The 105,106-nt window shown below is 37.3% G+C and overlaps 2 protein-coding genes across 5 annotated transcripts; both read left to right on the forward strand.

Moving 5' to 3' along the window:
- Nucleotides 1–341: 341 nt before the first annotated feature.
- Nucleotides 342–15,981, forward strand: LOC133249470 (uncharacterized). Its single transcript, XM_061419955.1, has 4 exons — nucleotides 342–1,182; nucleotides 5,825–5,888; nucleotides 15,320–15,402; nucleotides 15,896–15,981. Exons 1-4 carry the CDS (start codon nucleotides 635–637, stop codon nucleotides 15,897–15,899), a joined length of 699 nt encoding a protein of 232 aa, XP_061275939.1. The 5' UTR covers nucleotides 342–634; the 3' UTR covers nucleotides 15,900–15,981.
- Nucleotides 15,946–71,854, forward strand: N4BP2 (NEDD4 binding protein 2). Of its 4 annotated transcripts, XM_061419951.1 has the most exons (18): nucleotides 15,946–16,034; nucleotides 17,244–17,583; nucleotides 21,523–22,663; nucleotides 25,863–25,987; nucleotides 28,543–28,631; nucleotides 32,071–32,147; nucleotides 36,432–36,584; nucleotides 38,264–40,641; nucleotides 41,253–41,338; nucleotides 41,844–41,889; nucleotides 43,219–43,415; nucleotides 46,883–47,001; nucleotides 52,806–52,944; nucleotides 57,569–57,757; nucleotides 58,719–58,887; nucleotides 66,896–67,019; nucleotides 68,414–68,489; nucleotides 70,673–71,854. In XM_061419951.1, exons 2-17 carry the CDS (start codon nucleotides 17,358–17,360, stop codon nucleotides 68,457–68,459), a joined length of 5,304 nt encoding a protein of 1,767 aa, XP_061275935.1. In that variant the 5' UTR covers nucleotides 15,946–16,034; nucleotides 17,244–17,357; the 3' UTR covers nucleotides 68,460–68,489; nucleotides 70,673–71,854. The 4 variants fall into 4 exon arrangements, with proteins under 4 accessions (XP_061275935.1, XP_061275934.1, XP_061275938.1 ...); XM_061419950.1 differs by having other exon boundaries at nucleotides 68,414–71,854; XM_061419952.1 differs by lacking the exon at nucleotides 15,946–16,034 and adding an exon at nucleotides 20,030–20,122 and having other exon boundaries at nucleotides 17,495–17,583; nucleotides 68,414–71,854.
- Nucleotides 71,855–105,106: the final 33,252 nt, after the last annotated feature.

Genomic DNA, 105,106 nt, shown 5'->3' on the forward strand with positions numbered 1-105,106 from the left:
TTTCTCGGCACCTGAAAACTGAAGCTCTAAGCAGGGCAAAGGTCAGCGCCTGCGGTCCTACGTTGCAAACAAGCTCTGTTTTTTTGTGCTTCCATCAGCTTGTTCAGAAGGCACATGGGCCGCGCCGGTTGGTGCTAGGCAGACCTCCGTCCCTGCCGCGACCGCGGCCAACCTCTTTGTCTCCCGGCTCCAAAGCGGCCACGCTGCGTCCGACTCCCGAGCGCGCAGAGGGGCAGCGGGCCGCGCGCCCGGAAACCTCCCGCGGACAGCTCGGCGCGCGCGGAGGCGGGGTTCGCGCGCCAGCCGCCGCCGTGGCCTCGCTCGCCCAGAGTCAACTGCCCAGTTAGGCTACGCCGAGGCCGCCTGGTCCGCCTCGCGGTCGTTCTCAACTTGCCGCCGGGACCCGCGACCTGGCGGGCCCGCCGCGACCAGCGAGTACGACCTTGTGTTTCTGTTTTTGCTTTTGGGGGATTGGGAGAGAGTGAAAGAGGCTTTAGGCACGGCTGTGGTTATCGCGCAGTTTATTTCCGCAGAAATTTCAGGCCCCTATTGCTGCGTTCCCTAGCTCACAACGACTCCCGCCTTCCTCGAAACCCCGACACATTGGAAAGGGCTTGCTCCTCCGTGTGACCCCATGACAAGGGAAGGGAGAAACACGTCAGGCTTTCGCTCGAGGCGGGGGAGGGCGGGCCCGATAAGGCAGAATGGGCCAGGCCGGGACCTGCTCACTGAGGGGAGACGGAGAGGCGGGAGCCTGCGGGCCGGGGTCACCGGGGCCACCAAGGCGGGGCGGGCCGACGCGCCCCACCTGAGCCCGAGAACGAACCAGAGGTCGCGGCCCGAAGCCGGCGGGGGCGGGGGAGGCGGAGAGCAGCGATCCACCTGGGCGACGTGGCAGCCCTTCCCTGCTCTCCGAGACCCCTCCCCATTCGGCCGCCCACCCGCCCTCTCGCGGCTGGCTGCTGTGAGGCTGCTCTTCCCCAGCCGGACGGAGAGCGGCAGTGTCTCCCCGCCAGGCGCCCGCCGCGCGTCTCCCCCCGGCGGCCGTCGCGCTCGCCAGCCCTGCGCCGCGCCGGAGAGCGCTGTGGTGGCGGCGGGAAAGGGCTGCGGACCCGCGGCGCCGCGTCGCACACTCGACGACGCGGCCCCGGCCTCGACGCCCTCCGCCTGCTTCTGGAGCAGGTAAAGGCGGCGGGTGGGAGGCGGAGCGGCGGGGCTGGGCTGAGGGTCGGGAAGAAGGGGATCCCGGGGTCCCCAAACCCAAGCGGAGGGCCTGAGGCAGCAGCGGGAGGCGCTGGGACGGAAACCCCAACCTCCGGACGTGGAGGTCCGGCGCGGCGGTCTCCAGTCCGGCCCGCGGGCCCGGTCGCCCGGGCGGAAGGGAAGTGAGGCGTCGGTGAGAGGCGGGCCCTGGCTCGCCGCCCGAGGTCGGGTGAAGGCGGAGGCAGTGGCCGCTTTCCTGGCTTCCCGGCCCCAGCGGGCCTCTAGGCCCTTGACACACCCCTCTCGCCCCCCCGGGGCTTCCCTGTTAGTTCCCGTTGGGACTTGACCTGGCGGCCCTCCGAGCTCCTTTGGCTTTCCCAGGCGGAACCTTCTTGGAACTTGGGGCCACCCTCCGGAGCACGTAGCCCTAGCACAGCCGTTTTATTTACTCACTTCAAATCCAAACATTCTTTCACTCTGCAAGTTCTGATTTTGGGTACTGTGGGGAGGCATTCCCGGTTACTGGTATCTGTGTCTCTTTGATCGTCGTCCATACCACCCTCCCCCACGGCAACTTTGATCCTCACTGACTCCCTCCTTGAGCCCTACTGTGACCCGGACTCTCCAGAGAGGTCCCTTTGAAAATCCGTCTTAGGTAGAGTAAGTCATCCGACCCGGGGCAGTTTATTCCTTAAGCTCTTTTGGTTAAAACGTGGTATTTTTATTTTTTTTAATTTTTCTTTTTTCTCTCTCTCTCTCAGAAAGAGAGAGTAATTTTAAAAAGTGTAAATGCCAGATCACGCTCAGTGTTGGCTTGGAAGAATCTTCTTTTCTGCAACAGTCTTTAGAACTAGAATCTGATATTTGTGGCACGGACAGGTTTGTACACATTCTCGCCATGCAGTGGTTGTAATGTCTCCATAGCACAATTCTGACTTCAAGACAGGATTGGCTGGTTTTTCTACTCGGCATCTTTAAGCCAATCAAGAAGCGCTGCTTGCCTGGAGACTGGATAACTCAGAAAAGGTGGGGATTGGTTGAGCTTAGAGAAGAAAATCTTGGAGATGAACCTGGCTTCTCAGAAAACAGTGGCTGATTTGCAGCTGCCTCTCGCCCCCCACTTAAAAAAATGTTTGGTTTTTTTTTTTTCATCTTAACAGCAGCCTTTTCATTCTGTTTTTATTATTTCCATTGTTTTTCTCTCAAACGCCTGGCTCTCTTTTGTAACTCATTTTAACCCTCATCTTTCAATTTTCAATGAAATAATTCTTAAAAGCGTTAAGAAATGTAAACGTCATGTGTTTGTGTTTTGATAATCAAGGTGGTTCAATTTTCTTTGCCCGTTTTGCAAGGTCAAATTAAATAAACATTTTTTTGTTCCTTTGCCAGAGCTTTATTATTCAAGTGGCCGTGCTAGGACGGCGGGGTGTGGGGGCTACGGTGATGGAGATGGTGAAAAGAATAGGAAAGAAATGGCTGCTTTTCCATAAGAATACTACACTTTAGTTCATGAAAAAAGACGTATAAAACAAAACCCGGGACAAATCAGCATTTAGTACTTAACGAATGTCAGTTTGTGCACCTGTTGACTTTAGCTGCTTTGAAGGGGGTAGCAAAGAGGACTAAATACTGGACTTCATAGAAAAATGGGGCTTAAGTTATGGAATGTTTTCTCTTTATTGAAGTAGGCATAGTATCCGTACACAATAGAGGCTAAATAAATAGTGTCAGTGAAGGGGCATTTTTTTTTAATACTGTGTGAGGATTTTCTCTTAAAATCTCCCTTTTCTTCAGGATTATCTATGGTTATGCATCTTTTGATATGCAAAGCAGTAACCATTTATAAGTCAATGTGAATTTTAGAAAAGAGCTACCATCTTTGCCTTTCTTCTGTTCAGCTTTTTATATGCAAACTCACATTGTAAGTCTTGGGAAGAATTTCAGTTCATCAGATCAAACATTGGATCTTAGCAGATCACATTATTAAATGCCTGTGGTAGTAGTTTTATTAGGAATTAAAGAAGAGATTGAATTTTTAATATATTTACAATGCCAGACAATGAGTAAGCCAAATGTCACTAGGATTATATCTGGACTCTTAACTTTTAATAATGATCCTTCCATCTTTTATTGGATTTTTGTAGCTGTATCATTTAATCTCACGATGTTACTTTAATATGATATAGTATTAGAATGAATTTCCCCCATGTGTCTTTAAAATTTTTTTAAAATATGTTCACTCTATTTATTAAATTTAAGAATTAGCTTGGGAGACTGACATGAATAATATTTAATTTTTTTTTGTTCTGAAGCAGGCTATCTTTTAAAATTTTTTTTCTTTTGTCTTCGAATTTGTTTCTTCTGGCTGTAGTGTCTTCACTGTTCTCCCTGCCTTACCCCTCTTAAACTCTCTGCTGACCTTCAAAATTTAGGTGGTATATGTTGTAAAGTTTGCTTTGCTTTCTTCCCCCAGCAGAGGTAATCACATAACCATCATCTTACGTCTGAACCTTTAATGTAGTATTTCCACTATCCACTTACTGCTATATGGAACTACCCCTTCCGAATAGTAACTGTGAGTTTCACTGAATTTTACTCATTTTTTCCCCCTTAATTCTAGTTCCAAAGCTATAGTTGTGTAGGTATTAAATAAATATTGGCATGAATAAAGGAGATTTTTTTTTCTTTTTTTTTTTTTTGACCTTGCTGCATGGCATGTGGGATCTTAGTTCCCCAACCAGGATTTGAACCCGAGCCCCCAGCAGTAGAAGTTCAGAGTTAAAGAAGATATTTACTCTTAAAAAATATTTCTCCCAGTTACTATCTGTATGTAGATAATTCTTATGTCTCCAACCCAGAGCCGTTTCTTGATAAATTGACTCAGGTTATCGTCTACCTTCATAACACGTTCATTTGTATTTCACAGGTGACCCAGACTGAGCATATCCCAAACTATAGTGATTATCAACCTTCCCTTTCCCAGCCTCAAACCAAAAATATGAAACAAACTACCTCTTCTTCCTAGGGGAACATTATAAGAGATAATGCATATGTGGTAAGAATTTGATAAGTAGTAGGCACTGCTAATAATAACTTGGCAGAAACCTGGGCTGTTCCTTTTCTTCTTTTCATTTTCTAATAGATCACTGAGCCCTGTTGGATTCTTGCTCCTTAGTATCTCTCCTTTTTTTTTGGCCACATTGTGAGGCCTACAGGATCTTCATTCCCTGACCTTCACGTTCCCTGCAGTGGCGGCTTGGCGTCTTAACTACTGGACTGCCAGGGAAGCCCCGTCTCCTTAATCTCTCTTGAATCTGTATCTTTTTTCCATTCCCAGACTACTATCCTACTTAGTGGTCAGCATCATCTCTTACCTGGATTGCCACAGTAGCCTCCTAAGTGGTTATCCCTGCTTCCAGTCTTGCCTTCCCATCTACTTTATCCCACTGTTGCTGGAGTAATCTAACACATTTAAACCCTTAACTCCTCAGCTCAAAACCTTTTTTGTGTGTATGGCTTTTCATTGCCTTCAGGTTAAAGTCTGAACTTCTTAATTTGGCTTTCAGGATCATGATCTGGCATCTGTTGACTTCTTTATCCTGTCACTTTTTCCTTTTGCCCTCAATTTGCTAGTCATATTCAGTTACTTCATCTCTCTCTCAAGATGCCAAATTTGTTAAATCTACTTGAGTACAGAAGCTTTCCTCTGTCTAGAACGTCTTCCTTTGCTCCCTGCTTCCCTCCCCTTTGGTTTTGTTAACTCATACTTATTTTTCAGATCTCCATAGAGGTGATGCCTCTCCTGGAAAGCCAGTCCTCTACTTTCCCTAGCATTCTACATTCTCATTGTAATTGCTCATTGTCATCTCACCGTGTCCTGGTTAGAGTGTAACAAAAGAAAGAAGTAAACTGACTACCTTAAACCATGACATGAGGAATTTCCCTGGCTTTCCAGTGGCTAAGACTTCTCCCTTCCACTGCAGGGAGCATGGGTTGATCCCACATCCTTGAACTAAAATCCCACATGCTGTAGCCACAAAAGAAAAGAGATGTGGTTTGCGTAGATTGTATTAAAAGGGAATTAAATAGTAATATTGGGGTTTACCTAGTAGGGAAGAGAAAGACCTATCTGATAGATGCAAGTTTTCTAAGTAGGAAAGGCATACTGTGTAGGTCCTTTTACAGAAAAGATGCAGATCTTAGTTCCCTGACCACGGTCAGAGTTGGCAGTGAAAGTGCAAAGTCCTAACCACTGGACTCTCAGGGAATTCTCAGTCCTTCCTGTACTTATCATCTGTGACACTGGCACCATCTCTCCTACTCCCGTATGCTTCTCCATATGTTGGGACCTGGTTCCTGAGCACAGACTTATTACTTAGCTACTCCCATCAGAGGCTCTAGATAGATTTGGTCACGTGCCTGTCCCTTGACCAATTCCTGCAGCTGAGGGGATGAGGTATATGCCTAGTTCAGCCTAAGTCATGTGATGTGCTTACTTACTTGGCCAGGGGTCTGTTAGCAGAAATTAGGCCCCTGGTGGAGTAAGGGGGAAGGAGTTCTGGGCAGAGAATATTCATTCTGAATCTTAACCACCCTTCTGATTTCAAATTTATTTTCCTAGATATTTTCTTCATGGGAAAGAGATGCCCTGTATTATGGACCTGCGTAGTCAAGCTACTGAAATGGTAAGTCCAATATTTTAAAGAACTAAATTGACTTTTTGTTTTTTGCTGGCATATAACAAATATTTATTAAGCTCTTGTTTGCTAAATAAGAACATATTGTAAGATGCTTATAGACTAGCAGTCTAAACAAACAAGTACACAGATGCTAAGATAGAGGTATATTTAAGGTGCAGTAGTTGCTCTGTGTCGGAGAAGGCAATGGCACCCCACTCCAGTACTCCTGCCTGGAAAATCCATGGATGGAGGAGCCTGGTAGGCTGCAGTCCATGGGGTTGCTAAGAGTCGGACATGTCTGAGCGACTTCGCTTTCATGTTTTACTTTCATGCATTGGAGAAGAAAATGGCAACCCACTCCAGTGTTCTTGCCTGGAGAATCCCAGGGACGGCGGAGCCTGATGGGCTGCCATCTGTGGGGTTGTACAGAGTCGGACACGACTGCAGCGACTTAGCAGCAGCAGCAGCACCAGCAGCTCTGTGTAGATCAGACTTCGGGATAGTGGAAAACTTTCGTGAAAGAAAGTTACTTGAGCCAAGAAATAAGGATTGGGTAGGATGGGGTAGAGGAACTTTTGTGTGGAACATGTGTGAGGCACAGAGATGTGAAGTGGTCTACTTTGGGAAACAAATAATTAGATATAGGAGAAGCAGAGGGTACCTGAGGAAGACTAGAGGAAAAGATGAGTAGGGGTAGGTAAGAGGCCAAATCATAGAAGTCCTTGAATGCTTTACAGTTGGAAAGTTGAAACTTGGTCTAGGGAGCTGTAGAGTCACTGAAGCATTTTAAGTTGGAACTCTTAGGACTGAAGTGCCTGTCAGATCAGATCAGATCAGTCGCTCAGTCGTGTCTGACTCCTTGCGACCCCATGAATCGCAGCACGCCAGGCCTCCCTGTCCATCACCAACTCCCGGAGTTCACTGAGACTCACATCCATCGAGTCAGTGATGCCATCCAGCCATCTCATCCTCTGTCTTCCCCTTCTCCTCTTGCCCCCAATCCCTCCCAGCATCAGAGTCTTTACCAATGAGTCAACTCTTCGCATGAGGTGGCCAAAGTACTGGAGTTTCAGCTTTAGCATCATTCCTTCCAAAGAAATCCCAGGGCTGATCTCCTTCAGAATGGACTGGTTGGATCTCCTTGCAGTCCAAGGGACTCTCAAGAGTCTTCTCCAACACCACAGTTCAAAAGCATCAATTCTTCGGTGCTCAGCCTTCTTCACAGTCCAACTGTCACATCCATACATGACCACAGGAAAAACCATAGCCTTGACTAGACGAACCTTTGTTGGCTAAGTAGTGTCCAAGTAGATATGTCTGTGAGGCTGAACTCACAGAGACATCAGTGAATAGTCCTGAAGAGAGATCTTAGTTCCCTGCCTAAGAATTGAATGTGGGTAGCCTGGATGACGGAGAAGGCAACGGCACCCCACTCCAGTACTTTTGCCTGGAAAATCCCATGAACAGAGGAGCCTGGTAGGCTGCAGTCCATGGGGTCGCTAAGAGTCAGACGCGACGACTGACCGACTTCACTTTCACTTTTCCCTTTCATGCATTGGAGAAGGAAATGGCAACCCACTGCAGTGTTCTTGCCTGGAGAATCCCAGGGACGGTGGAGCCTGATGGCTGCCGTCTATGGGGTCGCACAGAGTCGGACACAACTGAAGCGACTTAGCAGTAGCAGCAGCCTGGATGAAAACCAGGCTAGAAAATCACTAGACCTTGGTGTCTAGAAGCAAAATGGCCCTGACTCTTGCTCCTGTGTGAAAGCAAGAATGTTTCAAGGAGGCAAAAACTGTAAAAAAACAGATAAAAGTTTATTATTAGAGACACAGCACCACAAGTGGGAGAGCACACTTGTTTATTTTAAACTTGTTGATATTAAGACTGAAGTAAGACCAAGCGCGCGCGCACACACAAGGCAGAAATACACATTGGGAGAGTAAGTGTATGAGAAGGAGCACAATAAAGAGGTGATTTAAATCACTTATATAGGATAGTCTTTCAAGGTCTTTGTTTACCTTTGGCGAATTATCTTGTTCCTTTTTCCCATCTGACCTGCCCTAGGACCTTCTCCAACATGTGTGTGCAACTTTTGCTAAGTTGAATTCTACCTCAGAGGCCTGTGGGGGTGTGTCCACACTTACTGAGGGGTGGTGCTCTCTCCTTTTTTGACCCCCCGAAGGAGCCTTCCTACTCATGTGCAGACAGGGAAGTTTTCCTTGACTCAGGAGTGGTTATCTTATCTGTTCACTTCAACAGAGCTCAGCTTTTGCTGGTAGCTTTTATCCTTGGTCTGTCTGAGGGAAACAGAGTTTCAGTTTTACTCTGCTTGACAAATACCAACTGTCCAGCCCAAGGGCCTATCTTATCTCCTACCTCAAAGCAGTTAACTATGTTGGAGTTGGGAGAGAATTCTTAGCTGGAGTCATAGGTATGGAAGCAGTGGATTTGGATGGACCTAGAAAAAAGTGGTGGAGCAGATGGTTGGGAATAGAACCTGGGGTAGCAATCATACTTGAAAGAGCGAACAGAAGAAAAGAGATCAATGATGGAAACTGAGAAGGGCAGCCAGAGAAAAACTACTAGATGCAGGGGACAGATTACACTGGATCAAGAAGTCAACAGAAAGTGGCAAGTTGAAACAGTGAATGTAAACTGCTTTTAAGAAACAAACTGCTTAGGAAATACTGGGAGTTTGGACAGCCTGAGTTAAGAATTCTCCTATTAACTCAGTTAAGAATTCTGAGTTAATAATTCAGGGTGCATTGAGAAATCAGATTTCAAACAGTTTTTCCAGTACAGGAATGTGAACTTTTTAGAATTAGAATTTTTAAAGGTAGGAGAGGATAGAGACTTTTTGGTGGGAGGTAGTTGGTAGGAAAGAAATGATTGAGTAGGGCATGGATACGGTTTATGTACAATCAGTCATATTGGGGTGTACAGAGTGCATAGGGTATTTTGTGTATAGTTTCTGGAGCTATAAAAATTCAATAAATCTATTTTAGATCATTGATTTTTTTAGCCTTTTTTAATATATGTATTTGTATGCTCTTCTATGCATGACTATAATTGTATCTTACATATATGGATGCATACTGTTTTTATTTGTTTATAATTTATAGTTATTAATAATTCTTTTAAAATCAGTATTAATATGTAATTTACATAATGAATTTGTCTTTGTATTGATGTATGTTTCTTAATTTTCATATAATTTGGTTTTCTAGTTACATTTTCGCTATTGATTCTTGCATAATTCTCTATGACCTTGAAAATAATATTCTGTGGTTATTGGATTCGGTGTTATTTAGATACTAAGTCAAGTTATACTACATGACTCAAATCTTTTATGTTATTACTGCTTTTTCTCTCCCTTTTCTTTCTCCTTCCTCTCCTCTATGTATGTGTGAGGAGCAGGGTAGTGGCTGAGGTGGGAACCTCCTTGTTATAATAGTTACAGAGAGAGGGCTTTTACTAGTTGAATACAAACTTAGAATTGCTTTATCTTCCTGGTGGATTAGACCTTTTATCTTTGACTTTGATCATCTACATTGGTATTGGTGATTTAGATATGAGCAGTTTTTAGTATAGTGGTAGAAATGGTAGGGCAAAATCATGTTTAAGAAAGGATGAAGGGGAAGAAATTGAAAACAGTTACTATATGTTATACATATTTTAACTTTTTTCTTGATATACAGGTATTTTATATTTAAATGTGGCTAGATGTGTTTAGTACTTCTTTTTCTTTATGGCATTCAGTTTGTACTTTCTGTAAATGAAACTTCTTAACTTTCTAAAATGAGATATTCATTTGCCTCATGGAACTTATATTTTAGAACAGTGCTTATGGAAAAGTTCACATGTGATATGATAGTCATTAACCACATGTAGCTATCGAGCACTTGAAATGTAACAAGTATGACTGAGAAACTGAATTTTTAGTTTTACATACTCTTTTTCAAAATTAAACTTTTTGAGATTGTAGAGTCACATAACTTTTTGTTGATTTACACAACTTTTTGAGATTGTAAAGACATACCCATTTGAATGCAGAGTTCCAAAGAATAGCAAGGAGAGATAAGAAAGTCTTCCTCAGTGATCAGTGCAAAGAAATAGAGGAAGACAATAGAATGGGAAAGACTAGAGATCTCTTCAAGAAAATTAGAGATACCAAGGGAACATTTCATGCAGAGATGGGTACAGTAAAGGACAGAAATGGTATGGACCTAACAGAAGCAGAAGATATTAAGAAGAGGTGATAAGAATACACAGAAGAACTATATAAAAAAGACCTTCATGACCCAGGTAATCACGATGGTATGATCACTCACCTAGAGCCAGACATCCTGGAGTGTGAAGTCAAGTGGGCCTTAGGAAGCAGCACTACAAACGAAGCTAGTGGAGGTGGTCGAATTCCAGTTGAGCTCTTTCAAATCCTAGAAGATGATGCTGTGAAAGTGCTGCACACAATATGCCAGCAAATTTGGAAAACTCAGCAGTGGCCACAGGACTGGAAAAGATCAGTTTTCATTCCAGTCCCAAAGAAAGGCAATGCCAAAAAATGTTCAAACTACTGCACAATTGCACTCATCTCACATGCTAGCAAAGTAATGCTCAGAATTCTCTAAGCCAGGCTTCAACAATATGGGAACCATGAACTTCCAGATGTTCAAGCTGGTTTTAGAAAAGACAGAGGAACCAGAGATCAAATTGGCAACATCCGCTGGATCATCAAAAAAGCAAGAGTTCCAGAAAAACATCTCCTTCTGCTTTATTGACTATGCCAAAACCTTTGACTGTGTGGATCACAATAAACTGTGGAAAATTCTGAAAGAGATGAGAATATCAGACCACCTTCCCTGCCTCCTGAGAAATCTGTATGTAGGTCAGGAAGCAACAGTTAGAACTGGACATGGAACAACAGACTGGTTCCAAATCAGGAAAGGAATACATCAAGGCTGTATATTGTCACCCTGCTTATTTAACTTATATGCAGAGTACATCATGAAAATTGTGGGGCTGGATGAAAAACAAGCTGAAATCAAGATTGCTGGGAGAAATATCAATAACCTCAGCTATGCAGATGACACCACCCTTATGGCAGAAAGTGAAGAGGAATTAAAGAGCCTCTTGATGAAAGTGAAAGAGGAGAGTGAAAAAGTTGGCTTAAAGCTCAATATTCAGAAAACTAAGATCATGGCATCTGGTTCCATCACTTCATGGCAAGTAGATGGGGAAACAGTGGAAACAGAGACTTTATTTTTGGGGGCTCCAAAATCACTGCAGATGGTGACTGCAGCCATGAAATTAAAAGATGCTTACTCCTTGGAAGAAAAGCTATGACCAACCTAGACAACATATTAAAAAGCAGAGACGTTACTTTGCCAATAAAGGTCCACCTAGTCAAAGCTATTGTTTTTCCAGTAGTCATGTATGGATGTGAGAGTTGGACTATAAAAAAGTTGAGCACCAAAGAATTGACGCTTTTAAACTGTGGTGTTGGAGAAGCCTCTTGAGAGTCCCTTGAACTGCAAGGAGATCATACCACAGTCCTAAAGGAAATCAGTCCTGAACATTCATCGGAAGGACTGATGCTGAAGCTGAAACTTCAGTACTTTGGCCACCTAATGTGAAGAACTGACTCATTTGAAAAGACCCTGATCCTGGGAAAGATTGAAGGCAGGAGGAGAAGGGGACGACAGAAGATGAGATGGTTGGATGGCATCACCGACGTGATGGACATGAGTTTGAGCAAACTCTGGTAATTGGTGATGGGCAGGGAAGCCAGTTGTGCTGCAGTCCATGGGATCACAAAGAGTCAGACACGACTGAGCTACTGAACTGAGAGTCACATGCAGTTGTAATAAATAATACAGAGAAATTTGTGCTCTTCATCCAGTTCCCCCAATGAAAGAAACATGTGCAAAATGCCTTATGGCATCTCAACCAGGGTATTGATATTAATACAGTCAAGATATAGGACATTTCCATCACCACAAAAATGCCTCAAATTTCCTTTTCATAGCCACATCCACTACTCCCTCTTCCTTCCTCCTCCTCAACCTTTGGCAACTGTTAATCTTCTCTATTTCTGTATTTCTGTCATTTCAAGAATGTTAAGCAAATGGGGATCATGCAATACATGGCTTTTTGGATGGGCTTTTTTTACTCAGCCTAATTCTCTGCAATTTCATCCAGGTCTTGTGTGCCAATAGTAGGTTTCTTTTTATTACTGACTAAACTTCTTGGGATGGAAGTGACATAGTATGTTTAACTGTGTACTCATTGAAGGACATCTGAATTGTTTTCTGGTTTCTGATTATAATGAATAAAGCTGCTACAAATATTTATGTACAGCTTTTTGGGTAGACCTAATTTTCCATCTCTTAGAAATGTCCATAAGTGCAATTACTTAATTGTGTGGTAGTTCCAGATTTAGTTTAAGAAACTGCCAGACTGCTGTCCAGAGTGGTTTTTTTATTTTACATTCCTATCAGCAGCATATGAGCCATCCTATTTCTCTGTATCCTTGCTAGGATTTCCTATTGTCATTATTATTTATATTTGCCAACCTAACAGATGTATAAGTATTATAATATCTCATTGTAGTTTTAAATTGCATTTACTTAATGGCTAATGATGTTGAAATTCTTTTTGTACCTGTGTGCCATCTGTATATCCTTTTGGTGAAATCCTCACCCCGCCCCCCTCACTTTCTAGTTGAATTACTTGGTTTTTGTTTGTTTGTTTTTACTTTGAGTTTTGATAAAGTTTTTTATATATTTTGGATACTAGTCCTTTGTCAGATACATGGTATGCAAATATTTTCTTTCAGCCTGTCATTTTTCTTTTTATACTCTTAACAAGATTGTTCACGGAGTAAAAGTTTTAAGTTTGGATAATGTATAGTTTAATCAGTTTTTCCTTTTATGGAGCATACTTTTGGTGTTTTTGCCTAGCCCTAGATCCTTAAGATTTTCTTTTTTTTCCTAAAAGTTTTATATTACTATGGATTTAAGTCCTTGATCCATTTTGAGTTTTTTTTTTAAATAAAGTGTGAGACTTAGGCCAAGATTTTTCTTTTTCTATCTGTGGGTGTCTATTTGCTCCAGTTCCATTTGTTGAAAGGTTATATTTTCTCCATTGAATTGCTTTTTCATTTTTGTCAGATGTCAGTTGGGCATATTCATGTTGGTGTCTTCTGTTTCCTAATCTATAATCTGTTGTCAGATCTGTGTGCCTGTCCCTCCACTGATACCATACAGTTTTGATGAGTGTAGCTTTATAGTAAGTCTTAAAATGGAATCAACAGAATCCTTTTACTCTTTCAAAATTGTTTGAACTATTCTAGTTCCTTTGTCTTTCCATTTAAATTTAAGAATAATCTTGTCCATATCCACAAAAAATCTTCCTGGGGTTTTGATAGGAATTGTGCTAAACCTATATGTCAATTTGAGAAAAATTGACATCTTTACTATATTGAGTCTAACAGCTCATAAATCCATTTATCTACTTTTTCAAAAATTTTGTTAGGTTTATTCAGAATATTTCATTATTTGAACATTTGTGAATAATATTGTATTTTTAATTATAATGTTCATGTATTTATTGGTAGGATATATAAATACAGTTGCTTTTGTGTATTTATCTTGTATCCTTTGCTGAACTCATGTTGGAGATTTTATTGATTCCTTGGGATTTTACACATAGATAGCTGTGTCATCTACAAATAGAAAAGTTTTATTTTTGCCTTTTGAATCTTTATATCTTTTATTTTCTTTCCTTCCTTTACTTCATAGGCTAGAACTTCCAGCATTGTATTTCATAAGAGTGGTGAGAGTGGACATCCTTGCTTTGTTCTCAATCTTAGGATAAAAACATATAGTATTTTACTATTAAATGAAATGTAATCTGTAGGGTTTTGAGGAAGTTCTCATATATACCTATTTTTTGGGTAGTTTTTATCATGAATGGGTATTGAATTTTGTCACTTTTTTCCTTAATTTATTCATGCAACTAAGGTTTTCTTCATTAGCCTATTAATATAATGGGTTATACTGATTTTTGAATATTGAAACCTTGTATCTCTAGGATAAACCTCATTTAATAATGGTGTATAATTCTTTTAAAATAAACTGCTGATTTCTGTTTGTAATATTTTCTAAGGATTTTTATGTCTGTATTCATGAAGGATATTGGTTTGTAATTTTTTTTTTTTTCTGGTACTGCTTTGTCTGATTTTGGTATCAGGGTAACAGTACTGACTTGATAAAACGAATTAAGAAGTGTTCCTTCTATTTTTGAAAGAGACTATATATGATAGACTTATCCATTGAAGGTATTTAGGCCTGAAATTTCTTTTTTGGGGAATTTGTAAATTGTGAATTAAATTTCATTAAAAATCATAGGGCTTTTATCTATTTCCTGTTGGGTGAGTTATGATAATTTGTGTTTTTTGAGAAATAAATATTTCATATAAGATGTCAGACTTCTGTATGTACACTGGTTCATAGTATTCTCTTAGTCTTTTGATGTCTGCAGGGTCTAGAGTGATTGTTTTTCTCTTTTCAGTTTCATTCATTTCTCCTTTGCTCTTTATTATTCTCTTCCTTCTACTGGCTCTGGGTTTATTTTGCTGTTCTTTTTCCAGGTTCTTGTAGTGGAAAGTTAAATTATTGATTTGAGACTTTTCATCTTTTTTAATGTATGAATTTATAGTTATAAATTTGCTATAAATTTTTGCAATTGCTGCTTTAGCTGTGTCTTACAAATTTTGATATGGTATATTTTCATTTTCATTCATTTTTGTGTATTTTAAAATTTTCCTTGAGACTTCCTCTTTGACCCATAGATTATTTAGTATATTACTTATGCTCCAAGTGTTTGGAGATTTTTGTATTATCTTTTTGTTATTGATTTTGAGTTTGATTTCATTGTGGTCAGAGAACATACTTTATATGATTTCAGTTCTTTCAAGTTTGTTGAGGTTTGTTTTATAGTCTAGGATATGGTCTATTTCAGTATATGTTATTTGGGTTCTTGAAAAGGATATGCATTCTGCTGTTGTTGAATGGAGTGTAAAAGTGTTGATTAGATCCTTAAATGATGGTGTTATTGAGTTCTTCTGTATCCTTGCTGATCTTATGTCTGTTTACTCTTATTGAGAGAGGGGTGTTGAAGTCTCTAACTATAATTATAAGCTTGTCTATTTCTCCTTTCAGTTTTGTCAGTTTTTGTTTCACTTAATTTAGTAGCTCTGTTTGGTGCCTACACATTTAGGGTTGCTCTGAATTCTTGTCAGATTGATCCTTTATAATTATATAGTGTTCTCTATCTTTGCTGATTTTTTTTTTTTTGCTCTAAAATCTACTTTATCTGATATTTATATATAAAATGTAATTTTACTTAATTTTAACTAATTTAAATTTAAATAGGCACATGTGGCTGGTGGCTGCCATATTGACATTGCAGTCCTGGAAGATGGAGAGAGCTATGACACAATAAATTTAATTAAAAGGTAAATTTTATGGAATGTAGAAGGTGTTAAGGGCAATGGGTGGTTAACAGAAAAGGGAGATTGGGAAAGAAAAAATGGGGAACATGACTTTAAATTAGATAATCAAGGAAGAAATCATTGAATGTGGTACTTGAACAGAGATTTGAAGGGGTGAAAGAGTTAGCAATGCAAATATCTTGGGAAAAAATATATTAAAGGCCAAAAGTGGAAGTGGACCATAGTAAGAAATTTAGCTTTCACTCTGAGTGATATGGAGAGCCAGTTGAGAATTTAAAGCATACTGTGACTCATTCTGACTTATGTTGTATGAAAATCGTTTTGGCTGGTGTATTGAAAATAGACTGTAGGGGACAAGAGGTGTAGAAACAGGGAGACCATTTAGGAGACAGGAATACAGATGGAGAATGACTATAGCCAGGCCAAATGTTTAGAGCAGGTTTCAGAGAAAATATCAGTTGGTTTTAGATAATGTTACATTTGAATTGTTCATTAGATAGATCCAAGAGGAGAAAGCAAGTAGATTGTCAGAGTTCTCCAGATCTATGAGTCCTTGCCCTTGTGGAGCTTACGTTTTGCTGGAATATGGGTAATAAATAAAACAAGTGGATGAAACACATATACTATTTTAGAAGGTAAGTTATATGGAGAGAATTCAAGTAAGAAAAGAAGGGTAAGTGGTGTTGGACAACTGACTTCCTGAGAAGGTAACAATTGAGTAATGATAGGAAATACATCTTTTAGATACCTGGGATAATAGTAGTTTAGATAGAAGGGACCAAATATAAAAGTTCTAAGATGGAGCATGACTGATGTTTGAAGGACAAGGAGATGAAGTATGGCTCAAGTGACATGAGCAAGGGAAAGAGGAATAGGGATGACTGTACCCTGGTGGCTCAGACGGTAAAGCATCTGCCTGCAATGTGGGAGACCCGGGTTCGATTCCTGGGTCGGGAAGATCCCCTGGAGAAGGAAATGGCAATCCACTCCAGCACTCTTGCCTGGAAAATCCCATGGATGGAGGAAGGAGCCTGATAGGCTACAGTCTATGGGGTCGCAAAGAGTTGGACACGACTGAGCGACTTCACTTCACTATAGGCCATTTTAAGGGTTCTGATTTTTATCCTGAGTGTAATGGGAAGCTGGTGGATAGTTTAGCAGAAGAGAGGTGTGATCTGACCTGTGGTTTAACTGAGTCACTCTAGTTACTGTGCTCAGTAGATCGAAGGGGCAAGGATGGAAGCAAGGAGGTTAAGGGACTTTTATACTAATCCAGGCAAGGCTGTGGTAGCCATGGAAATGGTGAGGAATGATCATATTCTGGATACATTTTGAGGGTTACATTGACAAAATTGGCTTACTAATTGGATGTGGGATGAGAGGAGTCAAGAATTATTCCAAGATTTTTGACCTGAGCAGTTGGAAGGATAGAGTTGCCTTAATTGAGATGGGAAAGACTAGGAAGAACAAGTGTGAAGTATGTGATAAGGAGCTCAGTTTTGGACATGTGAAGTTTATGATGCCTATTAGACATCCAAATAGGTGTTCATTAGGCATCCTCATTATGAATACTGTGTTGTTGTTTTTTTAAATGAAGTAATTGTGCTGAAGTAGTGTACTCACCATTCTGAAACTATATTACATTTGTTAATATCTTAATTTTTAACATGTTCAATCCTGAAAAACTTGAATATTTTGGAGAGGGAAATTGTGTGACTGCTCTTGGGCTTTGCTGCCCACCAGAGTTGATGGTACTTTCTTAGAGTTGAATAAAGATGTCATTCCAATTTTAGATCTGGAACTATAACTATAGTCTGAGTGTTTCAACTTGCTTTCTATTTTAGGTCCTTTTACTACTGGATTGTGCAAGATATTTAACCCTATTTTCTTTGAGGTATGACTTAAATATCAAACATCTTAAATAAGAAAAGGGAGACATTTTAGTTTTGGAAGTCAGAATGCCAAGGAGAAGGAAAAATCTTGGGGGAAATCCTTTTCGGAAGACCACAAACTCTAAGGAAGTTGTATCCAGTGTTACTAGTCATGAGGAGCCAACCACTACTCTTCCTTCCGTGTATGAGACAAAGGTTGATCAGGAAGAACTCTTCACCAGTGTCTCAGAGATGTTTTCTGATCTGGATCCTGATGTAGTGTATTTGATGCTTTCTGAATGTGATTTCAAAGGTGAGAAAAGTTTAGTTTGAACCCTTTGCATTTTATAAAAAGGTTTTATGTACTATGCCATGACCAGTAGTAATACAGAAAATGACTACATTATTTCTATTTTGTTCATTACTTTTTGAGAATCTGCTGTGGGTAAGGTACTAAGTTTAGTATTATGAGGCATGTAAAGAATAAAACATCGTTTCTTCTTTCAAGAAATGTATAGTTCTAGGTATAAGATGTATGTGTAGATTTCATCTTTTATGTTTTATTTCTTTTTATCTTCCCTCTCGAAAAGGTTGGCACTATTGACATTTTGGACCAGATAATTCTTTGTTGTGAGTGTCTTTCCTGGGCATCATAGGATGTTCAGCAACATCTCTGGCTTGTACCCATTAGATCCCAGTGGCACATCCCCTGCCCCACCCCTGCAGTTGTAACAATTAAAAATACCTCTGTATATCATCTTATGTTCCCTGAGGGGCAAAATCATTCCCAGTTGAGAGCCGTTGACCTGGAGTACTCTATGAAGAGAGGGATTTAAAAAACTGTTTTGTTGTACTGCTGTATCTCCAGCCCCTAAATACCAAATGACCTCAGTAAATACTTATTGAGTGAAAAGGTAATTATAATTATGGAAATGAGAGCTGATTAAGCGTTGAGGCTAATAGACCAGTGTGATTTAAAATTGGCTTTAGGTTGATTTTCCAGCTCTACCTCTTAACTTCTCTGGGTTTCAGTTTTCTTATCTGTTAAAGAGAAAAATAATAGTATGTAGGACTTTTTCTTTTTTTTCCCAGTAAGGATTGAGTTTTTGTTTTGTTCTGATAAAGTCTTCAGTGCAGTAAATTATTAATGACTTGTAATAAATTGTTTAGATGTATGTTTGCAGACAGGGGAAACTATCAAATTTAAATGGATGAGTAAATTAAATATTGATGTTTAATATTGCTATTGGCCATGATTAGTATAAGTAAAATTATTCTAGGTTTGGGGAATTTTGGTAATGGGGTAAACTTCAAATTTTTTTTTTTACATTCCACAGTCTATGATGTGAGCCTATCTTATCTATCCTTTTATGTATGCAGAAAACCAGCTTTCAGCAGTCTACATGATGCTCAGAAATAATAGTGTTTACAATTTTATTTGTGGCTTCAACATATATTTCCTAATTTTGGTGTGTTTAAAATTTATTTTTGCACGTACACTAGTAACAATGAAGAAGTACAAGGAAAATATCAGTATGTTACCCTTACATCCTAACAAAAAACATTTTTCTTTTCCAGGATCTTCTCTATACCTCCTTCATAAAGACTGATGTTTTGAGTAGTTTGAATAATAACATTTATGACGTTGTATATTCTACTTTTAAAACTTAACCTAATATAAGTATTTTTTTCAGTTGGCCGCAGTCTTTATATTTTTTAATAGCTTTCTAATATTCTGTTGGGTTATTCTGTTGGGTTATTATGCTCTAATTTAATTATAGCTATGTTTTACATGAATAATTAATATTGCAAAGAACATCTTGGTATGAATAACCTTTTCCGTCTTTTGGCTTTTTCCCGATTCCGAAGTTTTATTTTCTTCTGTCACAGGGTAAGGACAGTTTTTGGCTCTTGGAAACATTGGCTGAATTGCCTACTAAAGAGGTGTGGCATATGGTTACCAGGGGTGAAAGCGGGGGATGGATAAATTCGGAGACTGAGATTGACATATACACACTACTACATATAAAGTAGATAACTAATAAAGACCTACTGTATAGCACAGGGAACTCTTCTCAATACTCTAATGACCTGTATTGGAAAAGAATTAAAATACAGAGTGGATATATGTATATATATAACTGATGCACTTTGCTGTACAGCAAAAACTATAACCCAACATTGTAAATCAACTATACTATACTCCAATAAAAATTAATTAAAAAATAAATTTACCTTATAAAATAAATGTGCCAATTGTAATGACACTAGCACTGTATAAGGGTTTCATTACAGCCTTATCAACATTGAGTGGTATTCTTTTAAGATTTTAGGAATAAGATTTTACCTTTTCTTTAATGGTTTTTTTTTTTTTTAGATAAAGAGAAATGTTAACATTTTTATATATGATTGTTTATTAGTTCTTGTATTGTGTGAATTGTTCGTGTGTTTTTCATTGTTTTATACCATTGTTTTAATTTTTCTCAACACTGTAAAAACTTCTGTGTTTTATGTATATAGTTTGATCTTTTACTTCTTTTTACATATACTGTTTTTCATTATATACACATTAATTTTTTTGGTTGATCTTTTGTGATTTTTCTATCATGTAGTTTTTTCTTAGAAATTCTTCTTATATTTGCTCCTCCCGCCCCGCCTTTTTTTTCCCCCCCTTTTTTCCATGTTTATTGCTATAGTCTTCTAACTGGTCTCTCTGCCAGGCTTGCCCCCTCCAATCCCTCTTTGTTTTTCTTCTTAAGGGAACACTAATTGGGTGCTTACTAGGTGCCAGTCCTTGTGCACAGCCCTTTTTCATGGATTATCTCATTTAATCCTCACAACAACCCTATGAGGTAGGTACTTTTGTTATCCACACATTGCAAATGAGAAAATCAAGGCTTAGGAAAGTTAACTAACTTGTTCAAAGTGTTCATGCCAGCAAGTAGGGATTTAAATGTCATTCTGATTCCTGACCAGAGCTTTTACCTACTGTGCTGTGCTGTTTCCACATTTATCTTCCTTAAGTTAATACACAAAAATAATATGAAAAAGCCTCAGATTTCAGATGCTTAACAATTCTAATTTCTCTATATTTATGTTGTAATGGAGGGAGCTCAGCATTGGAGTCGACACACCAGTCCTGACTTTGTCACTTATTATCTGTGTGACGTGGGCTAAGTTAATATACTTTCTAAACTTCATTTTCTTCATCTCTGTGCTGGGAATACTATAGCTTGTAGTATAATTTGAAGATTCAGTGAGACAACAAAACATCTAGCCCAAATGCTATGACAGGTAGTTTCCCTTCAAGTTCCCTTGGAAAATAAAATTAGTATTTCTTACCATGAAATAGAGGACCCTTCCAATTTTACTTGATTTCCCTTTCCAGTTTTATCTCCTTCTCTTATCTGCCATATTACTGTGTACTCGCATTCCAACAAACTCAATAGCTTAAACATGCTGTGTGTTTTTAGGACTGGGTTTGCCTTTCCATTCTGTATTGACAGGTTTCTTTTTGATCTTCCAACTCCCAGTTTACATATCACCTCATATGAAATCTTTCCTTACTTTCCTATAAGGCTGCTTAGGCATTTGTATATTATTAAGAATGTGCAGTATTTAATCTATATTATACTATAATTGTCTTCTAACATCTTCAGTTGCTTCCATTAGACTGCGAAAATCCTTCGAGTGTAGTAAAAACTATTATCTTGTTCATCCTTGTACAAAGTATGTCTGATATGTAGTACATGCTCATGCACATTTTTTGTGTTAAGTGAAATTCATAGTATGGACCATATAAGCAAATTAGATTTATTAGAATACTTATTAATAAATAAAATATTTCATACTTAAAACAGCATGTAGTAGGTAAGTATTTGTTGATTAGATCAACTGGTTTTAGTATCTTTATAAACAATCCCAAAGTATACAGTTCCAGATATTTTTCTTTTACTCAATAAATTCATCAGAGAATATCTACTTGATGGCAGTTTATTGGCCTAGTTTATTACTGTTTGTCTGAAAGTAACAACATTGCATGTCTCCATTATTCAAATCTTTCACTATACAGAATTATATATTAGTAAAATGTTAAGTTAAAAATGACTTGAATATTTATAAATTTCTTGACATTTCATTCAATGTAAAGTCAGTATAATTTTATGTGAATTTTAATTAAATCATGTTTTACTGTTTTCAATCCATATAGGTATATTTTATTGTTGTTATTGTTGTTCTTATTGTTGTACAGTTGAAAATGCCATGGATTGTCTATTAGAATTATCAGCCACTGATGCTAAGATAGAAGAATCGTCTTCAACAAACTTCGTTGCTTCTGAGAAACAAGTAAATGCAGTGAAATGTGAAATAATGGAAAAATGTCCTCCAAAAGAAGAGAGTGAAGATTCAAAAATGGATTCATTTTTGGACATGCAGCTAACTGAAGATTTAGATTCTTTAATACAAAATGCTTTTGAGAAATTGAACTCTTCTCCTGATAACCAAGCATACTCATTTTTGCCTTTGCAAGATGTTAATAATTTTAGTGACCCGAGTTCATTTGTAAGTTCAGATTCAAGTAATATGACTCCCATTCTTTCTACCCAAAATATGGATTTGAACAATGAAAATTTAGAGCTTTCTGTCTCTGCATTAAGTTCAAATTCCTTAACTTCACATTCAGTTTCAAATGGGTCCAAAAGTTTTACAAAAGATAACACAGTGGCATTGGAAGATTCTCTTCTCAGTAGTTCTTTAAATGCAGATAATGACACTTTGATGGATGGCAGCAACCAAATTCAGAAAGAGCTTTCGGAATCTGAGTGTGTTAAGACTCAGTTCTCTCAAGCCCCTGTAGATTTGGATGCTAATGAGCTTCAGGCTCCTCTAAACCTTGCTGTCCAAAATCCAGGGATTGGTTTAATAGGTACAGGTGGAGATCAGAAGTCCACGTCTGTCCCTGATGTTTTTGTACCTTCTGAAGAATTCAGTTTCCAGCCACACAAACATACTGAGCTGCCACCAAAGGGGAAGGATGTGAATTACTGCCCAGTACTAACCCCTCTCCCTCTACTGCTGCCTCCTCCCCCACCTCCACCAATGTGGAATCCAATGATTCCTGCTTTTGACCTCTTTCAAGCAAACCATGGCTTTGTGGCTCCTGTTGTAACCACAGCTGCGCACTGGAGGCCTGTCAATTATGCGTTTCCACCCCCAGTGATTTCTCATGCTTCCCCCACAAAGGTGTGGAGAAGCAAAGAGGGAGCGAGTGCTTACCAGGTACAAGAAGCTCCAGTTTCTCAGGCTGTAAGAAAGAAGACATCATCTTATGTTGGACTAGTTCTCGTTCTTCTCAGAGGCCTTCCAGGATCAGGAAAATCTTTTCTGGCAAGGTATGAGGTTTAATTGAGTTTAAAAAATGAGTGTAATGTGTGAACTTGAATATTTATAATAGCTTGACTATGTGAGATGTTTTTACTTCATAGAGATGTTTACTAATTTTTTCTAACTTTGTAGCTAATAGCACTGTTTTCTCCAGAAGTTTTTATTGAATTTTTTTGTCTTAGAATATCATTTTGAGAGACAGAATAGAAGAAAAAAATTAAAGGTGGTTTCAAGATTGTGAGCTTGTAAAATCAAAAGAAATAAGTTTGTGTGGAAGAGAACTAATTTGAGTGGGAGAAAGATAAATTCAGCTTTGATTATATAGATAAAGGGCCATAATTGATTTTGAATTCAAGAAAGTCTTAACAAGAATTCTGCTGGTAGTTGGAAATTTGGAATTGTAGCATGTTGTTAAATAAGGTTTAGAAATGTATAATATGAAGGAAGAGAACATAGGATGAACCATTGGTAATCAGAGAACTTCAAATTTTCAGTGATTTTTTTTTTTTTCCTTGCAAAATGTGGTACCCTCAGTACCACATATATCTCATATATCCCATCTGTGTGCTTTTTGTAGTTAAGATACGTTGTGGATGTCTTAGTCTCAGAGACCAGAGTCAGGGATAGAGGCAACTTCGTTATACTTTCAGTGATACTTGTTAAAGGGTGTTGTTTTCAAAGTTCTTTCAATCCTCTTCTTTAAATTCCAGAATATTTACATCTAATTTATTTTTTTTTGCCAATTTTTCCCTTTTCCTTCTAAGTTTTATCTATTTTCTCTCATGGTTTGCTGTTCTCAGCTGAGTCTTTTCTATTTTATCCTAGGTGTATCTAGTCTTTGGGAACACTCATGTATACCTTGATAAGCTCATTTTCGGTTGTTTTTTTAATGTCCTTTCTTAGTCTGGATTTATCTTCCAATAAATTTCCACATATTCTACTCATATATTTATAAATATATTCTTCTATAGACATAGGCTTTCTCTTTGATTTAATGACCACAAGAATAGGAAATAATATTATAGATACTACAGTCAGTTATGATACTTCATTTTGTGAAAGATTGAAACAAAAGAGGGTACCTTAAAAGGTAATAGAGCTGTGACACAGGTTTGAAGAAGTAGGTTTCAGAGTCCTCAGAGCCAGAAGCAGCTACGGTTAGAGATTAGGAAGAGAAAGAAATGCTTGTCACAAAGTTGGAGCTTGCTAAAATTTGAATGAAAAGAGAGAAGTAACTGGGAAGTGCAGAGATAGGTAGCTGAATTTTCTCAGAGAGAGTGGTCCACAGTGTTAAGCTGTTGTGTCCAAGGAAAATTAAAGATGAAAAAAGACTTTCAGAGTTATTGGAAAGAAGGCTACGAATGGCTATCTTGAAAAATACTTTTGTTGCCCTGGAAAGGTGGAAGACCTTAAGACCTTAAAAAAGCATTTATACTAAAGCAGTTAAGGAGAGAAGTTGGGTAACAGTTGAAAAGGGATCTTTAAAGTGTGGTTAAAAATTTAAAAGATAGCTGAGATAGATGTGAAGTGTCAGAGGGGAAAGCTTAGAGGTAAAAGAGAAGATAAATGAAGGAGTCTCAGAAAGTGAGATCAAGTGAGCATTCACTACAATGTAAGCTTCATGAATATAATTTACTGATGGATGCTCAGGGATTAAAACAGCACCTCTTTCTCTTAAAGTGAGAGTGAAAGTAGCTCAGTCATGTCCAACTCTGTGACCCCATAGATTATAGAGTCCATGGAATTCTCCAGGCCAGAATACTGCAGTGGGTAGCCTTTCCCTTCTCCAGGGGATCTTCCCCACCCAGGAATCAAACAGGGGTCTCCTGCATTGCAGGCGGTTTCTTTACCAACTGAGCTATCAGGGAATCCTATTTTTGCTTAATAGATACTAATAAAAATCAAATTCAAAAGATATATTTCAATATGAGAAAAGAATCTTTAAGAGTGGATATATATATATATATATGCATAACTGACTCACTTTGTTGTACACCTGAAACTAATACAACATTGTAAGTAAATTATACTCCAATACAATAAAATTAATAAAATAAAATAGGTTTTTATTGGCATATAGCTGTTTTACAATTTTGTGTTAGTTTCTTCTGTACAGCAAAGTGGTCATCAGTTGCACATATACATATATGTCAAGAGGGTAGCACTGTTATGTCTCTGTGGATTCTCTTTGCTTATTTTTTACATGTATCTCAGTTATATAGAAGATAAATTCCAGAGTCAAGAAAGAGAGATGGGGTACTTTCCTGATGGTCCAGTAGTTAAGACTTCACGCTTTGGATTCTGTCTCTGGTTGGTAAGCTAAGATCCTGCAAGCTAATGTGGCCAAAAGAAAGAGAGGAGTCAGAAAACCCCTATAAAACTATCTTATCTTTGTATTATTTATTAAAATTTTTTTAAATTAAATGTATTTTTGGCTGCATTGGGTCTTCACTGCTGTGCGCTGGCTTTCTCTAGTTGCAGTGCACGGGGGCCACTCTCTAATTGTGGTGCATGGGCTCCTCATTGCAGTGACTTCTTATTGCAGAGCATGGGCCCTAGGGCCTTGGGACTTCGGTAGTTGTGGCACATGGGCTTAGTTGCCCTGCAGCACATGGAATCTTCCTGGACCAGACCAAGGACTGAACCCAAGTCCCCTGCATTGACAGGTGGATTCTTAACCACTGGACCACCAGAGAAGTCCTTAACTTTGTATAATTGAGCTGATTAAATGAATAGTCTAAGAGTTTCCTCTACTTTTAAAGTAGAATTAAATATCAAGGTACTTGCCTACCTGGAAGTGACCTTCAGCATAGAGCGGGTAAGGTAGATCTGTGTGTATCAAGTGGCCAGATGAGGGAGATGCATGTGATTGATAAGAATTTTGAAGCATTGTTAGTTACTGGTTTTCTTGATATTTAAAATTGTGTTAACCTTCATACCTTTATAGTAAGGACAAAGGACTTCATAATATATTTTAAAAGTTTCCGAAATAATAATTTACGTAAAGCAAAGTAGACTTGCCTCGGTTTTCTTGGGAGTCAGACTTCTGCTTAGAGATTTTCAATGTGATTTGTTTGAGAAATAAAGTATCTTTATTCTTTTAAATAATGATACTTGAATTTTTAATTTGGATTATGACCTTGCAAAAATCAGGAGAGAGAATTTAGAAGAATAATTAATGAAAATAATTACGTTTATCATTCACAGGACTTTGCAAGAGGATAATCCAAGTGGAGTTATTCTTAGTACTGATGATTATTTTTACATAAATGGACAATACCAGTTTGATGTAAGATACTTAGGAGAAGCACATGAATGGAACCAGAATCGTGGTAAGGATAGACGTCAAGTGATGGGTAATATTAAGAGCAATATAAAGGAAAAAATCCGCCAGGTGTTTTTATTTTGAGTGACATACAACTTTTAAGTTGTAATTAACTTTCTTTTTTTTTTTTTTTTGCGGGTCTGTAATTAACTTTCATTCTAAATTATAACTATATAATATAGATAAAATTATAACTATAGCAATTCTTATTACATAATAAGTGGAGGAGGTAGTCTCGTAGATCTGTGATGAGGATTAAATGAGTTAATTTTTGTAAAATAGCTTAGAACATTGCCTGAAATGTTTAAGTTTTATTTAGTCAATGGAGATCTTGTCAGAAGTAAGTCAGATTTTCTACATTGGTCTGGAAGTAGCTCAAGATGGTTACAGTTGTCTGGCATGCTCTGGTTCCAGTTTCCTAAAATAGAATTTGCATTGTTAACCATTAGTCTTCCCTGCTGCTGCTGTTGCTAAGTCGTTTCAGTCGTGTCCGACTTTGTGCGACGCCCACAGACGGCAGCCCACCAGGCTCCCCCATTCCTGGGATTCTCTAGGCAAGAATACTGGAGTGGGTCGCCATTTCCTTCTCCAATGCATGAAAGTGAAAAGTCAAAGTGAAGTCACTCAGTCGTGTCCGACTCTTATAGACCCCATGGACTGCAGCCTTCCAGGCTCCTCCGTCCATGGGATTTTCCAGGCAAGCGTACTGGAGTGGGGTGCCATTGCCTTCTCCACCAGTCTTCCCTAGATTGGCCTAATTTTTGTAGAGGATTGTGTGAGAGTGGAAAATGACTTCCCTCAAACTAAACCTGCAGGAAGGTTATTGGTAAAACCTCAATTTTCTTATTAGTGCAACTATTCACTGAAGATGATTTTATCATGAAATGTTTAGTTATGAATAGTTTGAATTTTATATGGGAAATTCTTGTTAAGACATATAGACAGTATTTTACTTAGCCTTTCTTTTGTGATACATGCACTTTGAAGGCTATTCTTGAGTTTGTCATCTTTAGACATGGTTAAATTTTTCTATATTCTTTCTTGAACTAAATATTAAAGTAAAAATCAGGAATATGAAAATACCAACACAAAAATAAAAAACAGTCTGATGTGATCAAGTGCAGTCTTGGATTTGCCAGTTACCAGCTGTGTGCTCTTAAGCAAGTTATTTGTAGTCTCCAGGATCCTGTGTCCTCATCTGTAAAAGAGTTTAATAGTACTAATCCCCTAGATTTCTTATAAAGGTTAAATGAGAATGAAGAGTGCTTATCAGTAGTTCAACTTGCCTTTCTGTAACAACAACTGCAGCAATAATAATTTGAAATTAATTGGCAGAACTTTTTAAAAAAGCTTTATTGAGTGAGATAAGAGTCAGATAGTTTTAAACATATTCCTTGTTGTACAACCATCACCACAATCAAATTTAGAACATTTTTATCACTTCAGAAAGACCACATACCCATTAGCAGTCCCTCCTCATTTCTCCTTAACTCTCTCCCAACCCCAGGCAACCACTACTTCACTTTCTATAGGTTTATCTATTCTGACATTTTATCCAAGTAGACTCATATAATATGTGGTCTTTTGTGAATGGTTTTTTTTTCACTTAGCATAATGTTTTCAAGGTTCATCTGTGTTGTAGAAAGTATCAGTAATTTATTCTTTTTTATGGCTGAATAATATTCCATTATGTGGATATGCCACATTTCATTTATCCATTCATTAGTTGATGGATATTTGTATTGTTTTCATTTTTTGGCTATTATGAATAATGTTGCTATGAACATACCTGTCTATGTTTTACCTTTCTAGGAACTGTCAAGCTATTTTCCAAAGCAAGAGCACCATTTTACATTCTCAGTAGCAGTATATGAGAGTTCCAACTTTTCTTCATCTTTACTAACACTTGTCTTTTTTTTTTTTTTTTAATTAAAAAACTTTTTTTAATCTGATCTTTTGGACTATGGCTGTCCTAATGATGGGTGTTAAGTGGTATCTCATTGTGGTTTTGATTTGCATTTCCCTGATCGCTTTTTGTCTGTTTATTGGCTACTTGTTTATCTCCTTTGGAGAGCTTTCTATTTAGATCTTTTGCCATTTTTAAATTGGATTATTGTCTTTTTATTGGTTTTAATGAAAACTTCCCCCCTATTTATGCTGTCTATACATTTAATATACACATCAAATTTAGACCAGTTTTTATTTAATTTCTGATTATAATTTTAGTATTTAGGATTTATTATTCAGCATTTTCCTGTACTTTAGTTTTTCATATACTCAAAATAGTATTTAGAAGTAGTGGTGGTTTAGTTGCTAAGTCGTGTCTGACTCTTGTGACCCTGTGGACTGTGGCCCGTCAGGCTCCTCTGTCCATGGGATTTTCCAGGCAAGAATACTGGAGTGGGTTGCCATTTCCTTCTTCAGCGTATTTAGAAGTAGAATTGTGAGTAAAATTAGCACATATCTATGATTTTCAAATTATGAAATTTCAAATCTAATCAATAAGATTAGATTTTTTAAAACATAGTTATTAAAAGTGATTTCTCATTTTCTGTTTTTCAGCAAAAGAAGCATTTGAGAAGAAGGTGTCTCCTGTAATAATAGATAATACAAACCTACAGGCATGGGAAATGAAACCATATGTTGCTTTGGTTTGTACCATAAATTGTCATAAGTCTTTAATAATGGGTTTGGAATTTTGGGGGGATACTAATACTTAAGTGAATTCAAGCAAACAGTCCTGACTTTTTAGTAAGTTAGCATTCATTCATTTACTAAAAAGCTGACTTGGGCACTCTTCTTTCATGGCACCCTGGCTTATTTCTGTTATAGCACTAAGTACATTGTTTTTATCAGTAGGTCATGAGTTGACAAATTTTTGTCTAGAAAACACCAGATAGTCAATATTTTAGGTTTTACAGGCCGCAGTCTGTTGCATATTCTTTTTAAACAATCCTTTAAACATAAAAAAATATATATATATATATATATTTATATTTATATATCCTTAGTTCCTAATCTGTTCAAATATTGGCTGATGGGCTGAATTTGGCTTTAAGCCATCTATTTTTCTTGAGGGTAGGGCTGTTGTTTTATTCATCATTGAATCTACAAAGTATAGCACTGGCATATACTAAATATATATTTGTTGAGTAAATTGATGAGTGAAGCTTTTGTGAGTATGTGTATTATTTGTTTTATTCTCCCAAGATTAGCACATGTCTGGCACATTGAAGCTCAGCTTGTTTCTTTAGTTAATGAATGTTATACTTGCTATTCTGTATTTTTAACACATCCAGCTTATACCCCCTTTACTGTGCCTAGTGTGTTTGTACTGTTTTGAAGGTGTGATTCTTTACTTTGCTAAAGAAAATTATGTTTCCTTTGAAAGCAAGTGAGATTTTACTTCTGTGCAGCGTGGTAGAGGAAACAGACTTCTTTGAGGCTGAAATTCAGTTTGCTTTCTGGCCTTAGGAGTTCCTAATTTCTAGACTAATATATTTACCACAGGGACGTGCTTTCCCCTTAACTTTACTTGACTCCTCTGTAGGTTTTTCTTAGCTTCCTGCTGTCATCTTAGAAAATTTTTTAACACTTTATTTTCCTATGTAGTAAATAAATAAGCCCCCAAATTGTATGTTTCTGATTTTCATTTAGGCTTCAGCCTTCTATAATGTTATCTTTTCCCTTATTTATTATATAACAATTAAAAATGTAAATCCTTTTTTCCAATACTGATTCCTTGACTCTTTTCAACTCTACTTAGAAATATAAAGGACTCCTGTTTATCTTAGATGCCAAATGCTTTTGTCTTCATAAAGAAGTAGATGCAGGAATTACTGTAGAGGAGAGGATCACCTTTTGCTTCTTTTGTTATTAAGATAATGAAAGTGTAGAAGAGTGGGATAGATTGGAGATAATAGTCTATTACTGTCTTGACTGTCATTCACAAAAGTAGCTAAAATAGTAAGTTAGGGATAAATAGGGAGCAGTCAAGTAGCTTAGTTTCTACTGGCTAAACATAAATATGTGTGTGTGTGTATGTGCACACACACACATAAAATATATGGCAAAGTAGTATTTTCCCTTGTGGACTATCATATAGGTTGACCTAAGTCAGAATCCTCTTAAGTAATATAATTTATTGTTAAGATTTGTCCATTGATAATGGGAGTTGAAAAAGTCTTTAAATGCTTAGTCTCTTTTCCTCTGTGTGTATGTGTGCATTTAAAATTAATTTGATTCTAAGAGCTAAATATACCCCTTTAGGTAATTAGAGACCTGGACTATTGCCAGCCATTGAATAAGTTATAGAAATTTGGTGCTGAGGTGAGGAGATGGAAGTGAGCAGGCTCATTACAGGGTATTATGTCACTACTACCTTGGTGTCTGGGTTGATCTTTGAACTTTTCTGTCAGAATGACAGAAAATAGCAATGACCACTATTGACATCTTGTCATAAAACTGAGGGGATCAATAGTGGGAGGTGAGGTCAGAGATGTAATGGTGGTTAGGGAGATGGCAGGGCAGACTTATGTAAGGGCTTATGCCTAGGTCTCTGTGAGGACTTAGGATTTTACCTTGAGTGACATGGAAGATACATTAGTCTGCTCAGGTTGCCATAAAGATTACCATAGACTAGATAGCTTAAACAAGAGGAATTTTATTTTCTCACAGTTTTGGAAACTAGATGTCCCAGATCAAGGTCCAGGAGGATCAAGTTCTGTTGAGAGTTCTCTTCTTGCTGTGTTCTCACATGGTAGAGAGAACAAGTTCTCTGGTGTCTCTTCTTACAGGGACACTAGTGCCCTAAACTTTTGACTTCATTTAACCCTAATTACTTCCATAAAGGTCCTGTCTCCAAACGCAGTCACATGGTGGAATGGGAGTTTCCACATAAAAGATTTGAGAGAATAAATTCATTAGTTCATAACAGGGTTTTGAGCAGAGTAGTGACATGATCTGACTGTTAAAAGAATCACTGTAGGGCAGTGTTGAGAATAGACTTGGGAGTGGGGGAGAATGGAAGCAGGAAGGAGACTTGTTAAAGGGCTTTCGTGGTAGTTAAAGAGATGACATGGTTCAGACCAACATGGGAGCAGTGAAGGTCATGGTGAGTAGAGATTAAATTCTGGATATATTTTTAAAGTAGAGCCAGTTGAATTTCTTATTGGATTGATACGGATGTGAAAGAGAGGCATTAAGTATGGCATCAAGTTGGGTTTTGGCCTGTGTAACTGAAGATTGACATCAGTTGAGATGGAAAAAGTTCAGGTAGAATAGTTTCTCTCTCTTTTTTTATTTGGCATTGCTGTGCCAAAATACTAGAGTTTTGAAAAATAGTTTCTCAGTAGCTGTCATTGGGAATTCCATGATTCCCTGGCAGACCAGTAGTTAGGACTTTATGCTTTCACTGCCGAGGGTGCCTGTTTAATCCCTGGTTGGGAAACTAAGATTCCCTCAAGCTGTGCAGTGTGGCCAAAAAAAAAAAAAAGAATGCGTTGTCATTTAAAATAGTTTTAAAATTATAAAAGTCATGTATGTATTCTGATAGGTATTCAAGCCATAAAAAAGAAAGCCTAAAGTCCTATTCCCTTGAGGTAGATACTTTTCATAGTATTTTTGAGACTCCTTCCAGAAGTTTTCTATACATATGCAGATTATCTTTTTTTATTCTAGTGAAAATTCTGTATCTTACTTTCTTAACAATTTACATTAAGAACATTTTCTCATTAACAGAGGATTTTAAAAGCCATTGTATGTATTTTCATTGTATGATTATATCCTCCTTTATTTAGCCAGTTCCATATTAATAGACACTGTGTTGTGTGTATTCTTTTGCTATTACAAATAATGATGAACTAGATATTCTGCTGTGTATATAATTTTGCACTCTGACATAAGTTTTTATCAGCATAAATTTCTAGAAGTTTGTTGTTGGATCAGAGAGACTTCATCTTGCCTGGTAACACACTCATCAAGATAGATAATCTTTTATATTCTTTCAGTTTTAACATGCTGTGAATTTGGGGAAAATTTAATTTCATGGAAGTAATTATTTAAAAATGCATTTGTCTTTTTTGTATGTAGTCTCAAAAACATAAATATAAAGTCCTTTTCCGGGAACCGGATACATGGTGGAAATTCAAACCGAAGGAACTTGCAAGGTAAAACTTGGAGCTTATATAAAATGTTTTAGTTTTGTGAGAGTGAGAAAAAGTCCATCTAGATTATTTTCCTCTTGTAAATAATGAATAAAACAAAATGGATTAGATTGTGGCTTTGCCACTTAAAAATTGACAAAATTTTTATTGCCTGTAGGTTCTCTTTTTCAGTTTATGAAGAATTTGTATCTTTTTATTCTGAAATTGAGTTATTAAACAGAAAAATTCCAGTTGTGTTATATAGCCAGTACTTTGTTATTTATTAAAAATATAATGTCAATATCTGAAACTAGAAGAGACTAGGGTTTGGCAAACCTGAACTATGTGCCATTGGAAGGAGCAAATTGTGGTAGCTGCCTGGTGACTTACCGTGCTGGAGGGAAGGGAGAACATGTAAACAGAAAAGGTAGCAAATGTTAGCTGTTTGGGTTTTTCACTACTCACTCTGCTTTCCCCCACAAGATTATACTTTTTTCTTTAATTGTTTAATTTGGATGAAAATGTTACTCAGGACATGGACAGTGTATTTTGTTTTGTGCTTTGTATTCCCATAGAGATAGCCCTAAATTAATTTTGGTCAGGATATTTTCTTCTTCGTAATTTGAACTGATTTCAGTATTAACTGAAGGACAGCTTGTCTTCAGGATATTTACAACATTGTGCAACCATCACCACTATCTAATTAATGAATGTTTTCATCACCTCAAAAAGAAACCCTGTACCTGCTATTGCTAGTCACTCCCAGTTCCACTTTACCCCTTGGCAATCACTAATCTGCTTTTCTGTCTCTGTTAATTTGCCTGTTCTGAACATTTCATGTAAGTGGAATCATGTGTGAACTTTTGTGTCTGGCAGCTTCACTTAATATAATGTTTTCAAGGTTCACCCATGTTGTAGCATGAATCAGTATTTTATTCCTTTTTATTATCCTCTTGATACGTTACTAGATTTGGTTTTCTAATATTTTGTTTAGGATTTTTGCATCGGCATGAATGAGTGAGATTGACTTACAGTTTTTATTCTTTGCCCTGTCTTGCCTGGTTTTGGTATGATGGTTTTAGGTTCATAGAGTTAGTTGGGAAGTATTTTCTTTTTTTCTCTTTTCTGAGTTTATGTAAGTTTGAATGTTTGATAGGATTTACTTACGAAACTATCTGTATTGTGTGTTTTCTTTGTAAGAAGTTTCAATTGGAATTTGTCCATTATACCAAAGTTTTCAAATTTATTGACTTTTTATTAAGATGGTTGATATTCTCTTCAAGTTTAAATCTCTGCTACCTCTATACTTAGTTCCCCTTTTTAATCCTAATATGTTTACATGTATTTTCTTTTTTTCTTGTTTATTCTCACTAGAGATCAGATTTTTTATTAGCATTTTCAAATAAACATCTCTGCTTTGTTGAGCTTTCTATTATACGTTTGTTTTATGTTTAATTCTTTTCTGCTTCTCTTTTATTCTAGTTTCTTTGCTTTAAAAAAAAAACTATTTTGCTTTGTTTATTGTTATTTTTGTAAGGCTTGAACTGAAAGTTCAGGTTATTTTCTAGTATGAGCATTTAATGCTGTAAATTTCCTTACGTACCATGCTAGCTGCTCCTAGAATTTTACTGTGTAATATCTTCTTTTAATCATTTATTTTCTAGTTTGCATTACTGTTACTTTTATTCTTTAACCTTTGGGTTATTTAGAACTATATTTTGAATTTTTGAGTAGATGGATATAAAATTTATCTTCTCAAAAAATTGATTTTCAACTTTACTTCAGTAGATAAGATTATGTGGTTTGTATCAAACTAATTCTCTGATATTTTTAAAGATGTGTTTTACTAGTTCATTATCAGTTTGTTATAATGTTCATATTTGCTTGATAAGAATGTATGATGGTTATAGTGTATTACTATATCATTAAATCATGCTTATTCATTTGCTCACATTATATATAACTTTTTTGAAAATTTTGCTTAATGAGTTAATCTTTAAGAGAGGGATGAGAAAAATCTACTGTGAGAGGTGTGTTGAAATCTTCCTCTACCACTATTATGTTGATTATAATAGTCTTTCCCTATAATTCTATTTTTTGTTTTAAATATACTAAGGATATTTTTTGAAGTCCATATAGTCTTAAGATCTTTGCATCACTCTAATGGAAGCTTTTATCTTTGTCCACTGGTTTTCTTTTATTAGTATTAATTTTTGTTATAAAATCTAATTGTCTAATATAAATAGAAATATACCAACTTTTTTTAGTTAGTATTTGAGTGTTACTAATTTTTCTATACTTTTCCTTTCAACCTTTCAATATCTTTGTGTTTAGGTGTATCTCTTATGACCAGTATGGCTGGGTTTTAAAAAATTCACTCTGTCTTTAGCTTTTAACTGATATTTTAGTTTTTTTACAGTTATTTTGGTTATTCATATAATTGGTCTTGTTTCTTACTGCCTCATTCTGTGTACTTTTTATTTATCTCACATTTTTTGTGATTGTTTTTTCCTATCACAGAAAATTAAATATTTGATTTTTTCCTCCTATCTTGCCTTACTTCGGATTTTTAAAAATTGAATGCAGATTTGCTTGCTCATTTTTTCCTTCTCTACTAGTTTGGAGATTACATATACTATTTTAAGTCTTTCAGTGGTTACATTAAAAGTTTTATCGTGCAGACTTTTAAGTTAAACCATTTTCTTAGCCTTCCTCTTCCCACATACAAGAACTTTCAAACATATTAACTCTGATAATTAACCTCCCTTCCAGCTTACAGGCTCTGACTGTCTAGAATGTACAGGTAGTATTTGTTTTCACTCATTTAGTTATTGCTTTGTGCTTAATTTTTCTTTCATCATAGGCCTTTCATCTGAGAATTTTCTTCTGCCTGACATTCATCTTTTAGAATTTTCTTTACAATTTAGGCATGCTTTATGTCAAACTTTTTTTTTTTTAATCTGGAAGTTCTTTTATTGTGCTCATTCTTATAAGCTTTTGCTGAGTGTATATATTCTAGATTTACAGTTTCTGTTATTGATAACATTTAACTGTCTTCTGGATTCCATTACTATTATTGTCAAGTATAATTCTAATGGTTGTTTTCTTTGTAGATAATTCATTTATCAAATTTCTAGTTGCTTGTAATATGATTTCTATCTTTGGTGAATGACAATTTCAGTATTATGTTTCTAGTTGTGGATTTCTTATTTATCTTGCTTGGGATTTGTTGAACTTGTGAGATTAGGAGATTGTCTTTCATCAGTTCTGGAAAATTCTTAAACCATTTTTCTTTAAATTGTTTCTGTCCCACGTACTCTCTCTTCTCTTTCTGGGACTTGGATAGATACATACTAGACCTTTTGGTCTGTCCTCTATGTCTATGTCTCTTAACCTCTCTTTCATATTTTCTATCTCTTTGCTTCTTTGTGATCTGAAACCAGACAAGATGGAGGTATGTAAATATGAAAGCCAGATTTGCCCAGCTGGCAAATGCTGATACTAGCCCCAGGATCCAGACACTAAATACTTGGATCCAACCTGAGACAGGAGAGTTGCAATTGAGATGTTTTCGTTAAGATAAAACCCTTAAAGAACTAAAGCATACCATCTTGCCTCTTGGCAGATGCAACTCCTGTTGCTGTATGAATGAAAGCACTTTCAGTTTCAGGCCTAAGGATTCCCATATATTAGATTCAGCTAAGTATACGAGCTTATAAACAAAAACAAAGAAATAAACTACAATGAGTGAAAGCACAAATATAGCAGATTTCATATTTGGACATCCAGAAACTTCAAATAGGAATTTTTTTTTCTCTTCGCTTGAACTTAAGATGTATTAAAGTGTGTGTTTACTTTAATTTATATGGGATCCAATTTTATTGTAATAGGAGAGTCCTTTGGGACATTTTGTCTGCTGTACTGGTGTAAGTAAGAGCCTCTGAGTAGAAATTTTTTAGTCACTAGTTAGTAATTAACTAAAATGATGGCCATATTCTTATGAGTTGTTTTTTTTTAATAGCACTTGTGAATAAGTTCTTTTAAAGTTATTAAGATTTGCTGGTTTTTTTCCAACTTGATAAAGGATATTTGGAAAAGATTGTGTGGCATGATTAAGAAAATAGTAATTTAGGACATCCTGAATAAAATGAAAATGAAAATTAAATAGTTTACATTGTGTCATAATAAACCAGTTTTGATATTTTTACATATTAGAAATGTTTTTTTTTTTGACATTATATGAGCCGATTTTTTAAAAATACCATTACTGATGTTCCTCTTTCCCTTTTTTCCCCCTGGAATTTTTAGGCGTAATATTCATGGGATAAGCAAAGAAAAAATAACAAGAATGTTGGAACACTATCAACGTTTTGTTTCAGTGCCAATAATCATGAGTTCTTCAGTTCCAGAGAAAATCGAACGCATTGAATTGTGTGCATATTCTTGTGACAGAAGTACTAGGTAGGTTAAAGTCTCTATGTACCAAAGTTTAATTTAAAAACCTAATTTAAAAAGTGTGATAATTTCGAAGGAATTCCCTGGTGGTCCAATGGTTAGGACTCTGCTCTCACTGCTGTGGGCCCAGGTTTGATACCTGGTCAGGGAACTAGATCCCATAAGCCCAGAAAAAATTAAAAAAAAAAAAAAAGATAATTTTGAAACTTCTAAAATCACTGCGAAATAACTGTAAAAATAAGTTAGGCATTTGTTGTTTATAAGGTTTAGGTATAGTTTTACGTAGAGCAGGATACTTATGGTTAGCAAGAGAAGTAAAAGTTTATGTGAGTGATGACATATGTGGGAGATTCATTGTCTTCTGATTTATGTAGGTCCATCTTTATGCTATGAATATTCCTGTCTTCTTTATTTAACTTGCTGCTATTGCAGTATTTATGTTACCTTATCTACCCCCTGTTGTTGTTTTGTAGTTACATTACTTCTTAATTCTCTTAGATATTAATAAAAATACTTTCAAACTATCATAAAAATGTATTACTCATGATTAAATAATACAAGTCACAGCCTTTGGAAGTTTGTAGTTCAGGATAGTACTGATTCTGTTAAAAAATATTTAGGGCACATAAACAATTGAATAAGTAGGTGAGGAAAGAAGAGCCTTAAATATGTAGAGAGGTCTGAATGCTCACATTTTTTGATGGTAGGGGATGAGAAGCTCTGTTGGAAAGGAGTTAGGAAAAGAAGATTCATAAATGCTGCAGTGTTGCAAAATGGATAAGAATATGGGCTCCTTAACTGTATTTCCTGGCTTCATATCCCAAAGCTTAATCTTGACAGATTATAAGATCTCTCTATATTTCAGCTCCTCATTTGCAAAATGGCAATAACACTTTGCTTATAAGGATCTCATAAGGATTATGAATTAATACTTGTAAAGGACTTATAATAGCATCTGGATGTAGAAAACTGGTTAGGTGTGATTTCACTTAGGAAGGCTTCATGGGAGAGGTGGGCCTTTGAGAACTCCTGCAGTATAGAAAGGAAGATGAGTTGACAAATAAGGAAAATGCACTGAAATTGAAAGTATTAATATAATGATTTGGCAAAAGTGCTCTGAGTCTGAAAATAACATTGAGGGTGGTTTAAAAAAAATTTTTAGCAAGTGACATCTCAATTGAGAGCTGTCCTCCCTTTCTCTCATTTGACTTAATTGTGCAAATCATGTTGACTGACTGTGACTTTGTAAATCAATCTTAAGCATTTTCCTTGGTAGCAAAAGACAGGTGGTACAGAGGCAGACCTAGTTTCACATGTATTAAGCTTTAGTAAGTTGGAAAGGAGCCCAGGAGGTATCCTGTTCTGGGAACAAATTTAGAACCTTAACTTTAATATTTAATGTGTCATAAACACCTTAACTGAAAATCTCCTGTTAATTATTTAATTCAAAAAAAGTTTTGAGTGCTTCTTGTATGCCAGGCCTTGTGCTCAGTGTTGGGATTACAATAAAGGGGTGTGTTCATCATGTATTAGGGTAAGATCAGGTATCTTGTCTTTCAGTTGAAAGATTCTTTAGTTTAAATCATAATATTAATGTTCTTTAGTTTAAATATATTAACAGTATTAATATTACTAATCATAACAGTAAGAGATTTCGTTATAATACTTAAAAAAAAATCTTACAGCCCAAGAGACAATGAAGATATTACTTCTGAAAAAGAAGAAAATGTTTTATCCTCGTCTTTGAAGCATCTAGAGTTAACTGAAGAGAAGAAACTTGATGTGACCAAAGAAAATATGTTGCCTGAGAATATTGCATATCTCCCTAATGCAGATTTAAACAAAGGAAAAAAAGAAATAAGTGATATGAATCCCAATATTCAGAATGCTTTCATTCAGGAAGCTCCAAACACATACTTTCCTGATTCTGAAAGTGAAGTACAAGTTACAGACAAAAGTGAAAAAGAAGAGCCAGTAGAAATGGCTCCTGAAAAAGAGTGTAGTGAAACCAATGCAGATAGTTTGTTAGAGAGAATGTCACCAAGTAGTTGTTATGGTGAAAATAATCAAGGGGACTGTGGTCTTTCAAATCCTGTACCCAATCAAAAGGAAAAATCTTTATCTAGTGAAATATTGGAAGAAAGAGCAGCAGTAAAGAAAAAAGCCTTTGGAAAACAAAAGAGCAAATCAACTTTGGAAAAGTTTCCAAAACACGAGCTGTCTTTTGTTGGTGACTGGCCAGTTGATAAGACTATTGGTCAGAGGACAAAAAGGAACCGAAAAATGGAAAAAGCCTCATCTGTACAAAATGACAAAAAGTATAATCGCCCTCAGTCACATAAAATATTAGATAATAGTTTATCTGTGAGTGTAGATTGTATGCAGCCACAAGGACCTCCATATGAAAATGTAGAGGATGACGACAGGTCACAGTGTGGTGATGCCTCGGAACCTTTCAGTAGCTGTGAATATGATACTTACAAAAACCCGGAAAGAGATTCATTCAACATTGTGGGTGACTGGCCTTCCCTCGATTCGTTAGCTCAGAGAGAGCACAGATCAAGAATACCAAAGGCTGGCTTAAATGAACCCAGCCTAGAATTTGGAACCAACAGCAGTATGAATGAAATATCCTTATACTCTTCACATGAGGCCTGTTGGGGCACAAGCCCTGAAGAGCTAAAAACATTGGGTGGTTGTACTCGAGGAAGTTCTGAAATGTTGCCCAATGAAATGACCTATGAGAGTAAGACTTGTCCAAGTAAAAAGATTCATAGGGAACACACATTGTCTCTTCCTTATATCAATAGTGTGCCAACTGTCCCTGAAAAAATAGGACCACAAACTTTAGCTGAATTTTCAGAAGAAAAGACTAAAGAAGTCCCTGAAATAGGAGTAGGCATGTGTACCCAGACTGAACCACAGGATTTTGCTCTCTTATGGAAAGTAGAAAAAAATAAGATTAGTGTTTCTGATTCTCTGAGAGTATTAACAGGAAGATTAGATGGATTTAAACCCAAAACTTTCAATATTAACACAAAATTGGATGTTCAAGAAGCAATTCCATATAGGGTAATGTATGACAAAAGCACATATGTGGAAGAAAGTGAGCTCACCAATGCTGATGAATCTGAAAATCTTAACATTCTTTGTAAACTATTTGGATCTTTTTCATTAGAAGCCCTAAAAGACTTATATGAGAGGTGTAACAAAGATATTATTTGGGCCACAAGCCTTTTATTGGATTCTGAAACCAAATTATGTGAGGATACTGAATTTGAGAATATAAAAAAATCATACGATGAAGCACAAATTGGGCCATTTTCTCTGGGACTGAATTTGAAGGAAATTATTAGCCAAAGAGGAAGCTTAGAGGATTCTGATTTTTCTGTGCCAGAATTTAGCCATGGAATTGATATCAATAACACTAATGTACAATCTACCTGTAATTCCAAAAAGGAGAACTTAGAGCAGGCAGAAATAAGAGCTATAACTACTGAAAAACCTGGATTAGTAACAAGTATACTTCCTACTGTAGAGCTAAATAATAGTAATGAAGTACTTGCTAATAGTCAAACAGAACTTTCAGATTTATATAATGTGAAGCAGTTTTTTCCAGATACTCTAAAAGCTACTACCACTAAAACTGTGAGTGAAATGGAAAAGAATTCAGAAGTTGCAGAGACTGGAGGTAACATACCTTCTTCTTTGAATTTGTCTGACATTTTGAACTCTGTATCAAGCACTTCAAATCTTGAGTTACATGAAGAAACTTATTTTACTAACTCTTTTGAAATAAATAAAAATGAAAATCTTCCAAAGGACTATGTGAAATTTCCAAACACAGAAGAATTTATGATTGAAGAGGAACAGGAAATGGAGACAATTCTAATGGCAGGGAATGCTTTGTCAGCTGGAGTTACTGGAGAAGATAAAGCTGAGACACTGAATCCCACTCCAGTGACAACCAAATCTCTGACCATAGACTGTCTTGAATTGGCATTGCCCCCTGAACTGGCTTTTCAGCTCAATGAATTATTTGGCCCTGTTGGTATTGATTCAGGTAAGGAAAAAGTAAATTATTACCTATATGTGCATCTTTCTGTGACTAGAATATAGATAGTTTAGGTTGAATTTTAAAATTACTTTGTATGTTAACAAATGTAAAAGTCTGTTGACTACATTATTGTTTTTGGCACCATGTGTTTGTGGAGGATTTTTAAATGTATAATTTCAAGAAACTAGAGAGTATAGAGTTTTGTATTCATCCCATGCATATATTGAAAATTTTCTCTGGTATTTACCTCATACTTGTTTGCACAGATACATCTTTTTAATCCTTTGATGCTACTCCAGATACACTTAAGGCAAGATAATTCCTTAGGACACACTTATTGGAAAGTCTTAATGGAAGTGAACATGCTAAATATATTTAGTGTAATGGACATGAAGAACTTAAGTATATGAAACATTGTATAATTGCATCTGCCAAGAAGTGTGAATACAATAACATACTACATAAAAATATTCCAAGAGTTTTAAAACTAGAGACATAGGTTAGTAATTAAAAATACAGATTAGTTTTATGATGTGTAAGGTAGTTGAGTATGTTTTCTGCATATGTATAATGAGTAATGGTCATATTTTCTTTTCTTTTTTTCCTCTCCTCACAAGGGTCCCTAACAGTTGAGGATTGTGTGGTTCATATAGATCTGAATCTGGCTAAAGTGATTCATGAGAAATGGAAAGAATCTGTAATGGTTGGTAGGCTTCTTTTTATAAAGAGCTCCTTTTGTGTCCATTTTGTCACCTTTGCTCTTCATTATAATCTGTTGTGTTATATCAAAGATTCTATTAAATTTTTAGTGAGAGAATGAATTTTAGCAGTTAACAGATTACTGATATTTTTTCTGTTTCCAGTGTTTTAGATTATATCCAGATTGACCAAACTATATAATAAATGATGGAGCTCAATATGATTGATTTTTTATTTTAGGGAAAAAAATCATAAATAGTTTTTTGCTCTTTAAAGACTTGAAATGCTAATAAGTTTCATTAACAGTTTTTTAAAAATTATAGCATAAGAGCTCTATAAGTGGAAGAGATACATAGATGTAATCATAATTTATATTTATCTAGATTTATTAGATTTAGCAAGAATGATTGATAGTTTTATAAGGAGAAATGATTACTGAGGAAAATAACATAAACTTGTTTTCTAATGCACCCTTCTTTGCCAATCCCCTATTCTGCCTTTGTGTTTAGGAGCGACAAAGACAAGAAGAGGTATCTTGTGGCAAGTTAATGCAAGGTAAATCACATAGTTTCACTTCTGATGTTCTTATCTTGATGTTGAAACTTGGTGTGTGTGTATGAATTTCAACTCATTTTAAATATACTTCCACAAAATATGTTACCAAAGAATTTTGATTTGTAGGTAAGTTTTAAAAAATTTTAACATTTAATATTGATATAAAATAAAACTTAAAGAAGAAAAAAGTCCTTGTATTATTTAACTTTCAGGTTATAACTGAAAACTAACACAACATTATAGATCAACTATACTTCAGTTGAAAAATTTTTTTTTCAACTACGAGGCTATGAAGCACCTAGGTGTGCTCTAATGCATGTATTCAGAGTGTTTCCTGTTAATGATTTTGTTCTGAATGATAGAAAACTGTTCTGGTTTGAGAGCATAACATATTCCTGTCTTTGATAGCATCATTGAAATACTACTTCGGCTCTTAAATTTTTATTGATTTTAATATGATTAGAGCATAAAAGCCTGCTTTTTGGGTATATCTACCAAACTGAAAATATTTGATTCCAGAAGATTTCTTAGATGCAGTGTCTTAATTGGTTAGTGCACAGTGGCAGACCTGTTCTAGGTCCTGCTTTTGTGCTTGAGTTTCTCTAGATGCTTCTGCCCACTTCATACCAGGACTCCAGACTGAAGATTATTAGAGTGAAGATTCTTAACTTTAATCCAGACCTGTATTGTAGCTTCAAGAACCAAAGTTATTTGAGAGCTGGAGGTTCCCAAATAGTATCAGTTATTCAGATGATAGTATTAGCTATTTCTTCACTTTCCAGGAGAGCAACAGTGTATATCAGAATGTGTTGCTCTTAGAAAAGCTGAAATATACGTTGTCTTACTGTTATGAACTTCTTAGAATGTTCAGTTCCTTCTTTTCTTGAATATCAATGTTCAATATTTACTGTGTGCCTCCAGTGGGTTACAGATTTGCAAAAATATTTATCCTTTCAGTTCTTGGAGTGGCCAGGCAGAGATGACCAGCTGCTCTAGCTGGTCACTCCTGGCTGGCTGCAGCTTCCTCTGTTTATCAGTGTATATGTGTGTTACTGTTTTCTCTGTTGAAGGGATATGAAAAAGAGTGGGAAGCATTGGGTTGATTTATAGTGATACTCAGATTGTTGCTCATTTGAAGTATTCCTACATTTATACATATTTCATACTTATTATGTGAAGATATATTTTGAAATTTGCAAACTGTATTATAAGCAAAGAGTTAAAAGTCATGTTTTCTGGATCTGTCTGAGGTATATATTTACATCAGAATAATTGTTAGTTTGTACATTTGTTATTCACGGTCTGACACTATTGATACTGCTTTTGTAGATCCTTCCCTGGTTGGGCATATTGGTCTTGATAATTCAGAACAAAGATCATCTCAGAGAACAGGCAAAAAATTACTGAAGACTTTAGCAGCACCTGAAATGCTACCCTTATTGGATCATTGGAACACTCAAACTAAAAAAGTATCACTCAGAGAAATAATGTCAGAAGAAATTGCCTTACAGGAAAAGCATGATTTGGTATGAGTTAGTATAAATATTAAGCCTTTGTTTCTTACTCTAGTTTGATTATATGTTTAGTTTGTGATTTTCATTTGATTCTACTTTCTGTAGTCTTAGAATCTATTTTAACCTGACTGAAGTTAGTGTTAAAATTGAAAAATGTTTTTAAATGTAGTTTGAAGTTGGAGGTTTTTACTTCTGGAAAATTAGTTGATATTCTATACCAGTAAGCCAGTTATGTTAAATCTGTTGTTTTGGATTTAATTTTGCAGATGTATATTTCTTGTCTATAATTTTATTTCTGTAAATTTTTTCATTCTAGAAAAACATGAAAGAAATATTTCATTTGAAGATAATTTCATTCATAAGTTAGTAATAAGAAATGACTGTTTTGCTATTGAAGAGTTCATATTTGAAGCAAAATTTTTTAGAGAAAAATTTTAGAAACTTTCAAATCTTAAATTAAGTACTCTTCTTTTTCTATCTAACTTTTCAGTAAGACAAGTTCAAACAGATACTTTGCTTTGCTCTGAATTTAATTTTTGTTCTTTTTCAACCTATCTAACTATATGAAGTCGTAAGAGAATTTGGTTTCTTTTGCATTTCTTTTTCTTAACTTTTTTTGGAATTCTGAAAATTAGTATTAGAGAATTTCAAAATCAAAAGGGAAAAGACCTTAGAGATTATTAGTTTAGTTCTCAAGGAAAAAAAAATTCTTAGTTGGTGATCTTACAACCTTTTCCCCTCTTTTTCCTACTCATTTGACTGCTCAAAGGAACACCTTTATATTGGTTGAAATATATATTGATAGAATGGGGGCGTAGAAAGAATGATGGGATTCTTCCACTTTCATATTTATTTTCCCCACTTGTTAATTAAGTTGGAAATATGCTACCGTTACCAACTTTACGTGTTTATATAATCCAAGGAACAGTCTCTTCAGTAGGATCTTATAATTTAGTGTTGTTTCAGATATCCTGTTCAATTTACATATGTAATTAATTGGAGAAATAGATTTTCATAAAAAATAAGGAAAGCCTAGAACTTATACTCAAATGATGTGACACTTTTTGTTGAAATGCTGTTTTCTGCTACTGAAACTTTTCTTTATGGTTCTAACCTACCTTTTTATCTCTTATACCTGGGTTGGGAAGTTCTCCTGGAGAAGGGAAAGGCTACCCACTCCAGTACTCTGGCCTAGAGAATTCCATGGACTGTATAGTCCATGGCGTCGCAAAGAGTCAGACACGACTGAGCAACTTTCACTTCACTTCACTTCACATAATGATGAACAAATAAGTTTCTTTGACTTTTCAACGTAATTTTTTTTTTCTGTCAGTGATTTTTCTTGTCTTTCTGTGAATTTGATAATAGAAGCTATACTCTTTTGATCCTGAAGATATTCCTGCTTAAGTAGAGCCTCAATAAGAGAATTTCTGGAAAATTTCTCAGTAATTTCTCAGAATTTTCCAAAGGAGAAATACACTTTAAATTCTTTTAAAGCAAAGAATATAAAATAAAAATTAGGCATAATGCATGAAGAAGATAATTAATTGTAAGATGTTGTTGTTCAGTTGCTAAGTCATGTCTGACTCTGCGACTTCGTGAACTGCAGCACACCGAGCTTCCCTGTCCTTCACTATCTCTTGGAATTTGCTCAAACTCTTGTCCATTGAGTCGTTGATGCCATCCAATGATCTCATCCTCTGTCTCCCCTTTGTCCTTCTGCCCTCCATCTTTCCCAGCATCAGGGTCTTTTCCAGTGAGTTGACTCTTTGCGTCAAGTGGCCAAAGTCTTGGAGCTTCAGCTTCAGCATCAGTCCTTCCAATGAGTATTCAGGGTTGATTTCCTTTAGAATTGACTGATTTGATCTCCTTGCTGTTTTCAGTTAATTGATAAGACCTTAATTTGTAGTTTAGAGATACTCTATGACCTGGCAGATTCTAGTAAATCTGATCACTGAGGTTTTTCTAAAAAAAAATCACTGAATTTTTTAGTAAGATCAGATTATAATGTATATCTTAAAATAAGATGTGAAATATTTAAAATTCTTGAGGTGGCTTGTTTTCCTCACTCTTGTGGTATGTGATATTTTCAGCTTCACCAGTCTTTTTGACTGGTCAGGTTGTCACCTATTGTGATTCTTTTTCTGTTGTTGTTTGGTATTATAAATGGCCTAAATATGGCTAGGTTTCAAAACCAATAGCTATTCTAGGACTATCCTAAATTATTGTAATTTCTACATTTTCAGAGACTCTTTGAACTTTTATAGGAAGTTATTTTTTAGACACTGGGACTTTTGGAATAAACAAAAATATTACATAGTTAAATCACAATGTCAACAAATTGTCTTAGAGTTAGAAGTCCCTTTACAAACGATTACTATAATCATTAATTAGAATTAAATTAGCACATATTAGAAAAGCCTGTTTGGTTTGGCAATTTAAACAATCCAAATACGACTTTGAAAAAATAACACTTAGCAATTCGCATACAATTCCTTTGGAATAAATATGTTTGTGAAAAAAATTTTTTAATGTGAATTTTTCTGTCAACCTGAATTTGCAACTCATTTGTACATTGTAGTTTCTGCCCATTGAGGAGAATATGTTTTTAAGGACGTTGTTCACAGCATCACACAGTGTCCCTTTTATGAGGACCCATGTGAGAAATTTCTCTCAGGTCTCAGTACCAGAAAAAGCTGTTCTTCTGAGCAGCTGGCTTCTTTTTATTTTGTGGACACTGAGAATCTTTGTTTCTTCCTTTGCTTTGGCCATTGAGAAGCTCAGAACTGAATTTGTGACCCACCTTTAGCAATGGTACAGGATTTTGTAGCATGCATTTATTTATACTAATTTTCTTGCTAGCTTTATCCTATATTCTTACCTTTATTTTCTCTACTCTCTGATTTCTTCATTTATTTATATCCTGTTTATATGTATATACTTCATCCTTTTTATATGTGTAATATATGATTGAATGTGGGCTTCCCAGGTGGCTCAGATGGTAAAAAATCCATTTGCAATGAGGGAGACCTGTGTTCAATCCCTGTGTTGGGACGATCCTCTGGAGGAGGGCATGGCAACCCACTCCAGTATTCTTTCCTGGAGAATCCCATGATGAACAGAGGATCCTTGCGGGCTACTGTCCATAGCGTCGCAAAGAGTTGGACATGACTGAGCGACTCAGCACATGTGTCATATGTGAGAGTATATATATACACATACACACACATATATGTATATGTGTGATTCTGTGTGTGTATTAATAAGCAGCTTCGAATACTTAGTAAAAAATGGGATATAAATAAACAGTGCAAGAATACTTACATTACTATTTTCAGCCTTTAATCAATGAAGAAAGTCTGTGGTTGCTTTTAAATTATTAGTGTTTTCGCAATGAAATAACCATGGTTTTGGATCAGCATAACTAGTATTGTAAATTCCATCATAAGAATGAGTTTTGTCTTTTTTGTTTGTTTTAGAAAAGGGAGACGCTTATGTTTGAGAAAGATTGTGCCACTAAGCTAAAGGAGAAGCAACTCTTTAAGATATTTCCAGCCATTAACCAAAATTTCCTGGTGGACATTTTCAAGGACCACAAGTGAGTACTAGAAGAATTGTCTGCAGTTTTTGTTGTGATGTGATTGAAAGTGTATGTCATACATTTTAATCTCTTATTTTTATTTTTCTGATAACAAAAATAATATAAGTGTATTATAAACCATTTAAATGCAATAATGTAGAAAGTGAGTTTTTGTCAATTGGTTCATATTCCTCCCCAATTTTTTCTCATGTTCATATACTAAGTATGCGCACACATGTGTACCTATTTGTTTTGGTAACTATATATATAGTCACCAAAATAGATTGTGTTTTATATAATATTTTGTAGTTTTGCTGTTATTTTTTCTGTCCATACTTTGTGACAGAATAAATACTCTTTTCTTTTTAATGTCTACAAAGTATTCCATAGTACTCTGAAAGTGATTTCTTAAAGTACTATAGTTTGTTTAAACATGCTCTGTTTGCAGGCTTTTTGACTATAAGAAAAGTTGGAAACCATGTTGCACTGAGCAACATTGAACATACATTTTGTGTGCATGGGTGAATATTATAGTAAGCTAGTTTCTGAAAGTGAAATTGCTGGTTCAGAGTAGATACACTAAAAATGTCTATAGCTAATGCCAAATTTCCTTTTATAATGGCTTTCCATATTACTTATATGTACTGATTGTGTAACTTGCCCTGAACATTAAGAATCTTTAATTTTTTGCCAGTCTGGTAGGAAAAATATTTCATTGTTGCTTAAATTTTTATTACTAGTGAGGTTGAGCTTTTCTCCCATTGATTTCTTTTTCTATTAAATTGGTTATTTTTTGCCTGTCTTCTTTTGGCTCTTTGTATTTCTTTCTACATTTATGAGAATTCTTTATATATTATGTGTAGTTATCTTTGTTAATATAGATTATAATAAATTTTCTTGATAAAATCTCATTGGTCATAAACATTTTTTAATTCATGTTTTATCAGAAAATTGTTTCCCTTACTGATTCGGAGTTTTAACTCTTTTTGAGAAAATCTGTCCTACCCCAACATTATGGAATTTATTTATTCCATAGTTATTCCAGTATTTATTTTTAAATTTGCTTTTTTTTTTTAAAGAAAAATTTTTTATATAATTTTGTTTATTTATTTATTTTTGGCTGTCCTGTGTCTTTGTTGCTGCTCAAGCTTTTCTCTAGTTGTGGCGAACAGGAGCTGCTCTCTACTTGTGGCATGAAGGCTTCTCATTGCGGTGGCTACTCTTGTTGCGGAGCACGGGCTTCAGCAGTTGTGATTCTTGGGCTCTAGAGCAAAGGCTCAAGAGCCTTTGGCACATGGGCTTAGTTCCTCTGAGGCATGTGGGATCCTCCCAGACCAGGGATCGAACCCATGTCTTCTGCATTGGCAGGTAGACTCTTTACCACTGAGCCACCAGGGAAGCCCTTAATTTATTTTTATTAATTTATGTATTTGACTGCACCAGGTCTTAGTTGTAGCACACAGGATCTTTGACCATCGTTCAGTATTTTTAATAGTGAAATTTAAAAACTTTACCTAACATTTTTGTGTGTTTAGTATGAAGTAGAGATTTAACTTAATTTTTTTCCAAATGATAAACTGGGTAGATAGATCATCTTTACACACTGATATAAAATATAACCACTAATATTTCTTACATTCTCAAATATACATTTTCTTTTATTGACTCTTTGATTCCATTGAGCCATTTGGTCCTAAATTTTATTTTCAATATTGTAGCGTAATAGTGTGTTTTGATGTTTGCTATGTTAGGAATGCTTCTGGTTTGAGTAATACATAGTTTTGATCTTAATATATTCCTTTAATTTCTATTTTAGCAAGAGTTGTTTTAAATAGGTGCCTTTTTAGACTCTTTGGAGACTCTAATACAGATTTTTTTCTTTAGTTTATTAGTGTATTTCATGTCAATCACCAGTAATTTCTAGAATAAAAATTCTCTCATATTTTTGTTTATTTCTTTTAATGCAATATCAGAATTGATTTCAGGCTTTTTGCAACAGTTGTTAAGTGAGATTAGTCTGTAATTTTCTGTTTCTTTGTTATCTTTGTCAGATTTGGTTTTAGGGTTTTATTTGGTATTTGGCTTAATAAAAGGGCTTTCCTGGTGGCTCAGTGGTAAAGAATCTGCCTGCAATGCAGGAGACGCAGGTTTAGTTCATGGGTCAAGAGGATCCCCTGGAGAAGGAAATGGCAACCCACTTTAGTATTCCTTCTTGGAAAATTCCATGGACAGAGGAATCTAGAGGGATACAGTTCATGGGGTCACAAAGAGTCAGACATGACTGAGCAACTTGCTCTGGAAAATTTAAATAAATTAGTACCTTGAAGGTTCTGGGGTTGTACCTTTTCAGGGAAGTCTTTTAGAACTTTTCACTATCTTTTAAGGGTATTGCTTTATTCAAGTATTTGCCTTTTTTTTTTTCTGTGAGTCTTTTCTGGTGGTTTGTCTTCTAGAAAACCATTAGTTTTACCTTGATTTTCAGGTTTATTATTGTTAAGTTGTATATAATATTCTGTGATAATTAAAACTATTGTTTTGTATTTGATCATATCCTTTTTTCCTTTCCTAATATATTTTTTTTCTGTTTTGTTGTTGCTGTTTGTCAGAATGGCCCTTTTAAAGAGCAAGCTCTTGGTTTATTGATCAAAGTCTGTTTTATATTCTCTAATCATTTATTTTTGCTTTTATTTTTGGTAATTGCTTTCTATTTTTGTTGATTCCTTTCTCTTTAAATTTGTTGACATATTTTCAATTCTTTGATTAGTTTGTTTCCTTTCAGTATTTGATAACAAATATATTTAAGGGTATGAATTTTTCTCTATATTATGTTTTTGATATATATGTGTAATATTTTTATTTTGATATATAGTAATTTCATTTTTTTCTGTAAAAATCTAATTCAGTTTGATTTTCTCATTCATCCAAGAGTTTGAAATTTTCTAAATGGATTGATAGTTTGGTGGTGATGGTAGTGGTGGTGATGGTTACTGTTTATTTTGTTTTGTTGTGTTGGAGTATAAGAATGCAGCCTGAAAGAGTCCTGCTTTTGGGAATTTGAAATTTTCTTTCTGGTTTAATACATGATCAGTTATTATAAATATTACATGAAGATGCTTTTGAAAAAGAATATTCTCTGCTGAGTATGCTGAGTTCTAAATATGTCACTTGAATCAAGTTTTTCATGGTATTATTTCAGTCCACAAATTTTCTATTTATTTTTGTTACCTGAGCAGCTGTTTTCTTAGAATTATGTGTTAAAATACCTCAGGCATTGGGGGTTAGGAAGGTTGGTGCTGACATATGGCAACTCTCTTCAATGGGAACCTAGGGCAAGAAGGTCTGATGTGAAACTACCCAGAGTTGCGGGTCCCAGGCGAGGTTAGAGGACTGAGTACTTACTTTCAGTGCTCAGAATGATTGATCAGTCAGGTGCCAAGGGTAGGTATTATGATATTCAGTGATCCTCCATTTGTCTGCCAACAGCTGGATACTTGTCTCAGCAGTAGTGTCAGCTTCACCCTCATAAGAAGGATTCAGTTCAGTTCAGTTGCTCAGTCGTGTCTGACTCTTTGTGACCCCATGAATCGCAGCACGCCAGGCCTCTGTGGCCATCAACCAACTCCCGGAGTTTACTCAAACTCATGTCCATCGAGTCAGTGATGCCATCCAGCCATCTCATCCTCTGTCGTCCCCTTCTCCTCCTGCTCCCAATCCCTCCCAGCATCAGGGTCTTTTCCAATGAGTCAACTCTTCATGAGGTTACCAAAGTGTTGGAGTTTCAGCTTTAGCATCATTCCTTCCAAAGAAATCCCAGGGCTGATCTCCTTCAGAATGGACTGGTTGGACCTCCTTGTAGTCCAAGGGACTCTCAACTCCACACCACCAACTGTGGTGTTGGTCTTCTCCAACACCACAGTTCAAAAATATCAATTCTTCGGTGCTCAGCTGTTTTCAGAGTCCAACTCTCACATCCATACATGACCACTGGAAAAACCATAGCCTTGACTAGATGGACCTTTGTTGGCAAAGTAATATCTCTGATTTTTAATATGCTATCTAGGTTGGTCATAACTTTCCTTCCAAGGAGTAAGCATCTTTTAATTTCATGGCTGCAATCACCATCTGTAGTGATTTTGGAGCCCCCAAAATAAAAAGTCTGACACTGTTTCCACTGTTCCCCCATCTATTTTCCATGAAGTGATGGGACCAGATGCCATGATCTTAGTTTTCTGAATGTTGAGCTTTAAGCCAACTTTTTCACTCTCCTCTTTCACTTTCATCAAGAGGCTCTTTAGTTCCTCTTCACTTTATGCCATAAGGGTGGTGTCATCTGCATATCTGAGGTTATTGTTATTTCTCCCAGCAATCTTGATTCCAGCTTGTGCTTCTTCCAGCCCAGCGTTTCTCATGATGTACTCTACATATAAGTTAAATGAGCAGGGTGACAATATACAGCCTTGACATACTCCTTTTCCTATTTGGAACCAGTCTGTTGTTCCATGTCCAGTTCTAACTGTTGCTTCCTGACCTGCATATAGGTTTCTCAAGAGACAGGTCAGGTGGTCTGGTATTCCCATCTCTTTCAGAATTTTCCACAGTTTATTGTGATCCACACAGTCAAAGGCTTTGGCATAGTCAATAAAGCAGAGATAGATGTTTTTCTGGAACTCTCTTGCTTTTTCGATGATCCAGCAGATGATGGCAATTTGATATCTGGTTCCTCTGCCTTTTCTAAAACCAGCTTGAACATCTGGAAGTTTATAGTTCATGTATCGCTGAAGCCTGGCTTGAAGAAGGTTCAATTACTTACTGCATTATATGCCTGCAGTGTAATCTTCCAGAGCCATATACTCCTAACAACACCTGGAGACTGGCTTCTAGCCCTAAAAGTGGGCAAACTAGGTGATTTTAAGGACTAGTTAGGATGTGGACAATTTCTGGTAGTTTCTAGCCCCCAAGAAACTCCTATTTGTTGAGTATATGTTAGGCAGTAAGATGGGAGTGCTCAAGTGGAATTGGTAGTCCCAAATGATTCCCCTTCAGGGGTTGCTTTAATAAATTGAAGAATAGCAAAATATCACAGTATTTTGCATAAGTATTGCATTTCAAAAATAGTCCTTTGTGGTCAGCTCTTCATTATCTAGCCTTTGGAAGAGATCAGAGTCATAAAAAGTAATAAGTATAAAATCATTTATAATTTGCTTTGGAAAGAGTTTCTTTAGTTATGGGAACATGAGTGTTTCAGGCTTTTGTCAATTTTTGTAGAATTTCATATTCCACATAGTATAGTATCACCGTGAAAATATGCCTAAATAATGTAGTGGTGGGAGGTAGGATAGTTTTTTACTTTTTCCTTTCTATATTTCTGCTTAGAATTTCTCTGACTGGAACCCCATGGTTTAAGTAAAATGTGAAATTTGACAGAATACAATGTTAGCGTAAAGATCTATTGTCTGTTTTTGATGTATGAAGGAAACTGAAATGTGTGAATTCTAAAGGGGACTAAGTATGTGTGATAAGATGAAAGAAAGAGTTGTGGAAAATCTATCTGGAATAAAATATAAGAATATGAATTAATTTTATTAATATGTTACTTTTGGGTATTCATTTAAAAATTGATTTTTGAGAGCCTCTAACTTTACACTTTCCGTTCATTCTCGAGTCTTGAGATGCACAATGAGCATTTAATTTTGATGTTTAAAACTAAGAAGTGAGCCAATTTTTCCTATTCTAAGATGTGTTAAAGGTTGCCTTTGTTAATGTTTCCACATAACTTTTATTTTAATTCATTGACCTCATATTTGTACTTCAACTCTCTACAGCTATTCATTAGAACACACAGTGCAATTTCTAAATTGTGTTCTTGAAGGAGACCCTGTAAAAACAGTGGTAGCACAAGAATTTGTTCACCAAAATGAGAATATCACTTCTCATACTGCACAGAAGTCTAAGGAGAAAAAGGTATAGTGTCTTAGTTTTTTACAATAATGATAAATAATAGTTATGTATGAAATATAATTGATTTGTTAGATCAATGTTTATTTCTCACCATTTTTTGTAGACTGGAAATTTAACCAATGATAGCATATTTGGCTAATAATATCTGCTCAAAATAATGAATTTATAGCTGATTATGTTTTTTTATTCAGTGTCTTTGTACATGACAAACATTTGAATTTCTGTAACTTTTCTTGTGTAGACTACACATGAAACGTATGAGGTTTAATGGAATAACTATGGAATGCAGTATGATGGGTCTTAGAGTATAACTGTGTCAGACCTGGGTCTCCCTGATTGCAGGCAGAGCCACTTGGGAAGCCCAGAAAGGTTTAGCCATTTGAGGAACTGCCAAGCATTTTCCGTAAATGGTTACATTCTTGTATGTTTCCATCAGCAGTGTATGAGGGTTAGAATTTCTCCGCATCCTCTATGACACTTTGTTATCATCTTGTCTTTTTGATTAAAGCCATCTGAGTAGAAGTGAAGTTGTTTGATGGATACCTGGGATTTATTTTAATCAGGTATGGTAAGACACCAGGTATGGAAATGACATGAAGGAAGAAGTTTATTATAGTTACGGAAGCAGGAGGTATGGCCTACCATCTGTAGCCCCATGAGGAAGCACCAGGGTCAGGGAGACAGAGATGGGGAAATGTGCGCAAGAGCCTTTTTTTGTGGTTTCTATGGGAAAGACTTGGCAAAACAGGGTAATAAGTAGGTTCAGGATTGGCTAGTTTGAATAATTTCAGCAGGCTCTGGGGTGTTCCTAGTTTTTTGGTACCTGGCTTCAGTGATTAGGGTATGTGAATGGTGGCCAGAGAGTGAGAGCCCATAATGGAAATGGTTGTGGATATGGGTTCTAGATTGGATGGTTTGCATGTATAAAGTGTGCCAGCAAGTGAATTATTTCCAATCTCTAGGAATTAGCTAGCCCCAAGGTGGGGGCTTTGTCTCTAGGGATTAGCAAGGCCTCATGTCAAAGCATCAGAATATAAGAAATAAAAGACATAGTTAATACAGAAGTGGTATCTCATTGTGATTTTGATTTGCATTTCCCTGATGGCTGGTGATATTGACCATCTTTTGATGTGCTTATTGGCCATTTGTATTATATCTTCTTTGAAGAAATGTCTATTAATATCCATAGCCCATTACAATTAAAAAAAATTTCTTTAGTCGTATGAGTTTTTATATAGTCTACATGCAAGTCCCTTTTCAGACGTATGACTTGCAGACTTTTTCCCATTCCAAGGGTTGTCTTTTCACTTTTTAGCTGATGTACTTTGAAGCACAAAAGTTTAAAAATTGATCACGTGCAATTCACTTCTTTTGTTGCATGTACTTTCGGTGTCATACCTAAGAAACTACTGCCTAATCCAGGGTCACCAAACTTACACCCAAGTTTTCTTATAGTTTTAGTTTTATAGTTTTAAATTCTTTTATAGTTTTAGTGCTTACATTTAGATCTTTGTATATGGTGTGAGATAGGGGTTCAGGTTTATTCTTTTGCATATGGATATTCAGTTATCACAGTACCACTTGTTGCAAAGATTATTTTTCCCACATTGAATTTTCTTAGCACCCTAGTTGGAAATGAGTTGACTGTAAATTTTTTACTAGATTCTCAGTTTCATTCCATTGTTCTATATGTCTGTCATTATGCCTGTACCATAGTCTTGACTGCTGTAACTTTGTAGTAAGTTTTGAAATTGAGAAATGTGAGTTTTCAACTATGTTCTTTTTTTCCCCCCAAGATTATTTTGGCTATTCTGGTCCCCTTGCATTTCTGTGTGACTTTTAAGATGAGCTTGTCAGTTTCTGCAAAGAAGCCAGTTGGACTTTTCATGGGGATTGTATTGAATCTGCAGGTCAATTTGAGGTGTATTGCCATCTTAACAATACTGTCTTCCAATTTGTGAATGTGGAAGTATGTTTCAATTTATTTAGTTCCTCTTAAGTTCATTCAACAGTGTGTTGTAGTTTTGAATATAAATTATACATGACTTTTGTTAAATTTATTTCTAGGTGTTTTTTTTTATGCCATTGTAAATGAAATTGTTTTCTTAATTTTATTTTTGGATTGTCCTCTGCAAATAGAAATACAAGTGATTTTATATATTAATCTTGTATTAGTTTTAGACTTTTTTTTTTAACAGTGCTCAATCATCCTGCTTTACTTGTTAATAAGACCACTTATGGATAAACTTGTGTGCTCCTTTTTTTCTTTGACTATTTCACCAGAATTTAGCTGATAGGACTTGGGTAATTTTGGTGTTCATGTGATCTGTTAGTGTGTACATGGAGCAGGAAGTGTGTGGTACCACTGATGGCTGTGTGTGTCATGGATAGGTGTAGTATGTTATCTATTAGTGTGTACACAGAGCAGGAAGTATGTGGTACCACTGACGCCTGTGTTCATCATGGATAAGTGTAGTATGTTACAAGATTCAAAGAGTACAAGATAATGGTGAGACCTTCAGTGCCAGACTGTGAATAAAGACTACTTTTTCTCCTGATAATAGAGCAAGGCACTCTTGGTCATTACGGCAGTAGAGGAAGTGATTGGGAAGTGTGCTTGCTGAAAGTGGGAGATGGTTAGAAGATGTTGGAATCAAGAAAGGAGAGTTTGTGAATTGTGTACACGTTGGCCAAAACATAAATTTGAATAAGTTATACTGGAGATAAGATATACTTAGTCTTTCTCAAAAAAATGTAGGCAGGTGTCACAACACTGATAAAAATATTGTTAAGATTTGTGAGCAGAATAGTCTGTCTTTGATATCCCAGGACCTTAAAGGACCAGAGATACTAAAAGAGAGTATCATGATACCAGTAACATTTTGGTTTCCTGGTTTTGTTCAAGAAACTAACATTTATTTAAAACTGTGTTTTGTTAATACTAGTACCTTTTCCCTTTAGTTGTTAATGAAATTTGCAAGTTTGTTACCTTTGGAAATGGTTTTAATATTACAGTACATCATGCTTTCAAGAGAATGCTGCTGCTGCTGCTGCTAAGTCGCTGCAGTCGTGTCCGACTCTGTGCGACCCCATAGACGGCAGCCCACCAGGCTCCCCCATCCCTGGGATTCTCCAGGCAAGAACACTGGAGTGGGTTGCCATTTCCTTCTCCAATGCATGAAAGTGAAAAGTGAAAGTGAAGTCGCTCAGTCGTGCCCGACTCTTCGAGACCCCATGGACTGCAGCCCACCAGGCTTGTGAATTCTTAGGAAGCATGTATTTCACTTGGCCCTAGTTAGTGAAGTTATAGTAAACCATATCACTATGAAAGGGATATAAAAATAAATTTTGGTTTTATTTTAAAATGAGAGTAGCTCTCATTATATACTTCTTTTTTCCTTTCGTTTTTTGGGCCTTGCCACGTGGCTTGTGGGATGTTAGTTCCATGAACAGGGATCAAACCCAGGCCTAGGCAGTGAAGGCACAGAATCCTAACTGTTGGACAGACTGGGAATTCCCTGTCTTTTTTCTTTTTTAAAAATAAGAAATGAAGGTTCTCTTCCTAGAGAACCAAATGTGATTTGCATTTTTTAGTATAAATACCAATAGAGACTTTTAAGGCAAATATTTATGTTTGTTGTATTAGGCACTATGGCTTTTCAAAGGTCATAAAAAGTGTTTTTTTTTTTTAATCCCTTCTCTGCAAAATCTTTGGTTTTATCCAGGATACAAGCTATACACTCATAGACTATTTAAACATTAGTATGAAATAGTTAAACAGTAGTATGATTATTAGTGAGCATGACATAAGGATGTAGGGCCTATGAATATTCTTAGGTAAAGGAGAGTCATGCGTATTGGTTGCAAAAATAAAAATGTATTTACAGATTTTTGACTCTAGTAATGAGTTAGGAATGTGGTGATACATTTATGTTATTCTTTTTTATTTGGTTTAGTGTTGAGGCTAATTTGCATAATTATTTTCATGATCTCATGTTTTAAATTAGAGTTATTTAGTTTAGTTTCTTTAAGTTTCCATATGGGTAACAGCTACTTGATCATATTCCAGAAAGCTCAAAAAGTCAACACTACCATAGTGGCTAGTTGGTTGAATTGATTGAAAACTGCCCTATAAACCTCCTTATGATTTTTACCGACTATCAGGCATGGTCACTCCGTATGCTCTTCTGTTTTCAAAAGAATATTATTCAATTATTTTATTACTGTTTTTTTTTAAATATAAATTGAAATATGCCATTACTTCCTTCAGTGATTGGACTGACCCTATGAATGGGTTTGCAAACTAAAATTTGGAAACTATTGCATTAGATAAATGAATGTTATTCTTCGGATATTTTAAATTCTCTCTTTTGGCTTGATTTTTTTATTTCCATAGTTTTAGAGAACTTTTTAACATCTCCTTAGATAAGAGTGGTTAAAATGGTACGAAAAAGTTAATGATGGTTGACAAGTGCATGACTTACTAGGAAGACAGTAGGGAAATATTGTCTGTTTTTTTAAGAAGAAAGATAAAAATTAGTAGAGCCCAGTTTTCATGTACAGATTTTGAAGGTAAAGATTGTGTGTTCTTTTCTTTGGGTTCTTCTTATTGTGTAACATCTTATAGGCAAAGAAATTGAAAGAGACTGAAGATATACCAAGTGAACCATCTTTCCAGGACTTTGAGTACCCAGAGTATGATGACTACAGGGCAGAGGCTTTCTTGCACCAGCAGAAGAGGATGGAATGCTACAGCAAGGCAAAAGAAGCTTATCGGATGGGGAAGAAAAATGTTGCCACATTTTATGCCCAGCAGGTAAAGAGGAAAGCCAGTTCTTTTTTTCTTTGTCATCTATGATGTCTGAATAATCTTGAAGGAGATAATACTCATACTGTGACTAGATGAAGTTATTCTGGGGAATGTAGATTATATTCTGTAAGTGATGTAAAGTAGCCTGTTCCGTAAGAACTGTATGGTCTGAGAATTCCAACAGTCCCTAATCTCTTTTAGGTTGGGTTCTCTCATTCAGTACTACTTCTAAACACTTACAAGTTTTATGGAGGAAACACAGTGGAATGTTAGTATTGACCTTCCCAGGTGGGATTACAGAGGACTTGTGCTTTCTATCATGCTTGAATTTTTAGTTAGGTATCACTTTTCATAGTCAGAAAAAGAAATTTACATTAATATCTTTCAGGGAAATAGAATTTCTACCTAGGCTCATTTGGCATGCATGTGCTCTGTCACTTCAGTCATGTCCAATTCATTGTGACCCCATTCGGCATATTATTAAAGAAACCTGGTTGATTGACTTTTTGTTTTCTTGTGGTTCCACGTAGCTTACTTTTTTATGACTGAGCAGAAAAAGTATCAAACTGGTATTATCTAGTGAACAACAATAGCAGACCTTAAGGGATGGCTTCAGGGGTAACTCCAAGTTGTTAAGAGGGTTGAGACTCAGGATTATCAAAAGGTAAACCACTGGATTCCTTCTTGAGATGGATGTTGTTTATTTGTATCCCTCTTCTATGATTTTTGGATCAGAGGATGTGTTAGAAATGATGATCCAGTAGTTTAAGAACTATGTTATTAGTTCACTGAAATCCACCTAAATTTTTGGTGTGTTTTTGCATATTACCCCGTTGCATAAAAAATTTTAGATTAATTTTTCCATTTTTTTTGTTCTTCTTTTTACTAGGGGCACTATTTGTTTTCTGATTGCCTCCTAAGTAGCAGATATGAAAAGTGATCACTGGTGATATGTTTATATTTAAAGGGTAGTCTCCATGAGCAGAAGATGAAAGAAGCTAATCACCTTGCTGCCGTGGAGATATTTGAGAAAGTCAATGCCTCCCTACTGCCGCAGAATGTTCTAGACCTCCATGGGCTGCATGTGGATGAGGCTATAGAACATTTGACAACAGTTTTACAGCAGAAAACTGAAGGTAAGACTGTAGTCATGACACATTTTCAATAGAAAGTATGTCTTTGTTTGTATTGATATAACTTGCAAATTCAAGGGAGTCTGAATGTGCAGGCTAAGGATATGTGTGTCACACTGATAGATGTTTGTATTAGACTCATTCTTCAAGAAAACCTTGGGAAAGAATCCTAACTGCCTTGGCCATTAACATTTTTATTTTCCTGCTTCAGTCATGTTTGTATTCCTTTGTTTTACTGGGCATGTATATATATCAAACCAACTGTTGGGCCTCAAAGGCAGGGCATGATATAATCTGAGAATTCTCTGGGTCTTTCAGGAATATTACACATCTTTGTTCGTAGACATTTACTAGAGCTATTAGATACTTATTAGATGTCAGTTGCTCAACAGATATTTAATAAAATACAGAAGTAAATAAGGTGATAGGATTTTTATAGAATTATCATAAATTCAGGATTTCTGAGTGTTTGCATTATAATGGTGTGTCTTTCTCCCTTTCTGCTTGTATTTAGTCTTTGCAGGTCAATAGGAAAGCTACTGCCTGCCTCTTAAAATCATATTATGTATATTATATACATTAAAGTATCTTGTTGGTTTATCATCTTGTTTCCTTTTCATCACCAGATGGTAGCACTTAGGAGAATTCAATCTTTGTAGTACCCAGACTAATAGTAGGGAATCATCTAATACTAGGGAATCATCTCCTTTTACCACTGCTAGGGTATTTTGAATTCTCAACTTGACTTTCTTTTTATCTTCCATTTTATTGTGGAGACATAAAATCCATGCCTCAGTTATTCCTTGTGGTTCCATCATACTGCTTTGTCATTGATAGCTGTATTCCAGTTAATTAGTTTTGTATATATTTTAGAAAGTTGTATACTATATAAGTTTATCAGTTCAACACATATCAGTTATATTATTAAATACTTGATTAAATATAATTGATATAAAAGGTTGAGAATTCATCTTTTTATCATGCAAACCATGTTCAAAAGGTTCCAGAATAAAATAAGAACACCTCTGTACCCATGAGTATAAAGTAACAAGTGGTAACATTTTACTGTATGTGCTTCTTTTTTTTTTTTTTTGCTCTTACCTTCCTGGTGGAAATCAACACCCTTCAGTTTGCATTCATCATCAGTCTATTTGTAGTATTCCGTTTGTGAGTTTAAAAAAATGAACATACATGGTGTCACACTGTATCATCAGCCAAGTTCCTTATTTTCACACAATCTAGTTTTCAGGATCTACTCATCTTAATGGATTGGTTTTTTTTTAATTATAACTGCTGTATAGTATTATGTGACCATGTCATAATGTGCCCATCTGTCTATTGATGGGCATTTTTATTTTGCATATCAACATATATGTCTACTCTTATCACTATCTTTTTTCCCTAGCTTTTTATATTGAAAAATTGAAAACTCACAGAGAAGTTGAATGAATTGTAGACTGACCAGTCATCAACATTTGGCCACATTTGTTTCTCTCTCTCAAATTGCTTTCTGCTGAACCATTTGAGAATAAGTTTTAAACATTGTGGTGCTTTGTTTTTGAACACCTCAGCATGTTTTATCACTTGAGGACAAATTCATTTTCCTACATAATCACAATACATTATCACTTTTAAGGCATTTAACATTGTTAACAAAGTGTTGTCTACTATACAGGCCATACTTAGTGTTTTCTAGTTGTATGGAAAGGTCTTGGAAAGGTCTTATGAGCTGTACCCTCAATCCAGGATCCAGTCATGCATCACATGTTCCAGTTGATGGTCCCAAGTCAGTAGCCTCCTGTGATAATAGAGTGGTTCCTTTGTCTAATTTTTGTTTTCCATGTCATTGACATTTTTAAAGATTCCACGTCAGTCGTTTGGTAGATTGTCGAACAATTTTAATTTGTCTGATTGTTTCTTCACGGCTAGATTCAGTTTAAAATTTTCTTGGTAAAAATGCTGCATAGGTGATGTTAGGTTATCCTTGGTGAACTCATTATAAGACACATATGGTCAGTTTTCCTTATTGGTGGTGTTAAGTTTGATTTCTTAGCTGAGATATGGAACTCTATCATATCAGATTTTGCTTTGTAAATGTACCTTTTCTCCCTTTGTAATCAGTTAGTAAATTTTGCTGATTGATTCTTTGTGACTGTGTGAATAACTGTTTTCATACAGCTGTTCTCATTTTCCCTTACGATTTTAGCATCCATTTATGATCCTTGTCTGAATCAGTTATTTTATTGGTGGTTCCATCAGTTCAGTTCAGTCACTCAGTCGTGTCTGACTCTTTGCGACCCTATGAACCGCAGCACGCCAGGCCTCCCTGTCCATCACCAGCTCCCGGAGTCCACCCAAACCTGTGTCCATCGAGTCGGTGATGCCATCCAACCATCTCATCCTCTGTCGTCCCCTTCTCCTCCTGCCCTCAATCTTTCCCAGCGTCAGGGTCTTTTCAAATGAGTCAGCTCTTCGCATAAGGTGGCCAAAGTATTACAGTTTCAGCTTCAACATCAGTCCCTCCAATGAACACCTAGGACTAATCTCCTTTAGGATGGACTTGTTGGATCTCCTTGCAGTCCAAGGGACTCTCAAGAGTCTTCTCCAATACCACAGTTCAAAAGCATCAGTTCTTCTTTATAAAGAAGCTCAGCCTTCTTTATAGTCCAACTCTCACATCCATATATGACCACTGGAAAAACCATAGTCTTGACTAGACGGACCTTTGTTGGCAAAGTAATGTCTCTGCTTCTTAATATGCTGTCAAGGTTGATCATAACTTTCCTTCTAAGGAGCAAGCGTCTTTTAATTTCATGGCTGCAATTACCATCTGCAGTGATTTTAGAGCTCAGAAAAATAAAGTCAGCCACTGTGTCCACTGTTTTTCCATTGATTTGCCCTGAAGTGATGGGAACAGATGCCATGATCTTAGTTTTCTGAATGTTGAGCTTTAAGCCAACTTTTTCACTCTTCTCTTTCACTTTCATCAAGAGGCTTTTTAGTTCTTCTTCACTTTCTGCCATAAGGGTGGTGTCATCTGCATATCTGAGGTTATTGCTATTTCTCCCAGCAATCTTGATTCCACCTTGTGCTTCTTCCAGCCCAGCGTTTCTCATGATGTACTCTGCATATAAGTTAAATAAACAGGGTGACAATATACAGCCTTGACATACTTCTTTTCCTATTTGGAACCAGTCTGTTGTTCCATGTCCAGTTCTAACTGTTGCTTCCTGACCTGCATACAGGTTTCTCAAGAGGCAGGTTAGGTCGTCTGGTATTCCCATCTCTTTCAGAATTTTCCACAGTTTATTGTGATCCACACAGTCAAAGGCTTTGGCATAGTCAGTAAAGCAGAGATAGATGTTTTTCTGGAACTCTCTTGCTTTTTCGATGATCCAGCAGATGATGGCAATTTGATCTCTGGTTCCTCTGCCTTCTAAAACCAACTTGAACACCTGGAAATTTGTGGTTCATATATTGCTGAAGCCTGGCTTGGAGAATTTTGAGCATTACTTTACTAGCGTGTGAGATGAGTGCAATTGTGTGGTAGTTTGAGCATTCTTTGGCATTGCCTTTCTTTGAGATTGAAATGAAAACTGACCTTTTCCAGTCTTGTGGCCACTGCTGAGTTTTCCAAATGTGCTGGCATATTGCGTGCAGCACTTTCCCAGCATCATCTTTCAGAATTTGAAATAGCTCAACTGGAATTCCATCACCTCCACTAGCTTTGTTCGTAGTGATGCTTCCTAAGGCCCACTTGACTTTACATTCCAGTATGTCTGGTCAGTGATCACACCATCGTGATTATCTGGGTCATGAAAATCCTTTTTGTACAGTTCTTCTGTGTTATCTTGGTGGTTCCATAATGGTGTTTTAAAATTTGTATTCCTTCTGTGTTTATTAGCAGACATTCTTTGATAGAGTAGAGGATTTACCTCCCCCACTTGTTTTTTAAATATAATTTTGAAAATCTTGGAGAAAATCTAGAAAACAGCAACAAAGATTAGAAAAGAAAATTTAAAAGCAGCTTAAATACATTATTTAATCTGGAGAAAAGAAAAATTCCTATATAGAAGTATTAAAAGGGAATATTTTGTTTATAGAGGATGAATACATCATTTACTCAATAAAAACTTGATGATCTTCTATATTCTTGACATCAAACATAAAGCAGTGAAAAAGACATACAATTTCCATCTTTATGGAGTTTGCCATCTAGCCTGGAAAATCCCATGGACAGAGGAGCCTGGTAGGCTGCAGTCCATGGGGTCGCTAAGAGTCGGACACGACTGAGCGACTTCACTTTCACTTTTCACTTTCATGCACTGGAGAAGGAAATGGCAACCCACTCCAGTGTTCTTGCCTGGAGAATCCCAGGGATGGTGGAGCCTGATGGGCTGCCCTCTATCGGGGCGCACAGAGTCGGACAGGACTGAAGTGACTTGGCAGCAGCAGCAGCAGCAGCAGCAACAGAATAGATGATAGTGAATGACTAGTTACATAATTAGCACTGTGATAAGGTTACCATGTTTCATTTAGCATAAATCCCCACATCCCTACTTAGTTGTTTCTGCTCTGGATCTTCATCCTTGTCTTGTGTTTTGCTTCTCTTCCATTTCTTTATGTTTATCTATGTTACCACTTGTTGACTTTCAGACTAAATTAGGCTGCCTATTAAAAACTTCTGCTAGTACTCGTGTGTATCACAGTATTTATGAAAAGCTTCTTATATAGGTGACTTTTTGCATGGGGGCTGTGCTGAGTCTTCATAGTGCATGCGAGCTTTCTCTAGTTGCCGCGAGTAGGGGCTACTCTTCATTGTGGTGTACAGGCTTCTCATTGTCTTCTTATTGAAGTGGCTTCTCTTCTCATGAGGCACAGGCTCTAGGTGTGCAGACTTTAGTAGTTGTGATGCACGGGCTTAGTTGCTCCATGGCATGTGGGATCTTTCTTGACTGGGAATCAAACCCATATCCCCTGCACTGGCAGGTGGATTCCTAACCACTGAACCACTAGGGAAGTCCCTATAATTTATTATTATATGTCCATCTTTTTGGCCAAAAATTGAGTCAAAGATAATTATTGAATCATTATCATATATTCTGCTTTCCATTCAACACTTTAAAAACCTTTTGAGTAAGTGACTGAATAAAGAGTAGGTATTCCTTTCATTTTATAGATAAGGAAACTGATGACTTAGTAAGTTTAATAAAATGGAAAATAATAAGTGTTATTAAGGATACAGAGAATTGGAACCGTCATATATTGCTAGTGGGAATGTTAAATGGTGCAACCTGTGGAAAGGTTGACATTCCTTGAAAGGTTAAGCATAGAGTTACCATATGACCCAGCAGTTCTGGTCCCAGGCTTGTACACAAGAGAATTGAAAACACAGTTCATCTGCACAGAAACTTAGGTATATTCATAATAGCCAAAAGGTGGAAACAACCCAGATGTCTATCCACTGGTGAATGGACAAAATGTGGTATATTGATACAGTGGAATATAATTAAGCCATAAAAAGGAATGAAATACTGACACCTGCTGCAACACAGATGAACCTTGTAAGGATTATGCAGTGTGAAAGAAGCCAGATACAATGGGCCACATATTATATGATTTCCATTTATATAAATTGTCTAGAATAGGATCCATAGAAACAAAGTTCATTATTGTTTTCTGGGACTGGAAAGCCAGGGATGGAGACTGACTGCTAACTGGCCCAGAATTTCTTTTTGAGATGATGGAATGTTCTGGAATTAGATCATGATGATGGTTGCACAACATTGTAATGTACTAAAACACACTGAATTGTACATTTTAAAATCGTGAATTTTATTTCAGTAGAAAAAATTATGAGAATAAAAGAGTTAAATAACTTAAGGTGATACTTGGCCAGACCCAAGATACAAACTCTATCTGGAAGCCAAAGCCCATCTGTGCACGCTGCCTGTGGTGACCTGTAATTATGGTTGGTCACCACCAGATGGTAGTATTTTTTGAACAGAAACGTGTCCAGAAGAACAATCTGTGGCTCTGTCCCACATTGCTTGTAGTTGTAAAAGATGATGGTCAAAATTAGGGATGAATTATTTTAAAAAATCTGACCCTTTTGTGTCTTCTGATTGAAATATATATACCACAACTACCCATGAAGCTTTTTGCCCCCAAATAACCAGAAGCAGATGAAGCCTTTAGATCTGACTACTGCTTTGTTCAGATTTGTAGGGAATAGAGGAACATGTTAGATGACACCATGGGGATACAAAATCCAGACTGTAAATATTTAGGATAAATGATCTCATTTTTCCAACAAATTGAAAAACTCCATTACACAGCGGGAAGGAGAACCTTTTGAAAGTTAAGAGGTATATCAACCAAATACCCAGGGATCAAATCCTGGTCTCCTGCATTGCAGGCAGATTCTCTACCATCTGAGCCACCAGGGATGCCCTATGAAATATATCAACCAAATACAATGTGTGGACTTTTCAAACCTGATTCAAACAAATCACTGTTTTTGAGACTATTGGGGGAAATTTTTAGCCATTTTTAGAAACGTTAAGAAACTATTTTTAACTTTGTAAGATATGATTGTGACATTGTGGTTATGTTTTTTTTTTAGAGAGTCTTTATCTTTTAAAATACGTACTGAAATATTTACAGTTGAAATGATAAATCTGAGAAATGCTTTAGATGAGTTTACACAGGAATTATAAATACAAGAGCAACATGTCCACTTTAATTCCAGACTAAATATTGCCTTAGGAGATATGAGACTTGAAAAAGAATGTTTGTGGATCTGCTAGAGTCTTAGGGCCAGAGAAGGCAATGGCAACCCACTCCAGTACTCTTGCCTGGAAAATCCCATGGACAGAGGAGCCTGGTAGCCTGCGGTCCATGGGGTCGCTAAGAGTCAGACACAACTGAGCTACTTCACTTTCAGTTTTCACTTTCATGCATTGGAGAAGGAAATGGTAACCCACTCCAGTGTTCTTGCCTGGAGAATCCCAGGGACGGGGAGCCTGGTGGGCTGCCGTCTATGGGGTCGCACAGAGTCAGACACGACTGAAGCGACTTAGCAGCAGCAGCAGCAGAGTCTTATGGCAACTTAATGAACAGAGTATGGAATGTTTATGGGTATATGTATTTTATGCTAAAGGTCATAACTTGTGCTATTTAAAACTGAGGAGCAAATATCTACTGAATTGTGAAATCAATTCATATTATAAACAGGTTTTTTGTTGTTGCTATTTTATTGTAGCTGTTACTTCCAGATTTATATATTTTATTTGCACAGGCTCATTTCCAAAGTAGGAGCTATGGTCTTTTAAGAGGCTCAGGTTCATTTGATATTTTAAAATCATCTATTTGGAAGACTTTCTTAAGTTAATAATTGATTATCTTTAACAGTAACACTGCAGTCCATGCTATAATTAGTGGGTTTGTTAATGGCTCTTCCTGAGAGTGATAGCCTATAAAGCAGTTGCCTCATACCCCATTTTACTGACAAGAAAATAGGCACAGATAGGCTAAGAAACTTGTCCATGGTCCCAATACACAGTCATTTAGTGACAGAGCTGCTTATAATAAAGATCAAAGCTGTCTGGCTTCGGAGTATTTAGTAGAGTTGTTGTAAAGATTCTTAGTTAATAAATGTAAGTCACTTAAAGTGATGCCTGACTCCATGTGTGTAATAATTGTTCAGTATCGTTAATATTATCGTTGTCATCATTATTTCAGAGAGAAATTCTAGTAGCACATGCATGTCTCTCTCCCGACAGGAGAAGTTCCACTCAAGTCTTTAGGTGGATCAATTGCTATGAAGCTTCTATACTTAAAAGTATAGAAGATAAAACATACATTTAAAAACATCAGTGTAGGACTTTTTGAAGTAATAAATCTTTAAATCCTCATGAAAACAATTTCATATGTGTTTGAGTAAAGGTTTGTTTTCTGTTGAGAATGTAAGATAAATAAATTTTAACTGTTCCAATTCCTGTTGTAACAGAATTTAAGCAGAATGGTGGTAAGCCCTATCTCTCTGTGATAACGGGGAGAGGAAACCACAGCCAGGGAGGAGTTGCACGCATCAAACCAGCCGTCATTAAATACCTCACAAGCCATAACTTTAGGTGAGTATAGATTTCTGTTATCGATAATGGCAGTTGCCCATATGCAGATAATAAACACTAATAGTATGCTCAGAACAATTTTTTAAGGTAGTTTACTAAATTTAACCATCTGATTTTAGCCACAAATTCATGATTATGATATGTAACATCCTTTCTGGATTTATGATGTCTAGTAAACCAGAAATGAAAGAAAAATGGTTTGTTCTTGAAGTAATCATTTGAAAAAAACTATTTCTATCATAGATTTAAAATTTAAAAGAAAATAAGTATATTCTTTTTTTTTTATGTTATTTAAGATAGTTAGATTATACATATCATCAGTTTAGTTCAGTTCAGTCACTTAGTCGTGTCCGACTCTTTGCAACCCCATGGACTGCAGCACGCCAGGCCTCCCTGTCCATCACCAACTCCCGGAGTTTACTCAAACTCATGTCCATTGAGTTGGTGATGCCATCCACCCATCTCATCCTCTGTCATCCCCTTTTCCTCACACCCTAAGGTTATTGTTTAATTCTTTTGAAAAGAAGTACATGTTTGTGGATTTTGGAAGAATTTGGAGCTCCTGCTAAAATGTGGTTATAATTTGTATGTATTTAAACTTTAGTGGAAATCTCTAGTCAGTTATGAATTACGTCTTCATAAATTAAGTGCCACTATTAGTCTTAGCTGGCAAATATGAAATGTCCTTTTTCATTAAGTGATTATTATTCAGTAACAGCCAATGGCAAGACAAGTTCAAGAAGAAAGATCTGTTGATGGATAGATTCCCTGAGGAATCCCAGTGCCCTCCTTCCCTTCTAGTTTCAGTTATTACAGCCTGTTTTGTTTATGTCATGTAATAAAATGTTCGCTATGTTATAGAAAGATGTAGCATTAATTCTGAGCATGAAAACAGATGACATTTTAGGGTTACTTTTACAAAAGAAATAGGCTAGAACATTATCATATTGTAATTAATCGTCTGTTTTAGAGACTGGTGGTGTTTCTTTAAATTTCACACTGAGGGAGTTTCATGTTCTGATAAATCAGACTTACCTATGGAAATTTCTTCTTGGTGCTGTTATAATGCAGAGAGAGAATGTAATTCAGACATCATCATATCCTTCATACAGCTTACTGTTATTCATTAACATCAAAATCAGGCTTGAGAATTTTTAAAAATCTTAAATTGTAATAAGATTGCTGTTAGGAGTAATCCCCAGCCTTAGTCATGTATTTATTTTGACAGTAGATTAAAAAGAACACAAGCATAGATATTAGTCCTTGATTTAACTTAAAGGAGAGTGCTTTGATAGTGAATATTATGTTTAGCATAGGCACTTAGAATTGGTTACAAGATATATTTTGTAATCAATTTGAAATTTTTATCTTTAACTCTTTTTTCATTTTTGCAGATTCTCTGAAATTAAACCAGGGTGCTTGAAAGTCATGCTAAAATAAAACAAACATCCTTGACTAAAAAGTGTGAAGGTTTGTAGCTTAAAATTAGTTTTATTTGCAGTGATTTAGTCAATTTTACGTAAATGTATGTTTTATTAGTAGTGATGTCCTGTTATAAACAGAAAAACATGTTTTTCAAAATTCAAGAGACGTTTAATTTTTACTCAATCAAATGCCAAATATGTTATCTATTAAAGATATTAAAGAGAATTTTTATTGATTACCAGATGTCTAAGAAAATTATCAGCTGTGGTTTTAAAGATTGAAATGCTCTGATACTTTCTCAGACAGAAAATGTTAACCTTTATATTAATTGTTGTTTGACGTTTCATAAAGTCTTAAAGGCTTAAATACGAGAGGTATTTAAAGTGCTTTGAGATCTAGTTGTAGTAGTACAGAAAGAAAGGAGATCTAACAGAAACCTTTGAGTGCTTTTGATTTCAAAACAATACAAAAAATCATTTTGCCATATTCTGCAGGAAGGAAGACACTCTGTTGTACTTCTTCTTTGTATATGGTTGTGATCGCTTACCTTTTGTTCCTTCTTTCTGGGTGTGTACATTTCCTAGAAGTTAAGTTGGGGTCTGAGATTATGGTGCAGTTTTATACCTTCCATAGGCAGACAAGTTTTCAAAGAAGGAGTGCTGCTGTCTTCTAGAACTGCTCCTAGTCTTATAGCACTGCCTGTGTAAATGATATTTATTGAAGATAGTACTAAAGAGCTATATTTTGTATTTGAGGCATGTAATTTCTAAACTAGAGAAGGTCAAAATCCTATTAACTTAAAACAGATATAGAAAACATTTTTAATATAATCATAAAAGAAATTCTTACAATTTAAAAGTTTTTTACCTTTATTTTTAAAAAGAACCAACTTTCTGAAAGGAAACTCACTGACATCTTTTTTCTTGGTCAGGTTAAAAAGCCCTGTTAGTATACTTGTCAGTTATAACTTCCTTTACACAAGTTTAGTGTGATAAAGTATAATTTTCCAATATGAGACGCTGGCTTAAATAAATCTGACTTTGGATGTGAAGGGTATTTTCAACATATGTAGTTTTAGCAAACAACTGTATTGATTTTTGATAAGCTTAAAAATTATTTGGACTAGAGGTGATAGGATTTAGGATTGCGCTATTACTGAAAGAATTTCCAGAAGAACAGACATTTTAATGAAAATTAAATTCAGAAACATGTTTTTATATATCATGAAAGCATGCTTGTAAAAGAAGAGCCATATCATTGAATTTATTTCCATAAAAATATATGTTTGTTACTTAGAAATAGTAACTGATGTTGAAGTATTATTCACATTGTTACATTTGTGGTAATTTGTTAAAAATGCCAACAGTTTGGCATGTTTTTTGTGAGGTCTAGAAGAGTTGTATACTTGTTTAAATTGTTTTAAAAATAAAACAATTCCTTTCAACAACTTTAATTATAAAACTACAACTGTTAGTTAATGAAATAAAACCTTTCTGTGTATAAATTGATATGATTTAAGAAATGTGTATAACAGTACTAAAACCTAGAATTATTCAAGTGTGTGCAGCTGCATACTCATTTTCTGTGTTTTTATATTTCCTCATCCCAGTTTAAAAAAAAGACATCGCTTTTGAGTGTTTCAACTAGACTTTACTTCAATATTAGTTATTATAATTATGATTAATATGGGAGCAGTCAAAAAGAACAAGAGGTGAGGTATTTTGTGGGCAGAAATCAAATGAAAGAACTTATGTTTTGAACTGTACCAACTCTAGTTTTATGCTTTATTTTGGTAAATCTAGGGCATTTCTTCTTAATCATCATTCGTAAATATATGGAGAAATATTGAGCATTATAAATGTTTTTGTAAAGTTGTTTAGTATCAAATTGGCTTCTAACCCACTATCTAGCATAGTTTAAGCAACATGTAATTATGAAAGAAAATTTTATAATGGCTCTTTTCTTGTTTTGCCTGTTTCTAAATCCTGTATGCCAAAGGTAAACAGAGTTTGAGGATTATCAAATTTTTCTCTTTTACTCATTTCTAAATCCTGTGTGTCAAAACTAAAGATAATGAGGGGCTTATCAGAGTTTTTGTGTATGTTTTGGTATATTTGTGCTAATATATGACTTACTAGAATGGCTCTTTGCAAAGTTATTAATATTTAAGAAATACAACAGCTCTGTAATTTTGGAAGATTTTAATAACAATTATATTCTTTTGATAGTCTCTTACCAGTATCTCCCAGGGGACGATGAGCACTAATGTGGAAACCACAGGGAAAGCGGGGTTGAACAGAAGGGACTCTTAACAGTATTTTCAGTCTGTTCATTTCCTTCCTTAAACAGGAGAAATGGAAGTATTTTGTCTTACATTTATTGGCTGTTCATGTATCTCTATATTATTTCAAGTTGAGATTTCTTCATGTATTAGTGTTTCAGTACTGCCTGAAATTCTAAGGCCTTTAAATGTGGGACATATTGTATAGTAGAAACCCTGACTTAACACTTTAAAGTGTCTTGTGTATTATAACACATTTTGGAGAGAAAAGCTAAATAATTCTGTTGGATTGTTTCCAATCCTTTATTTTGTCCTTTTTAAATTCAAGTGTTTTGTATGCTTAGAAAAAAGATATAAATAATAGCAAGATTGCTTATTTCTGAGCTGGAAATTGGAAACTTTGAAACTCAGGAAATTGCTCTGACAATGTTTTAACTGCTCTCAATTTAAGAAAATGACAAAATGTATAAAAAAGACACAAAAATAATGTGTGCTGTTTTTTCCAATTGCTTTTTCATTGTGCAATAGAGGTGAAGTTTGATAATTTTTCTGTGTTGTGGTTAAATATTGCTTATTTTTATTTACATGGTAAAGAAAACAGATTTAAATGTTTTGTGTGGCCAAAAAACCTTGTCATTTAAAAGGTAAAGTAAGTTTAGGTAGAATTTATGTAAATGGTGCTTATTTTTAAATGTAATTCAAGTTTACAGTGTTACTTAATGTCTCTTTGCAAAATTTATTAGAGAAATAAGGCTAGAATGCATCTACATCCCGGAGAGTTTTTTATAACTTCACATTATATGATGACATTGTTTTCCTTAAAGTTGAGCAAATGACTTTTATGGTCCAAATGATGAAACCATTTATTAACATGTGATTGAGAATTAACCATGAGACTTCTCATTAAAATATAATATTGCAACTGTCAGTTGGAGAATATATTATAAGATTTTCAAACAGTCTATTAGAGACAAAATCCTTTTATTTGTACTATAAAGAAAATGTAATTTTGCTGTTAATTCTGTACTTTTTTATTGAAACTGTTTTATAACTTTGCTTTTAAAATTTCTTATGAAACCATTTGCAAATTACATACTTAATTTAATAAAATACATTAACCACTGCTCAATGTGAGGATATCCTTCATTTGGTGTGGTGGGGTTAGTGGTTTAAATATTAAAGTACATTTTTATGCATAACTTAATATTTAATATTTCACATGGTCACAATCTCCACTTCCCTCCTTCTCCCCTCCATTCAAGCAGTTAGGCCTTTCTTCTTCCATTACTTTAGGGGAAGGATGTGATCAGCAGAAAGGAAAACCAAAGGAGTGTTCCTAACTTTCATTTGCAAAAGCCTACATGCTTAGGGACCAGTAAAGACCAGCAGGACAGACAAAAGGATGAGACAGAGGACTTCCATCACTCCACTCCACCCCATCCTCAACACAAAGAAGTTTCCTCCAGGATGATACCACACCACCCTTATGGTAGAAAGCGAAGAGGAACTAAAGAGCCTCTTGGTGAAGGTGAAAGAGGAGAGTGAAAAAGCTGGCTTAAAACTCTGCATTCAGAAAACTAAGATCACGGCATCCTGTCCTATCACTTCATGGCAAATAGATGGGGAAACAGTGGCTGACTTTATTTTGGGGGCTCCAAAATCACTGCAGATGGTGACTGCAGCCATGAAATTTAAAAGGTGCTTGCTCCTCAGAAGAAAAGCTATGACCAAGCTAGACAGCGTATTTAAAAGCAGAGACTTGACTTTGCCAACAAAGGTCCATCTAGTCAAAGCTATGGTTTTTCCAGTAGTCATGTATGGATGTGAGAGTTGGACTATAAAGAAAGCTGAGCACCGAAGAATTGATGCTTTTGAACTGTGTTGTTGGAGAAGTCTCTTGAGAGTCCCTTTGGACTGCAAGGAGATCCAACCAGTCCATCCTAAAGGAAATCAATTCTGAATATTCATTGGAAGGACTAATGCTGAAGCTGAAACTCCAGTACTTTGGCCACCTGATGTGAAGAACTGACTCATTGGAATAGACCCTGATGCTGGGAAAGATTGAGGGCAGGAGGAGAAGGGGACGGCAGAGGATGAGATGGTTGGATGGCATCACTGACTTGATTGACATGAGTTTGAGCAAGCTCTGGGAGTTGGTGATGGACAGGGAATCCTGGCATGCTGCAGTCCATGGGGTCATGAAGAGTTGGACATGACTGAACTGAACTGGTAATTTCAAGGGAAAAGTGTCAAAAGTTTTTTATTTTTATACCACAACTTTTATTCTAGTTTAAACTTTTGCTGTTGCCAAAAAGGACTTCCCTGTAGCTCAAATGGTAAAGAATCTGCCTGCAGTGCAGGATACCTGGGTTCGATTCCTGGGTTGGGAAGATTCTCTGGAGAAGGGAATGGAGGTCCACTCCAGTATTCTTGCCTGGAGAATCCCATGGACAGAGGAGCCTGGTGGTCTACAGTCCATGGGATCACAAAGAGTTGGACACCACTGAGGAGGAAAAGTTACGACCAACCTAGATAGCATATTGAAAAGCAGAGACATTGCCAACAAAGGTCCATCTAGTCAATGGTATGGTTTTTCCAGTAGTCATGTATGGATGTGAGAGTTGGACTGTGAAGAAAGCTGAGGGCCGAAGAATTGATGCTTTTGAACTGTGGTGGTGGAGGAGACTCTTGAGAGTCCCTTGGACTGCAAGGAGATCCAACCAGTCCATTCTGAAGGAGATCAGCCCTGGGATTTCTTTGAAAGGAATGATGCTAAAGCTGAAACTCCAGTACTTTGGCCACCTGATGTGAAGAGTTGACTCATTGGAAAAGATTCTGATGCTGGGAGGGATTGGGGGCAGGAGGAGAAGGGGAGGACAGAGGAAGAGATGGCTGGATGGCATTTTTGGTGATGCTGGATGGCATCACTGACTTGATGGGCATGAGTTTGAGTGAACTTAGACTTAAAAAGTGACTTAAAAATATTTATTTTCGGTGATGGATGTGAGTCTGAGTGAACTCTGGGAGTTGGTGATGGACAGGGAGGCCTGGCGTGCTGCGATTCATGGGGTCGCAAAGAGTCGGACACAACTGAGCAACTGAACTGAACTGAACTGAGCAACTAACTACTACTACTGTAGCAAATAGGGGTCTGCTTTTGAACCAGGATTAGCTAGGTTTATGTTTTCATACCATTATGTCTTTTGACTGATGTCACAATGCCGGGGTCCTGCCCCGGCTGATCCAGGGTATTCGAAGCGGGGACGGCGTCGGCGACCTATTTATTTAAATATTTTATCAAAGATATAAAGAGTAATAGGATGAGGATAGCTCAGTAGGAAAATTCAGTGGAGAAAAGAGGCTGAGTGGCTTGGTTTACGCGGGAGACCAATAAAACTTCAAGACAAGAAGTTTGCACCACTTACGTAGGCCGCAGGCGTCCTTCCGTTCTCCCGAAGGAGAGGAGACACTGAGGCCTCCCCGGTCGGATCTTAGAAGCCCAGGCATAATTAGTAAGCATGGTGGGTTCCGCGCTCCAGATGGAGACTCAACCAGAGTGAGAGAGAGAGCGACATGGGGAGACCAGTATTTCGAGAAACTGATCCCAATTCTTTATTTTCCAGAGTCTGTTTTTATACACTGAGATGTTATACAAAAGTCACGTGGGGACAGCAGTCCTGACTTTTATTAAAGTCAGGTGCTTCACACAAATGTATACAGAGGTCTCAGGGGTGTTACATCATCTTCTGGCCAGGGGGCCTGCTGACAATTTACGACCCTCTCCTTGTGACAGCGGTCAGTCAATCAGGACACTTATTTCTCTAGGGCTGATTATTCTCAAAACAGACGCCACCCAAGTAAAGTTACACTCCTACAGGGTGAGGGTGTAGTGGGTTTTAGTTAAGGAAAGAATTTACTTAGCCTAAGGTCTAACGTGATTAATATCAAAGGTTAATTCTATATATTCATTAATGTGTGTAAGGGCAGGGGATATGGAGACTTAGCAACAAACATTGGCTCAACAAATGAAAAACCCTTCACCAACACAATTTCTAATTAGCCCATTATACTTATACTAATAGTTTTCTAACTTCTCTAAAGAACCTGTTTTTAGAAGGTTTAAAGCATCTCGTGCCTCTCACGGTTGGGAGGCTGTGAGCAATCACATGTGGCCGGACGAGCCTGTCAGGCAGGCCAGAGAACCTTCAGAGGAGTTTGTAGGTTAAAACACTCTTGTCACACCCAAGAGTTTTTATTGACTGGAGCTCTAGGTTAACTCCTTCTCCGAAAGAGGTGGTGGGGGACAGCCCCCCGTAAAGTCAGAGGTGTAGGTAAGCACAAAGTAGTAAAGTAGGCAGGCTCTGGTTATGGGGGTAGATGCTCGAGGAGTTCCAGGGGGACTCCTGAGGCTCGATCCCGCCTTTGCGTATGTCGAGCCTCCTTCCTCATGACCTTTGTCACGGGCGGAGTACCTCACTCTGGCCCCCAACATCACAATTAAGAATTGTGTCTCTAAAGAATTGTGTCTCTCAAGTAATACTTTAATTAATATTAAAGTCCTTTGAACTTTATTAAACTCCAAAATAGAATAATTTATACATTTAGCAAGGACTTAAAAATATTTATTCAATAAGTATTTATTGGATATTTGTTAATAGGAATACCAAGTGAGACAGAAAGAGCTTCTCTCTACAGGTATTTCATCAACTATTTTGTGTGTGATAATTTATATGGTGGGACACTTTTCATATACATTATATTTTAAGACTCAAGGGAAATTTATTACATAGGTGTCCTACAAAAGCTTAGATAGACTTGCCTAGTTAGTGGCAGAGGTAAGACTTCAACCTGGATTCTCTGACTCCTAGTATAGAGCAACTATATCTGTCTTAAGAGTAAGAATAATTGCTGAAAAAGAGATGATATCCTGTTATCCCCAACTGAGAGAGATGTGGCTCCACAGTGTATGTCTGTGAAAGTCTGTCATTTCTAAATCTGCCTTCCTCCTTTATCTAGGAGGATAAAGCTGCTATTATGGTTTTTTCCAATGGTAAAGATAAATTGATTTTTCTCTTCATTTAAAATTTCAGAAATATAAAGAGTCCAGGACTGATGGGCATCCTCTTTTCCATGAAGTTTTTGAGAATCTAGGATCCTTTTAGCTCATCACTGTAGCCGATCCAAGGAGGGCTCTCATTTTCCTAAAGCAGTATGGGTGGCTATAGCTCTAATCATCGCATCTATAGTCTCTTGGAGGAAAGACAAGAAGGGAGCAGTGGGCAAATGGCAGTGGTCTTTTGCATAAGAATTGTGGAAGCCGCCATAGAACACTTCCACTTACATCTTACTGGCCAGAACTCAGTTGCGTGGTCACATCTAGGTGCAAGAGAGGCTGGGAAGTTGTCTTTATTTCATACTACCATGTGTTCTGGTAAAATTTGGGCATTCTCTTGGAGGAAAAAAAATGTATTAAGGGAATGAAGCGTAGTCTCTGCCACATCATTTTTGATTATTGAATGCAAATAATGTGAAAATTAGTTCTTATAAATTTTTTTAACAAGTCTTTGTTGATTACTATGTGCTAGGAATAACAAAGGAACTCACAGTTGTATGTATTTTAACTTAAATATTCAAATAGTAACCAACATTGCTGATGGAATGGGTTTTCAGTTGATAACTGCTAATGCAATCACTTTTGATCTAATAACTCAATTGTGGCAACTAGATTAAGTATGTAAGTTATTTCTAGTGATACTGTTAATATATTTGTATAGTGACATTTGTGTTTTCTTAAACATTCTTTACCAGTGAGCCACAAGGGAAGCCCAATGTTAGAGAAGAAACAGGTAAAACAGCTAATTGTAAGCAAGGTTCTGTTAGACAATGAATCTTTCTAGTGGTTTGTTCTTTCTTAAGATAACTTTGGCTCTTCAGGATCTTTTGTGATTCCATACAAATTTTAGGATTGTTCTGTTTCTATGAAAAATTCCACTGAAATTTTGAATGGGATTACATTGAATCCACATTGGTTCCTCTCTGTAGCTCAGACGGTAAAGAATCTGCCTGCAATGTGCGAGACCTGGATTCGATCTCAGGGTTGGGAAAATCCCCTGGAGAAGGGAATGGCAACCCACTCCAGTATTCTTGCCTGGAGAATCCCGTGGACAGAGGAGCCTGGTGGGCTACAATCCATGGGATAGAAGAGAGTCAGACACGATTGAGTGACTGACACTTACTGCCTTACATTGAATCTATAGATGATTTTGGATACTATGGACTTAACTCTTCTGATCCATGAGCATGAGATAATCTCTCCACTTACTTGTATCTTCAATTTCTTTCATCAGCCTCATACAGTTTTCATTGTACATACCTTTCACTTCCTTGATTAAATTTATTCCTAGCTATTTATTGTTTCTGATGCTATTGTAAATGGATTTTTTTTGTTGTTGTTTTTGTGTTCTCTTTGTTGCACTGTGTCTTCATTGCTCTGTACAGGCTTTCTCTAGTTGTGTGCGACAAGTGGGGGCCACACTTCATTGTGGTGTGTGGTCTTCTCATTTTGGTGACCTCTCTCCTTGCAGAGCACAGGCTCTAGGCCCGTGGGCTTTAGTAGTTGTGGCTCATGGGCTCAGAAGCTGTGTGGCACAGAGCTTAGTTGCTTTGCAGCATGTGGAATCTTCCCAGACCAGGAATTGAACCTGTGTCCCCTGCATTGGCAGGCAGATTCCTGTCTACTGTGCCACCAGAGAGGTCCGTAAATGGGGTTGTTTTATTTTTTGGTGAGATAGTTCATTGTTAGTATAGAGAAACACAGCTGCTTTTTGTATGTTGATATTATATCCTACAACTTTACTGAATTTGTTTATTAGTTCTAACAGTTTTTGTTGGAGTCTTTAGAATTTTCTGTATGTAAGATGATATCATCTGCAAACAGACAAATTAACTTCTTTCTGCTTTGGTTGCCTTTTATTTCTTTTTCTTGCATAATTGCTCCAGCTAAGACTTCAGTTACTATGTTGAGTAGGAGTGGTGAGAGTAGGCAGTGTTGTCTTATTTTTATTTTTTGCCACTTGTAGGATCTTAGGTCCCTGACTGCTGATGGAACTCCAGCCTTTGGCAGTGTGAGATTTTACCATGGAGCATGACATTAGCTGTTGGTTTGTCATATATGACAAGAGTGATGACTAGTAGAGACAAGAGAGCAGAAACAGATCTGTGCAAACTATCTTTGTTGTAAAAAATTGATTAAAACATAATTGTGAAAATCATAAAAGACCATAAAACATGGTCCTATGTTCTTAAGGACCATATATGCAGAAATTTTAACAAAATGTTAGAAAAATAAATCCAGTGGTATATAAAAAGGTTAATATATCACAACTATAAGTGAATTTTTCAGGAATATAAGGATATAATTTACCACATTAACAGAAGGGGGAGAAAAAAGGAAAAAATTTATGATTAATTTCCTTGATACAGAAATGAGATGTGATAAAATTCAATACTTATCATGGTAAAATATTTCAGATAATTAAGAATAGAGAATTACTTTAGTCTGATAAAGAGTATTATGTTAAAAGCACAAATATACTTAAATGTAAAATACTATAATTTTGCCTTCTGAGATTGGAAAACTGTATTTATATGAATTAAAATCAAACTGAATTCCTGTCTAACAATATACATATGTGGGCTCCAGAAGGGTTAAGACAGTTGTGACAGTTGAAGCTATAAAATTGTGCATATCAATTTTAAGAATCCTGATTTATTATTTCTGAAAATGGGATGAGCCTTACCCTAGACTTAATTTTTATAATTGCCATTGGCCATTGTTTTCTACAGTTAAGCATCTCTGAAATCAGTATGCATCTTCATATGGTGCATATGAGGTTTCATTAAATATCATAAATAGTTTAGAAAACATCTTTGTGATGTAGAGATGGGAAAGAATTCAAAGCCCGAGAAACAAAAGTTTTAAGGGAAAAATATAGTGCATTTGATAAAAAAAGTTTTCTGCCTAATGAAGAACATCATTCTCCAAGTGAGGCTTCAACAGTATGAGAGCCGAGAACTTCAGATGTTCAAGCTGGAGTTAGAAAAGGCAGAAGAGCCAGAGATCAAATTGGCAACATCTATTAGATCACAGAAAAACAAGAGACTTCCAGAAAAACATCTACTTCTGCTTCATTGACTAGGCTAAAGCCTTTGTGTGGATCACAACAAACTGTAAAATTCTTAAAGAGATGGGAATACCAGACTACCTTACCTGCCTCCTGAGAAATCTGTATGCAGGTCAAAAAACAAAGTTAGATCCAGATATGGAACAACGGACTGGTTCCAAATTTGGAAAGGAGTACGTCAAGGCTGTCTATTGTCACCCTGATTATTTAACTTATATGCAGAGTATATCATGTGAAGTGCTGGGCACAAGCTGGAATCAAGATTGCTGGCAGAAAGCAAAGAGGAACTAAAGAGCCTCTTGATGAAGGTGAAAGAAAGTGAAAAAGCTGGCTTAAAATTTCAACATTCAAACAATGAAGATGATGGCATCCGGTCCCATCACTTCATGGCAAATAGATGGGGAAACAATGGAAACAGTGAAAGACTTTATATTCTTGGACTCCAAAATCACGGTAGATGGTGACTGCAGCTATGAAATTAAAAGATGCTTGCTCCTTGGAAGGAAAGCTATGACCAACCTAGATAGCACATAAAAAGCAGAGACATTACTTTCCCAACAAAGGAAAATGTAGTCAAAGCTATTGTTTTTCCAGTAGTCATGTATGGATGTGAAAGTTGGACCATGAAGAAGGCTGAGTGCCTAAGAATTGATGCTTTGAACTGTGGCGTTGAAGAAGACTCTTGAGAGTCCCTTGGACTGCACGGAGATCAAACCAGTCACTCCTAAAGGAAATCAGTCCTGAATATTCATTGGAAGGACTGATGCTGAAGCTGCCATACTTTGGCCACCTGATGCGAAGAGCTGACTCATTAGAAAAGACCCTGCTGCTGGGAAAGATTGAAGGCAGGAGGAGAAGGGGATGACAGAGGATGAGATGGTTGGATGGCATCACTAATGCAATGGACATGCGTTTGAGTAAGCTCTGGGAGTTGGTGATGGACAGAGAAGCCTGGCATGCTGCAGTGCCTGGAATCACAAAGAGTTGAACATGACTAAACGACTGAACTGAACTGAAGAACATAATGAGTGACAATAGAAAATATTTGCAATGTCTGAGTGACAACGAACTAGTTTCCAAATATAAGAGGAACTCTGGTGAAAATAAATCTAATAGAAAATGGTCAAAGAATATGGTAAGGTCATTTTACAGAAGTATGAGCCTCTAAAAGTCAATAAGACTCTAAAAGCCAATAAACAGATGCTCAAATTTATTTCTACTAAGAGAACTACAGTTAATACATTAAAAATGAGATAGTCTCTCATACTTACTCGTTTGGCAAAATGGAAACCTGGATAATGCTACATGTTACTCTCATGCACCACTGATGAAAGACCTGAAGAACATTCTGATAGTGCTTGGTTGAGTTAAAGTGTTTATGTATCCATGGCACAGCAGTCATACTTCTGGGTGTATCCCAAAGAGATTTCTCCACAAGTTCACAAGAATGCTGGAATTTGGAGGTAATTTGGGTCTTTGTTACCAGGGGAATGTGAAAGTGATGGATAATACACTATTGAGTCCTGTGAAGGATTTAAAAGCAGTGGGCATGATGTACACGCAGCAGTGTGGACGTAAGAACAGTGGAGTGTGAAAAAAAGCTATGCATCACAATACTGTGTAAATTAAAAATACGTATAAGCAACAATCCATGTTTTACAGCAACAGATAACAGTGATACACATGGAAATACAAAGTTTGCCTGGCGGTGAGGAAAGGATATGAAAATGAAGAAGGCAGCAGAAAAGAATTAAATCAATATGTAGGGGGCTTACACAAATCAAAGATGATAGTGTGCCATGAACTAGGGAGAATGACTAACTGAACCCTCTGCCATGAAATCCACTAAATACATAACTTGTTGGGTTTGGAGTGGGAGGAGGTCAAAGTCTGCTTGTTTCTAGAAACATGCTTAGACATCTTCTGCTGATGCTAACATTGCATGGTGGCGCCAATGGTTACAGTAATTGAGATTTCTTTCTGAAAAAATACCTGGAATTGTTTTTCTTCTGTGACCTGAACCCTGACTAATAATACAGTGAGGTTGCTCAAATTCCTTAGCCTGGTTAGTAAAATGAAAAAAAGTTATCCAGGATCTTAAGCTATTTAAATTTTATTGGAAATGTCATGCTTCCCAGACACAAGGGAAACAGTAAAACGTTTTTCTCTTAGACCTGTGCTTGCCCGTAGCAGTCAGCAATGAAAGTAAACTTTTGGGTATAGTTACACATGTAATTTTGACCAGTTATGGAAACCATTATCCAAATGGCTTTTGGAAAGGTTCCTACTCTCAGCTTTATATAAGCTAAAATCAACAATCAAGGGAGTCTAGGAAGCTCAGACTTATAGTTTATCAAGAGAAAAACAAGACACATTTTACCTGAAACTATCATAATAAGCTAATGAATTGGCGCCTTTTTAGGTGGGTCTTGGTAATACTATCTCTTTAGAGTATAGTAAATTAAAAGATCAATTGGATAATACTGTAAGAAAAGATTTCCTGCCTTTGATATACAAATGATGGGTCAGTTTGTTTATCCCCATTAACTCTATAGTTGTGGTCCCATCTGATTGAATGCAGAATGTTCTAGTTTTGTTTTGGTGGCTTCTACTATCGAGACGGAGAAGGCAATGGCACCCCACTCCAGTACTCTTGGCTTGGAAAATCCCATGGATGGAGGAGCCTGTTAGGCTGCAGACCATGGGGTCGCTAAGAGTCGGACAGGACTGAGCGACTTCACTTTCTCTTTTCACTTTCATGCATTGGAGAGGGAAATGGCAGCCCACTCCAGTGTTCTTGCCTGGAGAATCCCAGGGATGGGGGAGGCTGCCGTCTATGGGGTCGCACAGAGTCGGAAACGACTGAAGTGACTTAGCACTATCCCAGAAAGATATCCAATACTTAGAATCAGGTGCTCAAAAATAAGTGGAAATTACCATATATTGCCAAAAACAAACCCAGATACTGGTTCAAGCCTGTAGACCCAACACTCAGTTTATAGGAATTACAGAGAGATGTGTCAACACTGTGGATGCAACCACCAGAATACAGACTGGGAAACTAACAGTTTCTTCAAAAATTACGAAGGGACAAGCTTCCCACAAATGGAAAGGGAACCTATACATTGAGATTTAAGATGCACATTGGCCAGTTACAATTTGTAGTCCTTATTTGGGTGCTGGTTCAGGAAAAAAAAACTATAAAAATTTTTATGACAATAACAAGACAATTGTCAATGTGAAGATTGATTGGATAATTTTATTAAAGAACCTATTTTTAGAGACGATGTTACTGTGGTTGCGTTAGGAAAACCCAGTCTTTCTTTCTGTGTGTTTCTTTTCTGTGTGTCTCCTTCACCGTTCACATAGAACACTTAACTTCTGCTCATCAAATGTGTGGTGTTTTCCCCCACACCAAGCAACTGTCTGTGACACCAGCAGACGTTCTATAGTTCAACTCAATTTGACACTGTCTACCCATAACTTGATTTTTTAGCAGAATGAGTAATAGCAATAAATAGATGGCTTTCAAGTTACTTCTGCCTTCCAGATTCATAAGAGTATATCTAATTGGTGGAAACTCTTTTATATTCAGAATTTTATGAGCAAGAGGGGTTTAGGAAATGCGGTTTTAGACTTTCCAGCCTCTACTAAAAGTCTCAAAGTGGAGCTGGAGGCTGAATGGTCAAATGTGCATATTTACAACACTGATGGTACTTGTCAAATCATGCACGAGAAATAAAGTAGGTCGATGTGTTTATCACAAAAGCCTTGTGTGTCAACTAAGGTATGTAGAGGTATGTCCGGGGTTACCACAAATCCAGGGTAAACTTAGCATGTCTTTCAGGAGCATTAATTTTACTCGATGGCAAATAATGCACATTATTATATAATGTACCTTATTTGTATATTAAAACAAAAATCGATAAGTTATGGAGAAGAATGGAAAACTTTGCCTTAATTTTAAAAAGTATAACAGTAGGGTTCAATGAGATTAATCTTTAGGCCATTTACTTGGACTCCCTTTCCCCAAAGTAGTTTCTCAAACTTTAGATACACAATGCGTGCCAAGTCACTTCAGTCATGTCAGACTTTGTGACCTGATGGACTGTATCCCACCAGGCTCCTCTGTCCATGGAATTCCCCAGGCAAGAATACTGGAGTGGGTTGCCATACCCTTCTCCACGGGATCTTGACCCAGGTATCAAACCTGGGTCTTCCACATTGCAGGTGGATTATTTACTGTCTAAGACGCTAGGGGAGCCCCTTAGATACACAATAATGATCCACAAAATGCTCAGTTAAAATACAGAGTTTTGCCTTCCTTCAGATTTCCTGAATCAGGAAGCTGGGCTCTGAATTTAAATACCACAGATGCTTATAATGCAGGTAGGCCATACCTTAAGAAATGCTACCCTAGTTGAATAGCCTCTCATGAACATTTTACTCTTTTCTTAGTTACTCAAGGTAGTGTTTCTTGGCTTCTATTACAATCCTGATTTGCAGGTCCTCAAACATAGTTAATCCTGCCTTGGGACTCAGAAAGAAATAGGCGCTCTTTTTTTAAAAAAAATTTTTTTTAATTGAAGGATAATTGCTTTACAGAATTTTGTTGTTTTCTATCAAACCTCAACATGAATCAGCCATAGGTATACATATGTCTCCTCCCTCTTGAACCTCTCTCCCATCTCTCTCCCCATCCCACCCTTCTAGGTTGACACAGAGTCCCTGTTTGAGTTTTCTGAGACGTACAGCAAATTCCCATTGGCTGTCTAGTTTACATATGGTAATGTAAGTTTCATTTTACTCTCTCCATGTATCTCACCCTCTCCTCCTCTCTCCCCTATGTGTGTGTATGTTAGTTGCTTAGTCGTGTCTGACTCTCTGCAACCCCATAGACTGTAGCCCACCAGGCCCCTCTGTCCACGGGATTCTCCAGGCAAGAACATTGGAGTGGGTTGCCATTTCCTTCTCCAAAAGGAACTGTAGAAAGAAAGAAAGTGAAGTCACTCAGTCATGTCTGACTCTTTGCGACCCCATGGACTGTAGCCTACCAGGCTCCTCCATCCATGGAATTTTCCAGGCAAGAGTGCTGGAGTGGGTTGCCATTTCCTTCTCCTCCTCTCCCCTATACTCTTTTAAATTTATATAGAGTAGCTTACTTATAACAATCCAGTGAGGGAAACTGAGGAACAAAGAGGTTAAGTGACTTGCCTAAGATTACACAGACAAGAGGTGATTGGCCCGGGATTCACACTAAGGCAATCTGGTTTCAAGGCCTGTGTGTTTAACTGTGATGCATATTACCTCCTAGCAATGGTCCAAGAAGCTCAGACTTCAAATTTATCAAGGAGAACAGCAAGATACACGTTACCTGGACTGGCATAATAAGTTGTGAACCTCCCTGCCCTCTCTGGCAGTCTCCTCAGAGCTCAACAGGCTTCACTAACAGTCTCTTCAGGACCCTTTAACTTTTCACTAATTTTCTCCTCAAGGTTCTTCCAACTTCTTCCAGATGCTAAGTTCCAAAACTACTCTTACATTTTAGATTTTTGTTATAGCAGAACCCCCTTTTTGGTACCAAAATTAGTATTTGTTGTCTATTCCTGCCTAAGAAATTATTCTAAGACATAGTGGCTTAGAACAGCAAAAGCACTTATTATCCTTAGAGTTTCCTAGGATTATGGGAATGGTCTATCTTGGGGATTCTAGGTTGGAGTCTGTCATGAGGTTGAAGCCAGCATGTTGATTGGGGCATCAATCATTTGAAGGCTTGTTTGGGGCTTGCAAATCCACTTCCAAGGTAGTGGCTCATTCATATGGTGAGTTGGTGCTGGTTTCTTGGCGAAAATCCTCAAATTTCTCTCCATGCAAGCCTCTCCACTGACTGCTTAAATACCCTTATAACATGGCCGCTGTCCCCAGAGTGGACAATCCATGTGAACAAACAGAAGCTACAATGACTTCTATGACTTGGTATTGAAAGTCTTGCGCTTCCCTAGTGGCTCAGATGGTAAAGACTCTGCCTGCAATGCAGGAAATGCAGGAGACTGAGGTTCAATCCCTGGTGGGGAAGATCCCCTGGAGAAGGAATGGCAACCCACTCCAATATTCTTGCCTGGAGAATTCCTTGGACAGAGGAGCCTAGCAGTCTACCATTCATGGGGTCACAAAGAGTTGGACACGGCTGAGTGACTAATAGAACTATACTGTTGGAAGTCTCGCGTCATTCTATTTTTCTTTTCCGTTAGGTCTACTACAGGATATTGAATATAGTTCCCTGTGCCATACAGCAGGACCTTGTTTATCCATTTTACATGTAATAGTTTGCATCTGCTAACCCCCCAATCCATCTCTCCCCCAGCCCTACCCCTTGACAAACACAAGTCTGTTCTCTATGTCTGTGAGTCTCAACACCATTATCTTTGCCAAATTCTATTTGTTAGAAGCAAGTCATTAAAATAGACTCCATTCAAAGGTAGGGGAATTAGCTCTACTTTTTGAAGGAAAGTTTGCCAAAGAATTGGTAGATTTCTTTAAAGAACATCGTGTCTACCTTGTGCTAGGCACCGTTAGGTACTTTGCAGATGTAGCCAACATAATCTTTATAACCATGCTCAAGATAGGTATCATTACCCACATGGCAGATGTTGTTAGCCTAACAGCTATTCTTTGTTCTCGTTATCCTGACTCTTTATTCAGGTATCTGGTGGCAATGTGCTCAGGAAAGACTGACCCCTCTGTAGCCCGAGAGGGTGAATCATGATTGGAGGAAAAGGCAATCACAGCAGTCCCATTTCCCTTTGTTGGTGACTGGTTAGAGGGTGGATATACCCAATGCTAAACTCCGTGAGTTAAGCATGGTAGAGCTTAAAGAGGAAAGACGTCGTTCTTTTTTTTTTCAAACTTTAAACTTTTTATTTTATATTGGGGTATAGCCAATGAACAATGTTGTGGTAGTTTCAGGTGAACAGCAAAGGGATATACATGTATCCACTCTCCCCTAAACCCCCTCCCATACACACTGGCGCATAACATTGAGTAAAGTTCCATATGCTGTACAATAGGTCCTTGCTGGTTATCCATTTTGAATATAGCAGTGTATACATGATCTTCCCAAACTCCCTAACTATCCCTTCCCCCCGGCAACCGTAAGTTTGTTTTCTAAGCCTGTTAGTCTCTGTTTTGTAAGTAAGTTCATTTGTATCATGTATTTTTGGTTTTCTTTTAGATTCCACATATAAGGAATGTCATATGATACTTCTCTGACTTACTTCACTCAGGATGACACTTTCTAGGGCCATCCATGTTGCTGCAAATGCCATTTACAAGAACCTTTGTTTTTGATGATGTCACCGAACCACTGAATTAACCCCAGAATAAATCTTCTTTTTTTTTTAAGTTAATTTTTGGCATTGCTGGGTCTTTGTTGCTCCCTGTGGGCTTTTTCTAGTTGCAGCAAGTTGGGGTTACTCTCTAGTTGTGGTGTGAAGGCTCTCATTTTGGAGGCCTCTCTTGTTGTAGAGCACAGGCTCTAGGTATGTGGGTTTCAGTAGCTGTGCACACCGTCTTAGTTGCCCTGAGGCAGAGGCATTGGCAGGTGGATTCCTACCCACTGGACCGCCAGGGAAGTCCCCAGTCTGTTTATTTTTTTCCAGCAAAACAAAACTTTTAATATGTTTTTGTACACTTCGGAATCTAAATGATGAGGAAATAATGGTAGAATTTTAAAAAATAATTTTTATTGGAGTATAGTTGATTTACAGTAGAACAGATCTTAACCACCTTGTTATGGGAAGCAACATAAGTTGGTTGGTTTTCTTTTAAGCTGAAAGCATTGTAATGGATGCACCCCATTTTACAGATTAGAAAACAAGTTCAGAGAGGTTATGTCACATGCCCAAACTTTCCCAGGTAATAAATAGCAGAACCAGGTTTGAGATTGAGATCTGAATAGCCCCCAAACCTGGTATTGTATATTGTACTGATTAAGTGATTTTTTCCTAGAAATTCTTAGGAGTTGAGGAGAAACAGAGACATACTTTGGGTTAAGTAGAGTCAGTGGTTGGTAAGTAGGTATGGTAGGGGATCAGTATGGGAAGGAAAGGAGAAAGAATTTAGGATGCTGTATACGTGAAGTCAAAATGGCCAACTGATACAGACTGGGTGAGGAGTCGAGTGGCACCCAGAGGGGACTGGTAGGTAGACTAGGGAAATGGAGGTGAGTAGTGAAGATAAAAGAACAGACTCAGAGCATGTGAGGGAAAGTGGAAGGACATGCAGGTAGGGAGAGAAATTTCAGAGAACAAGATATGAGGGATGCAAATATTTGTTGCCAACAGAGTTTGATTTGTGGCTGAGAATGGAGATGATGGTTATCAGAATGGAGGAGGTCATAGAACTGATATCAAATTCCTGGATCATCCATTTAATGTACATGTTTCCCAGGAAGATGACAGGCAGCAGAGGGTAAAGGAAGATTGAAAGCCAGTCTGCTGAAAATATGGATGGATTAGAAAATATTTCTTTATTTGCACGGTCCCCATCCTTCACACTGATAGGATCTGACTCAACACAGCCACACTTTGCAGAAAAATTTGTAAGGATTATTCAACTTTGAATAATCTGCTGTTTTATACCAAGTAGAGAGATGAGATGGATGAGGTCATTGGGAGGAGCTGAGAGGATTGTGGGAAATGGATGGTTTCTTGGGTCTTTCTTTTCTTTCTTTTTTTTTGTGGGGAGGGTCTTTCTGAAATAATTCTTTGCAGTAGGATTTCATGGTTGTGTTTGAAGCCACTCTTTCTTGTTCATTTATCCACCGAATATATGAAAACCAATGAAATATACTTTAAAAATCACTCGCTATTTTGGATTCTCTCAGCTTCCCTGTTTGTATAAACAATTGAGAATTAATAGTAGTCTCTCGAATCTCTGCTCAGACTCTGGAGCAGGTGGAGATGTATGGTAAGAAGTACTGTCTTTTGAAGGTCTGGGCTAACTTTTTCTTTTCATTGTTCTGTCTTAAGTAAAATTAATTTCTCCCCTTTAAAAATAATGTCTGGCATTTGGTTACTTAAGAATCTGTTGTTAAAGCACATTATTTCCTTGGAAGAAAAGTTATGACCAACCTAGATAGCATATTCAAAAGCAGAGACATTACTTTGCCAACAAAGGTTCATCTAGTCAAGGCTATGGTTTTTCCAGTGGTCATGTATGGGTGTGAGAGTTGGACTGTGAAGAAGGCTGAGCACAGAAGAATTGATGCTTTTGAACTGTGGTGTTGGAGAAGACTCTTGAGAATCCCTTGGACTGCAAGGAGATCCAACCAGTCCATTCTGAAGGAGATCAGCCCTGGGATTTCTTTGGAAGGAATGATGCTAAAGCTGAAACTCCAGTACTTTGGCCACCTCATGCGAAGAGTTGACTCATTGGAAAAGACTCTGATGCTGGGAGGGATTGGGGGCAGGAGGAGATGGGGACGACAGAGGATGAGATGGCTGGATGGCATCACTGACTCGATGGACGTGAGTCTGAGTGAACTCTGGGAATTAGTGATGGACAGGGAGGCCTGGCGTGCTGCGATTCATGGGGTCGCAGAGTCGGACACGACTGAACAACTGAACTGAACTGAATTTTTTATTACACTCATGAAATGAGTTCATTCTAGGCTTTCTGAATATACTGTCTCCCTTAGCCCTGTATTTCTTGTTCTCGTCCTTGGAGTAGTGTTAACAGTTTTCCGTCATGTGCCTGTGATTTCACTGTGAACTAACTCAGATATTTTCAGAAAACAGGCAGGATATAAATAAATACATCTGTATGTTTAAGGGGAAAAGAAGCAGGGTGCAAAAGGGTATTTACAGTATGATCCCATTTGTGTTTTTTAAAAATTTTTAAATTTTTAATTGAAAGATAATTGCTTTACAGAATTTTGTTTTTTGAAAAGGATGTATATAGATTCACTTATATTGTGTGCTGCAGTCCACAGGGTCGCAGAGTTAGACACAACTTAGCAACTGAAAAACAAGATAAATCCACTTATATATTATACCTCTTTTTCTGTATACACACACAAACATGCGTGCTCGCGCATGCACACACACACACACACACACACAAATGGAAACTCACACATAGAGTGAACAGAATAGAACCTGGGACTTTAATGACTCAGCCTCAGAGTGTTACCGAAGGAATGTGTTATGTAGGGTCCGGCTACTTGCCGTTCAAAAGCCAATAAACAGGTCAAGTTTGTGGAAAGGAAAGTTTGCTTTGTTTCAGATGCTAGCAATTGGAGAGGGGAGGGTAGCAGACATCTGTCCAAAGGCCGACTCCCCCTCCCCTGACAGAGTTGGGGTGGCATGTGGGGCTATGTGTAGAAACAGCAGTCAGCTCTAGTGGTCATTTTCAAATTGGTCATCAGTGGTCTGACCAGCATCATCTTGGTTGTTTTAGGTACAGTTAATCATCGGTTCCAGGGTCCATTTGTTCCCATTTCCTTGTGGCCATTTCTCGGAATTGTGGCAGCTCATGTCCTGGGTATAGTCTGATCCTCATGTAGTTAATTAAGTTCTCCACTTGGTGTGTTAGTATCTACAAGACAGTTCACAGGATATGGCTCAGAATATTATCTATAGCCCTTGAGAAAGAACTAAAGGTCCTTGACTGTGCTTAATGGCTACATTATTATTATTTAGTCTCCTTGGACTATTTTTGTTTCCCCTTTCTCATTTCTCTGATCTTATTCTTTGACTAAAGTTTAACACAGACAAAGGCAGGCAGAAGACATGGAGGGGCAAGCACCATAGGGTTCTCCGTTTCAAGAGGGTATCATGTTGAGAAGATAGTAAAAGTAATTCTAATTTTTATTTGTATTATTCAAAGAACTTACAAGAGCATCACTAGTATTTTATATAATGTGTTATGTAACTTGTATGAGCACCTCTTTAAGTCTGCATTCCTGTTACAGAAGGGGCACCCCTTCCAGGGCCTAAAAGTGGACTCTTGTCTAACACTTGGAAATGAACTGTCCAAGGAGACACATGTGCTGACAAAGCAAGAGACTTTATTGGGAAAGGGTGCCTGGGCAGAGAATAGGAAGCTAAAGGGACCCAGGAGAACTACTCTGCCACATGGCTCATGGTCTCGGGTTTTATGGTGATGGGATTACTTTCCAGGTTGTCTCTGGCCAATCATTTCTGACTCAGGGTCCTTCCTGGTAACTCATGCATTGCTCTGCCAAGATGGATTCCAGCGAGAAGGGTTCTGGGAGGTTGGTAGGATAGATGGACTGGCATCTCCTCACTCTTCTTGACCTTTCCCAAATTCTTCTGGTTGGTGGTAGCTTGTTCTGCATTCCTTACCAGGACCCCCTGTTGTAAGATAACTTATGTAAGTGCTTACCATTGTGTCTGGCCAGGGCAGGCGGTTTCTGTCACCTATTCCCTATACATTACTACAGAATTTCTTTCTGTCTCCCCTTCTCTCATATCCCATAGATACCCCAAAGCCTCTGCCCTATATTTCTTATTCTCCCTCTTTCACCAAAACTCTCCTTGATATCTTTGCCAGTGCTAGGCCTCATCTGTTACCCTCCTTCTTTCTTTGCTTTTCCTTTCTTTCCCTCCACATAGAGAATAGGACAACTTCATAAAAATAAAATTAGGGTAGATTTTTATTATACATTTTTCAGAACTAGACAAATCTAGTAGACAAAAAAATAAGACCATACAAAAACTAATATAGTCAACATATGTGCATTATTAAATATGTATAAATCTTGCATTCTTCAGAGAACACATGTAATTTCTAAATGGCCATTGACCATATACAAAACCTGACCATAAACTGCCACACACACACACAAAACCAATAAGAAAATTTAAAAGTAGAGATTTTTACAGGTCACATTATCTGATGAAATTAGAAGTAAATTATTTGTTTATTTAGTTTTGGCTGCACTGGGTCTTCGTTGCTGCCTGCAGGCTTTCTCTGGTTTCAGCAAGCCGGCCTACTCTCTAGTTGCACTGCCCTGGCTTCTCTTGTGGTGGTTTCTCTTGTTGCAGTGCACCAGCACCAGGACAAGCAGGCTCAGCAGTTGTGACATGCAGGCTTAGCTGCTTCCAGGTATGTGGAATCTTTCCAGACCAGGGGTTGAACTCATGTCTCCTGCACTGGCAAGTGAATTCTTAACCACTGGATCACCAGGAAAGTCCTAGAAGTAAATTAATTAAAAATTTAAAAGATAACGTAATTATTTGAAATTACATTACAAATTACCATTACAGGATGGTAAGATTACCATCCTGTAATCATTTCACAAGATACAGGTCAAATCATTGTGATGTATCCTTGAAACTAATGTAATAGTGAATGTCAACTATACCTCAATAAAAAATATTAAAATGGAAAACAGTCCACCCAAAAAGAGACTACCCTCCTAAATGGGTTTCCCAGGTGATGCTACTGGTAAAAAACCTGCCTGCCAACACAGGAGACATAAGAGATGTGGATTTGATCCCTGGTTTAGGAAGATCCCCTGGAGGAGGGCATGGCAACCCACTCCAGTATTCTTGCCTGGAAAATCTCATGGACAGAGGAACCTGGCTGTCGGGAGCCGCATTAGGCATTACTGACAAAATAGAGGCATGGCCATAAATCCCCTCCCTTTGTTCCATAGGCATGGACCCAGAATGAAGGAGTTAGGCTTTGTGATTCTGACTTGTTTTTCCCTTTCCTCGGCTGAGTTGACTGAAGAGAATATTAAGGTGCTTATTGTTTTTGAGAGGAGCATGAGAAGGCATAAAGCCTTCTGCAGCTGTACTCAAAGAATAATTCATAAAGTTAATCACTGACATTAGTTCAAGGACTTTTACAAAAAAGTGTTCCAGGGTGAGCACACAGGCTGCAGCTTGAGGCCATGGGAGGGATTGCTATCTGAAGCCCATTTGTGAGAAAAGTTTATGGCAAAGGAGTTTGCTGAATTTAGGCCTTAGGAATAATTAAAATAGAAGCTAAAGATTTAAGGATTGCTGTAATGTTAGCATATTCTACTATCAGATCAGTCGCTCAGTCGTGTCCGACTCTGCGACCCCATGAATCGCAGCACGCCAGGCCTCCCTGTCCATCACCAATTCCCGGAGTTCACTGAGACTCAACGGCCATCGAGTCAGTGATGCCATCCTGCCATCTCATCCTCTGTCGTCCCCTTCTCCTCTTGCCCCCAATCCCTCCCAGCATCAGAGTCTTTTCCAATGAGTCAACTCTTCGCATGAGGTGGCCAAAGTACTGGAGTTTCAGCTTTAGCATCAGTCCTTCCAAAGAAATCCCAGGGCTGATCTCCTTCAGAATGGACTGGTTGGATCTCCTTGCAGTCCAAGGGACTCTCAAGAGTCTTCTCCAACGCCACAGTTCAAAAGCATCAATTCTTCAGCACTCAGCCTTCTTCACAGTCCAACTCTCACATCCATACATGACCACAGGAAAAACCACAGCCTTGACTAGATGAACCTTTGTTGGCAAAGTAATGTCTCTGCTTTTGAATATGCTATCTAGGTTGGTCATAACTTTCCTTCCAAGGAGTAAGCGTCTTTTAATTTCATGGCTGCAGTCACCATCTGCAGTGATTTTGGAGCCCAGAAAAATAAAGTCTGACACTGTTTCCACTGTTTCCCCATCTATTTCCCATGAAGTGGTGGGACCGGATGCCATGATCTTCGTTTTCTGAATGTTGAGCTTTAACCCAACTTTTTCACTCTTCACTTTCACTTTCATCAAGAGGCTTTTGAGTTCCTCTTCACTTTCTGCCATAAGGGTGGTGTCATCTGCATATCTGAAGTTATTGCTATTTCTTCCGGCAATCTTGATTCCAGCTTGTGTTTCTTCCAGTCCAGCGTCTCTCATGATGTACTCTGCATATAAGTTAAATAAACAGGGTGACAGTATACAGCCTTGACGTACTCCTTTTCCTATTTGGAACCAGTCTGTTGTTCCATGTCCAGTTCTAACTGTTGCTTCCTGACCTGCATACAAATTTCTCAAGAGGCAGATCAGGTGGTCTGGTATTCCCATCTCATGAAGAATTTTCCACTGTGTATTGTGATCCACACAGTTAAAGGCTTTGGCATAGTCAATAAAGCAGAAATAGATGCTTTTCTGGAACTCTCTTGCTTTTTCCATGATCCAGCGGATGTTGGCAATTTGATCTCTGGTTCCTCTGCCTTTTCTAAAACAAGCTTGAACACCTGGAAGTTCATGGTTCACATATTGCTGAAGCCTGGCTTGGAGAATTTTGAGCATTACTTTACTAGCGTGTGAGATGAGTGCAATTGTGTGGTAGTTTGAGCATTCTTTGGCCTTGCCTTTTTTTGGGATTGGAATGAAAACTGACCTTTTCCAGTCCTGTGGCCACTGCTGAGTTTTCCAAATTTGCTGGCATATTGAATGCAGCACTTTCACAGCATCATCTTTCAGGATTTGGAATAGCTCAACTGGAATTCCATCACCTCCACTAGCTTTGTTCGTTAGTGATGCTTTCTAAGGCCCACTTGACTTCACGTTCCAGGATGTCTGGCTCTAGGTCAGTGATCACACCATCGTGATTATCTGGGTCGTGAAGATCTTTTTTGTACAGTTCTTCTGTGTATTCTTGCCATCTCTTCTTAATATCTTCTGCTTCTGTTAGGTCCATACCATTTCTGTCCTTTATCGAGCCCATCTTTGCATGAAATGTTCCTTTGGTATCTCTGATTTTCTTGAAGAGATCCCTAGTCTTTCCCATTCTGTTGTTTTCGTCTATTCTACTATAGCTTATAGAAATTAGGGACTTTAGAGATATTAGGTAGAAGCCCTTTCTAAGAAATAGTGAGTTTAGGATACTAGGGACAAACAGGACTTAGAAAGATAAGAAATAAACTGAGGAATGTGGTATGCAGCCCAGACATTAGCATGAGTTACAGTGTATTCATAAGGACACATGAGAAAAAGTAGATAAAGAGAATCGCTGAGGAAGGAACTCCTTTTGAGGGGCAACAATGATTTTTTGAGAAAAATAAATCTGGGTCAGTGGGAACTAAAAATATCAAACCTCTGACCTAATGCTTTTGTAAAAGTATAAAAGAGAATCAAAAGCTTGAGATAAACAGGCAGTCCAAGAAAAATGAGAGGCTGCCTCAGTTTCTCGCTGACACCACCCATCCCTTCAGGTTGAATTCCTGGCTGCTGGAGCTGGACTCCGGCACCTGGCAGGCTACAGTCCTTGGGGTCACAGAGTCAAACAATACTGAAGTGATTTAGCATGCTTGCACCCACCCTTCTAAATAATCTTTGCATAGAACTAGAAACTAAAATTGAAACTGTGAACTCTAGAGTGAGAAAGGAAACCCCAACAAAACCAAACCGACAAGACCCAATGAAATCTGTATGCAAAGATTAGAAATATAAGAACTCAATATTTATCCTTAAAAATTAGAACTAAAAACAGTAAAAGAGGAACTAATAAAAATAAAGACTTAATTTCGTGAAATGTAGAAAATAGTAGAAAAGATAAAAGCACCCCTCCCAAAATTAACCCCTAATGAACCAGAGGGTAAAAAAGAAAAAAAAAAAAAAACTAGTAAAAACTAAAATACACATTTAACCTAGCAATTCTACTCTATAATTCTTACGGGAATAAAACTTAAATCTCAAGAAATATTATATATTCAAAGATATTTACTTAGTAATGTTCATAGTGACCAAAGTTTAGCTTCCTGATGGCTCACATGGTAAAGAATCCCCCTGAAATGCAGGAGACCTGAGTTTGATCTCTGGGTTGGGAAGATCTCCTGGAGAAGGGAATGACGACCCACTCCAGTATTCTTGCCTGGAGAATTCCATGGACAGAGGAGCCTGTTGAGCTGAAATTCATGGGGTCAGAGTCTGCCAGGACTGAGCAACTAACACAGAGGTAGTGACCAAAACTGGAAACAAAGTGTCCTTGAGAAGGCACTGCTTCAAGGAACTGTTGCAGCCACCCTATAGAAACATTACAGAGCCATACAATGATGAGGGAATCCTTTCCTGGTTGTCCACTGCTGTGTAACAGGATTCCCTGAAACTTACTGATGCAAAACAACAATTTTATCATGCTCATGAATTCGGTGGAATTCGGACAAGGTACAGCAGAGCCTATAAACACAATGGAGATGGTTTGTTTTTTGTGGTGTCCGAGGTCTCATTCAGAAGATGCGATAGCTAAGGATGACTTGATGGAAGAGATCTGGAGTTTTCTGAAGGCTCATTCACTCACATATCTGGCTGTTGGCTGAGACTTCAGCTAGAACTGTCTGTGAGAACTTCTACACATGGCCTCCCAGGGTAGCCTGGGCCCCTCACAAAATGGTACTGGTTGAGAGAGACAGACAGGGAGACAGGGAAAGGAAGAAAAAGAAGAGAGAAAATAGGTGGAAGATGTGTCATTTTTTCTAACTTAGTCTTAAAAGTCACACTGTATCAACTTCTGCCACATTTGTCAAGATGCTCACAGGCACAGCTGGTTCAAGAGAAGGGGAAATAGACTCCACATTTTTATGGGACAGCTGTAAGGTCATGGAAGAGCATGAGGAACAGGACATACCATTGTGACTATTTTTGGAAAATAAAATATTCCACAGATCCTTACCAGTTAGGGCATCCCATGATGTATTGTTAAGCGAACAAATAGTAAAATCAGAAAAGGGTATATAATTCTATTTTTGTAAAACAGTTAATGGCAACTTGGATATGTGTGTGTACTTATGATTATATGAACAGGAAGAAGGCTATGTAAAGATAAACAGTAGGTAGTTAACTTTGGTTGCTGGGTGAGGTGGAGGGGAGCAGTAAACAAAGAGAAAAAGTACACTGATGCAATTTCCCTGGTTGTCCAGTGGTCCATGCTTCCAATGCAAGGGGGCAAAGGTTATATCCCTGGTCAGGAAACTGAGGTCCTACATGCTGTGCTATGTGGCCAAATATACTCATATCTACCTACATATGTACAAATATAAGAAAGTTCAGGTAGTAGAGGTAAAAGTTTGTAGAGTGGATGTGGCAATGTTGGATGAATATGTAGGTTCTGAAGAGAAAATTTAGAACAGTGGAAGGAACTGTGATATAGACAAGATGCCATGAGCTTCTCAAGCAGCACTGGTTCTATGGAACTCATAATTAAGATTGAGGGATTTGCCATTTTATTGCCTATGAAGGGAATATAGTTTGGGTTTTCTTGAAAAAGTTTCTTTTCAAATTTTATATTTGCTCTATTATTAAGAATATTGTGTCAATATAATTTTTGACCTATGGGGCCAATATTTTAATAGTTACATCCACTTTATGGTTTCAAAAAGTTTAGGTTTAATTGGTTATAAATGATAGTGGAAGAATTACTTTCTGATGTCTAAATGTTATCATCCCCTTGGAGTATCATTATTGCTTTCTATTCTTGGAAACACTTCATTTAGTGTTATGTCTGCACTTACCAGCACTTACATGGTTATTGAATATCCACATCTTTCTTTCCTTCCTCTGTGTGCTTGTTTTTGGGTTTTCTACTAATCACTAGTACTCTGAAGTGGTTGGGGAGAGGAAAAGAGTCTGAAAATAAACCGAAGGACTGTTGCTTTGTCTGGAGTTCTTGGGTAATGCTTGTTTGCATGAGGCTGAAATCAGTGTTGAAATATAAGTCAGCCAAGGAGTTTGCTAACATACCGAACGACCTAGAGTCAAAGAGGCCAGTGCCCGAGATGGTGGGTGACAATCTTCCTCTTAATCCTTTGAAGATGGTTTCTCTCCACAATGGTAGCAGTAATTCAGAATCGAGTATGATATATTTGAAGACCTTATTAAAACTTTACCACTAGGGGTCAGAATTTAGCCCATGAATCCTACCTGGTTTCATCAAGAGCATGCTGGTAAATAATGCTTTATGTATTTTTCCTTTGTTTCCTACTTTTGAGGAGGTTCAGAACACTAATCAGATGGGTTTGAGGTTTAAAGGGAACCCCTGTAACTTTTTTACACCACATTTTAGCAACTAGATTACTTGGAGTCTTCACTCTAATCTTACTCATTGAACACACTTAAATATACCATCCCAACATACATAAACTATGTAGTCCTGAATATTCATTGGAAGGACTGATGCTAAAGCTAAAACTCCAATACTTTGGCCACCTGATGCAAAGAACCGACTCATTGGAAAAGACCCTGATGCTGGGAAAGATTGAAGGCAGGAGGAGAAGGGGATGATAGAGGATAAGATGGTTGGATGGCATCACCAATGCAATGGACATGAGTTTGAGTCGGCTCCGGGAGTTGGTGATGGACAGGGAAGCCTGGTGTACTGCAGTTCACGGGGTTGCAGAGTTGGACACTACTAAGCAACTGAACTGAACTGAACTGAGACTTCTAATAAGGAGCTTAGCAGACCTCATTTATTTTTTATGCTCTGATTGGAAATTGTTGACTCCCTATATATTTTCAGCTGTATCTTTTTGGCCAGATGCTACCAATGAGACCATTTCCTGTTCAATAGCTATATTGAGTTATGCATTAACTTAAATGATTGAGTTAATATGTCATGGGTCATTTAACACAGTTCAACTGTATTTCAGATATCCTCCTTTTGTTCAATGATGTCTTTCCTACTTTGGTTCCTTTTTGGTATTTAGAAAGGCATTGAAACTAAGAAACAGGTTGTCATGGCAGTCCGGGCCTGGGTTGGAAAAGAATTCCAGACGCAGAGCATTTCAGAAGGGAGTAAGTTTATATTAAGAGCAAGGAGCAGAGATAATGAAGGCGCTGCAAATGCAGGGGTCTGACCTACTGACAGACCAGGCAGAGCAGACACTTTTCCTGGCCAATTTTTATAGCCTCAAGACAAAACTCCTCCTGGAAGGTTGGTTAGGGCACTGTAATGTGAGTACGGGGTGGGCGTTTTGCCTAATATGGGGTCAGAAAGCTGGCTGGTAAGGATCAAGGGGACTTTTGGCAAGGTTACAAACGGGGCTTAGTCAGCTTTGGAGGTGACCTTGGTTCTGGTCTGTGGCCTTGGTTCGAGGCCCTAGCACCTGTGGCCTTGGGATAGGACTCCACACAAATAATATGAAATGCATATTTTCCATGTTGACAATTGAGAGATTTAATTGTTTTTTGGAACTTGTTTGAGAATTCAGCTTTCCTATTTCAGTGAACACAGATTGGTGTATTTTACTTAGTGATGTACAGTTTAATGATTTTCTCATTTACGCTGGGGTTTGGCAGAGGCATCTGGATGTGTTGGCCTGTCTTGCTGAGTTGCATACATAAAGGACAGGGCTTCCACTTTTCTCAGTCTGTCTTCTGACCCTGGCAAAGCCCTCCAAAATGAAGTGCTAGAGCATGCTATCACTGTCCTTGATTGCTGTGGGCCTTTCCCTGCTGCCAGGGAAAAGAGCCAGGAAAATAGAATTTAAGCTGCATGAGAAGGCTGCTAGCCCTTTGGCAAGATGAGGGTGCATCTTGTACTTTACCTACTGCTGCTGTGATTGGGGTCTCTGCCACCTTTGCCTCTAGTCTGGGTGCTAGTCCCCATGCAACACGGCCAGAGAGGCAGTTTAAGGCTATCGGATGGCATTTCGGTTTACCTCTGGATTGTCGCCTAAGATGTGTCTGGGTATTACAGGTTGAATAGTATTCTCCCAAGATTCATACGTTTAAGTTCTAAGCCCCAGTATCTCACAGCGTGATTGTGTTTGGAGGTGGTGTTTTTACAGAGGTAACTGAGTTAAAATGGGATCCTTTGGAGAGGAGGTTGGACACAGAGATTTGCAGAGAGGGAATATAATGTAAAGAAACAGAGGGAGGAGAGGGCTCTCTGTAACCAAGAGGAGAGGGGCCTGGAGCAGACCCTTCCCTTGCAGCCTCAGAAGAAATCAACGCTGCTGACACCTAGATTTTGGACTTCTGGCCTCTAGACCTTGAGAGGATAAACTTCTGTTGTTTAAGTCACTCAGTCTATGGTCCTTTGTTATGGCAGCCCTAGCAAACTATTGAGTTTAGATCAATTCAGTTCAGCTATGTTTGTTTAAGTCTGTGAGAGTGACTATTTCAACACAACCTTCTCAACAATATATATTATAATCTCCCAACATCCAGCACATAGTGTGTATTGATGTTTGATGACAAAATGAAAAATGATTATGTTGAATCTATGGTATTTCAAAGCTAAGAACTTTTTTGTCTTTTTGCAGAAGCACCACCAAGTTCTCCCTATACGTATCTCTGGGAGTAGGTACAGTTGACACTTCCCTGATGTTGTCTGTTTTCTTCCCCACTCCCCACCCCAGTTGCTACATATATCTAATTCTGCTCTCACCATCAGTAGAGGGTATCCCTTGCAATCAGGCCAACTTTCCCATGAGCCTTTCATTTCAGAGGAGAGGGCAGTTTAGCAAACCTGTCTGTTATCCCACCTCAGTAGATTGCTCAGATCCTGGATGTGAACAACTCCACAACCCCAAATTGCAAGATGAAGTTGGCTGCCGTAACTCTGAGACCTCTTTGGAAGGTACCCTATGACAACAAAGGGTCCTTGCTTAGAAAATAGCTGGATGAGGACTCAGTGTGATGATCTCTACCATGTTAGGCACTGTGGGGATATGGAATAGGAGAAAAGAGAGTAGGACACATAATTGCTATACTACAGGCCACCACTATTATGATAAATACTATGGGGAAAGGCTATAGAGAAGCATAAATTTACTTTGGGACAACCTGGAAAGGGTTCATGGAAGATGGAACACCTAAGCGGGGTTTTGCAGATGGAGCTGGAGCTAAATGTGCTTTGTTCAAGGAGAAAATGTATACAAAGACTCAACGTGATGGTCAGAATATTCCCAATAACACCTTGCTTTGTAAAGTAGCCTGAAATCAGGCTGATGTTCAGTGAGAATACATCAGTATGAATGGATCAGTTAGTTACTGTCAAATTGGGTTCTTACTGCGTGGTGCCTGGGCTGGACTCCAGTTAAATACTTTGAAAATCATTCCTATTAGCAAACCAACATTATTTCCTTTTCTCTGTGTTGTAACTTCTCCTCTCCTCCCTTCACCTCATCGTCCTTTTCTTTTTCCCAAAACTAATTTCAAGAAATGGAAGGTAAAGATTTGAAGTTTTACACATAAACTGTTCTTGATTTATTTATGATTATAAAAGCAATGAAACTTGTGAGAAAGAAACTAAAAAAATAAAAAGGACTTCCCTTTTGGTCCAGTGGTTAAGAATTCACCTGCCAATGCAGGGGACAAGAGTTCAGTTCCTGGTCTGAGAAGATTCCACATGCTGAGGAGCAACAAAACCTGGGAACCACAACTACTAAAGCCTGCGTGCCCTAGAGCCTGCGCTCCCCGAGAAGGGAAGCCGCAGCAAGGAGCAGCCCTCACACCACAACGAAGAGTGGCCCCTGATCGCCACAACGAGAGAAAGCCCTAGCACAGCCAAAAACAAATGAACTTATGTTTGTAGAGTTCTTATCAAGTTTCTCACTTTAAATTATAATTAAAAAAAAAGAAACTCTCCATTAATCCTATTCAAAACAAAGAGCTGCTAGCATTTTGGTGATTTTCTTCCAACTTTCTGTTGTGTATATAAATTAAATATTTAAATAGTTGAAATCACACCTTGCATATATTTTTGTATCCTGCATTTTACAATGAGAAACCATGCATCTTTTTTTAATGTTATTAAAAGTCATGATAATGGTTATAAACATATTCTGTAATATGGATTACCTAGCATAATATGTTGTCCTGTTTTTGGACAATTAGATCTTGTTTATCCTCCCAGGAGTGGAGAGTGTGTAATTTCAACAATAAAACCCTCTCAAGGTGAGGGTTCTGATAGGCATAGCCTACCTCTCCCTGGGCTCCTTAACTTCAGGATTAAGGCAATGAGATCACTCTGTGGTGACTGGAGAGAAAATATGACAAGAGGCACTATAATAATGGCCCCCTTAACTGTGACATGCCTTTTTTCACCGAATTTAATTATTCAAGCTCCTTGTGTTTGCATCTAAACTTTGAAGTCAGAGTAGATGTCACCAACGGGCAGTGTTCTGTCTTCCAGGATTTTTCTCCAGGAGGGGAGGAGGAGGCCTGGGGCAGTGCCCAACTGAAGCTCAACTTTGAAAACAGAATTTGCACAGTATGGACTTAGGGTGTTTATGAAAGGAAATGGTTTACTAGGTCCACTGTGGACTTTTAGGTGATCTGGTATCATGCAGAGAGAAGGAAGGGAGGGGAAGCCCATAGTTGTTCCTTGCGTTGCTTCTTAAGACTTCTTGCTCAACTAGAGCACAGACTTAGTGTGAAGATAGCTGACTTTTTAATGTCAGACATACTATCTCATTATCTGTCATCTGAGTCCTCATTTGTATTGTGTAGGATCTTGGCTCACCTCAAGGCTACTTATGGTTCTGTTACTTTTTTTCCAGTCCGCACACAGGTCTTTTTCTTGTGTGTGAGAGCAGGTTTTACTTTTATAAATCACATGTAGCCTAGATGTCTGTTGGGGTCACCCTGTCCTTTGAAATTCAAATAAAATTGCCACAGCTGAATGTTTTTATTGTGAAGTGAGAGTAACTGAAAAAGAGTTTAAACATTTAACTTTAAGCAACTTTAGATTCCTTACAGAAAATATTTATCAGGTGGACTAGTAGGATCAGGAGAACCACAATACATGGATTCACATTTAGCCCAGGAAGAAAAAAAAAAAAAAAGAAAACAAAGAACAAAATAAATCAAAGTAACAGAAGAGTGAATTGTTTACTCAGAAATGAGTACAATTGAAAAACAGTCTATTTTTCTGTTGCCTGCTAGTGTCAATACAAATGAAATAGATAAAATCAGAAATGAATGAAATAGAAAATAAAAATATAGCAAGAGTTGGTAAGGTAAACCAAAAGCTGTTCCTCAAGATACATAAATGTTATAGAGAAAATTCTGGCAAGACTCACCAAGAAAAAGAAAAGAAAAAATAATTCAACTTTAGGCATAAAAAAGATAATCACAGATATGGGAGAGATAAAGGCATTACAAGAAAAACTAATGGGACCTGGTACTTGGGAACATGTGCCTTTTTAGTAGATTTTCGTGATTATTAACAAACATGGGCATACTTTATCACTGTAAAATCAAGGAACAAGCTTGATCTTTAGCTACAAATTGTAACAAGGACAGTGATCAAACTCGCTAAATAACATAAAGTTGCTCAAGCTAAAGAAAGGTTTTGAAAGGTTTACAGACAGGATCATCCCTGAGACTTGCTCAGTATATTAGCTAAATGTATAGGAAATAAGGTTCCATTGCAGGTTAAGGGCACATTTGTCTCAGATGGGGTAAAACTGGTTTGTGCAGCTGCTGTTTAAGAGTCCTGCCTGTCAGGGCAAGACTCATAGTTAAAATGTATAATTCCTACCTTAGGCTCTTCTATTTGCTTCTGACTTGTTGAGCTTTTGCAGCTGCTACTTCTATTTGATTTGTGTGTGACACTGATTTTCTCATTTGCAGTCTTCAGTTTTCTATCTTCAGTTGCAGAGTTTCATTTTACTGATCTAGGCAGGTGGCAGAAAGGTTAAGACCATTTATAAGGATTGGATGCGTTCTGGAGCATTTATATTATGGGGCATATCAGATATTAAAACATTTTGGAAAACTCTTGTTATCAAGACACAGCAAAATAATAGTAGCTAATGTTGATTGAAACTTTATATGTTGCAAGGAATGTCCCAAGCATCTGGTATGTACTAAATCATTGTTCATCAAGTCCTGTGACATAGATACTAGTATTATCTCCATGTAACAGTGGAGGTAACCAAGGCACATAGAAATTAAATAACTTTCCTGAGTTTACACAGCATAATCAGGCCTTGAACTCAGGAAGGTTGGTACAAAGGATTGTACTCTTAACTATTACATTATTGTCATGTAATTTTGAAAGAATGATAAATCATAACTATAGGAAGATACTGTTTACATTTTGGAGTGGTAAATAGTCTAATCAATCTTGGAAATTAAAAACTTGGGCCCTGCCAAAGTCACCATAAATAAAACTAAAAGATGAATAACAGACCTAAGGGATACTTTTGTAAAATATACAGGGACAAGTTATTGACATTTTTAGCATATAAATAGTTTTTCTAAATTAGTATGAAAACAATAAATAATTCCTTTAGAAAAATGAGCAGAGGATATAGACATGCATTTCAGAGAAGAAATAGAAATGACCGGTAAATACGTGAGAAGATGTTGAATCTCACTAATTAGCATGATACCACTTTTCAGCTGACGAAAACTAAAAAGATTTATAATACCTAATGTGGTGAGAGTACAAGGAAATAGGTGCTCTCATTCATCATTGGTGGGCTTCTCTGGAATGTAATTTGATAGTATCTGCTACAATAAAAATATATCTGTCCAGCACCCCTGCAAAGTCTCTTCCTGTCATTTATTCCACAGGAATACTTAATTGCTCATGTACAATTGCATTCAAGTGTTACATGTTTTGCACAAATACAGCACTGTTTGCAACAACAACAAAAATCACAGACTAGTTAAATTAATTATGGTACTTCCATATGAAGGAATACTATGCTTTTATTAAAGGATGAGGTGAATCTATTTGAAAAGATGTCTGTGGCATATTGATTGGTTAAAACCCAGCCAAACCAAAAGAAAATATGTTGCAAAACAATATGTCTAGCATAACTGTTTCTGGTACAATGAAAAATGATATGCAAAGTATATGTAAACATGCCATTAAAATTTGCTGCTACTGCTAAATCACTTCAGTCGTGTCTGACTCTGTGTGACCCCAGAGACGGCAGCCCACCCGGCTTCCCTGTCCCTGGGATTCTCCAGGCAAGAACACTGGAGTGGGTTGCCATTTCCTTCTCCAATGCGTGAAAGCGAAGTCGCTCAGTCGTGTCCGACTCTAGCGACCCCATGGACTGCAGCCTACCAGGCTCCTCTGTCCATGGGATTTTCCAGGCAAAAGTACTGGAGTGGGGTGTCATTGCCTTCTCCGTAAAATTTGCTAGTATATGCAAAATATTGACCCTAAAAATCATTCCATATTGAGTGGGAAATATAGCATTTATACCTGTTTTTCTGGGGATTTGGAAAGCTTATGCTTTATTATAAGCTCTAATTTCCAGCTTCCACTGAATGAACAGCCTTTTGGTTTTTTTCATTTCTGCTGTTGTTTTTTTCTGCCTTGAACCCTTTGCCTTGATTTCCAAAAAACCCTGCTCACACCAGGCTACTTCGTACACTAGATTTTTACTGAGAATTTGGCGATGGCATTAAGGAATTACATTGTAGCAGAGGACACTAGGTGGCTTAATGTTTACTATTAGTCATCTTATTCTTAAAATTACTTTAGTCAACTCTTTACCCTTATCTTCTCCCCCAAATAGTCATTGGTGGCCCTGGCTTTTCACCGTATTTCTAATCCTACCACCAGCTACCCGCTTCTTCAGCCTTTTGTTTTCCTTTGCATGCCAGCCCCAAACCTCCAACTTTCAGTTCATGTCTTCTGGATAGTAATTCAATGATATTGTTGTCATTCCTCTTCTAGAACCATTTTTGTCAGGAGCTTATATCATAAATTAATGTATCAGTTAGGATAGGTTGTATGTGACAGAAAACTCAAAAACAATGGTGGAATATGCAAATTCTCTATTTGTCTCTCCTGTAGAAATGAAACCGAGAGGTAGGCACTCCAGGGCTGGAGTGGCAGTAACAGGCTCATCAGGGACCTAGCCTTCTGGTTCCTACAAGCTCAGCTCAGGGCTTTCCTTCCATGGTCCAAGTTGGCGGCCCAAACTTAAGCATCTAAGAGGGAAAGGACAAAGGAGAGAGCACCTTTCCTATTAAGGACATTTCCTGGAGATTGCCCACACCTCAGTAGCCAGAACAAAGTCATATAACTATGACCAGCTGAAAGGAAGGCTAGGACATACTGCCTTTATCTTCGGCTGTGGTGTGCTCAGTTGAAAATCATTCTCTGTTGAAGAAAGGGATTTGAGGGAATAATTAGCAGTCTCTGCCACATCTGGCAATGTTTACCTTGCACAAAAGGCAAGACTTTTCAGCCATGAATTAGTGTTAACTGTGACTGGAACTGGACGTGTAGTGGG

Source organism: Bos javanicus, chromosome 6, assembly GCF_032452875.1.
Source record: "Bos javanicus breed banteng chromosome 6, ARS-OSU_banteng_1.0, whole genome shotgun sequence".
In the NCBI taxonomy this organism is placed as follows: Eukaryota; Metazoa; Chordata; class Mammalia; order Artiodactyla; family Bovidae; genus Bos; species Bos javanicus.

Bases quoted from the DNA above. Each gene is read 5' to 3' on its own strand.
- LOC133249470 (XM_061419955.1), top strand. From the start codon at position 635: ATGACAAGGGAAGGGAGAAACACGTCAGGCTTTCGCTCGAGGCGGGGG. The intron at 1,183-5,824 runs GTAAAGGCGGCG...TTATTTTCCTAG, and splicing joins TCCGCCTGCTTCTGGAGCAG to ATATTTTCTTCATGGGAAAG. The intron at 5,889-15,319 runs GTAAGTCCAATA...AAATTTAAATAG, and splicing joins GTAGTCAAGCTACTGAAATG to GCACATGTGGCTGGTGGCTG.
- N4BP2 (XM_061419950.1), top strand. From the start codon at position 17,358: ATGCCAAGGAGAAGGAAAAATCTTGGGGGAAATCCTTTTCGGAAGACC. The intron at 41,890-43,218 runs GTAAATCACATA...CTGCTTTTGTAG, and splicing joins TTGTGGCAAGTTAATGCAAG to ATCCTTCCCTGGTTGGGCAT. The intron at 52,945-57,568 runs GTATAGTGTCTT...AACATCTTATAG, and splicing joins AGAAGTCTAAGGAGAAAAAG to GCAAAGAAATTGAAAGAGAC.